This window comes from Dendropsophus ebraccatus, chromosome 1, assembly GCF_027789765.1.
Source record: "Dendropsophus ebraccatus isolate aDenEbr1 chromosome 1, aDenEbr1.pat, whole genome shotgun sequence".
NCBI lineage: Eukaryota > Metazoa > Chordata > Amphibia > Anura > Hylidae > Dendropsophus > Dendropsophus ebraccatus.
The window spans coordinates 191,354,120-191,498,298 of record NC_091454.1 but is presented as its reverse complement, the minus strand read 5'-3'; the positions used below and the strand labels follow the sequence as shown (position 1 = coordinate 191,498,298).

The 144,179-nt window shown below is 43.2% G+C and overlaps 1 protein-coding gene across 1 annotated transcript; it reads left to right on the top strand.

The window, feature by feature from the left end:
• The first annotated feature begins 72,330 nt into the window (after positions 1 to 72,330).
• Positions 72,331 to 124,372, top strand: TGFA (transforming growth factor alpha). The gene is made up of 6 exons (XM_069942937.1): positions 72,331 to 72,962; positions 95,019 to 95,078; positions 110,613 to 110,730; positions 114,155 to 114,304; positions 116,545 to 116,654; positions 119,757 to 124,372. Exons 1-6 carry the CDS (start codon positions 72,920 to 72,922, stop codon positions 119,762 to 119,764), a joined length of 489 nt encoding a protein of 162 aa, XP_069799038.1. The 5' UTR covers positions 72,331 to 72,919; the 3' UTR covers positions 119,765 to 124,372.
• Positions 124,373 to 144,179: the final 19,807 nt, after the last annotated feature.

Below are 144,179 nucleotides of genomic sequence, written 5' to 3'. Positions count from 1 at the left end.
TAATGTTCATTCTGTCTCCCATTTGCAATGCTTATGTATGATATTTGCTCTGTGATATTGCTGCCATTGCTGGTATTGCTGTCAGGGTCGGAGCAAGAAATTGCATGTATTCAACAGTTACACCAACATAGGGATGGAAGACCTACTAAGTGGGAGGTCCCTGCTGTCTCTATTCTTCCTCCCTAGTAGTGATGAGCGAATAGTGAGATATTCAAATATTCGATATTCGTACGAATATCCCGCGAATATTTGATCGAATATTCGATCCCATTAAAGTCTATGGGAACAAGTATTTGATTAGTGACCATTTGGAGGGTGAAACCAGAAGCTGGGGGATTTGAACGCTTATTGAATATTTATCGAATATTTGTGGGATATTCGTACTAATATCAAATATTCGAATATCTCACTATTCGATTGAACAGTATTCGCTCATCACTACTCCCTAGGTTAGGGACAATATCCTGTTTGGAAATGAGAGGAGCCAGACAATAGATGGAACAGGACAAAATCCCAGCATACACTTCAATTAAAAGTGGTTCTATGTTTCTTGTTCAGAATGCCATTGGCTGACAGCACCACATGTTCCAGTATCCCTGTCAGGGAGTGTCATTGGGTGAGAAAGCCATATAATTTACTAGCTAGTAAGCTGCACTAGTGACTTGCTGCCCCCCAGGAGTTGTTGGCCTTTATCAGGGTAGCTGAAGTGTCTACAAATGTATTCCTGCACCCCGCAGCTGGGCACTACAGGGCATCAAATGAAATCTGGGGTTCCTTGGCTCGACACGCCAGGAATTCTATCTAGATTTTTTCAGTGGACTCCTAAAGAGGACTTTCTCTTGCTGGCAGACCAAAATGTGAGCTAGGCAAGCCAGTAGAAGAGGATGCCCTAGAGAGAATGCTTTGTAGTTCGTTGTTGGTCCATGCATACCTTTCCACGCACTTTGTTTTGTGCTGGTTTTCTCCTTTTTTTAGGGGGGTTATTTGTGTGCCATGGATGTGTTTATCTGTTACATGTTAGAAATAGCCAGGGGACTGTTACATTTTTCTTTCTCATCCTCTGTATGTCTTATATAACTCGACAGTCCACTGGTGTGAATCATGACCCTAGAGTTACAGATCAGCTTCCAGCTCTAGTAAAATAGAAGCTGAGCTGTGATTGGTTGCTGTGGGCAGTTTACACCAGTTTCTATTTTACGCCCTTCCTGTTTCCTCTCACACCCAAAGCATATAGATAAAGGGTAAGTTCACAATGAGCAAAAGAGGTGGAAATTCCAAGCAGAATCTGTGTCGCAAACTCCGCTCGAAATCCCACCAGCCCCACTTTCTTAATGTGATGTCTTGCACGCCACGGCTCTTCGCTCAAAGATTAAGAGCAAAGGCGCCAAAGACATCACAGTCTGTTCCTGGCTTTGGCTTGATAAATCTGTGTGTGTAAAGGCAGCCTTAGCCCTAATGGGGACAGGAACTAAAACTGACAACCTATGTAAAGCCCCTATTACGACTGTAAGGAGCAAACGAGCACTGGGAGCGTTCATTTACTCCTCGTTCTCCGCTCGCTATTACACATGTACACGTGGCGGCAGCAAGCGGGTGAGAGACGGGGGGGGGGGCTACCCGGGTGATCGCTAGATCGTCTGGGCAGCCCATAGCATATAGTGGCGGTCTGCTGCTGCCGTTCCTATCCCACGGAGCGATGCCAGCAGATTGTTGCTATATGAGTCCTTTGTCTTTCAACATGTTGAAAGACAAACGACTACAACGATCAGCCAACATCGTTCATGTCAGCTGATCGTTGTGTTTTATTACTCAGGACGATTATCGGCCTTAACAGCCGATATCGACCAAATACAGCCGATAATCGTTCAGTGTAATAGGGCCCTAAAGTGCTGTAATTATATCTGTGATGATAAGGAGGACAGTGCTGGAAAGTGATCTAACTTAGTAGTCAGAATAAAAACTGCACGATTCTAGGAATATTTTATAATAAAAAAGGTTAAATGGAAAATAAAAGAAGAGCATCAGCAAAAAATCATTAAAAATATGTTTGACACATTCCCTTTAAGAAATAAAAGTATAAGATATTATTAGTAAATTGACTCCATTGTTCTTTCTTTCCTCCATCTCTTTTCCATGTCCGTCAACCCTGAGTATATTACACCCATATATAATTTGCTCCCTTTTGCCTCCGGCATTGATTTGTGTAAGAACACAATGGAAGGCAGTAATACAAGGTTACCAAACCTTCACTTTTTTTGTTCACTTCTCTAACTATAGTATATAGCATACATACAATGCCTATAATATATAGAAAGAAATAAGATTTTACAGTACAATATGAGGAATCCAACAGTGTATTACCTCCTATCAAACTGAATATACAATATAATAGACAGTACAATGGTATTAGCCGCAGTGATGAACTAAGCCATTGGCAGAATCAATAGAAGTCTGAGGGTCTCAGGGGACTAAGAAAATTAGAGCAGATCTATGTGAAGTACTCAACCCTTCCGTACTAACACTGAAATAACTCAATAAGACATGGAGAGAAGAGTAAACAGGGCATATCAATACAGGGCACAGGATTACAAAGAGATACACCAAGTCAATATGTGTTAAATTCTTTAAAATAGTCTGGAGATAAAATAAAGGACAAAACTAGAGAACAAAGAACACATTAAAACCTAGAAGAGTTTGCTAAGAGGCATGACCTTGCTTTTGCTGCAAGATGTATATACTGTAGAATGGGAGAATGGAGTGGGGGTCATGTGTGCTTGCTGCCACTCTGTTCATTCTCCACAGCTATGGTGCTATGTCAGCAGAAACAAAGCTAACTGTACGGACTGACACTAAGCACTGAACTGCTGCTGCTGGGATACAGAGGAAAGCCATTATTTACCTTTCAGGACTTTTAAGAAAGCAGATGGGCTCAGTTTGCATTCACACAGTCCAGGCTCACTCTTACTTTCGCCTGCACAAAAGAATACCTAAACACTGCTCCCACTTCCTGTTCTGTCCTTAAGGAGTATTCCGCTCATGAGGAAAAAATAGAATGCTCTACAACCTTGCAGGTCATACTCACTAAGTCCCTGTGAGTACTTTGAGCCATCTCACGCCTTTCTTTTTGAACTTTTTTCTACTGCATGGGAAACTACATCTCCTGGCTTTCCAGGCGCCTCCTGTGTGCGGGCTGACAAAGGACATGTGCGGGCTGTGGGCCGACTGGGGAGTGTGTGGGCAGACGGAGAAAACAGAGATTTGCAGGCTGACGGGAGTGTGTGGGCTTACACTGGAGAGTGCAGGCAGACAGGGGACATGTGCGGGCAGACGGGAGTGTGAGGGCAGAAAGGATATATGTGCAGGCTGGCGGGGAGTGGGTGCAGACAGACAGGGGCCATGTGTGGGCAGACAGGGGACTGTGAGGGCAGACAGGGGCCATGTGTGGGCAGACAGGGGACTGTGAGGGCAGACAGGGGCCATGTGCAGTATAAGGGCTGACAGGGAAGTATGCGGGCTGATGGAGTTGACAATGTGCGGGCAGGTCAGCACTAACCTGGAACGCCGACCAATCCAGAGCAGTGATGTCAGTGGTGGGCCGGGTTGATGCTTAAGACCTGGCCCACAACAGAGACGGAGGACATGTGATCCACATCTCGGAAGGTAGGGGGGAAAGAGCAATGAACGAGATGGAGTGGACTCCATCTAACAGTTATTTATTGTTGAGAGGGGGTGAGTCTCCTGCAAAAGCTCACAAACGGTGCAAAGGCCATAATAACATCCTATTGCCTATATATATATATAACGTGTTGTACTATTAAATGATGCAAAGAAGTTTTTTAGTGGAATACCCCTTTAAAACAGGCTGGAACGAACAATTTACAGTGAACAGAAGATTGCGGGGGAAGTGAGACACCTAGTGGATGAGACTTTAGAGCTGTTCTTTTTTTAATAAATGTGGTGCAAGTTATGTAAGTCAGCCCTTGGGACAACGTTTGCCAAAATTCTGGCACATTTGCACTAGTAAATCTGCTCCAATACGGATTTCCCTAAAACACAGGACTCAAAAGTTCTATGATGTCACATTAAAAAGTGAACACAGAAAAGCTATAGTTAACATGGTCACAGCACAAGAACGTGTAATCCAACCAGAGCATAAAGAGATACATCGTCATGAGATGGAGACTTGCGACCCCACATGGCAACCAAAACTAGGATGTAGGATAAGTGGAAATTACGTGATATATGTTTCATGCCTGCATCCTCCTAGCAATCAATACTCTGAACTGCACATCTCTCTCCAGGTTAGGTGCTCTATGCTAAATGGTTCTTCAACCACCTATAGATACAATGGAAATGAACTACAGCACTCTATAAGAAGTTAAGTGAAAATATTTTTTGTTGCAAAGTAAATCATTTCTTTGTTCCAATAAAAATGCATAATGAGATATAGTATGAGACCATAAATACTATTTGGCAATGTTTCGGCCTCCCAGACCTTTCTTCAGCCATAATGTCTCTGTACCAAATATGAGAGTCAACAAAGTCTGGTGGAGTGCCACATACAATTTATTTCTCGACAAAAACAATCTACTGTACTTCTTCACCAACACAATACATTTCTCTGGCAACACAATCGACCTCTCCACAAACACAGTCTACCTCTTCACCAACACAATGTTCTTCTCCACCAACACAATATACTTCACCACTAACACAATCTTCCTCTCCACCAACACAATCTACCTCTCCAACAACACAATATATTTATCCACCAACACAATCTACCTCTCCACCAACACAATGTACTTCTCCACCAACACAATATACTTCTCCAAAAACACAATATTTTTATCCACCAACACAATCTACCTCTCCACCAACACAATGTACTTCACCACCAGCACAATATACTTCTCCAACAACACAATATATTTATCCACCAACACAATCTACCTCTCCACCAACACAATGTACTTCTCCACCAACACAATATACTTCTCCAACAACACAATATATTTATCCACCAACACAATCTACCTCTCCACCAACACAATGTACTTCACCACCAGCACAATATACTTCCCCAACAACATAATATATTTCTCCACTAACACAATATACTTCACCAACACAATGTACTGTACTTCTTCCTCAACACAATGTACTTCTCCACCAACACAATGTACTTCTCCACCAACACAATATACTTCCCCACCAACACAAAATACTTCTCTACCAACACAATGTACTTCTCTACCAACACAATGGGGGAGATTTATCAAAGGGTGTAAACTTTAGACTGGTGCAAACTGCCCCCAGCAACCAATCACAGCTCCTCTTTCCTTTCACCAGAGCTGAAAGCTGAGCTGTGATTTGTTGCTGTGGTCAGTTTGCACCAGTCTAAATTTTACACCCTTTGATAAATCTTCCCCAATGTACTTCTCCACCAACACAATATACTTCTCCACCAACACAATATACTTCTCCACCAACACAATGTACTTTTCCACCAACACAATATATTTTTCCACCAACACAATCTACCTTTCCACCAACACAATTACTTCTCCACTAACACAATCTACCTCTCCACCAACACAATGTACTTCTCCACCAATACAATGTACTTCTCCACCAACACAATTACTTCTCCACCAACACAATCTACCTCTCCACTACACAATGTAGTTTAAGAATTCGCAGCACTTCCATATAGTGAAAAAATCATCAGCAAAATATCAGCAACGTTTCTGTCTCATCACGAGACCTCTCTCAAGCTTCACAACACAATGTATTTCTCCACCAACACAATATTCAGTATCTCGCCACCAAAACAATGTACTTCTCCACCAACACAATATATTTTTCCACCAACTTAAAATATTTCTCCGCCAACAAAATCTTCCTCCCACCGACACAATATACTTTTCCACTAACACAATGTACCTCTACACCAACACAATGTGCCTCCCCATCAACACAATGAACATCTCCACCAACACAATGTACTTCTTTACCAACACAAATTACCTCCCCATCAACACAATGTACTTCTCCACCCACACAATGTACCTCTCCACCAACATAATGTACTTCTCCACCAACACAAGCAACTGTACCTCTCCACCAACAAGGGTCTACCTCTCCACCAACACATGGATGATGTCATGCATGGATGATGTCACGTCAACTACGCTAAAAACAGAGAGGAGATTGATGGCCACCAGCATGGAGTGCTATGAAGTGTGTCTGCATTTCCCCTGGAACATGTCATTTTGTGGTGATTTTTCTTTGTAGGATATAAATCACTTTCAGAAAGGGCTTCATGGTTCATGTACCGAATGTAACATATGTCAGGAGATTGAATGTCATATAACTCGAACACCTGCAAATAACTCTTGCAGGTGTTTTTCATATATGACACAGCTGATCATTATCATTCACAGCCATGAACAGACTCCAGCATTGGGGCCGATAATCTGTACGTTTACTCTCCAGAGAGATGTCTGACAGGGCAATCCATCAAAGGTTTGTCTTATTTTATGTTGTATGTGGTTGTAGAATATAACATGTATGCATATTCTCATATAGTGTGCATGTTCTGATATGTAATTCTAAGGTATATATGCTTATACCATATACTGCTATATACCAGAATTATACATAATGAAATGTAGGAATATTTTACAAGTGTACTGAATATATAACAACTCTCTAAGCACATAGTTATGTGGAAAGTCTACTTAACGTCAACTCAGAATTATGCATACGTAAAACCTTTATAGTATACTAAAATGTAATGGAGTATCTGCCCTCATTGTCTTATAAAACAGGGAATAAATTCCACCAACAGGTCTTGATTTGTAGATATCCCATATGAAGAACACAGCGGTTGCCCGGGAAGCAGCGGATGGCTGAAGCCTTCTGCTTCCGAGCAGTCACTTTCTATAATGTCTCGGAAGTATACCCCCTGAGACTGGAGAAGGCGTGGGTATATCCCCTTTAGTGTGCTAACTTGGAGAAGTGTAAGCATTTCGGTGAGCACACTACTGCCCCTGTGCCATCCTAGATAGGTGACTTGCAGTACCACTACTACTCTTACTATACACAGCAACTTGTTGGCATCTGATCACCGCACATTTGACCCCTGGGCTACAACATACATTGCAGTTTTTGAACCTATAGTAAGGAGAAAATCATAAAAAGAGTATATTATTAAAGGGGGTTTGAGGGCAAAATGAACTGATGACCTATCCTCAGAACAGGTCCTTAAAGCGTGTCTGTACTGGCTTCATGCAGTGACCTCACTCTGAACCACTGCACTCCTGGCTGCTATTAGTAGCTGGGGACCGCAGCAGTTAACGGGAGCGGTCCGATCACCTTGTCGCTAATTAGCCATTTAGATGCAGCTGTTTAAGCTGACAGCTGCATTTAAGTTGATTTTCCCCCCTATCATTGGTGGTCTCGTCGTTGCGATTTCAAATGTGCGATCTGTTCAACTTACCGAGCCGGGCCTTAGCGTCGGAATGACGCTGATCTGGGCTCGGTAAGACTTCTCGGCTGCAGCAAACTACTAATTACTGTGTGAAATAAAACGTTTTTTCATTAATAAAATATCCCCTCCCTTATAAAAATTTAAATCCCCCTTTTTTCATTTTATAAATAAAAATAAATAAACATATTTGTTATCACTGCGTGCGTAATTGCCCGAACTATTAAATTATTACATAATTTTGCGCAGTAAACGGCGTAAGTGCAAAAAAAATTCCAAAGTGCAAAAGTCACGTCAAATCCAGAAAAATTGTAATAAAAAAACGATCAAAAAGCTGCATATATGCAAACAAGCTACTAATAGAAAGTACAGATCATTGGGCAAAAAATTAAACCTCACACAGCCCCATAGACCAAAAAATAAAAGCATTATAAGAATGGTAATAGAGCGATTTTAAGGAACATTTAGTTTTTTTAAGGTTTTAATTTTTTAAAAGCTATCAAATAAAATAAAAGTTATACAAGTTGTTTATCGTTGTAATCATACCGACATGTGATTGTAATCTCTCCTACTGTAATAAAGAATTTAAGGAGGAGTTGTGCCGCACTCTGGCACTCCTCACCACTCTTTTCCTCTCCCTCTAATTCGCGAATAATCAATGCTGCCCGGCCTCCTGCTCTCTCAGCTTTCAGCCAATGTCTCTGATTGCAGATCAGTCCTCTGTTTTTTCAGTCTAGTGACCACCAGCAGGTTTTTCTTTGTTTTAAATCCCCTGATGAAAATGAAATATATGTCTTTATTTTTTTTTCTTATTATTGTATCATTTTTAACAGTGCAAAGAATTCCCTAGGGCTACATCCAACTTCATCAACCACTGGTATTCAAATGCCAGGGGGGCTATATGGTAGGGGGAGAGCGCACAGTGGGGCTATATGGGAGGGGGAGAGCGCACAGGGGGGGGGGGTCTATACGAGAGGGAGAGAGCACAGGGGGCTATATGGGAGGGGGGAGCACACAGGTAGGCTATCTGGGGGGGAGAGCGCATGAGAGGTGGAGAGTGCACAGGGGGGCTATATGGGAGGGGAGGAGCACACAGAGAGGCTATATGGGAGGGGGAGAGCGCATAGAGGGGCTATATGGGAGGGGGAGAGCGCACAGGGGGGCTATATGGAATGGGGAAAGTGCACAGAGGGGCTATATGGGAGGGGGAGGGTGCACAGGGGGCTTTATGCTATATGGGAGGGGTAGAGCACATGAGGAGCTATATACTACTTGGGGGCTATATACTAAAGGGGGAGAGCACACATGGGGGCTATATAATACTGGGGTAGAGTGCAGAGGGGGCTATATACTACTGGGGGAGAGCGCATTGGGGCTATATACTAAAGGGGGAGAGCACAGAGGGGGCTATACACTACTGGGGCAGTCACCCTCTTTGTACCTAATTTCAATGGGCCGGTGAGAGAGAAAAAAATGCCAGTTTTCCCACTAATAAGCATCAATTCTCTATGTAAATAATTCAACAAAGTTTGTGAAAAGTAACAAAACACGTTTACCACTGATGTTCAGCTCGGACCTTCACCTGACAATAGACCCCGGTAAGTGGACCTTCACTAAAAGTTGTTGAGTACCCCTGATCTATTGGATTTATTTTAAGATCATTAAAGTGAATGTACCGCTAGTACATTGCTTAGTGGTTTTTCACATGACCACATGCTGGGATGCCAGTGCTAAAGTCCTCTTTTTGAATCCACACACGGTTTATTTGCAAGCACCAGCCGGCAATGAAGCACTGGGGGTGGGTCCGCCAGCCCCCAATGTTACAATCTCTTCTCCCCTCTGTGATGCGGCTCCATTAGAATGGAGCCACACCTTAGAGGGGAGGGAAAAGCGTCACACTGAGGGCCGGCGGACCCACCCCCAATGCATCCCTGTGGCGGTTTGTTTATGTTAAAAAAAAAGGGATCTACCAGTGGTACATTCACTTTAAAGTTATTTATTTATTTTTTTTAAAGCTCTAGATAGATCGTGCTTTTAAAAAAATCTTCTTATGTTTATTCTGTGGCCATTCAAAGGGAGATGTAGAGGTCAAATAGTTCTTCCAATGTATTTGAGCCCACACGGACACTCTCAAAAACACATATTACATAACTAGATGTGCATATTCATATGTGTTTGATCTTGAAACTCTGTCCCTTTTTCTTCATGACAGCTGTGGTCCCAGCTCTAATTGATTCACAGCAGAGGCAACGTTTAATGTTACATTTATATACGCCATTTGCTGTTAAGTGTTTTATTGCGGTATGATCTGTATGTTTACGTACTCTGCTGGGGGCTAGAAGACCTTTTAAGCTTAGTGCTCTTGCACAGATTATTTTTGGTTTATGTATGTTGTAATAAAGTGTGTGTTATTTTCTAATGTTTAAGTGGGTCGCACAGTTTTTTCTTTGAGACAGTCATAGTGCTGTCTCTTCTCTCAACTTCTTGGGAAATCCCTATGAGATAAAGTGCTTCTTGATGACCTTAACTTGAGTTTCGGACCTATCGTACGTATCTATTTTTTGAAGTGCCATTTCTTGGTCGTTCTGTATGAGTGGACCTCAACCCATGACATCTGTTTTTGATAGTTCGTTCCATAACATACGGTCCGTGCACAGTGGACTTGCCACATCTTAAACCCTTTTCGCACCACGACGTACAGTTGCACCATAGTGCCGGTAAGAGGGTATGGGGGGGGGGTCACGACATTACCCACTCTATATTGGGTGATCCCTGGCTGCTATCAGTAGCTGATGGTCACTGTTAATAGCCAGCATGAAGCGATCCTCGTTGCCAGCTACTTAACCATTTATATGCTGCTGTAAAAAATTATGTTAAAATGTCTTCCCTTGTGGTCCATCCCTTGTGGGGATTAACTCCCCGCAATGATATCATGGGAAGCTAATCCATTACAGTTATGAGCAGGGGCCTTAGCGACGCTCTGACGCTAATTTCAGCTCTGCCACCACGAGAGGCTGCCTTCACCAGCCACTAGCAATCAGGCACAGAAAGCATAGACCAATGCAGTACATAAGTACTGCATTGATCTTTATGAACAATCATGGCATTGCTCATAGAAGTCTCCAAGGGGGACTTCAAATTTGTGGTAAAAAAAAATGTTTTTTAATAAATAAAAAATTCCATCTATCGTAAAAAAAAAAAAAATATTAGAAATAAACATATTTGCAGAAATCGGCCAAACTATTAAATTATCACATTCCTGATCTCAAACAGTAAATGACGAAAACGCAAAACTCGCCAAAGGGCAAAATTGCAGTTGTTTGGTAGTGATAAAAGCTACAGATCATGATGCAAACAATGACACTTCAAATAGCCCCATAAACCTGAAAATAAAAGTGTTATAGGGATCATAATTTTCACCTTTTTTTTAAAAAAAAAGAAAAAGATTTTAATTATTTAAAAGCAGTAAAATAAAAAAATAAAACAGACCCAGTAAGACAGAGTAGTTGGCACTGCATAGAAGTATCTCCACTGTGGTTAGTGTTCAAGCTGGATGTCTGGTCATGTGTTTAGTGGTGCTCAGTCTCGGAGTTGTAGTACTTCATGAGTAACCTTAAAAGGTTACTAATAGAGATGAGCGAACCTGGAGCATGCTCGAGTCCATCCGCACCCGAACGTTCAGCATATGATTAGCGGGGGCTGCTGAACTTGGATAAAGCCCTAAGGCTATGTGGAAAACATGGATATAGTCATTGGCTGTATCCATGTTTTCCAGACAACCTTAGAGCTTTATCCAAGTTCAGCAGCCACTGCTAATCAAATACCGAACGTTCGGATTCGGAGGGACTCAAACCCGAACCCGGTTCGCTCATCTCTAGTTACTAACATCTTCTTTTAGGGGTACCCCTACTCCTACCTGAGGCAATGTGGCAACCAACATGTCAACATGGCACACCTTATACAGTACATGGGATATGAGTTTTGGGTCTTGTGTATATAAGCAGAAAGAGAAGTGACTACGAAGGAGAAGCTACCAGTGATACAGACCACATGGATCAAGTGAAAAGACAAGGTCTTGTGACAAACTAGCATGGTGGAACCAATGTTCCCTTGCTGTGCTGGGGTCGTGGGCTCAAATGTAACCAAGCGTATCATCTCATCTCATCATCTGTATGGTGCCTGTATGTTCTCCCTGTGTTTGTGTGGGTGTCCTCCCACACTCTAGAAAACCATGGTGATCTGTCAGTTGTCTTTCTATGCACTTAAAGAGAATGTGTTAGAAAATAATGCGAATTGTGAATCAGAAAAAAAAAACGATTGTTTAACCCGTTCAGGACCGGTCTAAAAAATGCCTTGAGGACCAAAGCCCATTTTTTAAATTGACCAGTCTCACTCTATGTGGTCATACCTCCATGATGGCTACATTCACAGGTTCCGTAGTTTAAGGGCCACCCACTGATTTTAATTGCCCTGTTCACGCTGTCCATGTATTTACAAATCCACAATCTGCAAAAATTAATGGCAAGCTCTAGAATGGACCGTAATTGTAGCACACATTGTCCCGTACAAGTCTATGGGAGTGTCCATAATTTTTGCAGATCCGTCATTTTTATGAATGGAGCGACCATAATGTCTGGAAAAATACAGATGAGTAATCATTGTAAACCATTAACACTTATTTAACTATGACCTTCCTTCCGGATAAAGGCTATGTTCACACAACGTAAGTTCAAGAGTAATCATGGCCGTTGTTGCCGATTTTCAAAAACGGCCGTGAATATTACTGAATTTACATTGTGCTGCAGCTTAGGGAATCCTGGCCAGAGTGTATACACATAGGAAGAGATTTATCAAACATGGTGTAAAGTGAAACTGGCTCAGTTGCCCCTAGCAACCAATCAGATTCCACCTTTTTATTTTCCAAAAGGTCTGTGAGGAATGAAAGGTGGAATCTGATTCGTTGCTAGGGGCAACAAAGCCAGTTTGACTTTACACTATATTTGATAAATCTCCCCATAGTACATATATACATACACATAGTATATACTCTGTCCGGGATCGCTAGCGGCGCCGCAAAAAACTGACATTGACATTGAATAGTGGCTGCATGCTCCATTCTGTGCAGTGGCGAATTTGAATGCAGGCACAGTGTCTTACACAATGGGAACAAGGCCTAAGGATACATTATGAATGATTTTTTTTTTGCGGATTGCAGACGAAGATTGCTGATGATTGCAGACATCATATACGGTCCTGAAAAACTACTTAACATGTGAATGTAGCCTTAGACAATAGCAGCTCCTTGTGGAATGACCTCTTCACATGTCACAGACTACGCTCAGTAATGTTTCACGTTAATCTCAAATAGACAAACTCTGTCTAATGTCATCTATTTCCATGGAGCTTGACATAAAGCATGTCATTAAATGCTGTTAAAAAAAACCCAGCTCAGGCAAGTTGACTGCCCCCATAAGAATGTACATAAAAATGCAATAAAATGTCAGCCAGAAAACAGATAGATTGGAAAAGTCAAGTTTCAGTATCTGTCTCTAATCAATAAAAGAAAATCTAGGCAACAATTCCCTTTAAGGCCCTATCACATGACCTTAGGCAAAAGGAATGGCCTTGCTATAACCAGCTGTCAGCTGCACATCTATTACACGGGAAGGCTAACAGCAGATTATTTTTTGACTTGGGGGTGCAGAAAAAATAATAAACAAGTAAACTCTCCTGTCCCTGTGCCTCCGCTGCACCTGTTGACTGACACCAGATGTCATGTTCGGCTAGAAACCTCGTTCATCATTGCTGGCCCTATATCACATAGGTAAATATCTGCTTGATTTACAGATAACCGGCCTGTGAAATAGGACCTTTGTCCATAGTGAGTATTTGGGATACCCTACGGACAGGGAGCGCTAACACCCTCTGTACAGGGCTGTAGAATATGTTGGCACTACATGAGCAATATTAACTATCTTTATTATCCTATCTTTACTTTACTATCTTAAAGGGGTTATACAGTGAAAATCTTTTTCTTTCAAATCAACTGGTTTTAGAAAGTTATATAGATTTTTAATTTACTCATATTTAAAAATCTCCTGTCTTCCCATACTTGCCAGCTGCTATATGTCCTGCAGGAAATGTTGTTTTCTTTTTAGTCTGACACAGTGCTCTCTGCTGACATATCTGGCCGAGACAGGAACTGTCCAGAGCAGTTGCAAATCCCCATAGAAATCCTTTCCTGCTCTGGACGGTTCCTGTCTCGGACAGAGGTGGCAGCAGAAAGCACTGTGTGAGACTTAAAAAAACACCACTTCCTGCAGGACATACAGCAGCTGATAAGTATGGGAAAACTTCTAAAGTAAATTACAAATCTATATAACTTTCTGACACCAGTTGATTTGAAAGAAATAGATGTCAACTGGATAACCCCTTTGAACTCAAAAGGAACGAAGGTACGTGGCGCTATCTATTATGTGGTGCTTGTCTGCTGAGGATGATGCTCACTATCTGCCTTTCTAGGCTTCTCTTCTTCTCCTCAATCATTATCAGTGCTGAGCGTTGAGGCCTTTCAGTTCCTGTGACGTTTATCCCATCTTTACTGCCCATACTCATTATCTTCCAGAGATCACATCCAGGAGATCAGCGGGCTCTCAGGATCAGAACATACATTTTTCTGAGCTGTCAGCGGCAGGAACAATTACAGGAATCCATCAAGCAACAGAATAGGGATAAAGACAGAGATGACAGGGGTCAACTTATACCGCCACCTACGTGTAGTAATGACTGGAATGAGTCCTGATTGTTTCTTATAGATCCGATGTTAAGTAATATTACCCGGTGGCTAGCTTTACATTTTTTAAAAGTATTAGTAGTAGTGTATTTTATGTGAAGGTAAAAGAAATAAATATTTGATGGAGACAAATAGTTTTTTTATATGTATTTTAACATATTTACATGAAATCTTTCACTATCTTCCATTGATGTCAATAGGGAATTAATGTCACTGTTCACAAAATCCTCATTATAAAAACAAAAATGATAGATAGAAATGATAGATAATAATGATAGATCTTCCACAAATAAAATTCAAGGACCTTTCTGTCAAAAAGCTCTTATGTGAACATAGCTTTAAGGGGTTATCCAGGATTAGAAAAAGCATAGTTACTTTCTTGCAAAAACAGCATCACCTCTGTCCTCAGGTTGTGTGTGGTATTACAATTTACTTCAATGAAACTGAATTGCAAAACCCCACACCTATACCAAGGACAAGGGTGGTGCTGTTTTTGGAACAAATAAGTCATTTTTTTTTCTAAAGGCTCTATTACAGGAAACGATTATCGCCTGTATTCGTACGGACGAACACTAATTGTCTGGTGTAATAGATGACAACGATCAGCCGACATAAACCATAGCAGCCACATGCTGCCGTCGCTCATTTGCTCCTCTCCGTCACCCCATGTAACAGGGGCTTTAGCCTGGATAACACTAACTTTTTTTTCTACTGTCAATCTATTTCCACCTTCCTGCTGGCACGCTGTAGAGAGAATTGGATCACATAGAAGTAGCTATACACATATACTGTATCATAGCTGCAAGCACAGCGGGTCTGATATCGCTATTATATTAGGAAGATCTAAGAATGTTCACATGGTGAGAGAAATACAAAAATGTGTGATTTATAGCTCAAGAATTCCAGTCACTACATATAGCAGAGAAGCAATCTTTATTAGAGTACAATGGGCAAATGCACCAGAATTGTTAGGCAAATTTTGTCACAGTAGCGGAAAATTGTGCCAAATTCTGGCACATATCTAAAGGGAACCTGTCACCAAGACAATGCTATCAAATCTATGGCCATCATGTTATAAAAGCAGAAGGAATGAGAAGATTGATATACAGTGGTACCTTGGTTTAAGAGTAACTTGGATTAAGAGCATTTTGCAAGAAGAGCTCAAAGTTTTTCAAAATTGTAAGAGCGTTGGTTTAAGAGCTCCCTGTACTGGGTATGACGAGGGTTGGGGAAGGCGGGGTCTGCATAGCGGGGTCTAAAGCACTGTATACCGACGCAGGAATTCTCCTTCACCTTCCAATTAATGGCAGATCCACTTCAGGCTGGGGCTTGCATCAGGGGACAGGACTGTGGAGGTAATCTCTTCATAGCTGTTCTTAGTTAACCCCTAGACGACCCTGGACGTACAGTTACGTCATGGAAGTCTGTCACCAGACGACCCTGGACATAACTGTACGTCCTGGGTGGTTCTCCCACTATGAAGCTGAGTGCGCTTCATAGGAGGTGGGGGCCGGCTGCAGTGAGGTCTCTCACCTGCCTTCGTGCAGTCCGATCGTCGATCTGCTACACTGAGCCTGCACAGGCAGGCTCGATGAGCAGATCGCCGATCACACTGATCAATGCTATGCCTAAGGCATAGCATTGTACAGTGTGTGCAATGAAAGTACTGTAGGTAAAAGTCCCCCAAAGGGACTTCAAATGTGTAAAAAAAAAAAAAAATTCAAAACACTAACACACTACCCCAAAACCCCTCCCCCAATAAAAGCTGAAATCACCCCCCCATCCCATTATATAAATAAAATATATCAAAATAAATAAATAAACATATAATATGCCGTAGCGTGCGTAATTGTCCCATCTATTAAAATATAACAAGCGTCATTGCGAACGGTGAACGGCGTACACGAAAAGAGGGAAAAAAGTGTGCGGATTACCAATTTTATGTTACATTTTACATTTAAAAAAATTAATAAAAAGTGATCAAAATGTCCGATCTTCACAAATATGGTATTAATAAAAACTAGAGATCATGGCAGAAAAAATGACACCCCATACAGCCCCGTAGGTGAAAAAATAAAACCGTTATAAGCGTCACAATAGGCCCATTTTATTAATAATTAATTGCCAAAAAAAAGGATTTCATAAAAAAAATATATATAACATTAGAGAATCTGTGTAACCTGCATATGGTTGTGTTCGCACTGACCTATAGAATAATAGTATCATGTCGCTGTTACCATATAGTGCATTACGTAGACACAGGAACCCCCCAAACGTTACCATATTGCATTCTTTTTTACGATTTCACCTATTTATATCTTCATAAATCAAGGATTACAATATAGAGGCAGCGCTCAATCAGAAGAGTAGTGAAAAAAATTGGGATAACTCACCCGGTGTATGTGGATGACGGAGCCACCCACACCACCTAAGAGCCACGTTCACACATCGTAGAAGAGGTAAGTATGTGTTATTCCCCCATCCAAATGGATATCCTCGGTGAAGAAGAGTTCGCCAGATGACGTTTGGATACACCCAAGGTGACCGATGTAGCAGCGTGCAATACAAGAGAAAAAAGGATCCGGCGCTCAAGGGGTAAACCAGACAATTATAATGTAACAGCTAGAACATGGAAAATTTGACTTACTCCGACTTGGGGGTCGAGGTCTCATTGAGATTTCTCAGCCCCCTCCAGGTTCACAAAGAGTATTGACTGACGCCCGTCAGTAAGTAGATATCACCATCTATCACCATCATATCTGGTGATATCTACTTACTGACAGGCGTCAGTCAATACTCTTTGTGAACCTGAAGGGGGCTGAGAAATCTCAATGAGACCTCGACCCCCAAGTCGGAGTAAGTCAAATTTTCCATGTTCTAGCTGTTACATTATAATTGTCTGGTTTACCCCTTGAGCGCCGGATCCTTTTTTCTCTTGTATTGCACATATCTTCATAAATAATATATTTGGGATTCTGTCATACATGTTATGGTAAAATGAAAGACGCCATTACAAAGTACAACTATTCCTGTAAAAAACAAGCACTTACATGGCTTGTAGATAGAAAACTGAGAGTGCTAGAGCTCTAAGAAGGGGAGGAGGGAAAAACGGAAACACTAAGATCAAAATTTAGGCGGTCCACTGGGTCATTTTGGGCCTGGTCCTCAAAGGGTTAAAGGAAACCAATGAGTACGATTTCGCTGATATGGTTCCCAGCAGCAGAGTATAGATCTACTGTGTAGCTTGCGGAGCATACCAGCCACAGCTGCAGAAGTAGCTTTACAAAAGGAGAAAAAAAGATGGGAGAGGGGCAGCAACTAGCCATAGTTCTCTGCCTCTCTACCTATCAATCATCCACACCCTTCACACTTACAGGCAGAGAGCTGTGAAGTTGTGCAGCTCCCCGCCCACATGACTAGTTGGCGCCTCTCTCCTGGCCTCGCACGGCGTAATAAAATATTTTTTTCCCCTTTGTAACGCTATTGTTGCAGCCAAAGCACAATCGTGCTGGTTGGATCCCTTTAAAGCCCCTTTGGCAGCGATTCCAGTCATCTTGGGTATGACGCCACAAGGTTTACACATTTGAATTTTGGGGGACAGCCTTTTTCAGTCTTTGCTTCATCAGACCAGAGAATGTTATTCTCATAGTTTTAGGCTACAAACCCACTTGCCGAATCCGCAGTGAGTTCCTTGCTGCGTTTTTGCAGCGAGACTCACTGTGGATCCCGGCCCTATACCTTCAATGACAGACAAACACGCAGCAGGGATGTACATCCCTGCTGCGAGTTTGTCTGTAACCCGCCCACTTAACCCCCCGGCCGCCGTAGCTGATACTTTACCTGATCAGGTGAAGTATATGCTCCAGCCAGCCGCCCGCCCGCAGCCCCGTGTGCACTTTGTTATGTGCACTTTGTAGGTAGCTTTTATGTGTCTCTTAATGGGGATCACATTCTACCTCACTAATTTACTATTAAGCCCAGATTGGTAGAGGCTGTAGTAATGGTGACCTTCTGGAAGTTTCTCTAATTTGCCTTCAGGATCTTTGGAGCTAAGCCAGAGTGACCATTGGGTTCCTGGCCATTGCTCTTTACAAGGCCCTTCTCCCCCAATTATTTAGTTTGGTGGAGCAGCCAGTAGAGATAAGTAAACTTTCGGACAAAAGTTTGGACCAGTAGGTTCAACGAACTTTAATATAAAGTCTGTGTTCTTCTGAAATGAACCAAACTAAAACAGCTAAACAATTGCAGACGTTTTAGAACAGTTCAAAAAATTTTCTCATTTATACTTACTGTACCTCTCTACACTCCCCGGTGTCCTTCTTCTCTGGTGTCCTTCAAAACCCCCAAAATCCTTTTCTTGTCTCGAGAGTGACTGCCTGTTCAGCCAGTCACTGGCCACGGCGCTGTCCTGTCTCAGTTAGTGATTGGCTCAATGAGTTGGAGAAGGCTGAAGACATTGGAGACCCAGAGGAGCCACCGGAAGAGTGCGGACAGGTGAGAAGACTTTTTTTTAATTGTGCAGCCACCATCTGTTTGCAAAGTTTGTTATGAATCTCACTCAGTTCGGGAAGTTCGGTTTGCTCATCTCTAGATGCCAGCTCTAGGAAAAGTCCTGGTAACAGCACATGACTACTGGGGAAGAAATGGTTGCGTGGTTTCAGCCACATGCATTTCTCCACATGTAGAAACATTGTTTGCTTGTCTGTCGCGTTTTTCGTGGTTTTTAACAGCTTTTAACATAAACAAATTTCCACATTGAATTAATGATTAGAGCCGTCTGCATATTGTCTGACAAAATTCTCACCACAGGATTGGTAGATCGGTAATAGCTCCAGGCCCCACATTTACCACCGCCATTCCAGACCTGACCAATACCGCCATACTGTGACTGGATAACACTGCCATACCAGACCTGACCAATGCCACCATACTGTGACTGAATAACACCGCCATACCAGACGTGACCAATACCGCCATACTGTGACTGGATAACACCGCCACACCAGACCTGACCAATACCACCATACTGTGACTGAATAACACCGCCATACCAGACCTGACCAATACCGCTATACTGTGACTGGATAACACCGCCACACCAGACCTGAACAATACCACCATACTGGGACTGGATAACACCGCCACACCAGACCTGACCAATACTGCCATAATGTGACTGGATAACACCGCCACACCAGACCTGACTCATACTGCCATACTGTAACTGGATAACACCGCCATACCAGACCTGACCAGTTCCACCATACTGTAACTGGATAACACAGCCATACCAGATGTGACCAATACCGCCATACTGTGACTGGATAACACCGCCACACCAGACCTGATCAATACCACCATACTGCGACTGGGCAACACCGCCATACTAGACCTGACCAATGCCACCATAGTGTGACTGGGTAACACCGCCTTACTAGACCTGACTAATCCCACCATACTGTGACTGGATAACACCGCCATACCAGACCTGACCAATGCCACTGTACTGTGACTCGATAACACCGCCACACAGACCTGACCAATACCACCATACTGTGACTGGATAACACCGCCACACCAGACCTGACCAATACCACCATAGCCCCCCCCATCCACTCCAAAAGACACCAAAAGACATTTACTGGCAAGTCTGAACGGGAGGTGGCAGACTAAGAAAATCAAAAATAAAGAAAAAAATTTTTCCTTCTCCCTGCTACCTGGTGCTGCCTCCTGCAAGGTGCTGCCCTATGCACCGGACCTTGGGTGCCTAGTGGTTAATATGGCCCTGACCACCGGTAAAGCCCCTATTACACAGGGCAATCAGCAGGAGCAAGTGAGCGCTGACCTTTTCATTGCCTTATATAATGCTGCGTTTACACGGAACGATTATCGTGCAAATTTGCACAATAACGATCGAATTTGAACGATAATCGTACGTGTAAATGCAGCGAACGATCAAGCGCCGAGCGAGAAATCGTTCATTTTAATCTTTAAACATGTTCTCAAATCGTCGTTGGTCGTTCGCCAAAAATTTGCAGATCGTTTCGTGTAAACAGTCGTTCACCGATTTAACCTATGTGTGAGATAGGCTTAAGTGATCGCAAAATGATTTTTCCGTACGATATATCGTTCCGTCTAAACGCTGATCGTTATAAAAAAAAATTGTTACTTCGAAATCGTTAAATAGTACGATCAGGCGAATTATCGCTGCATGTAAACCCAGCATTACATGACGCAATTATCGAGCGTAATGGCCGATAATCGGACAAATGCGGCCGATAATCACTTTGTGTAATATGGCCTTAAGAGATTGCCTAAAGCAACATTATATGGACTTTTGGAAGTGAAAATAGCATAACATTTTTTTTCTCATCTATGATATATTTATAAAATCAGATTAGATAAATATGAACTGGCAAAAATTTAGCAGCATTAGCAGAAGCACAGGCTGTAAACCAGCTATTACCACCAGTATAATTCAGCATATTCCTAATAATCAGAATAATCACTGAACTTGATAGTATGAATAGTACATAATGTCCTAGTGATTAAGCTGAAGAACTTTCTTTGCTTTGTGCCATATTGATATTTCTTGCCTTCTGTATATGTACGGCGAGAGTCAATGACCTGTAGAAGGCCGTAATTAGCTCCTCATTGACGTCTGTGATAGTCGAATGATATACCGTCCTTGCTGAGAATCTAGTGTTACAATGTTGCACAGTGACGGTCCTGTGTGTAACCTTAGATGATAAACCACAGTCTTGTGTTTTAAATGCAAATTCATTTACATGAATCCTACACAGTTACTGTTTGACTGGGAATACATTTTAGTGCTTTACCGCCTGTGAGTAATTTATTATAATCACATATTTTTAGCTTATTTTTGTCAGGTGCTAAAATGAATAGACAGAACTTTTTGTTTTATGTCTAATGGGTGTTTATTGATTTAAAGCAGCCAAACATGTTCCAAAAATAGAAGGGAAGCAAATTGTCAGATGACAGCGACATACAGGGCCAGATTACGGCAATAAGCAAATGGGCCCTGGGGAATGCACCACTTGGGGGCATCTTTGGGATCTCCACCACCCTCTTTGATGTCCATTTGGTGGTCCTATGCAGCAGAAGAGAGGTGGAGAGGTGGCCACTAAAGATGAGTGAACTTCGAGCATGCTCAGGTCCCTTCAAACTCAAACTCACTGCATTTGATTACCGGTGGCTGAAGAAGTTGGATGCTGCCCTAAAGCTGCCTGGAAAACATGGATACAGCCCTAGGCCATAGGCTATATCCATGTTTTCAAGAACTCCCTAGTGCTGCATCCAACTTCTTCAGCCACCGGTAATCAAATGCCAAGAATTCTGGTTTGGATGGACTGCCAATGCTTGAGGTTTGCTAATCTCTAGTGGCCGCGGATACACATGGCTTCCTCTCTTAGGCCAGGTTCATACTATGTATGACACGGCAGGTGTCAGTGAAGTTCATCCCGGCCGGTACTGCAGTACCGGCTGGATGAACTTCTTTTCTTTTGGTATGTGGGCACATTCGGGTGTGCCCACATTACAGTTAACCATAACAGACAATGTAAAGTGTGGCCAGAGCTGCACTTTACATTGTCTGCTCTGTCAGTCTTGTGCGGCCGAAATTCAATGAATATTGAATTTGGCCGGGATTCCAGGATGCTATTGCAATTAAAGCAAGTGGCAATTTCATTAATTAACAGCCAAATTAACAGCCATGGTTGCAAACCTGCAACTACACCTGGAACTACGGCCGTTGTTTAATGAAATTATACGTACTGTGAACTTAGCCTCAAAGGGATTTTCTATTAGTCCTATAGATTCCCGATACATATTCCTCCACTTCTTTCCATACTTGGGCTAGGTATGATAGGAAATGCATACTGGTATAATATAGGTTAGGGTTATCTGAAAGCTAACATTGCATGATTTAATTCTTTTCTGTATTGGTGTTAGGGTAGGAGCACAGGTTTATTTGTTTTCATGTTTTCAAGTTTTTGGCTTTTTTTATACAATACCTTTATTTCACACAATGCTTGTAACATATACTTGTGAATGTATGTAATGTACACTCCATATATTTGTTAAATCTGTTTTACTCCAGGAACTACAATGACAGCGGGCTAAGATACCCATTGGCAATGTGTTGTTGTAGCTGGCAACAAAACTGAAAGTTTTTAAGGCTGAAAGTCACAAGGGCAAGAGTAGGTCTTGGAAGAGCCTGGTGCTGGGGCAAGGATACCCCTTTAATTTAAAGAACTCCAGGCAAATGTTAAAAATACAGAGGATTGAGGGAACATAATAATAAAGTAATACTTACCTGTCCTGGTGCCCCTGCACTGCAGCACCACCACTTACAGTCACCTGCTGGTCTCCTGTATCTCCCAATCCCATAAAAGCCCCACTCAGAAATGCCCACTCATGAGGAAACAGGAACCCAGGAGATTTAGGATACCGGAGGGTGTCAGTGACCTAGCTGCAGACCTGATGACTGCAGCAGCAGGGGAACCAGGGTGGGTAAGTATCGCTTCAATATTATGTTCCCACCACTCCTTGCCCTCCTTGGGTTTTTACCTTTGCCAAGAGTACCCCTTTAAAGGTGTACTCCAGCGGGGGGGGGGGGGGGGCACTTTTTTGCTGGGATTGGGGAGGAGGTGGCCGAGGGAAAAGACGTCCACTCACCTCCCCGGTTCCAGCGGCGGGTCCCACATTGCGGCTCCCAGACGCTTCCGGGTGTCTGATGTGGGCCCGAGACAATACGTGAAAGGGATCCCGCCTCCTTCACTGAGTGGCTGAGCGGATCTGAGACGTCACGTCTCGGGCCTGCGTCAGACACCCGGAAGCGGCCGGGAACCGGGCACCGGAGCGCCGCGATGTGGGACCCGCCGCTGGAATCGGTGAGGTGAGTGGACGTCTTTTCCTTCGGCCACCTCCTCCCCGGTCCCAGCAAAAATGTGCCCCCCCGCTGGAGTACCCCTTTAAAAAACAGAAGGGCAATATAATACCAGATGCTACATTCAAATAAATTATTAAAATATAGTTTATTAAAACTAGTACATATACACATACATACATATACACATACATACATATACAAACATACATATACACATACATATACAAACATACATAAAGCACAGAAAACAAAGGGTATAAGTCACAATATGACTAAACTTAACGTCCTATAGAAGAAAGCCTCTAATATACTATTAGATATTGAAGAAACCCCTTGATGTATATGTACACATAAATGGAGAGGTTTGCATAGTACTGAGGTAGAGAGTATAAGTAGGTAGGTACCTAGAATAAATAAAATCTAGACTTCCTGCATAATGCTCATCTTTTGACGTATTAAAAGAAACAATAAAAACAGCAAAGTAAACACTGTAAAAACAATAAAAAAAAAGTTTTCTCAGCTTCTCAATATATTATATTGTAAAATAAAAGGAGACATTAAAAAACACAAAAACTCATGTGGTTATGCTAAAGGAAGAATAAAAATAGACAGAGACATTACAGAATTACACTCTAATTACTGAAGCAATAGGAATAACAGCCCCATTAGGCCCATTCCTCATACACTGTAAACCTTTGTAAGCAGGGCCCAGATTGTAAAGTCTGATTATTTATGCACCTCCCGAATTATATAGTATACATTGGATATTATTGTATAAAAAAGTAATAGCTATATCCTTAACCAAGGCAGTTTATTTTTTTTTCTTTGCAATTCTGTTCAGAAAGGTGGTAAATAGAAAAAAACCCAAAGTATATTTACCTTCCTTCCTCTGCCAGTATCACAGCGAGGAAAGTAGGTAAGGTATTTTTATATTTGCCAGAATTTTATATATAAAAAAAAAATCTCAAGTCTTCCAGTACCGTATGTCTTGCAGCTGTACGTCCAGCAGGAAGTGGTATATTCTTTCCAGTGTGACACAGTGCTCTCTGCTGCCACCTCTGTCTGTGACAGGAACTGTCCAGAGCTTAAGTAAATCCCCATAGAAAACCTCTCCTCTCCAGTTTGAAAAGAATACACCACTTCCTGCAGGACATACAGCAGCTGATAAGTGCTGAAAGACTAGTTTTTTTTTCTTCTGGAGTACCCCTTCAAAGACCTTTGTGTCATCCCTCTGAAAATGGTCTAATTTTTCTAACTCATGACATGAAGGGCAAATGGACCCTGGAATATGTCTGTTGCAGACTTTTTGTGTTTGAACAATTTACTTCTATTTCGTCTGATTATTTCGGTCTGTCAGCCGCATCACATTTGGATTTTCTTTTATAGTGCAAATCTGAGTAATGCTAAGTGGCGGATAACAGCACCTGGCGGATCCTGCTGACTGCTCATCTTGTTCTATAGCAATTTTTCTGATTGTGCTCCCTTGTGAGTGACTGTGCATTGTGTACAGCGGGTGCCCAAATCCCCGAAAATATACATTGCACACGTGTGACTTTACTTCTATACTGATTCAAGTTCAAAGCTCTCACATCTAAGCTATAATGACCACCATGAAAGTCATGGGGCTGATAAGGCCAGTCAATCATATCATCCATACTTCTATCATCCTCATTGCATTAATGGATGGAAAACAGGAAATCAATGGGAATATGGATGGAAAATGTCACACGTCATTCCTGTCATCGATTGTCACAATGATTGCATCTGTCCTCACATTTGAGAAAACTGATGAATTTTTATTAGAATAGAATCTCATTGCTAGAGGACTCACTGTTTCCCATTTCCAAAAATGTTTTGCTCGAATAAGAAGGAAATAGATGGGGATGTGGGTGACGCTACTGACCTTTTGAGAACCACAGAACAAAGGATTCAACATTTTGGGACCAGAAATGCTCTGATGTAGGTTACATTTTTATATATATTGTATGGGTGCATAGGCACAGGCAGCATATAACACAGTATGGTCCTCTTTTTCCTTAAAGGGATTATCCAGACTTAGAAAAACATGGCCGTTTTCTTCCAGAAGCAGCACCACTCTTGTCCTCAGTTTGGGTGTGGGTTTTGCAGCTCAGTTCCATTGAAGTGAATGGAGCTGAATTGTAATACCACACACAACCTGAGGACAGGGGTGGTGTCGATACTGCAAGAAAGTAGGTGTGCTTTTTCACTCCTGCTTTTCTCACAGTCAGTGTGTGCTGTGAAATTTATTGGCTCAGCCCCTTATATGCAATCTGTTTGGGTAGTCATACACATTCAATGACCGACGGCTGATCAATCTTCTGACCGTCGGCTATCCATCCAGCGCTTCCCTTCATCATGTGTTAGTCTTTGGTCGGGAGAGCCACATATACTCTATACTGAAGGCTGAACCTGCTGCGAGCGGCAAATATGGTCAACAAAAGTATAAGGTATATGGAGAAATCAATAGTACAGGCGATTTTAAGAAACTTTGTAATTGGGTTTATTAACCGAAAAAATGCATTTTTATCATGAAAAAGCAGTTTGAAGCTCTCCCCCCTATCTTCATTGTTCTCTATGGAGAGGGGAGGGGTAGAGGGAGATGAGGCACCAAAACAGGACAACAAAGAGTTAATTTACAGCTACATCACATGGCTATCTCCTCTGAAGTCAGCACTGACCTCTCTGACCTCTGAATACTGACTTTCACACAGCTCCCACTGTGTAGTCCTTTGTTCTCTGCTCTCTGCTGGCGACTAATCGCGCTCCTTTCTCCTCCCCCCTCCCCTCCCCATAGGTAACACAGGGCTCGACTGATGTAAACTAGTCGAGATTTCCTGATAATGGTCAGTGAATGAGAGAGAGGAGGGGGGGACCAGGGGAAAGTATTTTTGAATGCAGATAATGGCATATTTGCCTAATAAACCCAATTACAAAGTTTTTTAAAAATCGCCTGGACTATTGATTTCTGCAAAAAAAAAAAAAAAATGACAGCTGCTTCGAGGGTGACAGTGAGCTCCCTTACCTACTGAGCTCTTGTGCAGCTACTCTGATTACACGCATCGTACTTCTGGTGTAAGGAAAACTTAAAGGGGTTATCCAGCACTACAAAAACATGGCCACTTTTCCCTCTAGTGTTGTCTCCAGTTCAGGTGTGATTTGCAATTAAGCTCCATTTACTTCAATGGAACTGAGTTTCAAAACCCCACCCAAACTGGAGACAACAGTAGGGGGAAAGTGGCCATGTTTTTGTAGCGCTGGATAACCCCTTTAAAGCAAATGTGAATTTTTTATGCCTGCTTGTCAGCAAAGCCCCAGAGCATGCATGAATGGGAAGAGATGTATCAGGAGTTATGAACAATATTTTACGTAATATTATAATATACGTAAATTAGGAAGGTTTTTTTTTTCTTTCTTTGGCTGGAGAGAGGGGTTGAGGAGGGGGCTTAAGAGGTGGATGGGGAGGCTTGGGTAGGGTGCAGGACATTACTCGTAGTATAAATTTTGATAAATTTGTTTTGTAGATAAAAAAAAAATTAAAGCGAGTGCACCATTGGGTACAGCAATTTTTTTTTTTCTTACATTACCCTGTTGAAGCTGGCATGGTGTTCCTGATGGCGCGGTCCAATTTTTAAAATGTTGGCCAGGTTCTGTGCTTGGTGCCTGCTGTATACATTGGAGTCGGGCCTGGCACCCCCAGTGTTACGATATCCCCTCCTCTTGGTGACGCTCCTCCATTAGAATGAAGCCTGATTTGTCACCAAGGGAAGGGGATATTGTCACACTGGGGGGCACCAGGCCCACCTCCAGTGCATACAGTCAGGCTGGTGCACAATTAGAAAAAGGAACAGAGCGTTGAAAAATAGACCATGCCACCAGGATCACCGTCTTGGCGTCGACAGGGCAATGTAAAAAAAAAAACTTGCTGTATCTGATGGTACATTCACTTCAAAGGGAATGTGTCACCTAGATTTTCTGATATATGCCCTTTTACTCAAATTTCTATTTTCTGACTGTAATTGTTTTTTTAATTTCCTTAGCTATTTTTAACAGCATTTTGCTTTACAGCAACCCTCATGGACACAGACACAATAGACAGGGACCTGTCACCTTAACATAATGTGAAATATTACGTGAATAAGCCATATTGCATGTCTTTAACTAAATTACATCACTTCCTAATGTAATTTTATAAAAAAAAACAAAGATGTACAATTTTTGCGGTATATACTTTTACAGGATTTGTGTCAGCAGTAAGAGCCGACATACAGCTGTAATAATAGAGAGCCTCCCCTAGTTGCCATTGCACTAGCTGGTGGTCTCTGGTGTTTTAGGGGCGACTTGTCACGGTGGCCAGGAGTGGTAGTATCCATCCCAGGACACATGGGCATCGGACCTTGGTAGAACTGGTGTGAGGGGCAAGTGAGAGCGCAGGTGCAGAGCAAGTGATGATTGAGTCCCAACATAAACAGTGCTTTAACCCTTAGAAGACCGGGCCAATTTCAATTTTTGCGGTTATGTTTTTTCCTCCTTGTGCTTAAAAGGCCATAGCAGTTGCATGAGCCCTTATTTTTTGCGTCACTAATTGTACTTTGCAGTGACAGGCTGAATTTTTTCATAAAGTACACTGCAAAAACAGAAAAAAATTCAATGTTTGATGAAATTGAAAAAAACCCACACATTTTTTTGATTTGGAGGAATTTTGTTTTTACGCCGTTCGCCCTGGGGTAAAACTGACTTGTTATATACTGTATGTTCCTCAAGTTGTTACGATTACAATGCTATGTAACATATATATATATACATATATATATATATATATATATATATATATATATATATATATTATTTTTATTGTATTTGATGGCTTTTAAAAAATTCTAACCATTGTTAACAAATATATGTTCTTTAAAATCTCTCCATTCCCAGGCTTATAGCGCTTTTATCCTTTGGTCTATGGGGCTGTGTGAGGTGTCATTTTTTTGTGCCATCATGTGTTCTTTCTATCGGTACCTTTACTGCGTATATGCGACTTGTTGATCGCTTTTTATTACAATTTTTCTGGATTTGATGCGACTAAAAATACGCAATTTTGCACTTTGGGATTTTTTTGCGCTTATGCCATTTACCGTGCGAGATCAGGAATGTGATAAATATTTTGGGTGATTGTGCACGCGGCGATAACAAACATGTTTAATTATTTATTTTTATTTATAACATGGGAAAAGGGGGGTGATTCAAACTTTTATTAGGGGAGGGGGATTTTTATTATTAATAACACTTTTTTTTTTTTTTTTTACACTTATACTAGAAGCCCCCCTGGGGTTGGGGTTATTCCCCCTGGGGTTGGGGTTATTCCCCCTGGGGTTAGGGTTATTCCCCCTGGGGGACTTCTAGTATGAGTACACTGATCTCTCATTGAGATCTATGCAGTATGCAATCGAGTGCCGAGCCGGGATCAGTACCATTACGGCGCAGACCCTGTCCGGTGCCGAACACAGGGATCGCTCCTCCACAACAACGATCCCTGGTGGTGATCCCCCCACTAGACACCAGGGAATAGGCTGCAAGAAGTATTCAGATGCAGCTGTCAACTTTGACAGCTGCATCTGAATACTTAAATAGCTGCGGTCCCAGGCTACAAGCGGCACCCGGGACTGTGGCTGCAAGTCCCAGGGTCGTCTAGGGGTTAAAGGCGTAATTCAGCAAAAAAAAAAAAATAATAATAATTCTTTCAAATCAACTGGTCCCAGAAAGTGCCAGAGACCTTGAGTGTCCTACAGGAAGTGGTGTATTCTCTCCAGTCTGACACAGTGCTCTCTGCTGCCACCTCTGTCCCTGTCAGGAACTGTCCGGAGCAGTAGCAAATCCCCATAAAAAATCTCTACTGCTCTTAAGACTGGAAAGAATACACCACTTTCTACAGGACATGCAGAAGCTGATAAGTACTAGAAGACTTGAGATTTTTTTTTTATAAAAGTAAATCACAAATCTCTCACTAGTGCTGTGTGCACTCTGGCAGAACTAAACTGTCAAGGTTACAGTATCTGCATCATGGTATGTAAAGTGTTAAAGAGAACCTGTCACCCCCTGTGTCTGGGCAGAGCCCGGCCGATCCCCCGGTGCAAACCCATATACATACTGCTTCTACGAGGTCCCGATCCTGGAGCCCCTCCCGCCGCAGGAATATCCCCGTCCGAAGCCGCGCGCGCACTTATCAGAGATGAGTTTGTCGCCATAGAGAATGACGGCTCCAGTCATTCTCTATGGGCATCGGACTTATCTCGGATGAGCACGCGCGGCTTCGTATGGGGATATCTCTGCGGCGGGACAGGCTCCAGGATCGGTACCTCGTAGAAGCAGTATGTATATGGGTCTGCACCGGGGGGTCGGCCGGGCTCTGCCCAGACACAGGGGGTGACAGGTTCTCTTTAAGTGTCAAGTTATAGTTTGCTCCATTTGTATCAAAAACCCAATGCTTTTTTTTTGTACAGGATTTCTGAAAATGTAAAAGGGGCAGTCTTCAGTCATTGTCACCCTTACTAATGTATTAACTTACAGGTTTCCAGCTTTCTTACCCTTATCTGTGCTCAGACTATGCCTTAAGTACGGATCAATGAGCTTTAGTTGCAATTTTTTAAAGGGGTTGTCCAGCGAAAATCTTTTTCTTTCATATCAACTGATATCAGAAAGTTATATAGATTTGTAATCCTATTACTCCTATTAAAAAATCTCAAGTCTTCCCATACTTATTAGCTGCTGTATGTCATGCAGGAAATGTTGTTTTATTTTCAGTCTGACACGGTGCTCTCTGCTGACATCTCTGGCCGAGACAGGAACTCTGTTTCGGTTTTCTATGAATCCCCATAGAAAACCTCTCCTGCTCTGGACAGTTCCTGTCTTGGCCAGAGATGGCAGCAGAGAGCACTGTGTCAGACTGAAAAGAAAACATTTCCTGCATGACATACAGTAGCTGATAAGTATAGGAAGACTTAAGATTTATTAATAGAAATAAATTACAAATCTATATAACTTTCTGACACCAGTTGATTTGAAAGAAAAAGATTTTCGCTGGACAATCCCTTTAAGGTGCTTGATAATCTCTAAATCAAAGGTTTGGGAAACACTAGGTGGCACCATAGAGCTAAGTATCCTTAGGATAGACAATCAATATGCGCTCTGAGAGCATCTAACCCTTCGTAACCCTGATATTCAGCCTATTGCAGTGACCATGTGGTATCATAGCCACCCCATTCACTTTAGGGGCACTGACCAGTAACTAAACAGCTGATCGGAGGGGGTGCTGAGTGTCTTAAATGAAGACTACAGAGACTAAGGGCCCTATTACACGAAGCGACTATTGGTCGTACGTTGCCAATTACCAGCCTTTGATAGAACATGTAAAAGGCCACTATCAGCCTACAAGCACGATGTCAGCTGATTGTTGTCTCTCAACATGTTGAAGCAGCATGATCATGTCAGAAATGACCTCCTACTTGTCGCTCCATGTAATAGGAGCGGTGGCAGCAGACTTCAATGGGCTGATCTAAGGATCGCCCAGGTGGCCGTCTTGCTGCTTCCCCCTCGCTATCTGTGTGTGTAATAGCACAGGCGGCGAGCGAGGAGTGCTGAACTGACAGGTCGGCACTTGTTCCCCCCCCCCCCCCCCGGAATATTGTACCATATAATAAGGCCCTAAAAAAGTTGAGAGCAATTTGAAAATTTTACCCAAAAATCAAAACCATAATGAATGATAATAAAACTATAAGTAATACAAGTAAATCTTTGAGAATACTGATCTACACACATTGGCAGCTTTTGTGAACATGTAAATGATGATAAATACAAATACAATAACCTATATAGGCATCTCTAACTAACATCTTCTGAATTTTTATGGACTGTCCAGGAATTTATGTTGACAACTCTCGTCAGGAGATATTAATACTATACGTGTCTATGTATCGCCACCCAGTGGTAGCGATGGGGATTGCCTGTTTAGAGTTTTGCAAGCATGTCACAATATTGTATTGATTTGCTATCATGAAAACTTCATGTTACATCATCATAGTCATGCCTTCTGCACCCTTTCTAGATTACATACATAGCTGTATTGCATTTAAGGAGATGTGACTGTTCTGACATGTAGTGCACTGCAGTCATATAACTTGTACTAGTGGTAACAGGAAGCGAGGAGAGCTCGGTAAGGTGGGGGTTCCCTTACCATTGTGATATGCTGAGTTCAATTTGTTGCTATTATTGGAAAGTCTAGAAGTACAGTAATGCCCGCCTTCCACACTAGGTGGCACCCTTGTCACTGAAAGAGGGAACCAAGCAAGAGGTCAGAGGAGGCAGGTGGAGTACTCATCTCCCAGGAGCACTATAGGGGAGCACATAGTGAGGTTTTAGATAAATGTTATATACAACTAATTGGACATTGTGACCATGTTGTGTTTCTGGAGGTCCATGAAGCACCTTCCTTTAGTGTTCCTGGGGTAAATGTATTTCCTATAGATTTCCTCTGCAGGAGCCCTTTGGTTACATACTGGATGTAGCGGCAATTATAGTAGAAATGTTATGTCCTTCTTACTTTACATAATATCTATGATAAGTTTCATTATCACCCCCAACCTGAACATTCTTTATTACCTTTAAATGTTACTTATAAGTTCTTCTTGGTTTTCAGTCAATGAAACTTTATAGAACAGTTCATTTAGTGACAATGGCAGCTTCTAACCCTTCTGTCACCGTTATTTATTCACTCTCTTCTGCAGTAACCAATGTTAAAAAGGAAAAAAAAAGACTCTTATTGCTTTCTTATTGACAGTAGATATCGGTACCCGCCAAAGTGGGGAGGTGAGGTAGAATTAAAGTACATCAAGGGGAAACTGTCAGTAGGTAGAAGCTTCTAACCTGCTGATATGTCTGTATAGTATATGGAGCGCTGTATGAAGGTAAGTTCCCTACCTTCATCCTCAGCACTGTTTTTGGGAACTCAGTGCACCAATCTGCAGCGGCGGGCCCACCCCATCTAATAAATACACATCCAGTGCTCTGCAGTGATGTTACTGAGTGACGTTACTGTAGATGGCCACCCCAATATTCATTAGGAAGGACAGTGCATCAGGGTGGAGGGTGGTAAAAACTTCTACCACCCTAAAGTGCCAAAGTGCATCCAAACACAAGAATATATATATCAAAATTGCATGCTAATAAATACATATAATGCAAAGTGTATAGCAATCAATTGCACACATCAAGTAAAGTGCATACAGACCGAAAGGGGAATTACACATGAGCCAGTCCCTAGTCACCCTTGAATCATATGGGAAAGAGAGACCCGGTATGAAACCCAAGGCGTGTTGTCAGACAAGGTGACTTCGTCAGGGGAAATTCCCCTCTTGGTCTGTATGCATTTCATTTAATGTGTGCAATTGATTGCTATACACTTTGTATTACCGTATATGTATTTATCAGCACGCAATTTTGATATACATATATTCTTGCTTTTCTTTATTTACTTGAGGGTGATAACGTTGGTGTTACATTTTATATGAACCATGCAAGGTCATATCAATGTATGAATTTCCTGGTGGGTTGGTGGATTATTATGTCCAATGAAAACAATAAGGAAGATTTATCAAACTGGTGTAAAGTAGAATTGTCTTAGTTGCCCCTAGCAACCAATCAGATTCCACCTTTCATTTTCCAAAGAATCTGTGAGAAATGAAAAGTGGAATCTGATTGGTTGCTAGGGGCAACTGGGCCAGTTTCACTTTACACCATGTTTGATAAATCTCCCCCAATGTCAATGTAACTGATGTGATATAAGATGATCCAAACCATATATTATAATCCAAAGCTGTGAGCCAATCGGCAGGAGCAGCTCCACTTCTGGAGAACCCACGTCATCCATATTAAAGTGATGCCTATTCATCTAAATGGTCGCCATGTTAGACCACATTTCCTCTATAGTAATTTCTATAGGGAAATATCTTACTGGATGGAGCTTCCTATACCAAATATAACCTGATGCCAGGTATACCGCCAGTGGGACTGGGGGGCTGCTGTTTGATATGTCTTTTCTTTATGGGGTGAACCCTATAACTGAACCACTAGCTTACTGATGGTCAGATTATAGGTTTTTTTTATTATCATTATAGTGTAGTATACCAGAGCATGGTTCCTGTGGCTGGGCTGAGGATGGCACCTGTAAACAAGTGTTTTATTGTCTAAACTGTTATTTGTATTTCTCTGTACCAGTAATTGGCAGGCAGAGATGGGTTACATGCTTTACACTGCACACTACACAACAGCGACATCTACTGACCTTAGTGGGAACTGCTCTAGGTAGTGTGGTAAGCTTAGGAAGTTGCTAGAAGGGGGTGTGGTTATGCAGATAGGCCCCCTATATAAGGCTAGCTGTTGCAGTGTTTAGCTGAGACAGGAGACAAGCTGAGACAGGAGACAAGTGACCAGCTGTAGAGGGAATAACATCACCTCAGGAGATCACCACAGAGAGAGAAGCTGCTGAGGGGAACAAGGAGAAAGATCTTACACAGAGCAGCAAGAGAACAAACAGCTGGAGGTGAGAGAAAGAGAGACCTTGAGAGACAGTTTGTCAGGTGCACCCTCAGGAAAGGGGCAGCACATATACAGTCAGTGGGAATCCTAAAGACAGACACCCAGTGGAGAGACTTGGCTGTAGGAGGGAGCCGAGTTAACTTAGCCTCGGCACCCATCTTCCTGACATTCGGGGGGTAGGATTGACTAGGACCCCTGGATCCTCTGGGACCCGAAAGTTGTGGCCTAAGGCCCGGCCCAGTAACTGTGCAGGAAGCTCCCTGGCAGACAGGGAGGGGAGAAGCAGACTCAAGCACCATTGGGAGAAGTCCACAGGATCACAGTGCTCACCAGCGTCCCACACGTACTGGCAGACCAGGACCTAAGGCAGGTCGTCTCTCTACACACCACCAGGCTCTCACAAGCACAGTAGCTCAGTCAAAGCCGCCAGTAGTCACTGCTGTGTACCAAAGGACTGTATAACACCTGCAAGTCTTACAGTAAAGGAGTTGTTGTTACACTGCCTCCCTCCTTGTCTCCCTGTTGTCTGGTCCACCTGCACCACACCACCATCAAGGGCCATATCACCGGACAGCAGTATTTTGGGGTTGGCCCCGGGGGAACTACAAGTCCACACCACCGACCACTTTACACACGGGTGCAGCCCCCCTACAGAAACCGCTGCAGCAGCCACAGAAGAGAGAGAGATACCCGGGAAGCGCCAGAGAGTCCCCCTGTACCTGCAGAAGCCCTCGTGCCCACCTGTGACCGTGACAAAGTTCCAGCCATCCTGCAGGTATAGCACACTCTCCCCCTGCAGCCCTCAGTGCATCCCCTCACAGAGGAGCTCAGCGCCACACTACCAGGAGAGACTACCAACACCATCATCCTCTCCTCACTCCCCTCACTCTCTTCCCATTACCCCGGCTCGCTGCATAGTTCTCTTTTGGCGTCACGAACAGGATAGGCTGTGTGCCTGTCACAAAGTACCAACACCTCAGCTGTGAGAAAACTGCCCTCAAGTGTGTGCTAACCGCAAAAGAGGGGGAACCCTGTATCCACAGAGACTTTGACTGTATGCTGCTTATGTGAAAAGACTGCTAAAGTGTTTCTGCTACTGTTTTACTGAACTGTTTCGCCTGAGAGAAACTTTGCTTAAAAGAGGGGGAAGATGGAACCCATTTCCCTGTGTGTGGATTTGCAGATGTTCAGCATGGACCTTGCTTTATTGAAAGAGACTTTACAAGCCACCATGTTTGTTTCACTGTGCCACCTTTACTGTGCTCTCAGAGACTTTGCCACTATCCTAAAGAAGAAGGATTTGTTTGCTGCGTCACAGTCGCAGTGCACCGCCCCTCAAGGGGTTAACTACAGCTCCGCTGAAGCGCGGGAAAGAGTAAGTCCCGCCTCACCTCAAAGCAGCTACGCAGCACCACAACAGCAACGGTTGCCCGCCAACTCTCCTAGAGGTCTGCACAGACAGCGCTTCCGGAGTCCACTGTGTGCCGCCATCTTGGGTGAGTCCCAGCCTCATAGGAAAAAGAGCGCCTCCGTCCCACACAGGAAGTGGGCGGAGCCTGGACCGCCCGGAAGAGGAGGGGGTTCAGTAGCGAGCAGCATGGCGAGCAAGCAGCAACCCGAGACCGGAGTTCCCGCATCCGCCATGTCCGCCAACCCGGACGGCATGCCTGAGCCGCAGCCTGCCCCTCACTCCTCGGAGCAGGTCTGCATTAGTATGCCTCCGGACGCAGCGCTCAAGACAGCCGACCCAGACGAGGCAGGGGCGCCAGAGGCTCCACCGCACCCAGTTCCCCTCATACCCTGGGAGGAAGGGGCAGCGATACAACCCCGTTTGATGGACGGTCGGCCACCGAGCCCAGAGGAATCCGTGATCCCCAAATGGTGTTTTGGGGACGAAGGCTGCCTGCAGCAGATCCTCACTGAGATCCGGGAAGCCAACACAGTCCAGGGGACCCAGCCCCGACAGCGGCCAAGCACCGACACCGACCAAAAGTATCGGCAGTTTTACCAGGAGAGGATGGACCGAGAGCGGGAGATCCGCCAGAGGCTGAAGGAGCCCACTGAGAAGGACGCACGCCCCTTACGGCTGCAAGGGACTGTCCGTGAGTTCAGCCGGGACCGGGGGTATGGGTTTATTGAGGACAACCACGGGCCCAAGTGGTATTTTGTAAACCGGGCTTCGGTGAAACGCCCTGACCTGCCGGAACACTTGCACTCCCTGTTCCCAGGAGAACAGGTGGAGTTTACCCCCATGCTGGGACCCCGAGGGTGGTGGGCAGCGGGTGTCACCAGGGTACCGCCCCCACCTTATAGCGGCCTAGATGAGGACTGGTCAGAAGACCCCCACAGACCCTCCGTAGCCCTCCGAGAGACCCCAGAGGGCCTACGTCTGTTGCCGCTACCACCCCCAGGCTCTGATGGGAGTGCTCCCAGCGCCAGCACGGCTGAACCAGCGCCTTCTCCCCCTTCAGCCCCAGCAGTAGCTGCAGAAGCGGCTCCGCCTGATCCGGTCCCCACTGTCACAGCTCCAGCGGTACCCACCGTCACCCTAGAGGTACCAACTGCACCCACGGAGGCCACCCTGATGGTTGCAAAGCCTGTGTCCACGGTAACCTGGTCCACAAGCCCTCCGGGTGTCCGGGACGTCGCCACCACCACCATTGTGGAGGCGAATGCCACCTGGCATATGCACTTAGCGCCAGGAGTGAAGGTGCTCAGCGGTCCTAGCACATCCACTGGAGAGGAGAAAGCAGTGCCTGCAGGGGTCTCGGCCGAGTCCTCCATCCCCACACCATCAGGAGTAGCAGCAGCACAGCTACCAGCGTTTCCGCCACTCCCACCAGGTGAAGAGCGACCACCCTTATCCAGCGCTAAGGGCAGAGCCGCCATCTTGGCTCTCTACAAGTTGCAGCAGCGCTGAGTTCGTCTGAGGTACTGTTTGACCTATTAATGGCAGGAATGCCCAAGTTCACCTCAGGGACTACTACAAGGAGTTAACTGTTTATTGCAACGTTTAAGTGCTATGTGCCTGGCATCTGCCATGATCCAAAATATGGTTTTATGAAGTTTTATGTGTGCTGCAATGTTCAAGTAAAAGTGCCTGGTCTTAGGACCATGAAAGTATTGCATTTAAAGTGCTCTTGTTTTGGGGGGGTTATGTTTTTGTTGGGGTTTAGTGTGTTAAAAAGACACACATCTGCCATGGACTGCCCACTCCAGTGTTCTACTTTAACCCAGAGACTCTAATGGACGCTACCCAGGACATGTGTCACGGAGTTTTGTTTGCACTATTACACTGTTATTGCAGCCATGTGTGTTACTTACTCAAAAGGACCACTCTAATATGGACGCTGTGCTAAGTGCCAAAAGAGAGACTTTAAGAGTTCCCTGTTGGGCAGGAGCCCACTATGTTTACAAAATTGTTTGCACTATATTTGCCTATGTGCCTAACCAAACTTTTACACTTTTACACAGGTATGGTGCCTTTTATTTGTGTTTCCAGCTTTCATCCTCGCCCCAGCCCGTCGCCGAGGCCGGCTTATTTTTAGAGGGGGAATTATGTAGTATACCAGAGCATGGTTCCTGTGGCTGGGCTGAGGATGGCACCTGTAAACAAGTGTTTTATTGTCTAAACTGTTATTTGTATTTCTCTGTACCAGTAATTGGCAGGCAGAGATGGGTTACATGCTTTACACTGCACACTACACAACAGCGACATCTACTGACCTTAGTGGGAACTGCTCTAGGTAGTGTGGTAAGCTTAGGAAGTTGCTAGAAGGGGGTGTGGTTATGCAGATAGGCCCCCTATATAAGGCTAGCTGTTGCAGTGTTTAGCTGAGACAGGAGACAAGCTGAGACAGGAGACAAGTGACCAGCTGTAGAGGGAATAACATCACCTCAGGAGATCACCACAGAGAGAGAAGCTGCTGAGGGGAACAAGGAGAAAGATCTTACACAGAGCAGCAAGAGAACAAACAGCTGGAGGTGAGAGAAAGAGAGACCTTGAGAGACAGTTTGTCAGGTGCACCCTCAGGAAAGGGGCAGCACATATACAGTCAGTGGGAATCCTAAAGACAGACACCCAGTGGAGAGACTTGGCTGTAGGAGGGAGCCGAGTTAACTTAGCCTCGGCACCCATCTTCCTGACATTCGGGGGGTAGGATTGACTAGGACCCCTGGATCCTCTGGGACCCGAAAGTTGTGGCCTAAGGCCCGGCCCAGTAACTTTGCAGGAAGCTCCCTGGCAGACAGGGAGGGGAGAAGCAGACTCAAGCACCATTGGGAGAAGTCCACAGGATCACAGTGCTCACCAGCGTCCCACACGTACTGGCAGACCAGGACCTAAGGCAGGTCGTCTCTCTACACACCACCAGGCTCTCACAAGCACAGTAGCTCAGTCAAAGCCGCCAGTAGTCACTGCTGTGTACCAAAGGACTGTATAACACCTGCAAGTCTTACAGTAAAGGAGTTGTTGTTACACTGCCTCCCTCCTTGTCTCCCTGTTGTCTGGTCCACCTGCACCACACCACCATCAAGGGCCATATCACCGGACAGCAGTATTTTGGGCTTGGCCCCGGGGGAACTACAAGTCCACACCACCGACCACTTTACACACGGGTGCAGCCCCCCTACAGAAACCGCTGCAGCAGCCACAGAAGAGAGAGAGATACCCGGGAAGCGCCAGAGAGTCCCCCTGTACCTGCAGAAGCCCTCGTGCCCACCTGTGACCGTGACAAAGTTCCAGCCATCCTGCAGGTATAGCACACTCTCCCCCTGCAGCCCTCAGTGCATCCCCTCACAGAGGAGCTCAGCGCCACACTACCAGGAGAGACTACCAACACCATCATCCTCTCCTCACTCCCCTCACTCTCTTCCCATTACCCCGGCTCGCTGCAATAGTATATTCCAACACATGTATATAAAAAAGCATAAAACAGTATAAATACAGGATTAAAGTCCATAGTTGTTTCTCAATAAGAACATGGGCCAGGCAGACTTTATTATAACATGGTGGTACCTACATAATCCCCCATCTATAACCATTGCTGTAGTGTAAATCCAGCTTCACTTTAATAAGGCTGAAAAGTTATAGGAAAGATTTACATTAACTATTATATATCCCATTTATGCAGCAGATGGTGGGATACAGGTCACATGACCAGTGGCATCCTGGTATCCAGGTAACCGGGGCTAGTATGATGATGTATATGTATGCAAATTAGCCATTGGGACGGGACAGTTTGAGATGACCACCGACGGTGGAGGAGATGTCTACGGACTGCAAGCAAAGCGACAGTATGGAGGAAGAGGAGGTTGTTGTGAGGAGGAAGAGAGTGGAGAAGCCGAGGCATATTTCGGACTCATCGGCTTATAGGACTTCAAGCAAGAAGACCAAGGAGGTAAGTAGGAAGAGGAGGAAGCCAGAAGATGTCCTCCACCCCAGGAATGGATATTGTGGATGAACAGGACATCATTGGAGGAAAGGACCAAAGAACAGAAGAACCAACCAGGACTGTTCAGAAGAAGGAAAGAAACCATCAGACACATGGAGAAGACCAGCTATTAAGGGGTGGAGAAGATCGTATTTTTTATTTTTTTCTTAAGACAGGTACACCTGCCTAGTAACATCAGAGCTGTAAGACAGGGCAGTTTCTAGGTCTTTTTGGCAACAGGGCGACTCTTGATAAAAGCGCCCCCCCCCCCCTTCAGTCCTGGGGAAGAAAGGGGGGCTATTATCAAGATTCGGGTTAATAGGAAGAAGCGGTGTGTGTATTATGGAGTAGAGCAGTTCTGCACCCCTGACAAATAATGTTCTCCTGAATAGAAAAACATCATTCAGTGACTCACAGGTGAAGTCTTCCTTGATCTGAGGCGTCACTTTCGTTTTCCTCTCCTTCTGGCCTGGACCTCCATGATGATTTCTTGCAGTTAGAATTCGTCTCTTCAGAACCTGCGAGACAAACATCTCAATCTTTGCACTTCTTCAGCAACTTTCTTCCCTTTTCCCACTTATAGGGTCTCAAAATGTAATAATTGTGCTGTTTGGTGCAGTAAAGTCAGTAGGTATGCGAGTTACCCTTTGTATACTGTGCCACCATATAGTAATAATGTCACCCTGCACTCAACCTATATAGTAGTAATGCCCCCCTGCACTCCCCCCATATGTCCCCCTGCACTTCCTATATAGTAATAATGTCCCCTGCATTGCCCCTGTATACTGGTAATGTCCCCCTGCATTGTCTCCATATAGTAGTAATGTCCCCCAGCAATGCCCCATATAGTAGTAATGTCCCCCAGCATTGTCTCCATATAGTAGTAATGTCCCCCTGCATTGTCTCCATATAGTAGTAATGTCCTCCTGCATTGTCTCCATATAGTAGTAATGTCCTCCAGCAATGCCCCATATAGTAGTAATGTCCCCCAGCATTGTCTCCATATAGTAGTAATGTCCCCCAGCATTGTCTCCATATAGTAGTAATGTCCTCCTGCATTGTCTCCATATAGTAGTAATGTCCTCCAGCAATGCCCCATATAGTAGTAATGTCCCCCAGCATTGTCTCCATATAGTAGTAATGTCCCCCTGCATTGTCTCCATATAGTAGTAATGTCCCCTTGCATTGTCTCCATATACTAGTAATGTCCCCCTGCATTGTCCCATATAGTAGTAATGTCCCCCTGCATTGTCTCCATATAGTAGTAATGTCCCCCAGCATTGTCTCCATATACTAGTAATGTCCCCCAGCATTGTCCCATATAGTAGTAATGTCCCCCAGCATTGTCTCCATATAGTAGTAATGTCCCCCAGCATTGTCTCCATATAGTAGTAATGCCCCCCAGCATTGTCTCCATATAGTAGTAATGTCCCCCAGCATTGTCTCCATATAGTAGTAATGTCCCCCAGCACTGCCCCCATATAGTAGTAATGCCCCCCAGCACTGCCCCCATATAGTAGTAATGTCCCCCAGCACTGCCCCCATATAGTAGTAATGCCCCCCAGCACTGCCCCCATATAGTAGTAATGCCCCCCAGCACTGCCCCCATATAGTAGTAATGTCCCCCAGCATTGTCTCCATATAGTAGTAATGTCCCCCAGCACTGCCCCCATATAGTAGTAATGTCCCCCAGCACTGCCCCCATATAGTAGTAATGCCCCCCAGCATTGTCCCATATAGTAGTAATGTCCCCCAGCACTGCCCCCATATAGTAGTAATGTCCCCCAGCACTGCCCCCATATAGTAGTAATGCCCCCCAGCATTGTCTCCATATAGTAGTAATGTCCCCCAGCATTGTCTCCATATAGTAGTAATGTCCCCCAGCATTGTCTCCATATAGTAGTAATGCCCCCCAGCACTGCCCCCATATAGTAGTAATGTCCCCCAGCACTGCCCCCATATAGTAGTAATGCCCCCCAGCACTGCCCCCATATAGTAGTAATGCCCCCCAGCACTGCCCCCATATAGTAGTAATGTCCCCCAGCATTGTCCCATATAGTAGTAATGTCCCCCAGCACTGCCCCCATATAGTAGTAATGTCCCCCAGCACTGCCCCCATATAGTAGTAATGCCCCCCAGCATTGTCCCATATAGTAGTAATGTCCCCCAGCACTGCCCCCATATAGTAGTAATGTCCCCCAGCACTGCCCCCATATAGTAGTAATGCCCCCCAGCATTGTCTCCATATAGTAGTAATGTCCCCCAGCATTGTCTCCATATAGTAGTAATGTCCCCCAGCATTGTCTCCATATAGTAGTAATGTCCCCCAGCACTGCCCCCATATAGTAGTAATGCCCCCCAGCTCTGCCCCCATATAGTAGTAATGCCCCCCAGCACTGCCCCCATATAGTAGTAATGTCCCCCAGCATTGTCCCATATAGTAGTAATGTCCCCCAGCATTGCCCCCATATAGTAGTAATGTCCCCCAGCACTGCCCCCATATAGTAGTAATGTCCCCCAGCACTGCCCCCATATAGTAGTAATGCCCCCCAGCATTGTCCCATATAGTATTAATGCCCCCCAGCACTGCCCCCATATAGTAGTAATGTCCCCCAGCATTGCCCCATATAGTAGTAATGTCCCCCAGCATTGTCCCATATAGTAGTAATGTCCCCCAGCACTGCCCCCATATAGTAGTAATGTCCCCCAGCACTGCCCCCATATAGTAGTAATGCCCCCCAGCATTGTCCCATATAGTAGTAATGTCCCCCAGCACTGCCCCCATATAGTAGTAATGTCCCCCAGCACTGCCCCCATATAGTAGTAATGCCCCCCAGCATTGTCTCCATATAGTAGTAATGTCCCCCAGCATTGTCTCCATATAGTAGTAATGCCCCCCAGCTCTGCCCCCATATAGTAGTAATGCCCCCCAGCACTGCCCCCATATAGTAGTAATGTCCCCCAGCATTGTCCCATATAGTAGTAATGTCCCCCAGCATTGCCCCCATATAGTAGTAATGTCCCCCAGCACTGCCCCCATATAGTAGTAATGTCCCCCAGCACTGCCCCCATATAGTAGTAATGCCCCCCAGCATTGTCTCCATATAGTAGTAATGTCCCCCAGCATTGCCCCTATATAGTAGTAATGTCCTCCTGTACTCCCCCCATATCACCATACATACTCCCCTTTGGTTGCCCCCAGTGTAACTCCACCTCCCCCTTGTATGTATATTAAATTACCCCCCTCGGACCCCTTGCATTAACCCCTTAGTCTCCACAGTAATGCCCAAAGTCCGAATAATGTGCAAAGTCTACGTTTAAAAAAACCCAAAACACTCACCTGTTCTCCGTTCCAGCGCTGATCGGCCTCATCCTCCTGTAGTTTGCGGCTTACAGGTCTTCTCCTACAGGCGGTGCATGATGAAATGACATCATCACGCACGGCCCGCGGGAGAGGACATGCGCCGTTCTTCTGTACAGGAGCAGGCAGTCCCTGCTTCTGTACGCACATTACGTAATAAGCTACGAAATGTACGTACAGGAGCAGGGATTTCGCTCCTCCTGTACTGTAGTGAGTGGCATTGAGTACTTTGTACGCATTGCCACTTACTTTTCACAGTTTTGAGCGGCTGAGTGGGCAGCCGGCGGCAGTGTGCAGGGCTTCCCTTTCAGCTGTGTGGCCGCACACCGCGCAGCTTAAGGCTGGGTTCACACTACGTATATTTCAGTCAGTATTGTGGTCCTCCTATTGCAACCAAAACCAGGAGTGGATTAAAAACACAGAAAGGATCTGTTCACACAATTTTGAAATTGAGAGGATGGCCGCCATATAACAGTAAATAACTGTCATTATTTCAATACAACAGCTGTTGTTTTAAAATAACAGCAAATATTTGCCATTAAATGGCAGCCATTCACTCAATTTCAACATTGTTTGAACAGAGCCTTTCTGTGTATTCAATCCACTCCTGGTTTTGGTTGCAATATGAGGACCACAATACTGACTGAAATATACGTAGTGTGAATGCAGCCTAAAGGGAACACTGCCTGAGAATCTGCCGCCCCCTCCAGGACTGCAGAAGCGGCACCTAGAGGTGAGGGGGGAGATGTGGGAGGTGATCGGGGAGATGTGGGAGGTGAGGGGGAGATCCAGAAGGAGGGGGCGCCGCTGGGGGGTCTGTTTTACCGCCCTTAGGGAAGGGGGTTGGCAGGGGTGCTTATGATGCTGTGAGTCCGGGTGGCTTGTCGAGCCCTCCTGTGCGCCCCCTAGCGTTCGGCGCCCCGTGCGGTGGCCCGGCCCGCCCGGTTATAGAAACGGCCCTGCTGTAAGAAGCCCCAAGAAGACCATGAAAACAAGATCTGTTGTCCAGACTGCACCAGGGACCCTGAATAAAGAACACGACTGAGAAGACACAGGAGTGGGACTGAAGACACTTGGAGGTCTTTTTTTTTTTTATTATTATGTCTTAAGACAGGTGCCTAATGTCGTCACAGCAAGCCAGACGAGGAGGGCAGATGTGAGAGTGGGACCGAAGACACCTGGAGGAGAAGACCAGGAGGATCCAGTAGCCATCAGCTGGTGGTAAGTAGTAGCTGGTGGTAAGTAGTATTAGCGTAACACCGTGCTACAATCATAGCATGTACACATTTCACATGGATTTCCCCTTGCTCATAATAGCGCCAGTTTCTAGCACTGTCTAGGGCAAAAGGGAAACACAACCAAGTGAAATGAAAATGTCTATGATCATTTTGTGTTTTTTTTCCTCATTCTTATGACAGGTCTGTCATGGGAAATGAGGAATAGGTGTGTGTTGGCCGGCTATTGAGGGGTGGAGGAGGCCGGATTTTTTTTTTATTTTTCTTAAGACAGGTAAAACTACTTAGTAACATCAGAGGAAGCTGTATACCTTAGCCACAAGAAGACCATGAAAACAAAAAGATCTGTTGTCAAGACTGCACCAGGGACCCTGAATGAGGAACATGGCTGAGAAGACACAAGAGTGGGACCGAAGACATCAGGAGGACTTTTCTTTTTTTATATGTCTTATGACAGGTGCTCAATGTCATCGCAGCAAGCCAGCCGAGGAGGGCAGATGTAAGAGTGGGAATGAAGACACCTGGAGGAGAAGACCAGGAGGATCCAGCAGACATCAGCTGGTGGTAAGGAGTAGCAGTGTAACACCGTGCTACAATCATAGCATGTACACATCTCACATGGACTGGTAAATGGATTTCCCGTTGCTCATAATAGCGCCAGCTTCTAGCGCTGTCTGGGGCAAAAGGGGAAACACAACCAAGTGAAATGGTACATGTCTATGATCATTTTGTAATAATTCCTCATTCTTATGATAGATCTGTCATGGGTGATGAGGAATAGGTGTGTGTTGGCCGGCTATTAAGGGGTGGAGGAGGCCGGATTTTTTTTTTCTTACAGCAGGCGCTGAATGTGATCAAAGCAAGCAAGACCAGAAGAGCAGATGTCAAGACTATTGTATGAGGGCGCCTAATATGTATAAAGGACACACAGCTGTGAAGACACTGGACTACGATCAAAGACACCAGGAGGAGAAGACAAAAAGAAACCAGGAGGGTGGTAAGTAGTAGTGCTATAACACCTGGACAATCATAGCATGTATTATTTTTGGTTAAATCGCTCCAATACTTCTTTATGATATCTACACAGATGACAGGAGCCCAAGGCAAGACACAGCAAGAAGTCATGAGAAGAGTCCATAGAGAAACAGAATCATCAGTCACAGGAAACCTGAACTGCATGCTATTATATTGGATACATTTGGACGGGATTATTGTATTTATTTGGCCTTTTAATTATAAAAAATAAAATGACTTCATCAATATTAATGCTGTGTACTTTATAAAACATTACATTATAGTTTGGAATGATGAGGTCTGGGTAATGGTTACAGAGCATTGTCAGTGTAGAGCTATTTGTCTTCATGGAGTGGTCACTGTATAATAGTGAGTGGGAGCCCCCTGTTTCTCCTAAGCATTTTTGGAGTCGCTCCTGAAGGCAATAAGTGGTCTCCAGGTTTCCCACTTTCATCCTCATAAAGGATCTGGACTTCTCTATAAGAGGCCACCATGTCTCACCCCCTAGGAGTGCCAATCTTTGTAGCAGCTAAACTCACAGTAAAAAAAAAAAAAAGAAATGGTTTGACATACAGTACATGGTGGACACAATATAATATGGTTAAAAACTACATTTATTTAGAAAGGTATATGTAAAAAGCAATTATATCCTGTAGAGAGAGGCAGAAATATTATATCAAACATATGGAAAAATAGGATAGATCCCCTGTAAGCCAAGAGTAGTCGTATAAAGTATTGTACCATTATTTCAAGTATTTTGATGTTAGATGTGCTCTAGTGTAGTGAGCACCAGTCAGTGTGTGTCGTTTTCTTAAATAGATGGAGATTTAATTCCACATTCTTCCGACGTGTTTCTCCCATACTTGTTCTTGATACAGGATCAGTAAACAACAGAGAGCTCGGTGGAGGTGAAGTTAACCCCATGACTACCTGCTAGTCTCAATCTTATGATCCTAATATTATAGCTAAACCTAAAAGCTACACCAAAATCCATTATCAAGGACTATCCATAATAGCGCTGCTATTTTTAATATAGAACTGTATATACACATTCACAGTCTCCAAAAGTATTTAAAAGTATATGAATAAAAGTTAAGTTCTATCCCTTTGGAGAAACATAGGTATTTTTTGCTCTAGGGCAAAAACATATACCACAAAGCCAATACCTCCCAATAGGTGAAGTATCAACATCCTCATGTGCTCACCTACCCCGGCAGGATCCAGCTCCCACCGCTCCCCGACACCACTCATCACTCACCAATCATCAATCCTCAACCCCCCCCCCCCGCCATCTTCAGCCCACCGGTGCCCATGCTCCTGTGTCGGTGGCCCCACTCACCTACTCCTTAGCCGCCGGCTCTAGCTTCTCCCCACTCGGGGAGCATCGAGATCTTAACCCTTTGAGGACCAGGCCCAAAATGACCCAGTGGTCCGCGCAAATTTTGATCTTAGTGTTTTCGTCCCCCCCCCCCCCCCCCCCCCCCCTTTCTAAGAGCTCTAGCACTCTCAGTTTTCTATCTACAAGCCATGTAAGTGCTTGTTTTTTACAGGAATAGTTGTACTTTGTAATGGCGTCATTCATTTTACCATAACATGTATGATGGAATTCCAAATATATTATTTATGAAGATATAAATAGGTGAAATCGAAAAAAAGAATGCAATATGGTAACGTTTGGGGGGTTCCTGTGTCTACGTAATAACCTATATGGCAACAGCGACATGATACTATTATTCTATAGGTCAGTCCGAACACAACCACATGCAGGTTACACAGATTCTCTAATGTTATATATGTATTTTTTTTATGAAATCCTTTTTTTTGGCAATTAAATATTAATAAAATGGACCTATTGTGACGCTTATAACGGTTTTACTTTTTCACCTACGGGGCTGTATGGGGTGTCATTTTTTCCGCAAGATCTCTAGTTTTTATTAATACCATATTTGTGAAGATCGGACGTTTTGATCACTTTTTATAGATTTTTTTAAAATATATAATGTAATATAAAATCAGTAATCTGCACACTTTTTTCCCTCTTTTCATGTACACCGTTCACCGATCACAATGACGCTTGTTATATTTTAATAGATCGGACAATTACGCACGCTACGGTATATTATATGTTTATCTATTTATTTATTGTTATATGTTTTATTTATATAATGGTAAAGGGGGGTGATTTCAACTTTTATTGGGGGAGGGGCTTTGGGGTAGTGTGTTAGTGTTTTGAACCTTTTTTTTACACATTTGAAGCCTCTTTGGGGGACTTTTACATACACTAGTTTGATTTCTACACTGATGAGTGCTATGCCATAGGCATAGCATTGATCAGTGTTATCGGCGATCTGCTCATTGAGCCTGGCTGTGCAGGCTTAGAGTAGCAGATCGCCGATCGGAGGCAGGTGAGAGACCTCCGGCGGTCCGTTTTACCGATCGGTAAGTGACAGGGGACTCCCCCGTCACTTACACTTAAATGCTGCGGTCACGCCGGCGTTTAAAGGGTTAATGACACGCGGCAGCGTGTCATTACCGGTGAGGTCCCGGCTGCTCACTGCAGCCGGCCCCCACCTGCTATGGAGCGCGCTCCGCTCCAGAGCACGCTTCATAGCGGGAGAACCACCCAGGACGTACAGTTACGTCATGGGTCGTCTGGGGACAGACTTCCATGACGTAACACTACGTCCAGGGTCGTCTAGGGGTTAAAGGGGTAGTGCGGCGGTAAAAAATTATTCACAGAATAACACACATTACAAAGTTATACAAGTTTGTAATGTATGTTATGTCTGTGAATGGCCCCCTTCCCCGTGTCCCACCACCCCCACCCGTGTACCCGGAAGTGTAGTGCTTTATACATACCTGATCCGTGCCGACACGCGGGCGTGTCATCAGCCGCTGAGCCGTGATTGGCCGAGCACAGTTATGCTCAGCCAATCGCGGCTGAGCAGCTGATGACGCGGTCGGCACTCGGGAAGATCGAAGGTGTTCGGGCCTGCCGGCCGAAGATGACGTTTGGCACCAGATGGCAGACGCGTGTCGGCACGGATCAGGTATGTATAAAGCACTACACTTCCGGGTACACGGGTGGGGGTGGTGGGACACGGGGAAGGGGGCCATTCACAGAAATAACATACATTACAAACTTGTATAACTTTGTAATGTGTGTTATTCTGTGAATAATTTTTTACCGCCGCACTACTCCTTTAAGGCTGCTTTAGTAGGTGAGCAGTGTGGGGGCAGGCAGCGCAGGGGCTTCCCTTCTTTACAAAGTGTTTCCCAGAGAGAGGCAGCAGTGTCTGGCCGTTTTAACTTGTCGCCCTGCTCCTGCTTCTCTCAGCTGCGGGAAACACCCTGCTAACGAACAGGGATTCCCTTCAACTGAGAGGAGCAGGAGCTAGGCCATCTCAAAATAATCCCTCTCCAACTACATCTGTGCGTCCTCCCTTCCATCTCCATCATTCTGAATGTTAGAAAGTTAGGAGGAGTAAAGGAACTAATATAACAATACCTTTCCCCTAATGCATAAAAATACACAATATTAATATTAATGTCTATTTTATTTTCATTACTCAAAGCCAAATAAGTACAGTTCCTTTTTACATGTATCCAATATAATGTCATGTGATCAGCTACATTGTATAACTATAGACATATACTGTAGATATCTTCAGAAATTCCATACAGCCAGTCAGTAAACGCTTCGTCGGATCTTGTTTATCAATCCAGAGGCTTCTTGTGTCTGTTGGCTCTATGTCTCCATGGACTTTTTTCATGGTTTCTGTCTGTGTCTTACCTTGTGAACGTTCTCTTGTCATCTGTGAAGAAATCATAAAGAAATGTCAGTGCTACTTAATAACCAATGATATACCCGTCCTCCTCCACCCCTTACCAGCCTCCCATCACACTTACCACCTACCAGCAGCTCCTGTGTGGCTTCTCCTTCTGTGTCATCTCTTGGTATCTTCTATCCCAGTCCAGGCCCTCACATTAATGAGGGTTTTCATTCTAGCTCTCGCTTTACCTGGCTTCGGTGATGTAGAGCGGCCCCCTCAGCTCTACAAGTTTGTTAAGGTCCCTGCAGCCAATGTATTCCAGACCAAGTAGCAAATGCATCTGTAACATAGCCCATGCATGGTGAAGTCACCAAATTATCTCTATATAGTATACAGGTACATAGAACAACTAGAAAGTAGTCTGTTTAAGGCCCATTTGTCCATGCCAATGGCAGCTTATTGATAATGTATCCGATTATTAGTGAGAGACATCTATGAGAAGTGACGGGGGACTTATAGAAGAGTATATTGATAGTATCAGCGGGTTTGCCCATATTATTACTTTCACAAATGTACACAGCCTGAAAGAAGGTGGAGGGGAGCTCAGCTAATATTTGTACCATTTCTAATACATATATTGAAAAGATGGAGACTGTACTTATTCCCTATAAAGGGTTATCGAGGGTCAGAAAAACATCCCCGTCCAGATGCAGCTCTACCACTGGGATATATGTAATTTTTTATCTGGGAGAAGGGGACATTTCTGACATGACGTGGCCCTATCATTTTACTGTATGCCCCTGCCAGTGAGCCCCTGTATGCCCCTGCCAGTGAGCCCCTGTATGCCCCTGCCAGTGAGCCCCTGTATGCCCCTGCCAGTGTGCCCCTGTATGCCCCTACCAGTGTGCCCCTGTATGCCCCTGCCAGTGAGCCCCTGTATCCCCCTGCCAGTGTGCCCCTGTATGCCCCTACCAGTGTGCCCCTGTATGCCCCTGCCAGTGAGCCCCTGTATGCCCCTGCCAGTGAGCCCCTGTATGCCCCTGCCAGTGTGCCCCTGTATCCCCCTGCCAGTGTGCCCCTGTAAGCCCCTGCCAGCCGACAAACCAGCCTCCAGTGCTTTATGCTGGTCTGGTGCCCGGGAATAAACCAGCACTGTGAGCCGGAACCAGGTGGTGGTTCAAAAAAGGACTGCGGCACTGGCATCCCCGCACCGGCTCCGGTCTCTTCATTTAAAAAACCCAAGGCAATGTACTATACTAGGGGTACATTCGCTTTAATGACTAAGCTCATTTTTCAAAATCTGACTCATCTGACTTTATGCAGTTATAGCTCCCTGATGCTCCCTGATAACTCCCTTTATGTTAGTGGCAAAATATGGTCACTATCTTGTGTTTTTTTTTGTGAAAAACCCTAAAATATCATGAAATATTGGAAAAATTATCATTTCTTTTTCTTTTTTTAATATTAAACTTTGCTATTCAGCATGCGGTAAAAGTAACATAATAAGTGTGTTCTCTGGATCGCTATGGTTACCAAATTTGTATATATTTTTTTAACTACAGTATTACCACTTTGGCACAATAGAAACTAAAAAAGCTAAAAAAAATTGTTACCACATTGCCTTGTTATCTTTTGTGATGGAGCTGGTTTTGTGCTGGTTTGTGCAGTTTTTATTGATGGCAAGTTTTAAACATTATATGACTTTTTGATCTCTTTAAAGTGACTGTACCACCAGGCCCAGGCAGAAGCACTGGAGGCGGGCGACCCACCCTTAGTAGGAGGAAACCCCCGCCCCTCTATGATAGGGTTCCATTGATTCTAATGGAGTCACGTCATGGAGGGGCTGGAGTTTCTTCCCACTGGGGGTGGGTCGGCCCGCCTCCAGTGCTTCAGCCTGGGCCTGGTGGTACAGTCACTTTAATTATGTTTTTTCAGAGGTGGATTGCCGATGCTTATTTTTTTTATAAATAATGGTATAATGTTACAGCTTGGGTCGTTACAGACGTGGCGATACCAAATATGTATAATTTTTTTTTTATTTTTTTTTTTTTATATTTTAACAGGTTATTTTGAACGGGAAACTATAATGCAGTTTTATTATTTGCGGGGGATATATATTTTTATTGTTTATTGTTTTATTTTACGCTTTTTCCACTTTTACACTAGTGTACATTAACCAATGATCTTCTGATCACTGTTACAATACACAATATACTGTAGTGCAGTGTATTGTATATTTCAGCATTATGCAGCTGTGCCTCGGGCATATCCCGGCCCGGAGGCCTTCTGCGCTATCTGATCAGGTAAGCATACTTCCTCACCCCACCTGAATCTGTTAAAGTGGTATGTAACGGGTTAAACTACCCAGAGAAACTCCAATCCAGGGATTTACTGCAGGAGATCAGATGCCATCACAGAAGCGTGGTATATGTTTATTCTGATCTCACCGTAAAAAGCTGATGGGATCAGAATAAGGCCCATTAGTGGTCGCCGTAAAAAGCCATATCGGTGGTCACTAAGGGGTTAAATGGGAACTAGATGTACTAAATCTTTCTCAATGTTCTGATAGAAATGAAATGTCATTGTGTAAATCAGGACATTTTGCATCTGGTTCTATAATATGGAACATAGTTTTATTTTCCCTTCACTCCTTTTTTGTGCTTGTGCTTTAAGGTGGCATAACCTCATCCCAGTCACTTCCCTGCCTGGGTGGCAGAGACAGTAGGCGGTAAGTTTGCTCTCTTCATCACTTCCATTCATTGTTGGTTGGAGTTGAACTTTTCTTGGCTCCAAGTAAGCGGCATCAAATAAATGGGAGCCAGGGATGTGATTGTATTTTCCACCATGACTTCATCCAAGAACCTTTAGATCACAGATCTGAACATTTAGCCGTGACCCCAAGAACATTGACGGACTAACCCTCAGACCTCTGACGGTAGACGCAGAACATAGAGCTCAGTGTGTCCTCTGCCAGAGGAATGTCCAAGGTCTTCCAACGGGAGGATGGAGTCAGGAACACGGAGGAATGAAGCCATCTGACCCATCATTTTCTATCACACTGACTCTTTCCATGCCATTGTATATTACTGCTGCACAATGCCAAATGGGATATTCTTACTTTATTTATTCTATATAATATTCTCTGTGTTATATATTCTATACCGTTTTATGCCATTTATATATACATATATTATAGTATGACCAATGGTATAGAGCCAACAGGAGATGACCCTAGAAGGGGATACAACAAATATTACACCAGGGATCTGGTTCCAGAAGAGGCTCCATTCTCTAGAACCCCTTTAAAGTGACTCTGTACCCCCCCCCCAAACCACTTGTACATTCGGATAGCTGCTTTTACTCCAAGATCTGTCCTGGGGTCCGTTCGGCAGATGATGCAGTTATTGTCCTAAAAAGCAACTTTTAAACTTGCAGCCCTGTGTCAAACTGGCGTAGCCTAGAGTGACTATGCATTAGGCTGGCACAACCTCTCTGTCTCTCCTCCTCGCCCTCTTCATCATTAGGAATGCCCCAGGCAGGTATTCTCCTATTCATCACCTGTGTAAGCACGGCACATGGGCTGGATCGTTAAGGCACCTGTGCAGTGTTCACTGCAGAGGAACAGGAAAAATCCTGCTATTGGCATTCCTAATGATGAGGAGGGTGGGGAGGAGGGGCGGAGGGGTGGTTCAAAGTTAGGGCACAGATATTCTAAGCCCCGGCCGTTGGGCACAGGGCTGCAAGTTTAAAAGTTGTTTTTTAGGACAATAACTGCATCACCTGCCGAACGGACCCCAGGCAGATGTTGGATTAAAAGCAGCTATCTGAAGGTACAAGTGGTTTTGGGGGGGACAGATTGTGGGTACAGAGTCGCTTTAAGGATCACATCAATCCAACTAAATCCAATACTAATTACACAATGATACTCTTGACTGTTATCTATAGGACACCCCATAGGAGCTTGGATCAAGACAAGAGTTTGTTATTAATCTCCTGGGAAGTGTCAGCATACAGTAAAGTATAAAATCCCCCACCTCCATAATTTGGCCTACAACTCCTCCCTCACTCCTTTTGTAAATGCCAGCCAGCTAGAGTGACTCAGATGCCCACAAGAGGGGTTATGTCTGGGTCTGCATCAAGTGAAATGTCCCTTTGTAACCCAAGCATCAAAAGTGCATCAGCTTCCATTAATATTAACCACAGGAAATGGATGTATCACTACCATTTCATCTAATTCTTTCCATAGGTGTATCATGACCACGGAGAAGGAGTTCCTTGTAGTGGATGATGTAGAAAAGTCTCAACAAAATGTAGATAGGAGCAAATAAAGTGTCTGGATGGATACCCATTCACCCATAAAAGGTTGTCCACCCCACTTACAGTTAGGTCTCCTATCGGAAGTATACTTTTTATGATGGGGGGTGAGGTAGCATGTCACGATCATCGCATTTGGAAAAAAACACATCCACATGCAGTAGCCAATAGCCCGCAATGTTGCCACAACATTGCTAAGTTTGAATGGTTTTACCAGCATGCAATTATCAAGATATGGTAAGTTTTAGAAGGTATATATCCAAGTAGTAATGCCTTTTCTCCTCCCCAGACATCCCTTCATAGTATTCTTGGTATAGAGCACAATATCAGATCAGTAGGGGTCCAACTCTCAGCATCTCCACCGATCAGCTGACTTGTAGGGCTGTAGGGCCATTTTGTAAGCAGTATACTTACTCAATTGCTGTCAACCCCGGCCGCCATCTTGGGTCGACAACGCCATCTTCGGGAGGACGGCCGGACTGCTCCAGTCCTCTCTCATGCTGGACTCCCTCCAGCACGTCATCAGCTGCTCAGCCGGCATGGGGGACGGCTGGAGCGGTCTACAGCAATTGAGTAAGCATACTACACCACACTTCCGGGGTGGAAGGAACATGGGGAAGGGGGCCAATTACTTAAATAACACACATTACAAAGTTGTATAACTTTGTAATGTGTGTTATTTAGTGAATAAATGTTAAACCCCTTTAAGGAATAATTCATATATCATATATATACAATATATCATGTATATACCATGAATGTACATATCAATATGCATGTCTGTGTGCTTGTATTTAGTATTTATGTAAAACAGTGGAACAGTTCTCCCTTGAAGGACTATATCCTATAAATGACCATTTTATAGATAACAATAATGCTAAGTGGTAATTTACTTGTTGCCGTTTTATGCATGTGTATAGAATTGTAGAATTGTAAAGTGCTGCTGAATATGTTGGCGCTATATAAATATAATTATTACATTTACTCTATATAGTTTGTTCTCTGTTGTTTGTACTGACACTGCTTGTAGTTAATCTTATAATTTGCGCTGTTACCACTAGGTGTCGCAGTTGTAGCATTTGCAGGCTGGAGCCAGACTGAAACTACATAGAGTGCAGGTATTAGTCTAAAGTTTACTGAGAGAAGTGCTATTAAAGGAGAAGTCCGGCGAATATTTTTATTAAAGTATTTTATTGCCCCTCAAAAGTTATCCGAATTACCAATATATACTTAGTATGGGAAATGCACATAAAGTGCTTGTAAGTGGTTAGCTCTGGGGAGTCCCCTGAGCTGGGGGAAGGCGGTTGCTATGGGGCCCGTGGAGGGAGGGGGCCCAGGGAAGATAAGAGCCTCCTGTGTCCTTTTGTTTAACCCCTTATGTACTGCAGTGTGTAAGTGACCCAGTGTTCTCTTACATGCTGCAACACAAAAAAAGGGTTAACAATTAGCTCTCTGCCTCACTACCCTGATAACCTCTGATCTCTGTTCTCTGAGCTAATTGTCTTCTGTATTAACCCTTTGTTTGTGTTGCAGCATGTAGGAGAACACTGGGTCACTTACACACTGCAGAACATAAGGGGTTAAGCAATGAGGCTCCTTGTACGCTGTTATAGTTAAATACAGTGGACGGACAGAACAAGCAGACATTGGCTTTCTGCTCTGCCAGTCACTGTTGTGCCTGCATGCAGGATTCTGCCTCTGGCCACGACATTTTTCTGCCATTTTTTGCCACATCACCAAATATATATATATATATATACAGTGGTACCTTGGTTTAAGAGTAACTTGGTTTAAGAGCGTTTTGGTTTAAGAGCTCACAGTTTTTCAAAATTGTGACTTGGTTTAAGAGCATTGCTTTGGTTTAAGAGCTCCCTGTCCTGAGTGGGAGTGCGAGTGGGGTAGGGGTATGGTCTGCATAGCGGGGTCTACAGCACTGTACTGTTACCCAGGAAGTCTCACTCACCTTCCAAATCATAGCAGATCCACTTCAGGCTGGGGCTTACATCAGGGGACAGGACTGTGGTAGTAATCTCTCCATAGCTGTAACCTCTCTCTCCCCGGACAGAGAGTGCTGCATGTATGTGCCCACATCTGTCCTGCTCATTCCTTCATGCTCCCTGCAGTCTGTCAGCCCTTGTGTTTCCCATCCTCTCCATAACTGTACAGTAACTTATAATATCACATATTCTGCTGTTTCTGAATGTTTGTTTCATCTGTCCTACATGTTATTCAGAATAATAAATTATTATTTTGGGGGTGTGGAACCGATTGTCTGCATTTCTATAATTTCTTATGGGAAAATTTGCTTTGGTTTAAGAGTGGATTTGGATTACAAGCACCGTCCTGGAACAAATTATGCTCGTAATCCAAGGCACCACTGTGTATATATATATATATATATATATATATATATATATATATATATATATATATATTTATTTATTTATTATAGTGTGTAGGGGGGCCCCATACAGTTTTTTGCTATGGGGCCCCATGAATCCTAGCTACGTCCCTGGTCTGAACACTTAGACCCTGACTAATTAAAACTTTTGACATGTCAGGTGCTCTTTAAACCCTTGGAAGGATGTATCTGGGTCCATATTGGGATATAAGGGGTGATCCCTATTCCTGCTGGGTTAGTTAACACCTACAGTAGGATATGGTTACCCTGCACGTCTACAAAAGTGATCTCAATATATGGGTGCAGCCTATCTTATGTAGTAGTCACAATTGGGAAAGTCCTGTTAACAGTGGGCTGGGCCTAGGGGACAGTGGAGAGGGTCATAAAGTGGCTTTCCTGAGAGTAGAGCCCAGATATACTCGACACTAACCTGGTTGGAGGTGGGTTGTAGTGTGTACGAGTGGCAGCCTACAAAGTCTGATAATAGAAAGCAGGTCCGCTTCTGCCATGAGGCGGAATGAGTATTCCGCCTCAGACGGCAGATTATGCGGTCCTGCAGGGGGCGGCAGAACGTTCCCTTTGCTGTCATTTTTGTTAAGATTCACCTAACAAAAATGACAGCAGCCGCTCACCTGTCCCGCCGCCCACGCTCACCGATGTCCTGCCGGGCTCCCGTGACCGCGCAACGTCACCCAGCAGCTCTCTTAGCCGCTGTGGTGAGTGCCTGGGGTCAAAGGGGGTTGCGCTGTGGCGATCGGGTCTCCAGGAGGGATCTCCGCAGGTCCGGACGAGGCGATCTCCACTTAGGGGTGGCAGCAGCAGCAACGGGAGGGAGCACCGGAGCAGTCCAGTCCAGATGCAGGGAGGTGAGCCCTAGTTGCTCGCGCTGTGGCAATTGGGTCTCTGGCGGGGGGGAGGGGGGGTTGGGGGGTTTTGTGTGTTGTGAGGTAGGAAAGAGGATTCTGTGAAAAGGACAGTATCATAAACCTTGTCTGAAGGATTGCATACTTTTGTTACTGTTTTATTTGTAACATTCAAGCAACTATAGGGGAAATTTTTTGAGACCGGTGTCTATTTTTATTTATATTTTTCTGTCTTACTAAGCTGTCTTGTACAGTGATATTAATCTCTGAAGTCTGACAGGGCTAGTACTCAAAAGAAAACTTTCTAAATGCTGAAGTTGCTATTGATCGCTGCATTTAAATGACTGACATTAGCATAATTGCTGATGCTCGTCATTAATGGACAACTCCGGCCAAAAGTATTTTTTGATATGTTATTTCTTTTGGAAAGTTAGACAAATTCCTATTAAATTAGTAGATCATGGAGACTTCAATTTCTTTAAAAAAAAATCATGACGTCACGAACCAGGGTGTAATTCCTATGGAGTAGCCAGCAGGGGGCGCAGTATATATAGAGAACTATGGACTTTATTGAAGTCTATGGGAGATGTAATGTGTAATGTGTAATGTAATGTAATCTACACTTTATTGATAGACTATGTGTATGGGATAATTTGGGGAGCAAGGATATTTGCTCCCCAAATGGAAGGCACCGAGCAGGGAGGGAGAGAGGTGCCGATGCATCTAACTACCTCCCCCCTCCCTGCTCGGTGCAGTGGGACAGAAAGGCACTACTGCTACTCCCATCATCTGCTCATAGTATGAGCAGTTGATGGGAGGAGTAGTGCCAGGGAGATCCCCAGAACCAAGCCCCCCCTCAGCAGACAGCCCCCAACACCGACCCCACACCCACCGCCACGCTCACAGATCGGGCAGGGAGAGGGTAGTTAGATGCACCGGCACCTCTCTCCCTCCCTGCTCAGTGCCTTCTATTTGGGGAGCAAATGTCCTTGCTCCCCAAATTATCCCATACACATAGTCTATTAATAAAGTGTAGATTACATTACATTACGCATTACACATTACATTTCCCATAGACTTCAATACAGTCCATAGGCTCCTATATATACTGCGCCCCCTGCTGGCCACTCCATAGGAATTACACCCTTGTTTGTGACGTCACGGTATTTTAGAGAAATTGAAGTCTCCCTGATCTACTAAATTAAGGGAAATAGCAGCATTTGAGCTTTTTCCATAATTAATGTATATTAGAAATTTGTCTAACTTTCCATAAGAAATAAGATATCAAAAAATACTTTTGGCTGAACTTCTCCTTTAACAGCAGTTTTAAGCTGCAGAAAGCAGTCAGCAGCCGCTGTGTATGGAACAGCCTCAGCTACTAAACCTGCTCAATACTCTTCTTCCCAACCTGCCAAATTCATTTTCATGGTGCAGTCAGCAATGAGCTAAGGTTCTAAAAGGAATAAAAGTCAGAACTTTATTATTCTAGCAAAAGCTCAGTTCTCAGTTCTAGTCGTAAGAAAGTATCTTCTAAGTGGAGCCATTATTGGACTCTATTATCTACTAATGGTAGTACATGTTAATATGGTTAGTGTATGACAATGTATGAACAAAAGACTAGGTATTTTTTAGATATATTAACTGTGTTGAAATAACATGATGTATAGAGTACATACAGTAAAACAGATAATCCATGAAAACAATGTCAACCAACATGTAGCTTGCAGTCTCGGTTTCTCAGCACAGATCTTCCCTTCAGAAGGGACAATAGAGTTAGTTTTTCATCTAATTCCACATCTTTTGCATTTAACCATAAAGGCTGATGGAAAATTTTCATAGGCCATGGATCTAAAAATGAGACGCCTAAGGGTTTGTGAATGGCCAGCAATGGTGTTTAAGCAATAGACAGGTCTATTGGGACAAGAACGTGACACCAGATATGATTGTTTGGAGGCAAAGCTTCTTTGTCTTGCAGCTGAGAGCTACACTTGAATGAGGAAGGACACCATTGTCTTCTTCAAAAGGGTTCTCAGCAGATCCAGTTTCAAGGGGAAACATCGGCTTCACCTAAATGTGAGGAAAGAGACAAAGAGAATTGATAACTTTGTTTAGCTTACAGAGTGGCGAGTTCACACAGTGATAGGGGCAGAGGGCGCCCTTGTGGCTTCTCACCTGTGTTATGGTCCCAGAAGGATGCATTTCAGAGAAGGATTATCAATGACACCTAGTGTTATAAATCAATAGAATGCACCTTTGTTTTTAAAGATTTAAAGGGGTATTCTATCATCAAAAAAAATATTCTGCTGCTCAGAATAATAGAAAAATAAGCCATACTTACCTATCCCCACTCCCCCACAGCTCCTGTTCAGCTCCTTCCAGTCCCTTAATATTCCATCTTCTTGCTTCGGAGAGGAGCACTTATATGTCTGCAATATATGTCTGCTCATCCTGACCTGAGCACTTGTTTCAGAAGCAGGAAGAAGACAGAAAGCTGAGAAACTGAAAGGGGTCGAATGGTATCAGTGGGGGACCAGGGCTAAGTAAGTATGGCTTTTCCTTCAATTTTTGCCCCTGCCCCTGCATCATAATATTTCTTATAAGAGACTAAAATGCTCCTTCAACGCTGACTAGAACTGGTAATCTGCACAAAACTGTTAGTTTTGTGATCAGCTAACGAACAAGCAAACACTTCATCAGCTGATCATTTCTTTTGTGCAGGCATAAAAATGATTAATGGCGGCATGTTTCCCAATGGAAGTGATTGGCCATACCAACAATTGAGACCATTTTTAAAGGGCACCTATCATTTAAACAAACTTCTGGGTCCGGGTGCATCTCCATCTCACTGCTAAAGTGGCAGTCAACGGAATTATAATGGAGCCCTATGAAACTTCCGGTACAGCGATTACCAGATGTCCTATAGACCGCCATTATAATTTAGTTGACTGCTACTTTAGCAGTAAGACGCACATGAAGAGCACTAAAGTGAGCTATCAGCCGACGTGTGACCGATTGCTCATTTGTCAACTGATCGCTGATCCTGTTAAACATACGTACTTTGATTTGTACTGTTGCAGATACAAGAGATGAGTGAACTTACCAGAACTTACCTTTCTTTTTGCATGGAGAAAGTTAATGCAGCCTGAGGACTGCCTGGAAAACATGGATACAGCTTTGTGTGCTCATTTTTAGCAGAAACACATGATCTGCAGCAGAACCAGAACGAATTAACAACATGTAAACATTCCCCTACAGAGCCCTGAGCTCAACCCCAACCTCATATCCGTGTGCTGGTCATGTTTCCACTCACTTTTGGCCTTACGATGTGGGTGAGAGTTGGGAAGCCCCCGTAAACATTACATGGTAGTCTTTCCAAAATGAGTAGGTTTGTCCAACGTTCATCCTTTATTATTTTCAAAGCTTGATGTTTGTAATCTGTATATGTTGGGAATGTAATGGCCTTGGCAAGCCGGGCCATAGAAAGCGGAAATAATTATTATTATCAGTACATATATCAAGAAAAGACTAGTGTTTACGTTTCAGTTTTAGCCATTCTTGACTCATTGAAGTATTTTTTGTCAGACTAACACAGACACAACCAGACAGTGGGCCCTATCTGAACCACCCACTGTCCCTGCCTAATTGCCTCAGCCGACCCTAGGCGGTCGCGGACAACCACGGAGACGTTCCCTGCGCTATATACGTGATACACAAAACAATACGGACAGACGAACACAATAAGGAATAGTAAACCAGGCCGGGTCAAACCACACGGGCAACGTAGTACAAAATCAGTAATCTAAAAGAGTAGTCACAAGTCAGGCAGGAGGTCAGAAAAACGAGTCGAGCAGTAGAAGGGATAGGACGGGGAGCGCAGGAATATACAAGGGAGAGCTGGGACCAGGAATACACCTAATTAGCCAGCGCTGGGACTCAGTCTGTGCTTAGCTTTTATGCTGACCAAGAGCCCGGTCTGGATCCTTATTGGACCGGCGCTCTGATCTTCCAGGTACAGACAGGCAGAGAAACCTGTCAATCACAGCAACAACACAGGTGTAAAATCAAGACCAGGAGCTTCTCAGCTTAACTCCTGCATAGCCAGAAGCTGAGAAGCAATCGGGTGTGGCACACAAAGGCAAAACACCAGGTCCAGTTCACACAGGCTACTGCAGATTCCTGACAGTACCCCTCCTCTTATGAGGGGCCTCAGGACCCTTATTGAACGGACCTGGCTTAGACGGATTACGTGCATGAAATTGTCGAACCAGACGTGGGGCATGCATGTCTTTCCCAGAAACCCACGTCCGTTCTTCTGGGCCAAAACCCTTCCAGTGGACCAAGTACTGCAAAGACCCTTGTACCCAGCGAGAATTTAGAATTTTTTCTACCTCATACTCCAACTCCCCCTGGATGACCAGGGGAACAGGAGGAGAAGACGGCGTAACCGGAGGAACATACTTTTTCAGAAGTGCTTTATGGAACACATTATGTATGCGAAATGATGCAGGCAGTTTTAATCTAAAGGTAACAGGGTTAATCACTTCCACAATAGTGTATGGTCCAACATATTTAGGTGCCAGTTTACCGGATTGTACCTTTAACCTCAGATTTCTCGTAGACAACCAGACCTTTTCCCCTTCTATGTATTGATGGCCAGGTATGCGTCTTTTATTAGCATGTTTTTTGTATTGCTCTTGGGCTTTAACCAAGCTCTGATGAGCTTGGGCCCAAACTGTGCACAGTTTAGAGAATATGGCTTCAGCGGAAGGGTTAACTGATTCAGCAGCATGAGTAGAGGAATACCTAGGATTAAAACCAAAATTACAAAAGAAGGGCGACATACCAAGTGAGCGCTGTTCATGATTATTTAAGGCAAATTCAGCTAGAGATATAAAGTCTCTCCATTTGTCCTGGGCATCAGTCACGAAACACCTCAGAAATTGCTCTAGGGACTGGTTAATTCTCTCGGTCTGGCCATTCGTCTGCGGATGGAAGGCAGACGAGAAAGATAACGAGATACATAACTTTTCACAGAATTCTCTCCAAAACTTTGCCACAAACTGAACACCCCTATCGGAAACAACATTCTCAGGGATGCCATGCAAACGTAGAATATGATTAATAAATAGCGTAGCTAAAGTACGAGCATTTGGTAGCTTAGACAGAGGAATAAGATGGCACATCTTGGAAAATCTATCCACAACTACCCAAATGACAGTTTTTCCCCTGGACAGGGGCAGGTCAGTAATGAAATCCATCGATATATGTGTCCATGGTCTCGTAGGCACCGGTAGCGGATGTAATAATCCTTCAGGTGGCCTTCGAGGGACCTTGGACCTAGCACAAGTCTCACATGCCTCAACAAAAGCTTTCACATCTCGGGCCCAGGAAGGCCACCAGTAGTGGCGCGAGAGCAAGAACTTGGTTCCTGCCACCCCTGGGTGTCCAGCCAACACAGAGCTATGAATCTCTTCCAAGACCCGGAGACGAAGATCCGGAGGTACAAACAAGCAGGAGTCCGGAGTATTTCGGGGTGCCAAGGACTGAGACTCAGCGATCTGGGTCACCAGGTCCTGTTGTAGGACAGACACCACCACACCGGGTTTTAAAATCGTATCGGGCTGGTTCATGGGAGAATTTTCTATGTCAAAACTACGAGACAGGGCGTCAGCCTTGACATTTTTGTAACCAGGCCGGTACATGATCTCAAAGTTAAACCTTGAGAAAAACAGAGCCCACCTGGCTTGACGTGGGGTGAGACGTTTAGCACTGTCTAAGTACATCAAGTTCAGTAAGCACGACCACCTTATTTTTGGCACCCTCCAGGAAGTGTCTCCACTCATCAAACGCCAACTTGATAGCCAATAATTCTCTATTGCCAATATCATAATTACATTCGGCCTGGGAGAACTTCCTGGAGAAGTAGGCAACAGGACGAAGGTTGGTAAAAGTGCTAGATCCCTGGGATAACACTGCTCCCACACCCACCTCAGATGCGTCCACCTCCACTATAAAGGGGCGCTCAAAATCAGGCTGAGCCAGCACTGGAGCTTCTGTAAAACATCGCCGAAGTTTATCGAATGCCATGATTACTTCTGGGGACCAGTTAACTAAGTCCGCCCCCTTCCTAGTCAAATCCGTAAGGGGTTTGGCTACCAGTGAGAAGTCTTTAATAAATTTTCGGTAGTAATTTGCAAATCACAAGAACCTTTGCAGGGCCTTCAGGTTATTGGGTCGCTCCCAGTTTTCAATGGCAGTACATAGGGCTGGCTAATATGTCAGACTAACACAGACACAACCAGACAGTGGGCCCTATCTGAACCACCCACTGTCCCTGCCTAATTGCCTCAGCCGACCCTAGGCGGTCGCGGACAACCACGGAGACGTTCCCTGCGCTATATACGTGATACACAAAACAATACGGACAGACGAACACAATAAGGAATAGTAAACCAGGCCGGGTCAAACCACACGGGCAACGTAGTACAAAATCAGTAATCCAAAAGAGTAGTCACAAGTCAGGCAGGAGGTCAGAAAAACGAGTCGAGCAGTAGGAGGGATAGGACGGGGAGCGCAGGAATATACAAGGGAGAGCTGGGACCAGGAATACACCTAATTAGCCAGCGCTGGGACTCAGTCTGTGCTTAGCTTTTATGCTGACCAAGAGCCCGGTCTGGATCCTTATTGGACCGGCGCTCTGATCTTCCAGGTACAGACAGGCAGAGAAACCTGTCAATCACAGCAACAACACAGGTGTAAAATCAAGACCAGGAGCTTCTCAGCTTAACTCCTGCATAGCCAGAAGCTGAGAAGCAATCGGGTGTGGCACACAAAGGCAAAACACCAGGTCCAGTTCACACAGGCTACTGCAGATTCCTGACATTTTTATACTTTAATTTTTTATACTAAAATAACTAGACTTAGCATGTGCTTATATGAAAGAAGTTGAGAAATAGACTTCAGAACCACAGGGAATTTTTCTCTTTTGCTTTTTTTCTTAGAGGTGTTATCCACTTTGAACTGCCCTTTTTTGTTAATTCTATCGAGAGGAAAAAAAAAAGAGGTAGCACATCCATAAACTGACCATCTGCTTCTTAGCTCTATATACTACAAACATCAGGAGTTAGTTACAATATAAAATATATCCTGTCCCCTCTTTTTTTTTTTGCTTGGTTCAGCAGTTCTCCCCCACCCAGGTGAATTTAATTATTAAAGGGGAACTCCAGGTAGAGGTTAAAAAAAATGAAACTTTTGCAGAAGCATAATGCATTACTTACCTGTCTATCCCAGTTTTGAAACTATCAAAAATCCATTTGTTTGGGGGGGGGGGGGGGGGGTTTGTTCTGTTTTGTGTTCCTGTCCTTCCTGGTTGATGAGTTCCCAGAATGCAATGTTTTCCCTCAGCTAATCATCACAGCCGCAGCTGCTTCTGGCCAGACAGAGATGGTGAATCACTCAGGGGATTGGGGGATCCAGCCAAGCCTCCTGTCTGCATCATCAGCCTGTCCTCAGCAAACACACACAGTGTGAGACAGAAGCCTGGAACATTTGTCTCCTAAGGGGGTATAGCAGAAGGAGCGGGAGACAATGTGAATTGGCACAGAGGCCATTTTTTTTCACTTCCTGGATTTCTATCAGCTTCCAGTGTGACAGAACCACACAGATATGGCAATACATTGTATAGACACATCTAGATAACTTTTAATGTACTTTTAATAGAAAACAAGTTTTTCTTATCCGGAGTTCCCCTTTAAGTGTATACAGGGTCAGAACCCGGCTCCCCTGGCTTTTAGCTGAGAGCACAGGGTAAGGCTTCATGCACACGGAGTAAAAGTGGCCCGAATTCCACAACGGAATGCCGCCAGCCTCCCTGTCATAATGACAGTCTATAGGAGGCTCGTCCATTTCCTCTCTCCACTGTGAAGAATTAACATGTTCATTCTTCAGCACAAAGAGAGGAGGCGCGCGAGCCTGAGTGGGCACTGCGCTGAGTGGGTGGGCACCGTCAATATATAGGTACACATTTAGACAATATGCACAACCACAAAGCAACCAGGTTTGTCCTCCAGTGTGAGAGATGCTTTATGTTGCCTTTCGTTGCTCACCCTAAGGGCCCATTCACACTGAGCAAAAAGGGGGAAATTCCGAGTGGAACCCGCAATGTGGACTCCACTCAAAAACCTGTCTGCCTTACTGTCTCAATGTGATGTCTCCTCTCAAAGAATTGAAATGTCTGGCATTACAAATATTTGTAATAGGGCAAAACACTATACTAAGGTCTTTTTGAGCAACACAATACTTAGGTGGCTGGTATATGTCGAAGTATCACCTGAATGTCAGAACCTCACACTTCCTCTTGCCTTCTTCCCATAGTGTATCCTGGTACCAGCTTTTCCTCTGGTATGGCAATGATCAGACATGATTCACCAGACCTGGGAGCCTTTTTCAATTGCTCTTTTTCTGTCCAATTCTGACCCTTATGTGTCACCTCTAGGCACTTATGGAGTGGGGAGGAGTCACTGTGAGTCACTGTGAGTCACTAGATAGATAGATAGATAGATAGATAGATAGATAGATAGATAGATAGGACATAGATAGATAGATAGATAGATAGATAGATAGATAGATAGATAGATAGAAGATAGATAGATAAATAGATAGGAGATAGATAGATAGATAGATAGATAGATAGATAGATAGATAGATAGAAGATAGATGGATGGATGGATGGATAGATGGATAGATAGATAGATAGATAGATAGATAGATAGATAGATAGATAGATAGATAGATAGATAGGACATAGATAGATAGATAGATAGATAGATAGATAGATAGAAGATAGATAGATAAATAGATAGATAGGAGATAGATAGATAGATAGATAGATAGATAGATAGATAGATAGAAGATAGATAGATGGATGGATAGATAGATAGATAGAAGGTTCCCTCCCTTTCTTCTTAGGTCAGTGTGCCATGTAGGAGAGAACATCTGCAAATTCTTTCTGCAGCATTGTGTATATCCTTTGATCCCAATCTATTGTTATATTAACCACAGGGAAAGACCCAGACTAAAAATGAGTGGCTGAAATGTAGAAAACATGGATGATGCTTATGGATACTTACTGTAAGTACGGAATAAATCCTCCCGGTTACATTATGTGGGAAAGGCCATACAAACATTTTCATTTCACAATCAAGATAATAAATGGATGATGAAATCCAGTGTCTCGGGATCCTGTGCTGTCTCATCATTATGTCTAAGGACGAGGTGATGAGGCCGCATAGGGTGGTGTCATATACACAAGGTATTGTCCTCATACTTCACAAAATAAACGTACAGAAAGTTGTCATTGTTTAGTGTTTTAACATGACCCCAAGTAGAAGAAAACTAAGAAGAGGTTTTCTATGGGGATTTGCTGCTGCTCTGGATGGTTCCTGTTATGGACAGAGGTGGCAGCAGAGAGCACTGTGTCAGACTGGAGAGAATACACCACTTCCTGCAGGGCATACAGCAGCTAAGTACTGGAATGTGTGAGATTTGTAAATAGATATAAATTACATATCTCTTTTACTTTCTGACACCAGTTGATTTGAGAAAATATTTTTTCCAGAGTATCCCTTCAACATCCATAATTTATTGTGCATGGTGTATGATCTTCTTAAGCAAATTAGAAAATGTCAGTACCCTGTAAGAATTGCAATTGTCTGTAAAAAGAGTTAGAGGGAAAATTTCATGTGATCAGATTCCGTGTACGAGTTTTACAATGCCATCAGCAGATGACTAAGTTCCATAGAGCCAAAGAGAAATAAATTGCCCATGGTATGCCATCTTCCTGAATGGTAACTATAGCCTGTAATTACGGAGAAGAATGCACACAGTTTCCTCTGGGTACAGTCAGTATATTTGGCAGGTTAGGATGGGTTTATGACTGAAGCCATTACTCAGGCTCAGATCATTGCACAGACAAAGTGGTCAGTAAGTACAGACACTTATTCCAAATTGTACGCAGCTGTTTCAGTTAGTTTAGTCTGTACAAGATATAGACACCACAGCTCTTTGGAGATGGGGCTGTGGACAGTCCACTGTGCAGCAATCTGTTGAGAAATTCAATCAATGCTATTGTCTGATGTGTTATTGATACAAATACTACTTGTGGTATCACCAGTCTGACACAGTTCTCTCTGCTGCCATCTCTGTCCATGCCAGGAACTGACCAGAGCCGCAGCAAATCACCATAGAAAACCTCTCCTGCTCTGGACAGTTCCTGTCAGGGACAGAGGTGGCAGCAGAGAGCACTGTGTCAGACTGGAAACAATACACCACTTCCTGCAGGGCATATAGCAGCTTATAAGTACTGACAGAATAGAGATTTTTAAATAGAAATAATTTACAAATCTGAATAACTTTCTGGCATCGGTTGATTTGTAATTAATTTTTTTCCACTGGACTATCCCTTTAAGTTGACTTTAAGCATTTTTATCATAGCAAATAAACAGTTGGGGGCAGTTTAGGAAAGGTGACTGATAAGCAGAGAAAGAGGAATTTTTCTCTAGTAAGATATATTACATAGTTTCTTATATTCTTTTGTACTATTGATTTAATACAAAGTTTGAAACAAATGTTTATAGTTTATTTATTTTTATGAATTTGTTGCTGGGAAAACTGGATGACTGGCTACTATGGCGGCCATTACAGTTCCCACAGGGTTAGTCACCCAGATTTCCTAGATTCCTGAATGGCAAATCTATATAGTCATACATATCCTGTGTTGGCAATGTTACATAACTTTACATAGTTGCCATTCAGAAGTCTGGGAAAGTTAGTTCATAAGTTTATAAAACATGTAATGTGACCATATATTTCCCCAATAACACTGACATTGCTAGGAAATAGCAAGTTAAATAGACTTACAGTTACTGGTATATACACTGTGAAGTTTTCACAGTTCTAGCAAACATTTCTTTTAATAAAGGAACCTAAATGTGCCTCTTTCTATTAAATTTGTGTATAACTCCATTTATTTAAAGTTTTAAATTCCATAATATGTGGGTGCAATACCTGCAATACACCACTAGGTGGAGGCTCTGCAATACAAATGATTCCCTTTTAGAATTCCATTCACTCTCTATGCACAAGGGAAGCCGCTGGGTATTTACAGTATAAACATATCTGAGGTGCACTCATGTACGAAATAGATTACTGAGACTACAAGAATCAGGAAAATGTGCATGAAACTGGATTTGTTCAGAAAGGCGACACTGTGTTTTATTCATAGGGAGGGGATCAATGAGTTTGCTGTTCCAGAGAAAAGTCCCAAGACATGTCACTTCTTTTGGCCGATAGCGGAATACGCTGGCCCATAGAATGGTGTCTATGGAGCCGACAGAATCCCACGGAGTTTATCCGCGAGAATTCCGTAGTGTGAACCCTTACAGCAGAATATAGTTGCAACACTGTTCAGGTAAAAACAATGAAGACACCATACTTGCCTGCCCCTGTTCCTCCGGCATGCTCCTGTCTGCTTCTTTGATTCCCGGCTCACTGATCGCCTGATTAGCCAATCACTGTGCTGTCCCCTGAAGCCAGTGATTGGCTGAGCTGACTGTCAGTGAGCCGGGACCCAAAGAAGCAGACGGGAGCGTGCCGGAGGAACAGGGGCAGGTAAGTACAGTGTCTTCATTATTTTTACCGGAACGGCGTGGAAGTAGTTGCAGAAACTGGCGCTACATTCATGCAGCGCATATTAATGTAGGACTATAGACTCTAATGGTAACTAGTATTGCAAAGGATATGCTGCAATATGTGCAGTGTGAAATATGTGATGTGAGTGTGAGTACGCTGGTCTGTAGGGGGGGGGGATGCAGAACACATGCAAGCCACTTACTACAGTTGATATTAGTGCAGTAGCTAGTACCATGGAGGAAGACCATGTTTCGCCTGCCTCGATGGTAGCTAGCTGGGTACTTTGGAGAAAAAAAAATAGTTTTTAAATCAACTGGTGTCAGAAAGTTATACAGATTTGTAAATTATTTCTATTAAAAAATCTCAAGCTATCCAGTATCTATCAGCTGCTGTATGTCCTGCAGGAGGTGGTGTATTCTTTCCAGTCTGACACAGTGCTCTCTGCTGCCACCTCTGTCAATGTCAGGAGAAGAGGTTTTCTATAGGAATTTGCTGCTGAATAGGTTTATTGTTCTTTTATTCCATGAAAAAAATTATAGGAATCCTACAGAACTAATGTAACCAATCAGATCCCAGGTCTTATGCATGCTGCATCCTGATTGGTTCTTATGTAAAACTCTTCTTTTACAAAAAACTCTAATATATTGAATGCCAACAAGAAGGTCCCCCAAATATTCTACTGTAGCCCTTTATAAAACTGTCCCTACACAACCACAAATTGACACTGGGCCAAATAATCCTATGCAAACCTTATATGCATAAAATATACAGAACACGGTTTGTACAAATAAGTCTGGGCACATTGATAAAAGAGATCAGTGTATTTTGCACTTCAGGGTGCAGCATGAATATAAAAATCTGCTCTAAGGCAGAAAAGTTTCCCTTTGTGGACACCGCCAGCTAGTGGAAGGGGTTAATAGGTCAGAGAATTCTTCCTGGAAACCAGGTATGTAAATGAACTGTCCTTCAGAAGGAAAACAGCTGCTGACTCTCTAGTGCCACCTAGTGGAGGTAGCTGTCCAGTCAATTTCTGACCGATTAAAGAGCCTTGAAACATATTTGTTGTCCATAGCAACCAAAGTGAATGTACCATAAGGTACACCGCTGTGGGTATTACACCTTAATAGAACGGCGCGCATGTCCCCAGTCTTTTTGGGAGCACCAGTCTGCCCCAGAGCACTGAAGGGCCCGCCGGCACCTAGTGTGACATAATCCTCAACATCCCCACCACCCTTGACGCAGCTCCATTGATTCGTCACAGAGGGGAGGGGAGATCGTCACACAGGGGGCTGTCGTGCTCTGGGGCCGGCTGGTACTTCCGAAAAAACTGGCGCCATGCACGGTTTAAAAAAAAAAGGACTGTGCCACTGATATCCCCGCATGGATTAAAGGGGTAGTGCAGCGCTAAAGAATTATTTACAAAATAACACACATTACAAAGTTATACAACTTGTGTTATGTATGTGAATGGACCCTTCCCCATGTTCCCTCCACCCACACTAGACCCAGAAGTGTGGTGCATTATACTCACTGCATCTCGTGTCGACCCCCGTCCACCATCTTGTGACAATGGCGTCGTCTTCAGGAGGCCGGCTGAACCCCTCCATCCATCCCTCATGCCGGCCCGCCTATGCCGCGGCTGAGCACAGTTATGACGCGGCAGAGGGGGGCCGGCATAAGGGACGGATGGAGCGGTTTGGCCGGCCTCCCGAAGATTACATCATTGTCCCAAGATGGCGGAAGCGGGTCAACACGAGATGCAGTGAGTATAATGCACCATACTTCCGGGTCTAGCGTGGGTGGGGGGAAACACGGGGAAGGGGGCCATTCACATACATAACATACATTAGAGAGTTGTATAACTTGTAATGTGTGTTATTTTGTGAATAATTGTTTAGTGCCGCACTACCCCTTTAAATTAAGGTATAATACACAAATAGTGGTACATACACTTTAAATATCTGGTTGCAATGGGCAACAAAGACATTTTCTCTTTTAGATGGTTTCTATTTAGTGTAATGGCTATAGCCAAAGTATTATTTATAAAAACCTGTTTTTCTCTACATCTGATGGGCCAGGGAAGTGCAACCGAGCTGCTTAAGTGCCACAGCATCACTCACCTCCTGGATTGCACTTCCCCTCCCAGCCTACATGATTGATATTAAAGAGTTCTGCGCTTGAGGTCAAGCCTAGAAAATCATTGAAACAGAGCAGGAAGGGGAAACCAGAAGGTGAGAGATGCTTTGGCACTCGGCCCCACCTCCTTGACACTTTAGCCACACCAAAAAAACACTGTTTACAGAGTAGTGTTGTTTTTTGGAAGAAAGCTGCCATGTTCCAATAAAAAGAGATTTGTTAAAAAAACAAAACAAAGCTGCCATGTTTTTCTTAGCCTGGATAGCCCCTTTAAAGGATATCTGTCACTTAAAAAAAAAAGAAAACACTTCCATGTGAAACGTTTTTATTGGTTTGGGGCCGGACGTTTAGACCCCCAGCAGTCGTTAGAGCCAGGAGAAGCACAGTTTAATGTTTGCCTCCTAGGCTCACTCCCTTTTCTGTCTCACGACAGAAGACGGCCTCTATTGTAAGTCTGTTGCGGCCTTCTTCTGCAGCAAGACAGAGATCGTCTTTACCTAATGATCGAAAGGGGGTCTGGACACAAATAACCCCAAATAGACCACAAATAATTAAACAAAATAGTGCAACTATTGGCCGTTCTGAGCCACTCTGCTAAAGTGGACAGGGCTTATTGTGGAGGTGTGGCTGCCCTCCTCTCCAAATTTTCTCCAATTTACACCTGCACAGTGTTAAAGGGGTTATCCAGTGAAAATCTTGGTCTCAGAAAGTTCTATATACTTATCAGCTGCTGTAAGTCCTGCAGGAAAGGTTGTATTCTTTCCAGTCTGACACAGTGCGCCCTGCTGCCATCTCTGTCAGAGGCAAGAACTGTCCAGAACAGCAGCAACTTCCCATCGAAAACCCCTCCTGCTCTGGACAGTTCCTTTCATGGACAGAGGTGGCAGTAGAGAGCACTGTGTCAGACTGAAATGAAAACAACATTTCATGCGGGACATACAGCAGCTGATAAGTATGGGAAGATTTGAGACTTTTCAATAGAAGTAAATTACAAATCTATATAACTTTCTAAAACCAGTTGATTTGAAAGCAAAAGATTTCACTGAATAACCCCTTCAGTCTAAGGGGGAGATTTATGAAAGGGTGTAAATATACACCCAGGGGGTAGAGTTATTAAACTGGTGTAAAGTAGAGTTGCCCCTAGCAACCAGATTCCACTTTTCTTTTCTCACAGACTCTTTGAAAAATAATAGGTGGAATCTGATTGGTTGCTAGGGGCAACTGAGCCAGTTTCACTTTACACCATGTTTGATAAATCTCCCCCCTGGTGTACACTGCCCACAACAACCAATCACAGCTCAGCTTTCAGCTCTGGTAAAATATAAGAGGAGCTGTGATTGGTTTCTGAGGGCAGTTTACACCAGGTGTATATTCACACCTTTTCATAAATCTCCCCCCAAGGGTTTATTCCCAAGTTCTGTGAAACGCGAAACCACTGGACAGGAAAGCCCTGTAGTGGATTCTTTCCCTGCTCAGCATGATCTATCAATATGATGGCGGGAGCGGGGAAAGTGTTTGAATCTTCGCTGTACTGTAGTGACAGGCTGCTTCATTAGAGTGCCACAAAGGTTCCAGGCATCATATTGGTAGATCATACCGAGCAGGGAAAGAGTCCACTACAGGGCGTTCCTGTCCGTAGGTTCCGCATTTCACAGAACTTGTTAATAAGCCCTAAGAATTAGACAATTTTAGTCATTTTTCTCTGTCTGTTTTCCCTAGATCTGAGGGGGCGAGCCTATGGCCCCCCAGCTGCTGCAAAACTACATACCTGGGCTGCCAAAGCCATATCTTTGGTTGTCCAGTCATGATGGGACTTGTAATTTTGCAACAACACCATCGCTGCCATTGATCAAGGCGTGGTTGGTTTGCACCCCATGGCACCAGGACACATGCCCCCCATTCATACTCCTGCGTATATGTATATCATCTGCTTTATATACTTCCTGAAAAAGTTTAATATCATCCAATATGGCACAGGGGTTGCCACCCAGCTTTCCAAGACTTCTGACCTGTCTGTGTAGGAATATCATATGATAGCAAAGAATGTAGCTTTAAATTACTAGATTAACACTCAGGTGTCTGGGAAAGCTGGGTGACAACTCCAGTGGAATTGATGATCACTTTATTAGTTGTCACTCAATAAAGAAACCACTGATTCTTGCTTTTTGACTTAGGAAGAAGCGATTGTAAATTTCTTCCACTTGAAAGCCTGTATGACAGCAGCGGAGAGGAGAGTCCTCAGCTGGGAAGGGGGAGGGCCCATAGTGAGAAGTCAGAGAGCTCTGACAAGAGGCTTCAATGCTCTGAGCTCAGGGAGAGGACACACATACTGTAGACCTGCTCCCCATACAACACAACTCCACCAAGAAGGAGAACCCAAAACAAACAGCAAGAAGCCTCAGGCACTTTCTTAAACTGCATACTTAAAGGGATAGTGCTGTCTTCACTTCTATCCTCATCACTGTGTCTTTTTTTTTTTTCGCTACTATTACTTAAAGAGTCTTCCAGGGGCTGATCCGGGATTGTTCCTGCTCATATCTTGGATATACTACACCTGACTATTCTCCGAGCTTCCAGGATGGAAGTCCCACACCCTGAAAATACATTGTAACTACTATAACTATAAAGAACAAACGCTCACAAGGATCCTTATTTGTCTACGATGTTAATATTTATTCATGTCCTGTGAGTTTCCAGTCTCCGAATGCTCTCGGCTGGCTGGCCAATGGAGGAAGCAGCCAGTGTTCTTGTAGACTGAATTGGCTGTGCCTGGCAAGAAGGTGAGTCAGTCACTTTCAGGAGAGCCTTGTCGGTGTCACCTAAAGGGTCACTATCTCCGCACCTCCGCGTGGGACTTGGCTGTCATTTCCTGGCTGCTGGCGATTGGGGATCCACAGCTGAACAATGCTGCTGTCATCTGCAGGGTACATCATGCTGCTTATCTTAGGTAGGTCACTTCATAAAACTTATTGTGGGTATTGCTTGATGAGGTATAACATGAAGTTAAAGGGTCCCAGTGCAAAATCTGTAACAGGGTCCCCATCTTCAATGTGCCAGTGGCCTGGGAGGTACCCCTAAGGTATCAGGGTCTGGGTGCAATCCCTTCTGCTTTCGTTAGAGCTGCGACCCTATCTATTTTACAGGTGTTCAGCTATATGCAACATTGAGGGTTTTTTTAAAAAAAAAAATTCACATTGTCCTCACTTGTCCTATTCCATGAAGCGATTTTTTGACGATTAACGATATACGACCAAAGACCGCTATGGCAAATGACCCAAAATCGTCCGCCCAATTACACGGAATGATGATCGTTACTTATGATTGTTCTTGCAGTCATCCTACTGCGATCGGCCAGACGGCTTCTTATTACACCGAACGATGTGCAAACGATCCACAATAAAAATAGGTCCGAATTCTATCAAGCGGCCAACGATTTCTCATTGGTCGTTTAACCGTTGTCTGCTATTACACAAAAAGATTATTGTTCAATTGAAATTAAAATCGTTCAATCATCCCGTGCAATAGGTCCCTAGGACTGCTATAACATCTCCTATCTCATAAGTTTTCTGATAGATCCCCATTCAGCCGGATATGATCATCGCCCTGACACTACAGACATAGCTATCCATGGTACCAGTGCTATTTATTGCTCATCTCTGCTGAACTATGGCCGGCTTACGATGAAGTAACCAAACAGGATCTGTATTTCCACCCATTACTCTTTGGTCACACTTCCATTGCCAGCTCTAGTCTACAATGGATCATGTACTGATCTACATTGTCCAACAATGGTTGGTATCAGTATGGACAACACTCAGAATGTGGGGGTCTCCATCCTTCTCCATCCCCCAGGCTCAACATTCTGTAACTGGGGATGAATACCCATATTATTGAGCTATACAATAAGTGTGTACCACACATTGTAGGGTTGGATACATTGTTTGATTATTGTAGACAATCTACAATTGTGGACATGAGTACAAGAGCCTGGTGAATTGTGGGGTCTTGTCGCCTCAAACATTAGGTAAATGATTGAATTACTGAAGGATTAAACAACGTGAGTAAGGTTTATACTATGATAATCCTTCAAGCAATGTTAGACTGGGTAGGCAGTGATGTCATCACTTATATATGGAGTCATTAGTCTTGTATAACATAGAATAACAAACTTGTTTCTGTCCTTATCCATCTCTGTAAGAACAGTCACATATAAATATAATAGTAATAGTTTCCATGCATAAGATGGAATAGTTGGTCATAGAAGTGGGATTTGTTTTCCCCGACACCTTTGGTAAGATATATTTTGTCCCTCTGCCCCTTTCATAAAGTCTTCACCACCCCAAAGGTCTGATCCATCCCAGTAGGCCCTGGTTACATAATGGCAGGGTCTTTCACTGTACCTTCTGGCCTGACTCAGCATGCTACCCAATGACCCCATGACGTCAAAAAGCTGCATTGTATAGGGCTGGCCTCAAATTTCCTTTTTCTGATAAGATTATTAACAATAGGCTGCCTACCTGATCTGTACAGAAAAGAATAGTGGATATCTAGTTGATCAGTGGGGGTAGATTTTCTGGTCCCACCACCGATCTCTTATGGAGATCAGGAGGAGTTAGCAGCCTTTGGGGTTTTTTTTGATGGTCATCCATAGACTGGCCTCTTCTATAATGTATGTTAGTAATATCTCAGTACTGGATCACCAATGATCTATAACTTTTGGCCAACTTTCCCATTTCCACTCGACCCACCCCCTGCTATCATGCACACTCAGCTCAGAAAGGCGTGCATTTTCTTTCAGTGGGGGATACATTGGATTTCCGCTAGCGATGAGTGAACCTGCCGGATTTCTGGTTCGTACGAACCAGAAATCTCGGCATCTGACTCCCGCTGTCTGCCGACGGGTGGATACACCGTAAGGAACGCCTGGAAAACTGGGATACAGCCTATGGCATAGGCAACAACAATATCACACAACAGTAAATTCAGACTTGTCAGATCTGTATTTTTACTTATGGACTCTTTATCCAAACCCTTAGGTAAATACCTGACACTAGAATGATAATATAGGGGAGGGCTGACATGTTGTCCCTATCCCTGACTATACACACCACCCTGCCGTCACAGTCCTTTGATCCCTGTCCTTGCACGTGATAAACCTACATCTGTCCGGCCTTCTATTCCTTCAGGGCTAGTTATCTATCAACTACATGACAAATACCTGGCCCCCGCCATGAATTCTGTATCCCAGGGGTTCCCCGCTGACTCATTGCTACTTTTGCCTCTGGACTGACATTTCTGTAATAGATCAACAGGAAATTACAGGTAGATGTAGAAACTCTGCTCCGAGTGAAAAACATCCCAACATAGTTCACATTGATGACATTTCTGAGCAAGTTTTACAGAATTTCTCAGTTAACAATTGAAAAACAACTCCCCCTAACTCCCCATGTATATATATATCAGAGGTGAATCTACTTGTCACATTCTCCTCTGCTACATATATGTGTGTGTGTATATATATATATATATATATATATATATATATATATATATATATTATACATATATATATATATACACACACATATAGCGAGGTTATGATTGGTTGCTACAGGCTAAAGGTATTTTGGGACCAGTAGGAAAAATTAACCATAGGCTGGAATGGGCAAAATAATACCTGACTTGTAAGGCCAACGATTGGTCAATGTCATTTTAAACAAGTTCCCTCCGTTTGGTACCCTAAAATAAACCGCTAAGGTCTTAGCTAGTAGGTTTCCCTCTTCCCTGCATACTGCTCTCCACTGCCTGTTCATAGGGAAATTCCACCTCTAGCAGCAGAAGGACCAGGACTGAGCACAGGAAATGGGGTGTGGCTTAGCTAGTGCTAAGCAGAGAAGAAAGTCAGGACTATGTACATGTATCCTCCCCCTAAGGATTCGTATCATCCCAAAAAATTTAAATCAAGGCTGCGCTCATCTCTGACTACCCATAATGTTTTGAGAAGTTGTTCTTTGCAACACATGCTGATGTGCTCTTACTATGTACACAGTGCTGCCTCCTGAATTTGCCTCCACCCATTTACCTCATCTTTACATTATTAACACCAGTAGCAGTTCTTAGACCAGGGCTGCTTTTATAATGTTACCTCTGCCTTGCTGTGATCCTGTAAGTGTTTTCCTTTCTGCTCACATAACACTTTGCAAATTTAAGTCATCAATACTGTTTTCTCCCCAAGTACTGTACTGTGCAAATCTTTACCCCAGAACAGAGCCAGACTATTCAGTCGAGAGCACCTTCTCCAGCATGGCATATAGAGAGGAATAGGTGCTGTCTAGAGATGAGCGAACCGGATTCGGCTTCGAGTCCATCCGAACCCGAATGTTCGGCACTTGATTAGTGGTGGCTGCTGAAGTTGGATAAAGCTCTAAGGTTGTCTGGAAAACATGGATACAGCCAATGACTATATCCATGTTTTCCACAGCATTGATTCAACTTCAGCAGCCACCACTAATCAAATGCCAAAAGTTCGGGTTCGGATGGACTCGAGCATCCTCGAGGTTCGCTCATCTCTAGTGCTGTCCTGTGGTTCACCAGAGAATTAAAAGAAAGGTTAAAAGGTCCTGTTCCCCTGAAATGGAGGGAATGGGAAATAGCTGTGCAACACGGAGGGGGCCCTCAGGGGCCAAATAACAGCAGTGAGAGGCCAAAAATCAACTCGCCACCGCCCTGAAAGTTTAATGTAATAAAATCAGGCAGGTTTTTAAAATTCTTTTGTAAGTACAAGTACTCTTTAACTTTCGTCCTATGAAAATGACAAAATATTATGATAAGATGATGGATAATATAACATGACATGACATAACATGAGTAGGGATTAAAGGGGTTGTTCACAAAAATATCTTTTAAATTAACTGGTGCCAGAAAGTGCCAGAGTTGTAATATATTCTTTTAAAAAATCTTAAGTCTTCCAGTACTTATCAACTGCTGAATGTCCTGCAGTAAGTGGTATTCCTTACAGTCTGAAGAGCAGGAGAGGTTTTCTATGTGGATTTGTTACTGCTATGGACAATTTCTAACATTGACAGAGGTGGCAGCAGAGAGCACTGAGTCACACTGGAGAGAATACACCACTTCCTGCAGGACATACAGCAGCTGATAAGTACTGTAAAACAAAATTTTTATTAGAAGTAAATTACACATGTCTGACACTTGCTAGGACCAGTTGCCAGACTAAAGTAAGTAGTACTGACTATGTGGCAGGGATCTGTATAGGAAAGGCTTAGGGTTCAGTTTAATACAGGCTGCGGATTGCTTGTCAATAATGGCTCTTGTAATCTCAGTAATGACTGCTTATTTTACTGTCCGGCTTGGAGCTTTCTCCTTAAGTGAATAATAAAAACTCCACCTGAAAATCCAATAATTTCCTCTAAATGATGGTAATCTCAGTGATGGTTTTTGTACTTCCCAGATGAGTAAAGAAGAACACAGTCAAATATATTGTCATAAAGTTTCATTATACCAGTGTCCCCCAACCCGCAGCTCTCCAGATGGGGGTGACCGGTGCTGGGTGTAGGGCCCCTCTTTGCTCCGGATGACTGTACCAACCTCCTGGCATTGGGCACCAGGAAGCATATCACTTGTATTTCCTTGGTGGCATCTCTCGATGACTCAGAGAAAGGATGACACCAGAGGTGCGGCTCCTTCTCTCTTGTTTGTTTTTTAATTCAATGATATTAAAACCAGCAATCATCCTGGAGAGACAAAAAAAAAAAAAAATTAACCCCTGACCTTCTGCAGCTACCAATAGGTTGTTGTAGGTAAGGCGTTTAACCTTTGTAAGAGTTCCCATCCTACATTACCAGTCTATAGGATGATACTTAGCACGTGTAGCTAATAAAGTGCACTGGGATTTGGACTAAGTCCAATAGACAACCGCAGAGATGGGACTCCGGATATAACACTGCAGCTGCAGTCACAGCAACGCCATGACCCATATAACTGCACTAAGCGGCACATTGTGGGCCCAGAGGAACATGGCGGCTAGGTGGCATTGGTGTTGCAATTTGTAACACAGCCAAATGCCTCATCGAGACACCTAAGAAGCTATATGCTGTACGTTCCGTTGTATAGGACCCTGGGAGTCTTAATGTAACATATGGAATATAGATGCCTAAACATGGCGTTTCCACATCAGGATTGCTGCCACAAGTCCCTGCCTGACCACATATCTCTGTGAGGGTCATCAGACCCTCGGGACGCAGGGCCATAATACAGATGTGTACACATGCCTACAACCCACCTGTGTAAACCAGCCTGTATAATTATCCTAAATAGTTTCAGTCTGTGTTATGTGCTCCAGAGCTGCATTCACTTTTATGTTGTCATTAGAAACATTCAACAAGGTTCTTCATGTATACCCCTCCTCATCCCCACCGCCCACTTTTTAGCTATACTCCGACAATGCATTGGGGCAGGTAGTTATTTCTACTTCAGATCATACAATGGCAGAATGCAAGTCATCAGATCAAGGTCTGTGCAGACATTGTGCCAGCAGGGTATTTTGGGAGATTTCAGCTCTAAAGCCTATAAAATTGTGAATGCATCTTTGTAACACTGGATTGATACATAATAACTAGTGTTGAGCGAGCATGCTCTATCAAGCATCAGGGTACTCATTGGGGGTGGGGGCAGGGAGATAAATTTACCCATTGAGGGTGGGGGCAGGGAGATAAATTATGCTTTCGTTCTTGGCGTCTTCTTCTTCATCAGCAGTGAGCCAATCAGCGGCTAAGGCAGGGCACCTCTGCAGCCGCTGATTGGCTGAGCGGAAAATAATTTTCGTCTCAGCCACTTATTGGCTGAATGCAGATGAAAGTGCTGAAGATAGAAGATGCTACCGGAGCCCAAGATGGTAAGTATAACCCCCCCAACAGAGTACAGTCTGGCCCCCAGGTGGTTAAGTGGGGGTGCACTTATCCTCCAGACTGTAACTTTCTGAGCTTTTCAGATAGCCCAGACACCCATTCTGTGTTCAAGTCTTCCATTGAATTTAATAGGATTTGTTACTCAAGTCAAGCACTCGAGCATTGAAGAATACTCAACTCAAGTAGCGAGCGCTCAAGCGCTTTAGTGTTCCCTCAACACTAATAATGAATAATGTAAAGCAATGATTTCTTACTGTTGTTTCTATGTAAAGTACATAAGATGGGGTGGTCTCCTGGTGGTTTTACTTGTATTTGCAGTAAATAGAGAACAAACAATTGTGTAGGTGAGGGAAGTCCAGCACTGATGGATAGAATGGTAATGGCTATTTTATTATAACATCAGCATGTTCAGGACACGAAACAAGAATGACCAACGCGTTTCAGGGTCTCTTCTTCCAGTTCTGCGATACCCAGCAGTTTGCGCATGTTGGAGCACTGCAAGATGGGAATCTTTTCTTATTACCATGTTCCCCCGAAAATTAGACATCCTCCTAAAATGAGTCACCCCAACCAGCCTATCAACTAGCCCAAGTAAGGCACCCCCCAGAAAATAGGGCATCCCCACCCTAAACTAAGTAGCCCCCCCCCCCCAAAGTAAGGCCACCCGCCGCCACCCAGGACTTGCCTAATCCCCCTATGGACCTTCACAGCTGGCATAGCAGGCATACTGGTCCATAGCCCCCACGTCCTACCACACATCCAGAAGCACGCTGGAGGTCACCTGACGCATGTCCAATCGCACGCTCCTGGTCCCACTGCTCCATAATGCTTTCCTTTGGAAGGGGAAATGAACAGGTCTGGTACAGTGATATACAGAATCAGGCTCAGTGCACATCTTATTTGGTAAACACCATTGGTGCGTGTGCTAAGGTCCCTGTGTGCATGGTAAGGGTGCCCATGGACCCCACAAGAGTGCCCTTATGGTATACTTTGGGCCAGTAGGCATCAGCATATTTTTCCTTATAAAGGAAAGTATATTGTACAACACTGTGCTAAGCAATGGAGTGCAGTAAAAAATACACACAAACTCAAATTTATTAAGAGGCGCCCTCCTTCTAGTACATATGGCACATCTTCTGGTTGTACGCAAGAAAAGAAAAAAATTATGTTCATCTATAGAGGTGGTATGTTTTTTTCTTGGGAAAACCCCTTGAACTATATGTTCAGGATAACCCTGCTCTTTACTAGCGGATATTTTCTCATATCCGGACATGATGAATAGTTGTATTCTGTACATGATGCTGGATTGTGTGCGTGTATGTACGTGTATGAATACCTTCACTACCCACACATCATTGCTTAGTCACTAGGTTTACAGCAGTTGCCATCAACCCTTGATGTCCAGGGATACTTCCATGTTTTGTCAATTGCTCAGTATCACTTTACTTTCCTGACTCTTTTAATGTATTCATATGTACTGTGCTGGAGGAATAAACTATTGAAAACCATACAATGGGCAATGTCGTAATGATACCCGGCCATCGCATTATAGTGTTCTCTTTGTGTGTCATTGTTCTCATGAGGTGCCAAGCAATAAAAGGTTCCTGGAAGTTGTATTCTAAGTAATTTACATATAATTGACGATACTAAATAATCTTTGTATATAACAGACCTATCATTATCAATACCTGAATGTGTACTGGCCATTCCACCAAACTACGGACGTGGAAAGAGCTATGATCTATGGGGTCTAGATTTTGGGATTCCCACTGATCGCTGAAGTCATAAAACGTGTGACAAGGAATTAACATCCTCAAAGGAGTTCTCCAGCTTTGGCACTTATTTTCTTAAAGGGTACAATGACAAATTGATCACAAATTTTTCCCCTGTGGGAACCTTAGCAGTCAGCTGTTTTCTATGAGAAAACCTGGCAGTATGTGTTCATTTTTTCTGCAATGCCACAACAGGAGGAATTAAAGTGGTACACTGGGCATAATGTAAAAAACCATAGGACATAGGGTGGTGGAAGCATAACAATCAAAGCATACTTACCATCCCCACCATTTACTGTAAGCCTTCTGTCTCCTGAATCTCTTCCTTTGTCCTCATGACCCAGCAGGGACTACCTACTCAGCTAGTCAGTGACTGAAGAGGTGTCCCGTCCCAGTCACTGTATGGCTGAGCTGAGTCGTAATGTCACAAGGAGATACAGGAGACTATTGGAGGACCGTGAGCAGTGATGCAGGGGGGCATGGGGATGGGTAAGTATTGTCATGTTCCCACCACCTGGTGCCCGCTGTGATTTTCAACGTTATCACTGGAATTCTCCTTTAAAGGGGTTATCCAGTGCTACAAAAACATGGCCACTTTCTTCCAGAGACAACACGACTCTAGTCTCTAGTTCAGGTGTGGTTTGCAATTAAGTTCCATTTACTTCAATGGAACTGAGCAGCAAAACCCCAACCAAGCTGGAGACAAGAGTGGGGCTGTTTCTGGAAGAAAGTGGCCATGTTTTTGTAGCGCTGGATAACCCCTTTAAGGATAACACAGTGTCTTTCTAGGCCGTCTATATAGTACAGAACAGGAGAGATCCTCCAGTTTAGGCCTCCTGGACAGAGAACCCCCTTTTGTTAGCCGCAGACCCTATTCCTAATAAGAAGCCAACAAAACATCTAGTGGGGATACAATAAGATGGGCCAGGTTGATTGAGTAGGGTGTGCGGACATCATATGTATAGCCAGCTTTAGGCCTAGTTCACACAAACGTAAAAATAAGGGCAAAATACATCCGCATTTGGATAAATACGGACTGAAATAATGTTCTTAATTTCAGGCCGTATTTATGAAAATACGGATGTATTTTGCCCTTTATCTTTACATTGTGTGAACTAGGCCTTAGATGGAAAGTTGTCAGGATGGAAGTTCTCCTGCACATCTATCTCAGCACTATTAATAGGTTGCAAACAGGTTTACCGCCATACGGTTCATAAAAGAATCTTCCTTTTTAAGCGTGGATAAAATGAGTGACGTGTGCAGGCAGAAGTTAAGGTTTTATGGGACGGGCCCTGTAAAATGTGAAAGCGCCTGTAATGTGTGGAGCGTCAGCTAATATCCAAGTAAGGCAGAGTGCCTCCCAAGGTTTAGAGAGGTAATAGTATCGGTATGCTTATTGTGCTCAGGTGACTGGAGAACATAAAAATGTATATTACGGTGTATACACATCTAAATGGACTTGTATGACTCCACTGGAATACCAATACAATGTGTTACTGTAGGCCTGTAAAAGGTTTAGAGATTTTTGTGTAAAATTATATTGCAGTCCACCCATTAGTCACACATGGTGGAGGCAGCAGCTTACTCAGTCTAGAAAGTATTCATAGACAATGGCTTGTCAGTTCAGGGGGACCAATGGAGTTGCTGAGATTTGGGTGAGTGGAAGGGAGACATATGAGATAGAGTTTATAATATTCTCTTTAAGTTTAATGCTTTGCCAGGTTATTATAACCTACATAGGACGTTCTGGGTCCAGAGAGGGGGCAGGAACCCCCCGAAGGTAAAATGAGTAATTTCACCCAAACCCAATCGTTCGGCCATTGATTAACGTTGCTTGGAAAAGATGGATACAGTCCTCGGCCTCCCAGGTCCAAATCTATTTCCAGGGGCAGAAGGGCAAAGCTGGATTCATTTTGCCCCATTCATCTCTGCTCTGCACAGCTACAAAAAGTGATATACACAATGGAAGTCAATGTAATTTCTGGCAATTTTGGCAAAACTAGAAGTCCCTGTTGACTTTCATTGTAACTGTACACCGCTCACTATGCGGAGATGGCACTATAAGTGTTTGCAAACACTTCTGTCCGTGCACTCTCAGTGGGGGTCTTAGCACCAGGACCAACACCAATACAGACTTCAGACATCTCACTATGATCGGTACTCTTAATTATTCAAAAGCCTCTGTTACACGGGCCGATGTGGAGAGCAAGCGAGCGGCAACCTATCAGGTCAGCACTTGCTTGCTTCTCGCTACCCCGCCCGCTGCCGGTGCTTTTACATGCGCCGACAGTGAGTGAGAAGAAGCCTCATAGGGGGCAGCGGCGGCCAGCTGCCGCCACTCATATTACACAGGGCGATGTCAGCAGATCGTTGCCAGGTTGATCATTAACGTTTCAGCCTATTAAATGACGACAATGTCGGCTGATCGTCTTCTTCTATTACACAAAGCGATTATCGGGCGTAACAGATGCATATGGCCGATAATCGCTTGGTGTAATAGAGCCTTAAGGGTCTAAGTAGACAAAGCAATTTTTCATATTCTTAGATTAACGATAGACGATGGCAAACTTGCACTTTTGTGAACGACTATCCATAGTACATGAAATGATAGTCGTAAGTTATCGATGGTTATTATTGTTATACTCTATGTGATCAACACATGAACGACTTCTCGTCAGTCATTTGATCATTGTCTGCACATACACATGGAAAGATTATGGTATACATTTGAACGATATAACGATTTTCCATGCGTTAATTGTCCCGTGTCATAGGGCTAAGTTTATGGGGTAAGCTCCATTAAAGGGGTACTCCAAGCAATTTTTTCCAATCAAATGGTGTAAAAAAGTTATATAGATTTGTAAATGACTTCTTATCATCTGCATATGCCCTATGGGAAGTGGTGTATTCTTTATAACCTGACACAGTGCTGTCTGCTACCACCTCTGTCCGTGATCAGGAGAGGTTTTTTATGTGGATTTGCTACTACTCTAGACAGCTCCTGTCATGGAAAGAGGTGGCAGCAGAGAGCACTGTGTCAGATTGGAAAGAATATACCACTTAATGTAGGACATACAGCAGCTGATAAGTACTGGAGGACTGGAGATTTTTTTTTTTTTTTTAAGAAGTAATGATTTATGAGGTGATTTAAGTAAGTGAACTTTTTTCCCCTCTGGAATACCCCTTTAAATTATGGTGTTCCCTGAAACTGTTTTCATACAACAAAGTTGAAAGAAACATTTTATTTCTGCTATTTAGTCTGTTCCCAGGAAAGTTGGGTGAACAGATGATGATTTATAATTACTAGTAAGATCCTTTTTGTTATTTTTGCGGCGGATGATCTCCTCTTTCAGCTTTCCTTTGTTCGCCTCTTGCTACATACACATTACACGTCCCATTGCAGCAATTACAGGCTGTGAGCTGATTCCTCCTGCTGAGCTGGATGAGAATGTCTCACCTATACTTCTGCATTCCTGTAATAGCAAAAAGGCAGCTTCTCACAGGTTTCTCAGTCCGGGAAGCACGTGGCTGGGAGGTGGTCAGGGAGACAATGTTTAGTGACAACTCCCCTCTTTGGGAATGAGAGCAGAGGGAGGTGGAACTGGCTTGAGTCACTAGTGGGAGTGGACTGTCTGCAGATCCATGTCCAGGTTCCACACCTTACAGCACTCATCTCATGGCGGTGACATCAGAGCTGCTATACAAAGTAACCTGTTTAGTACTGAGCATAACAAGTACTCAAAGGTCAGACCGGCCAGGCAGAGACACACTGGTGTTACTTTATAGTCAATGCATGGTATTTATAGAGAGCGTGAAATTTACCTTTGTGTTGGTGTAGTTACCATCTTGTCCCTTTTCTTGCAGTCTGGGGTATATTTAGTTCATACACCTTTCAGGCCTCATACTAACGATCTGTGCCGCAATGACAGGAGGGGGATCGTGGCATGGGTCCCCCAAAGTGCAGCCGCCCGGCAGCAGAGATGACAGGAGCGCAGAAGACAGCCACCCCCTACTCCCCCCATGTCGGTCAACTCTCAGGTTCAACGGCACAGGGGAATAGGCGAGTAGTTGTCTTCTGCGCTCCTGTCATCTCTGCTGCCGGGCAGCGCGGGAGTGGGGGAACCCGTGCCACGATCCGCACTAGGACATGTTCTATTTTTTCGCGGTGCGGATCACGGCACGGATCGTGTGAATGGCTGCATTCACTTGAATGGTTCCTAAAATTGTCCGTGGTTGCGGATCACGGACAATTTTATGGGACATGTGAATGCAGCCTTAGTAAGTGGATGTTTTAAAGATTGCAGTACATTAGCCGAAGTAAATTCACCAATTTACAGCTTTAGGCTATGTTCACATGCTGTAAGAGACCAGCCGTTCCGTGACCCAGCCGGTTTCTGCAAAGATCATCCCGGCAGATACTGTAGTACGGGCCGGATGATCTTTCCGGCCTCAGTGTTCTGATGCGGGCGCATCAGCGCGCGCTTGCATCAGAACTCTCATAGCACACAATGAAGCAAGCGGCCGGAGCCACTCGCTTCATTGTGTGAACTGACATGTCAGTTCTTTTGGCCCTGCATGGGATCCCGGCCAGACCGTATACGATGTGTATACGCTCCGGCCGGGATCCCATAGAAAGGGGCAATGTGCATACATGTGCAAAGTACGGCCATTGTTGTTTTACGTAGTGTGAACATAGCCTTAGGATAAGTTCACACAACGAATATTTTCTATTAATCACGGCCGTTGTTGCCGATTTAAAACAATGCCCGTGATTAATAGTGTATACACATAGTATACACTCCGGCCGGGATTTCTAGCGGCCACAGCAAAAACTGACATGTCAGTTTTGTGCGGCTGCTATTCACTGAATAGTGGCCACACAGAACTGTCAGTTCACACAATGGAAATTGCAGCTCTGGCCGCACTTTCCATTGTGTGCTATGGTCAATTGGGATGCAGGCGCACATAGATGCGTCAGCATTACATCTCAATATAAATAAAGTTCATCCGGGATGACCCCAATTACTGAACATATACTCATGCTCATGCAATAGTATGTGTTCAGAGTGCTCAAAGGTAAGACTCCCTTGCACCCACTGGATAACTGGCTCTGCCAGATTATGATTTAAAGGGGTTTCCAGAAACTCTAAATGTGGGCAGACTTGGAAAAAAAATATTCCCAACTGTTGCTGCTCCCTGTCCTCATTGCTCACCATGTCTGGTGACCTCTTGACAAAAGGAAGTGGCCTCTCTGCCAGTCACAGACCCACCCTAGGCATAACTGGGTAAAGTGACCATGCTCTATTTTTGAGACTGGGATCAATGAATTGCTGAGCAGTTGGATTGTGGCATCATCAGAATGACAGCAGCGGTGGGTCATGGCAAGTGTGTATCCGGCCTAACCACATTTAAACATAATAAGACCCCGAACTTACTACTTATTTTACTATCAGACTGGCCCACCAGAGGACCCAAAGATCTGTTTGTATGAAGGATTTGTTGAAGGATTGTATAAAGGATTTGTCGGGGCATAGAAGAAAGAAACACTCATTTGTCAGTTAATCTCATGTCAAGGTTTACAAACCACTGTTGGCCGCACATCTCTTCATGTAATAGGGAATGTGGGACCTGTGGAAATAAAGGGCAACACAAACGATCCAGCAATCATTAGTACTGCCCTGCCCACATAATATCAAGCCATGTAATAGTCCACATTACTGCAAGAAGTCTGGCCGTGTAGTGCTATCTATAGTCAATACACTACTTATTGAGAGTCAGTCCCCCCTGAGCTGTACATAAAGGTGGCCATATACCTTAAAAAACCTATGGTCAATCGATCGTCCGGCTGTTAGTTATCTCTTCCATCCTTCCCATACACAACAACACACAAGTTCCTTTGTTCAATATGGCCGGGGTAAGTCATAGCCTGGCGCTCCATTACGCCGGATCCCTATCTCCACCGACATCATCTATTGGTGGACGGTCAGAAGAGCCCATGTACACCTTATACTCATGGCCAGATCCGCTGCAAGTAGTAAGTACAGCCAACGAAGGTACAAGGCATATGGAGACCTTAAGGAATGTCTTTAGCCAACCAGCAGCCTGTCCTGACAAGGGGCAAGACTCCTAAATAGGTAGCTACAGCAGAGGTATAGCTCCATCCCATTAGAATCTTAAAAGTGTTTTACCTACTACATCTTGACAAGGGGCAATGGTTATTAAATAGCTTATTTGTGTCATTTTCTAACATGTTGGTGCAATGTAATGTAGATTTTTTTCCTTTTTTTTTTTTTTTTGTATATTATTGTTCCTTCAAGTTGCACATCTGATAATTCTACACGTGATTCCTGTCAAATAATTGCTACCTTTGAAGGCATTTGATGTGAGACTCTGGAATGTTATCTGTCAAGCTTGTTAGACAGAATTTCATACACGCAAATTATAAGCCTGTTTTGCTGTCACTCGTCTTCTGAATGCATGGCCTGGAATTCAATGGGAAAAACGCCTGTAAGTAATATTAGAGAAGACTTGTGTGTGACATTGGCTGGATTGGGTCCAGAGTAAACTAGATCAGAGGATGGGAACTAAGCAGGTTTCCAAAATTGCAGGTGATTTTCCTTCATAAAAACAGTGATTACATCTCTGAGACTGCCAAGAAAGATCTCCTTGGAGCGTCTTAAGCTGGGATGTGTGGGCAGCAGCGGGCGAGAATCCATAAATAGTGAAACCTGAAGCGATATAACAGCAACCATACATTAGGTCATTGTCCACCATGAGTTTAGGTACCCAGCAAGATTTAGACATTTGGCTCTGGCACCAAATGATAAATCAGATTAAGCCATTCATATGGATTAGCAAAAGCGTCCAAGAAAATGAATCATACACTGCATGCTGTTTATAATATATAGCAGTGGCACACAGAAAACACAGCCTCAGTCCCTGGACCCACCCACCATTTTGGTACGAAGTAGAGATGAGCACAACTTGGAATGCCATAGGTTGTATCCATGTTTTCCAGGGCTCCCTAGGGCTGCATCCAACTTCATCATTCATCTGCTGAGTTTTGCTACCCAGAACAATCGGGTCTGGTGTCTGTTACCAGCTCAGTTTTCTTTCAAGGACCCTCGGCCCAATTTCCCACCTCCTTATTTGTTAGCTAAGCAGTTCTTCTCAAGAAGCTCTGTACAGGTTTTCCCCACCTAATAGAAAAATCATGAACCAATCAGGATTAGGCTCCTCCCCAGAGGAGCCAGTTAACTGCTTCCCGACCCGCCTCTAAGGTACATACTGCATTGCTGTGTAGAATTATACACTGATATTACTTTAAAGTACCACTTATATGGGATTATTTCCTTCTTTTACTTAATAAATTGTGCACAGACAATATAAGTTTTATATAAAATAGGAGGGGGGTAACGTATTATATTGAAAGTTTACCAATATCTTGTGGTTTAGCTGTGATAGCCGCACGAAACTGACCTTAGGCAGCAGAATTACTGGGCCTACTCCTGGTCACATGACCCTGCCACTATACATCTACAGCTTGTAATTAGAATTTATCCAGTCCAACATCTGTATTATTATAAGGCTACTGATTCTAAAGCGAACAATTAGAGTATTATAATTATAACTGAGTCCTTGGTTATTAGTTTATGTAAAAACAATATAATTATATAAAGCATAGATCTCTTTACTAAGGGGTCATGCAGGGTCAGACTGTGGTTCCTTACAGAGAAAAAATACATGTGTACTTTTCTGTTTTTATCATTGCAGACGTATAATTGATAAGATCAATCTATAAAGGCACTCATAGGGGGAGATTTATCAGACATGGTGTAAAGTGAAACTGGCTCAGATTCCGCCTATCATTTTCCTTAGAGTCTATAAGGAACGAAAAGTGGAATCTGATTGGTTGCTAGGGGCAACTGAGCCAGTTTCACTTTACTCCATGTTTGATAAATCTCCCCCAAGACTTTACACTAAAGCAGGGAAAACCTGGGTTCGGTCAATAGTACAAGATGTATGGGGCCTCCCAATACTCCACTGAGAACACATAAAAGTTTGGCCATATCAAACATTCATGTATATTGGGAGGATATGGAAGATAACTGTCAGACACCTTAAGAATTATACCTTTAGGCCGAGTTCACACAGTGTATGACACCAGCCGTTCTGTGACACGCCCGTATCACAGAATGGCCGGTGTCAGATGAACTTCATTTCTTTTGATTTGGAATGCGGGTGCATTTGGGTGTGCCCGCATTCCAAATCACCATAGCCGACAATATAAAGTGTGGCCAGAGCCGCACTTTACATTATCTGCTCTGTAAGTCTTGTGCGGCTGCTATTCAATGAATAGCGGCCGCACAAAACTGACTGGAATCCCGGCCAGAGTATATACACTGTATATACTCTCCGTCCTGGATTCCATAGCAATTAAAGCAAGCAGCAATTTCATTAAATGACAGCCGTGGTTGCAAACCTGCAACTACGGCTGTTGTTTAATTAAATTATATGTAGTGTGAACTTAGCCTTATGGTAACTGACACCAAAGTCAGCTCCAAATGGGATTGTTATCTGCTGTACCTTTGGAGCGCATTACATCTGGGACTAGACCCAACCAAGGATCCCCTGCTATTTTGGTGGGATAGCCCAACCCTACATTCAATTATTGGAAGGAGATTGTGGACTCTCACAAGAAAGGGTTGAGTTAAGCCCTCTTATTTAGTGTGAGAACATAATGCAACTTATGTAATACGCACGGTTTTAAGCTCGTCTTTAAAAACGAGTTTATCCGCTATGTAAATGAATGGGATACTTCTGAGAATCTCAGCTGTAAAAGTGACCTTACATTTAACAGTCAAGTAATGACTTAACATTAACCTTTAAAGCTGCTAACTCATCACTATATAACTAAAAAAAGATGGCTCCTTCCCTATTAAGGAGTTAAATAATAGCACTTCTTCGTAAACTGTGCACGGCTTACTGCATAGAGTTTGCACTCAAAGCTTACCCTTCAGGAAGATGCATTGCTTAGCAACTTGGCATAAGCCGGGCCCAACCACTTCAAAGGCCCGGACCAGAAGCCCCGAGCGACGTCTCCAGCAGTTACACACAACACAAGTAAATCAGGACCTTTCTCCTCCTCCTGTTTAGCTTGGCTAATGGCGGCAATGTAATTAGCTGAAGGAGACTGCTGAAGAAAAAGGATCGCTGCACCCAGTTAGTTTTACCTAAATAAAAAAAGAACACATTAAGGTCCACGGTGGCGTTTTAAGGAAAACATTGGCATCGCTTTAGGAAGGTTTTCTAGACAAACTCTATGTCCGCTGTGCATTTCTATAGCCTGTGAATAGAAGTTTGAAAAGCGGATAAGAAGACGGCGTTAGGTTATGGAATAGGCTCAAAGCAATAGTCCTAAAATAAAGATTAATTATGAACTATAGGTCTGAATTGTAAGCCTAGTGTTGGTTCCTTTTCTGGTTTTGGTAAAAATATTGACCAAAGTGATGACCAAAATAGGGCTCGAAAAACTGAAGGTGGAATGCTCGTTTGGCTAGGAGCTGTATCTCTCTATTCCTTTGTACACGTAAACACTAAGGCCTCATTCACACAATGCGTGCCGCGATCCTAGCAGTGCATGTGCTCATGTGGAAGTGGCAATATTGGAAGGTCCTATAGAGAATGAATGAAGCGCTGACCATGCATGTGCTCTGCATTTGGCGGCCAATTTTCCTTTATTCTCATGATCAGCTCCCACTTCTTGTCATTTCTTATCTGTGGACAGTGATACCTTTTAGAGTTGGGACTATACCTTTAAGTCCTGAAGTGTGAGTCCATACCTATGGTCAGTGTGTTAATGCATAATGCTTAGAGTGCTTTTGACTTACAACATTAGAATTTTACCAATATCAAATTAGTGTGACAAAGATGATTACCAGCAAGTGACAGAGGTTTTGCGTTATAATTAGTTGCCTGGACCAGAGGAGACAGGTTAATGCTTATAGTGTCCATTATCAGCCATTTACAGATGACAATCTGTCCCATACCAAGTTGTTGTCCACTTGCCCCTCTATGACACTATATGACAAGCGTATAACAAGAACCATAGGAATTATTCCATTACAAATTAACCTTGTTTCCATACAGGAATTTAGAAAACACGCTCTGCCATGAAATTTGCATAAAATCCAATTGCAGCCAGCTGTGAAGGGGTTAAAGGGTTAAATCCAGCTGAAAATGGGATTAAACCGCTAACTGGGAATTTTCTTCACCTCAAGGGGAAACATCCAAATAGATTTCTTGGCTTCAGATCAAGCTGTTGCCGTTTAATGTCTAGGAGCTTTACATCGGTACACTAAAAAGAAAAAAAAAAATTAGATTGTCCTTACCTGACTTCCCCCAATAAGACAGTAGGAAATATAATTAGGATTTAATGGGCCCACTAACGATTAGACTGTCTTGTAAGATGTGTAAATAAATAAAAAATATATTTTTTTAAATCCAAGTAGTTCATGTGTTGGGTTGGTCATGGTATAACTGCAATTCGGGATGAGTGAATTTACAGTGCTAGCAATGCAAAGTGCTTCGCTAGGCTCAGTGGCTGCAGTCTGCAAATGTCCAGTGGATATTTGCAGATTTTATTAGCAGACATATTAGCGTGCTGGTCCCATTAACTTTTTTCTTGGGGACCACCACACTAAGATCTTTTTAATAGGCTGAAATATAGTTCTTAAGTCCTCACCCACTGTTCTGCATGGTATAGTTGTGCCAATTGGATGACATATTTAATTAAAGACGTACTCGGCATTCATAATTTTTTTACCTAGTGCTGCTGTTGCTGAGAAAAAACAACCAGCACTTACCTACCACACTCCCCTAGGGGTCCTCCTATCACATCTTGGGGTCCGCTGCTGAACACTCTGGCCACTACTTCTGAGATGGACTCATCTCGGCAGTGACAGCCCGCTCAGCCAATCACTTGCTGTTGTGCTGTCCGTAATTCAGTCTGCGATTGGCTGAGCAGGCTGTCACTGCCTAAAGAGTTCATTACGGACGTATGGGCCACAGCTTTCGGCGGGGGGGCTATTACACGTCCGATAGCGTACACTTTGGACTGATAATTGCCCCATGTGATAGGGCCTGAAGTGTTTCATTTCTTTGCAGCACTGCTACAGGCAAACATAAGTCTTATGGTGGTTTTACACGGAACAATTTATCGTTCGAATTTGCACGATAACGATCAAATTCGAACGATAATCGTACGTGTAAACGCAGCGAACGATCAAGCGACGAGCGATAAATCGTTCATTTTGATCTTTCAACATGTTCTCAAATTATCGTTGATCATTCGCAAAAACTTTGCAGATCATTCAGTGTAAACATTCTTTCAACAATTTCACCAATGTGTAAGATAGGCTTAAACGGCCGCATAACGATTTTTCCGTACGATGTATCGTTCCGTCTAAATGCTGATCGTTACAAAAAAAACATTGTTCATTCAAAATCGTTAATCGTGCGATCGGGCGAATTATGTTCCGTGTAAAAGGACCATTTCACCTTGTCCATTCAAATCAGTGAGTTGTATCTGTACTACAGTACGGGACAGGGACAGGTCCTCCAGAGACGCTTTTTGTAACTGCCCTCACCTCTAGCTAAGACATGAAGATTCGGAACATGGGTTTTCTAAACTAGTCAGCGCCTTTAAAGAATTTTAGATATTTTTATGGCGTCCATCACATGTTCTACTTTCCACACTGTGTGAAATAGTGGCTAACTTTTTACCATATGTTCACTCTTCACATGTAAATTCCTAGAAGTCCTGTTAGTTCACGAATAAGATGGTTCTGCCTTTTTCAAAGAAGGGTTTAATGTCTGTATTTGTCGGATGACACGGTCATGTTGCAGACTGTAAAACCAACAAAGACATACTGATGGCTCTTGGCATAAATAGAAAAAAAAACATAACATGTTGGGCAAAATAAGACCCTGGAGAACTGTCAGTTTAGGGAAGAACCATATGGAACTCGAATATGTGAAGCCATCTTTCACTCAACTCAGGCTTCACATCCTATGAAGGTTGACTGGTAATAACAAGCTGTACAGCGGTGCTGTCTACCTGCTTTACCAATGCAAATAGTATTTTGTCGATGACTAATAGCCACCAGGAAATCACTGTTTACTTTATTAGCTGTAGTGAATGGGTGGCAGTACATAGTTCTCATCGTTCCTATAACACCGACACTCCAGATTTAGACAAAGTGATGAATAACCCGATAGCTTCTACATTATATTAAACAGTAGAGATGAGCGTAAGTGGAGCATGCTTAAGTCCGATCGTTCACCATTTGAAAACCAGTGGCTGAAGAAGTTGGATGTAGCCCTAGGGAGTCCAGAAAAATATGGATACTGATCAGACTCGGCATGCTCCAGTTACACCCATCTCTGGTAAGCACCAGTTCAACATTACAGAAGTCCGGCAAAAATCATATTGCCCCCCAAAAGTTATACAAATCCCCAATATACACTTATTACGGGAAATGCTTATAAAGTGCTTTTTTCTCTGCACTTACTACTCCATCAAGGCTTCACTTCCTGGATAACATGTTGATGTCACTTCCTGGATAAAATGGTGATGTCACGACCCAACTCCCAGAGCTGTGCAGGCTGTGGCTGCTGGAGAGGATGATGGCAGGGGGGACACTGAGGGACACAGGGCACTGGAGGGACGCTGACCATGCCCCTGCCATCATCCTCTCCAGCAGCCACAGCCCGCACAGCTCTGGGAATGGGGTCGTGACATCACCATTACACAGGGCGATCAACGGGAGCAAGTGAGCGCCGTCCTGTCAGATCAGCACTCGCTTGCTTCTCGTTCCCCGCTCACTGACGGCGCTATTGCACACACCAACAGCGAGCGGGTAAGTGCAGGAGGGGCCGCGGGGGAGCTGCCGGGTGATCGCTAGATCGTCCGGGGAGTCAACAGGAGATATCGGCGGTCTGCTGCCCCTGCTCCTACTACACGGCGTGACAGCAGCAGATCATTGCTATTCAAGTCATTAATCTTTCAACATGTTGAAAGACAACTAACAGCCGACATCGTTATGTTGGCTGATCATTGCCTTTTAACACACTAAGCAATTATGGGCCGTAATGGCCGATAATCAGCCAAATGCGTCCGATAATCGCTTTGCGTAATGTGCTGGGTATGAAGTGTCTGTCTCTAAAAGTAGAGCCTAATGGATCCTATTTGCAATCAGCTTCTCCCATCGTCAGCTGCCACATTGGGTGGAAAAAGCTGCAATCTCCATTTCTGCTTTGGGCTGACCAGGTAGCACTGTATACAGAATGTCAGGCATCAGGCAAGCGCTCATATATTTATTCACATTTTCTGAAAGAAGGCATGACGTCTTTGTTTAAAACATATTAACATGTATTAATTCCACCTGTCTAAGATGACAGTAATGCCCTACCGACACTGTGTGTTGTTGTCGATGGCCAGATGGTAAACACACCAGACAGGTGGTAACCTACAGGAGGTATACACATCGGCTTAATGTTAATGAAGCTGAAGCTATTACTATGGTAATATACATATTAACCAACTCAGTTCCCCCTCGAGAAGAAAGAAGAACAATTAAACGTGTTATTCCTACACATATTCCTCCAGTAAACAGACATGTTTTCCAGGACCAATTAAAAGTATTGGCCACTTTATAGTAAAATAGTTTTGTGTGTAGTATAAGTAAGGTTATTCACATTACTTACTGACAGCAGCTCCCCGTGTACCTCATAGAGCTAAAATCTGACTCCCCTCCTCCAGGCTGTGCTGTCCTGCTCTGTGGTGAGTCTGTCCATAAGATGGCCGACATCGAGGAGCATGTGACCATGCCTCGCCCCCAAGTGTCCTCCATAGAAATATACAGGCTCAGTGGTGGACACTGGGGGGGGGGGGCATGATCACATGCTCTACCATGTCGACCATCTTATGGACAGACTCACCACAGAGCAGGACAGCACAGCCTCAGGAAGGGGAGTCTGATTTTAGCTCTATGAGGTACACAGGGAGTTGCTGTCAGTGCACTTACTAATGCTGCACACTGATAAATTTTACTATAAAGTGGCCAACCCCTTTAAGCAACGGACAAATATGCAAAGTTTCTGTAGACAACATGAACCAATGTTACTGAGGATATAAAAGGAGAGTAACTGACTGTTTGTAACACATCTGACCTTAATACATTGGCTGAATCTGAATATATTAGATGTTTTGTGCACTTACTAATATAGTTTTGCTCTGTTTTATAGGTATTTTTTTAGCTGCCTGCCACGCATTAGAAAACACGACAGCTGAAATTACAGTTACTGGTGAGTAATCTTTAAAATATATCTTGTACACATAACCCTCTATGTTTGCGTATCAAGTCCATACATACCATAGAGGCAGGTCATAGTAGACAAAGGGCCCGGCCTTGGTTGGGACATCAGCTTTGTTCTTTGGTGAGAAAAACCCTGTTCAGGGCTCGTGTCTCCAGGAACATTGTGATATTAGCAACAAAATAAATGGGATATTGTCCTCTATGGTACTCTAGTAGGGAAAAGAAAAAGCCTTAGCTGGTCCATCTCCTTTGTTATTAGGTGTGAAATACCTGATATTAGCAATAAAGGAGATGGCGTTCCTGAATGTGACATTCCTTTTTCTATGTACAAGACTAACCAAGCCAAATGGTTTACAGATAAGAAGCTTGTAATATACATACATACATGGTATATAATCAACCCAATTCCTAGGGTCCTATTCTGCTGCCCAATGCACATTTTAGAGAGGCTATTACACAGTTCGAAAGGGCCATGTAAATGGATTCCTTGCTGCAATCGGTAGTTGTCTGCAAATCCCCTATTAGACTTTATTTCATAACAACGTCCATAGTTGTGCAAACAACAACCGTTATTTCACAAATAACAGCCGTTGTTTGCATAACTACGGTCGTTGTTATGAAATACGGTTGTTGTTTTTACATAGTGTGAACATGGCCTTATACTGAGAGATGTGCCGCCGACAATTTAACGGGGTATTCCCCTCACACATAGCTCTTCATATGTTGCTGACAATGGTAAGACTAACAATTCCTTCCATACTTGTTATTATCCATTCAGACTCCTTCCCCCAGTTCTGAGCTGCTGATTTCTGCTGAAGAGACCAACAACTGTGTTTGAACTTTTCTGCCTGTTTCCCCCTCATCCTCCTCCTCATCCTCCTCCTATTTTCTGAGAGCTTATATAAACAAGTCCCTATCTCCAACCTTGCAGTGCCGGGAGGATTAATCACATTGCTTTTATCAACAACTTGTAGCAAAGATGAATCCTGGCACTCACAAAGTAGTGGAATGCTTAGTTTATTGGTGCAAAACAGACAGGAGGATGTGTTTTGGCTAAATATATCCGGTTTGCACCAAAAAAACTAAGCATTCATCTTTTCTACTGTCCTGGGAATACTCCTACCACAAGCACCGCCAGACCTACAGAGTGCCTTCTTCAACCACATTTAATCAGCAACTTGACCTCAGGTTAACCCTCCCAGCATTACAAAGTTGCAGATACAGCCTGTCAGGGACTTTTTACATTTACCTCTACATTAGCTGTCTCAGAAGGGAGGGGGAGGAGGGGGAAATAAACACAGCAGCTTACATACAGTTTTTGTGTCTTCAGCAGAAAGCAGCAGCTCAGAACTGGGGAGATTGAATAGATAATAACAAGTATGGAATGAACTGTTAGTCTCACCATGGGTGGCAACATCCGAAAAGTTATATTTGAGCAGAATATCCCTTTAATATGATGCTATCAGCCAATGAACGAGCTTGCTTGATCGTCAAATAATAACTGGTCCTATTGCACAGATATATTGACCTATTTGGCTGATAATTGCCCCATAAAATACAATACATTTTATAGACTCCCGTACCTGAAACCTTTTAGTTTCTCTGACTGTAAAAGCAGCAAATATATGTACGTAATGTACCAGTCACCTGCTACCCCTATATCTAAAGGTATTGAGCATATCCTTAGTAGGATCAACACTACCAGTAGAATATATAATGCTTCCCAGTTCAGATGCAAAGGCCAGACTTTAACTGGTACAGTAATACCTGTCTATACTACAATCTGTCAATATAAAGAGGCTTTACATGCAGAGGTTGGAATTTTATCTGATTTATCTAGAACACTGAGATCTCTATTCAGTTTCTCCGGAATGCATTGCAGAAACATAGAGCGTACTAAGTCAAAAGTCACCTATCAAACGTCAATATCCATCTATGGCCACCTTAAAGGATAAAATTAAGAAAATTAAGTCTACAAAGCTATACATATATTTATAAGGTAGCATGTAGTTTATGTAAATGAATTGAGTTACCTTGTAAATACATTACATTTCTTTTGCATATTCATGTTTCCCAGGGGGCAATGCGCCTAGGATTTCACTGCATTGAGCGCTTTCACTAGCAACCGGCAGTGTAATCGTTTGGCTGGTCTCCCTGAGATCAGCAATCTATTTCTAATATTAGTGATGAGTTACAATATTTATTACTGAACAAAGCAGCATTTACAACCTCAGAGCTGAAATCTCAGCTTCTCCTGCTGTCTTTTGCAATAAGGAAATGTATTACACTGTATAGGAGATGAGCAGTTAGCAATATGTCTGTCAACACATTTGCCCAATGTTTCCAAGAACAAGCTCTGGGCTATAATACAGTTTGTCTTCCTGGAGAAGTACAAGATAAATAAATGCAATGTGTTCACAAAGTTGCTCAACATTTTATAGGTTCTGTTGACTAAACATTAAAAATGAGATTTTCTTGAAATATGAACATACCCTTTAAATGTAACTTTACACTGTTACCCATTGTTTCATATATGTTTAGAGCCCCATTAGTTGTAATACAAAGAGGATATAAACAATATAAACAATGAAAGGAAATTTGTCGATGGGAAGTGGATAGTGAACGGGTTAAATCCAAAGCGACAGCAGATTTTCACCTGTGAATACACAGAGCAAATAATGACAGCTCACTTGAAAGGCGCACGCTCATGTGAGTTTGTTCACGTGTGTGTTTAACCAGCCAGATCTGCAACCCTTCCCCGGACTGGAGAGTTTATGAGGCCTTTCTTCTGTATTTGGACCTTTCTCTCTCGGAGCACACATTGTAACCATGCTGTTCCTTATTGACGTTCCGGCCGTATGAAACAAGTTGATCCTGTCTTCTAAATGGGGGAAGCGGTCTACTATAGGAAACAGAGTGAGGTTGTTTGAAAGAACGTGCTGATTTACCTACACATATTCATGGAGATTTATTTTACTGTTGGCAGATATAACTCATGTTGGCAGGATAACTCATGAAAATGGTTGACATTAAATGGTCACCTATGGTTAAATGGTCACATCTATCAACAAACATTACATAAATCTATCGTACAAGATATTATAAAAAAAAACTTAGTAATATAACTTGTTAGACCAAAATACCTCATTCTCCATTTATCAGGCTTCTTTTCTTTTCTCTTTTACCCCATAAACTGATCATTCACTTTGAGGCTGAGAAACAGATCACTGAGTAATCAGGTTACATGATGCATATAGAAGTCTATGGAGAGGGGAGGGGTTAGAAAGAGGGAGCTGCAGAATGAGACACACACAGAAGCTGCTGAATGTAAGGTTGTTATACCTCAGTGCTTTATTGACAGCTTAAACTGCCCAGTGCTGCTCTATAATGTCCTCCTCATTGCTGCTGCTTCTGTGGGTGCAGGATGTCCTTTTTAGTGTTATCGTTTGGTTGGTCTCCCTTTAAATCAGTGATCTTTTTTTCCGTATGGCTTTACTAAGCATTGCTGTCTCTTAGCCAGAAAATTTTGCTCCACAATGATGAAGGGCAACACCCCAAAACAGCTGTCTGTGCATGGATACCTAGCCTTGGTTTTTCCCTTGTCATTACATTGATTCATAGGGCCACTTAATATGGTGGTTTTGGTGGTTTCCTTACAGGAGCTGCCCCTTCCTGGAGGGATATCTAGCTAGTCCTGTGTTTTGAGACTCTTTTTTTTGCATATTCATGTTTCCCAGGGAGCAATGCACCTAGGATTTCACTGTATTGAGCGCTTTAGCCGGCAGTGTTATCTTTGTCTGGTCTCCCTGAGATCAATGATTTGCTTCCCGTATATCTCCTAATGGAAATCACAGGCATATTAAAGTACACTAGAAGCACCACTAGAACTACCTCAGCTCAACTGAAGGTTGTAGTGGGTTCTGTGGGAGTACACCATAGCAGTCTGCATGGTGTACAGATCACTCAATGCATGACCGGAACAGTGCATTGAGCATATGCTTCTATGTTTTCCTATTGCCAGGATATAAATAGTCTAACTTCAGGGTATGGGTACCAGAACTACTTATAATAAATGAATCAGATTTCTATTCTAATTATAGTGTTCCTTGTAATTTGTCAGGTCGCCTTTCTCCTTCCTGCAATCATTCTTATCCCTGATAATCCTCCGGCTAAACTGATTGGGGGAATGAAGTGCAGTTCGTTGTCTCAAAGGAAATTATGTCTGAGGATTTCTCTGTGACTGGGGTGGGTCGTTGCTTTATAGGAGACTGAGGGAATTTCCAATGTACTGTATAAAACTACTGGGATGTTATAGATGTAGGTGATCCTGAATCTTCTATCTATAATCACTAAGCCTATGACCAAACCTGCACTCTGCTGACAAGGTTACAGTGAGTAACCCAAAAATTTGTATTGTAAGTGTCGCCTATAAAATATACGTGTGTGTGTGTGTGTGTAATAAAATACAAAAACAAACAAATATTCAAGTTTACGTTAGTATCTGCATTGAAAGAATTTTTTTTACATGTTTTATAGGAGGTTTCTGGTCTGACTATTGTCAGGTGGTCATCCCTGTGATATGAATTGTGTAAATCACCAGCTTTAGTCATCCCCCTAATAAATAGATGCAAGCTTCATCAGCATGTAATATGTATGTGGGCCTCCCAATTCCCTTGACGTCAATTATCAATGGAAAGAAAGATGGAGCATGTTGAATCAACATGACGACCTTTTGTTCCCATGGTAGGTAAGCCTGTGAGAGGAAACTTCTCCTTTATTCCCCTCACCCCCATTGAATTAAATTTGCACCCTTTGCCAAAATGAGTGGGAATTTCTATGAGCGGATTTGGAGAATTAAATGGACAGCCGACAGTTATTTGATGTGCCCGACCATTTACTCTACTATATTATCTCCCTTTAAATTAGGACAAAATGAAAGGAGTTGTTCTGAAAATGTTAGAGATGCAGTACTCACCTACCATGATCCCACCATTCTAAAAGGGTCCAGTCCCTGTTGCTGACCACTTGATAGTCCCTGTCTTGACACAAGTAAGTCATTATGTGAGCGAACACCTCTTTGTGTCAAGAAATCACCAAGAAGTGGTAGGCAGTGGCAGACATACAGTACAATGTCGGCAGGGGATTATGGCAGATGAGTACTGCTTCTTTTCTTTTTTTTTTTTTTTCAGCTCAGCCTGAAAAATTTTTAAGAATTCTGCTAGGTAACTCCTTTAAAGCTTTACAAAGTGGCCAGCAATGTGCAACTCTCCATCTCCTGTAAAACTGTGTCACACCATAAAATGAGTTTTTATGTATATGACATACAGAGTCAGCGAGAGCTCCAGTGGTTTCTCCACATCATCCTACCATAACAGTATCTCCAGTCACTCAGATTTTATTCCACATCATTGAGTCAATCTACACAGTGCTGAATCATGCTGGAAGACCCCATGATCCTTTATAGGTCATCATGCGTGATCATAAATTTCAATACTCACTCTTCTTCTCCATCTTGACACCCTGGTTTCGGTGTGCTTCCTCATCTTACAACCAACCAGGTGTTCATCACTACAATAAGACAAAAAAAAACATGAAATACCTCACATGGCTGAAAAAGATTACTCAAAAATTGAATCGTATGGGCCGTTATTTTATCTGCTGATGGTAACATATTTACACACTTTTATATTACACACTCCTGACCCCATTGCGGTGACATATGGGCAAAATCTCAGTCCCCTCTTGTCCCAGCTGCTACATAACCCCCATAAATTTTAGCAAATACTATAGCCGTATCAGTCACTGCCACAGCAGGCCTTATGTAGTAAACTTGTCGCTATCCATGTGCCTGTAGCCACCTTAATATAACAGTTTGGTCTCCAGGACATCGTGTTAAGGCCCATAAGATTGTACACCGTTTCCCTGAGCTACAAGGGCTCCCTTGTTTGCACTATGATGCCATAATGTAGGGTTACACTTCTGTTTGAGCCATATTTGACTACATCCCGTTTGGCTGACAACTTTCCCTACAAACATATGCATATGAATGTATTCTAAATAGGAATGGGAATGAAGGCAGCTGCCAGAAACCTATGAATGTAGCTTATCTGCCCAAGAACAAAGGATCAGGCATGTTGAAATCTAACATACCCAACTGTTCCCGACCGCAACCATCAGGCAGAATTGGGAGTCCACTATACACATTAGATGGTCAACCGATCCTGCTCTTCCAACTCTTAGATAAAGAACATACTTCCTACAAGAGTAATCTTATAGAAAGTCTCCATGTTTGTGATCAGTATGGAGGATCATCACAAGTAATCCGCACTCAGTATGTCTATAGATATGGAATAATTGGAACTTGTCACCTAAGATAAAACATTTCATGGTTTAACTACTATTATTTCTTCTAAAATAACACGGAGTAACCTCCTTTTTTTTTTTTTTTTTCTCACCCGTGCTGAGAAAAGCTGTCCGCTCCGAGGTTTCGCATAAAGTCCTTTCAAAGACAAGATTAATGACCCCTAAGCCTATTTGATGTAGTCACAGGAAAAATTGGGACATAATTGTCTTGGATCAAAGCTAACAAACTGGGACATTTAAGATCAAAGTGAAAAAATGGCTGAAATGTGATAAATATTCAATAGACTTAAACAAAAAAAAAATCCAGTTCAAAGAATATCTTGTTCCATGTAGATTCGTAACAGTATTGTACTACGAAGATACCAGCAATCTATATGAGACCTCCAGGAGCATGTGAACTGACTTTATAATAGATAACTACCAGTTCTATGTTGTTAATATGTAATGGGTAGACCTGAACAGGATGAGGATCTTTTTGTCATTTGCTTTACTGATCTCCTAATCTAATCCTCTTGCCTTGAATATCCACAAACCATTAACTAATCCCAAGAGGTATCTGCCTTGCTATTTGGATGATCTTCGGACAGATCTTTCTACTGGAGAAAGTCACTCCTTGCGTTCTCCTTTAAAAGCCAGACCAAAGTACAGTTTTCTGACTTGGAAGCACACTACAATTTTGAGGGTCAATGGTTGCGAGATGTAGTTGTCAGACTTTGCCCACTTTCATTAGGGAAAGCTTGACAACCATGTCTCGCAACCATTGTCCCTCGAAATTTCCTACCAGTGGATAACTTTTGAAGTTGTCAACATTGTTGAGTTGTGCATGGAATAAAAATGGGAATCAACGTAATGCATAATCGTGCCAAGTCCTCCAGAGCAAGAACAGTTCTTTACTCTAGGGCAGGCATGTCCAAACTTTTTTCGAAGAGTGCCAAATTTGATGAAGTGAACATGTGCGAGGGCCGACCATTTTACATGCTATATGCTTTATAACACAGGCAGATAATAGCAAGCTGGATACCTGGGGGGCCGTAAAAGTTCGGAACGCGGGCCACAAATGGCTCTCCGGCCGGACTTTGGACATGCCTGCTCTAGGGATTAAATTGTTAATACGCCCTAATGGGGTTGTTCTTCTATGAATTAAAGGGGTTATCCAGCACTACAAAAACATGGCCACTTTCCCCCTACTGTTGTCTCCAGTTTGGGTGGGGTTTTGAAACTAAGTTCCATTGAAGTAAATGAAGCTTAATTGCAAACCGCACCTGAACTGGAGATAAGAGTAGGGGAAAAAGTGGCCATGTTTTTGTAGCGCTGGAAAACCCCTTTAATAATAGAACTGCAGCCTCTATCAACTAGAGATGATTGGAAAGTATCCATTCTCCATGCCTCTTTATTATCCTTTCAATTTATGCTCATGTGCCTTATTATATCCTCTTTGAACCCTTTATCCTTATGGAGCATTGCACTGTATTGTTTGTACGACTCCACATACTACTACTACTACTCCCTTAGTCCCTATTTAAAAAGTGATGGACTCTTTGACCAGACCCAAATGGTTGCCGTCAGACCCCATTGACTAATAAAGATTGCCTTAATATTTTTCCATTAATAGTAACAGAATCTTTGTTTGAAACCCAAGCCACAGTGTGAACGGAGCCATTATTATCCAAAAATAAGAATCCAATAGAGAATCAGCAAATCACTGTCCAAGTGTAACTTTATTTCAGGCACACACTGAACATTGGTTTACAGGCAAGACAGTCACATAGCAAGTGTGTCCCACTGAGGCTACGGCCGTCTCACGCTTCCGCTCTTAAACTGTCCCCGTAATATGTAATACTGAAATAAAGTTGCACTTGGACAGTGAGTTGCTGCTTCTCTATTGGATTCTTATTTTTGGATTGTGTATGGTCTATTTGGCTGTGTACCACCTAAAGGGCTAAAAAAGGTTTACCGCAAAGACTGCCTGTCAGACATGGTGTGGAGAGACAGTGCCAAGTGTCTTTAATGGGTCATCCATTATTATATCTCTCTTTCAGGGGTGGTAACGTAATGGTAAACAAATAGTTAAATGTAATATCTTAAAGCCTTCCCTTTTTCTTATCTAACCTTTTCCCTTCTACCTATGTCCACCATGCACATGCGTTATTTGCAGTGAAATTGCCGCCAAGGCTCCGATGGCTTCTCTGGCCCCAATAACATTGCACTCGTATAACGGATCGGGTCTTTTGCCATTAGGATTTTTGTGGCCTAATGCTTCCTATGAGTTGTCAGGGCAGCCTAATGGCAGGTGACGTGCCTCCACACATACACACTCTGCTATCACTGACTTCATTCATAAACCTCCGCTCACAAGTCAGGAGCTGAAACCCGAGACTCCCAACCGTCCAGTGTTTCCGATTATACGGCGCCTGCTTAAGACGAAAAAAAAATAAGTGTTTTCACATTCACCCTCCTCTTTAATATATATGCAGAAATAAGAGAAATTAAAATAAAAACTGGATAAGCTTCTGTATTCTTGGTGCAGCCTCCCCGGCGGAGAACAGGAGGGGAGGGGGGGGGTCAGTTATAAGTGCAGAATTTCCAGCCTTCTCCTCAGCCCGTGCATTGAGGTGATACAAGGGAGGCGTGTATTCTTGTTTGTAGTTGAATTATTTTCCAGAGGGTTCAAAGAGCGTTTCATTAACAGCGCAGCTTGTTTGCTCAGCGTGATGGTGAAAAGTAGGCTGTGTCTTTTGGAAGATTTGTCTGCAAATATGTCTGCTGCCAGTAAAATAAATAGGCTGCTTTTCTAAGGCTTGGGGGGCATCCTATGCTGCCGAGTTAAAAGGGCAGCCCTGAACCTAAAGGATTATTGATAAACAAGCAGGACTTTATTCCAAGTTATCTATTTATATATATATATATATATATATATATATATATATATATTTTATTTTTTTTTATTATTTTTTTTTTGTATTTTTATTAAAGATTTTTTCAATAAAAAGAACAGTAGATGGAGGGAATAGAACAGATCACAAGACCAGACACAAAAGGGAGGAATACATAAATATACAGAGGGGAGACTTCGCTTTAGGAGTACAGTAGTTTTTTAGGACCGATTACCCGTAGTCATGGGGTTGCTTGAGGCCCTAATATTTCTAATGGGGAGTCACAGGGTTAAGAGGTTTGGAAACACTTTGTTCACCCTGTCGGTAATTTTCCAACTTGCTATAAATTTCAGATGCTTGATTATTTTTTTTTTATTTGCCTAAAGGTGACCATACAGCTATGTCTACCGATTCCTCTATATATATGGATATAACCTTACATGTAGTACTGGATCTCTAGATATTATGGAAAGACCTGTAGACTGCCTGATTTTGCCGTTTATCACAATGAGTAAGATCTTTTTCCTTTGGTCTACCAGAGGAAATTATTCTTCATCTATACAGGATCCACTAATAATCGCAGCATGAACTGTACACACACAAAATAGACCTAATAGCAAATGATTCGTTATATATTCAGATCCAACAGAGTTGTCTTCTGTTTGTCTTTGAGGCCTATTATTGCATTAGAGCCTGAGGCAACTGGATGATTCTTCATTAGGCCAGTCTTAGTAGTCATTGATCTGGTAAAGTATAATACCACAAACACAGGCAGGCAATCCATATTGGATTGATGGGACTGACTGGGATTCTGGGAAGTCCCAGGATCACTAACTGAGTAGACTATAAGGGTCCTATTACACAGAGCGATTTTTAACTAATAACGATAAACGATCGCAAACGAGATTGTTTATCGTTGACCTGAAATCGTTCACCATATTACACAGAACAATAGTCGTTAGTTACAATCGTTATTGTGATAGTTACTATGATCATTCATTCCTTCTGATCCCAGCAAAACAATGAACAATGTGCAATTACACTGAACGATTAGTGAACAAATGCGGAACTTGAGTGAACGAATGTGGAATTATAGCAAACAATTAGCGAATGATTAGCGATAATTTTAAGTTCAGATCTAAATCAACGTTCAACGACATACGTACGATTTTTCGATTGTTGCCTGCAATTACACAGAACATTTATCATTTAAATTCAAACGATACAACGTTTTTTTGCACGATAATCATCCTGTGTTATAGGGCCCTAACACTTCAGCAAGCTCTGCAGAGTTTCTTCTTTACCAGGTACAGCTCTGTACTTTTTGTAGTGGCTGTGTCTGGTACTGCAGCTTAGTTGATTGGTGGGGTTCCTTGGAGTCAGATACTGATAGAATAAATAGGCCATAAATAAAAAGGTGTCCCCTAATTGCAGCGTTATCCCCTATTCAAAGGATAGAGAATAACAAGCTGATCAGTGGGGGGTCCAACCACTGGGACCCCAACCCCACATTTGCACTTGTGATTGCATTGGACAGCTTTCCTTCATTTTCGTGATCAGTGGGAATTCTAGAGGTTGGATTTCTACTGATCAGCTTGTTATATCCTATACTGTGGATAGGGGATATGTTTAGAATACCCCTTATATGTATAATATGGAAGACTGACATGTCTACTGACTTATGTCATTAAGATAAATAAATGACGACCACAGACGCAAGAAATAACAAAGAAACACAAAAAAACATTTCTGCCCTTAGGCTCAGGCCATTATAGTATAAACTGAAAAAGGTATCACTGTAGTATTTTAAGGGTTAAGCCTATCCCAGTATATTGATAAATCAGGTTATTGTGTGGAGCTTGCCGACTTCAAAGAGACAGGCATCTGTGATAAAGTTCAAAGCAGCTGTAAACAGGTGGTCACAAAAGTTCAGGGTTTAATCACTCGTGGAATAATAAGGTGAGGAGTGAGCGGGGGGCGGGGGCTGGGAGACAATGCACCTGGTAGGTGGCCTGGAATACAGGCCAAGACCACCGTGCCACAGTATACTGTAAAGAAATAAAAGGCCAGTATGGAAGCAAGTAAAGAAAATAAAACATTATTCAATATCTACAGTATAGTAAACCACAGGTGTAGACTAAGTATATACTACAGAAGGATAGGGCAATAACCTCAGCTTGACCTACAACTTTATTCATTATACCTGACTGACTATAGTGCAGCAGATCCTAGCCTGCTTCTTTCTATTATCCTGTTACTTCCTGCCACTTCCTTGCCTCCCCGCCCATCATTACTCGCTGTCCTCAGCTTGTCCCCAGTATTATGCTGTCCTCAGTTATGTGCCCCGCTCTCATGAGACCACCACAATGCTTCCATGCGTGGTACTTCCCATACTGGCCCCTAGGGAATGCACACACCCGCTTTAACTTCAACCCCCCCCCCCCCAATGGCAATACCTAATTGGCAATTGGCAACATCCTGTGCCTGAGCTTTGTTAGCTCCTCGCATGCCCAGCAAAGTTTTGTTATTCTGTTCTTGTTAATCTGTAGATTCTGACAAAAGCTTGCTTTCTGGACTATAATTCTAGTTGTGCTCCAGTCATTCTTAATGGGCGTTGGACTCATCTCTGGTGCGCCGGGGTGACAGGTCCCCTTTAATACCGTTCTGACTCTCGGGTGGGGTGTACAGTCCAATCTGCTGACTACATTTGCCTGCCCTCCCCTGGACCAGCCACCATCCGTACTACGGCCATGCTTATGGAGCGACCTGGTACCCTATAGGGTAAATACCCTACAGATATTTAAGAAATGTGTTTCAGCATTATTTCAGACAGGAAAAGACAAGCCACGGGTTGTCTTTATGTTTGGCTTGTTGTATCACCCTGTTGCACCCAACAGCCTGGGCACATGCCCTTACCCAGTTCTGCCTCTCATTTGTATAGGCTTTATCCTGCTACTGCAGAGTGCTACCGGTCTCCAGTTCTGTGGATTGCTCCCACCTATGCCTTAGCTATCAAGATTGATCACTTTTGCACTTAGTGATAGCCGTTTCTAATAGGTTCTAGGTGACACTGACCTCCTAATCTTCAGAAAACAAGTAGAATCTTTGTGGAATGTCCTGGTTTCTCCCTGCACTTATAAAACGATTACTTATTTGCCAGCTCCCCTCGTCCTGGGAATTACTAAGCTGTTTAGCGAATTCCAATACAACCACAAAGTGAGGCCAAGATGACTGCAGGTACCGCATGTTAACCTGTTAAGTTACAGATATTGATATGATATCTCAAGATCTTTCCTAGATGTCTTCAATATGTTAATACTTACAGTCCTTCTTTATCTGTAGGAAAGATGTTTCTAATGTCTGATGATCTATATATTATATATATATATATATATATGTATGTCTGATGAATCATCAGTGATGATATATAAGTACATGGGTTATACTGTGGAGGCTGATCTGCAGTGGGGAGCAGCTGGAGTGACATCACTGCAAAGCGGATCAGTGAAGCAAGCGCTGTAGTCCCGCCCCCAGGGCACTGAATAGCCTAATTAACATATTAACAACATGGCACTGCGGCTGAAGGGAAGAAAACCTCCCTCAGCATCTCCAGGGAACATGACAGCAGGTTACATTATTCTAACCAGCTGTTAGTTTTCCATTAAATTAAAGGGATCTGAAGATTTTTTTTAATCAACTGGTGTGAGAAAGTTATATAGATTTGTAGCTTACTTCTATTTAAAATTCTCAAGTCTTCCAGTACTTATCAGCTGCTGTGTGTCCTGCAGGAAGTGGTGTATTATTTCCAGTCTGACACAGTGCTCTCTGCTGCCACCTCTGTTTATGTCCGGAACTGCCCAAGGTAAATCCCCATAGAAAACCTCTCTTGCTCTGGATAGTCACAAACAGATTTGGCAGCACAGAGCACTGTGTCAGACTGGAAAGACTACACAACTTCCTGCAGGACTTACAGCAGCTGATAAGTCCTGTAAGTTATATACAAATCTATATAGCTTTCTGACACCAGTTGATTTATTAACAGCTTTTTTAAAAGTTATATTGAATATTATTTATTTATTTCGGAGCTCTACTATAAATGCTCATGTTATTCCTTACAACCCTTTATATTACTTCATTGGCTCCTTCTCTTCTATGGAGGTTGTCATGTTTACATTTCCAGTTCTATATATCACCTACCATTCCAAGCTTGGGTCTCACAGGTGTGACGTAACTACAGATATAACAGATGACGTCACTAATCTATGGACCTGTTTACAGGACACTTTAAAGGCGTCTCGTGTCATATGTCGCTGTCCTGAGTCACAGTTTATCCCTGTTGCGTGGTTACCGCACAGCTCTGTGGGGCTTTCACCATTGTATAATGTTTTTCCTACGTTTCCTACATGAAATATGATGTGAGACTCTGATTTGTTTTATAAAGTAATCTTTAATTCTATTCAGTTATGTGTACATTCAGTTCTAGCTGTAATCCCTGTTCTTCTGATCAGCACTGGGATCCTAGCAAAGGTTTTGTGAGCAAGCTGTATGTATTATGGATGTTAAGGCCGATACTATAGCTCAGGGGTAGGGAACCTTGGCTCTCCAGCTGTTGCAAAACTACAACTCCCATCATGCCTGGACAGCCAAAGCTAAAGCTTTGGCTGTCCAGGCATGATGGGAACTGTAGTTGTCCAACAGCTGGAGAGCCGAGATCCCCTGCCCCTGCTATAGCTGTTGGTTAATGTGTCTTCTAGGTGATATACACGGAAGGTATACAATACATAGGAGGAGATTTATCAAACATGGTGTAAAGTGAAACTGGCTCAGTTGCCCCTAGCAACCAATCAGATTCCACCTTTCATTTTCCAAAGAGTCTGTGAGGAATGAAAGGTGGAATCTGATTGGTTGCTAGGGGCAACTGAGCCAGTTTCCCTTTACACCATGTTTAATAAATCTCCCCCATAGTGTCTGTCCTGTACATAATGGGTGTGTATGCTTGTAAGACATTGTAATACATAGATTATTCTTTATTCACACAAACACAAAGGGAGAGATTTATTAAACTGGTGTAAAGTAGAACTGACTCAGTTGCCCCTAGCAACCAATCAGATTCCACCTTTCAGTTTCCACAGAATCTGTGAGGAATGAAAAGTAGAATCTGATTGGTTGCTAGGGGCAACTGAGCCAATGCTACTTTACACCAGTTGGATAAATCTCCCCCAAAGACTGTTATGAAGGAATACAGCACCTCCATGGGTCTATATACAGTCGAGAATATATCAGTATAAGGCCTACAAAGAAACTTAGGCTGGGTTCACACTACGTTTTTGCATTCTGTTTTTTTCATCCGTTTTTTGCAAAAAATGGATGCACTTGTGTCCATTGTTAACCGTTTGTCCATTGACTTTCATTATATAAAAAACAGATCAAAACGGATCCGTTTTTTTGAATGTACACAAAAACGTAGTCGACCTCATTTTTGTGACCATTAAAAAAAAAACTGATCCGTTTTGATCCGTTTTTTTTTAATAATGGAAGTCAATGGAAAAACTCATCAAAACTGATGCACACAAATACATTCGTTTTTTGCAACAACATCAAAAAACGGATGAAAAAACGTAGTGTGAATCCAGCATTAACCTGTATTTTTCTCACATATTCCATATGAATCCATGGTAAAATAAATAGTAGCATGCACCCTCATATGCTGTATTAAGATATGTTCCCACAGCGTAAAAGACCGGCTGTTCTGTGACCCAATGAAAAGATCATCCTGGCCGGTACTGCAGTACCAGCCGGATGATTTTTTCGGCCGCAGTGTTCTGATGCGGGCGCATCCATGCGTGCCCACATCAGAACTCCCCACAGCACACTATGAAGCATGTGGCCGGATACGCTCGCTCCACAGTGTGCACAACGGCCGTGGTTTTACAAGAATATATACGGTGAGTGAACATAGCCTTACAAAGATATTATTCCGTAGGAAGACTCCGCAACTTGCCGCAAGCATTATATGGTACCAGCCACAGCAGTGCCTTAGTGATTCTATTGTAAAATTCTGTGAGAAAATGTATATATATATATATATATATATATATATATATATAAAATTATTTATATATATATAAATTACATATTTATTGTTATCATTCATATATATATATATATATATATATATATATATATATATATATATATATATACAAAATCACAAACTTCACAACTGTATGCACACAATGTACCAATGTTAGTCCATTATCCTTAATAGGCTTTTCTTTGCTTTGCAGATCCTCCAGTTGCAGCCGCTGTGAGATCTCACTTTCTGGATTGTCCGGATGCCCACACCAATTTCTGTTTCCATGGAACTTGTAGGTATCTAGTGCAAGAAGAGGAGCCAGCCTGTGTGTAAGTCCCCCTCCATATCCATGTGTTATAATATAGCTGCGTATGAAGAATATGTAGGATGTTTTGAGTAATATTTACATTGTAACCGCAGTGTCGGAGAAGTTGGTTATAGACACAAACATTTAGGACCTAAGATCAGCAACGTATATGCCCAAATGATTTCTCATCATTTTCCCATGGAAATGTATTTTTGCTCCTGTAAGCAGAACTTTTGTACTGTTAAATATTTGCAATGCAATTTATGGAACACATACCAGCAATGGAAGCAGACATATGCAATTTGTTGATGGACTGATCCGTGTGTACTAGACCTTGCTTTATGGTTAACAGTAACAAGTGGCATGGTCACCTATGTACACAATGTATATCATATATAGCACTTAACTACCAAAAAGTTGAGCAACTTTATGAATACATGGCATCACTGATCTTGGATGGATCGTAAATTACATCCTGTAAGTTGCATTTAAAATTCCCTAAGTATTTGCCAAGGCATTTCTTTAAAGCAAAGGTACCAGCAGTACATTCGCTTTAAGTTTTTTACATGGATAGAATGGTGCCGTCACGGGTGCTGCGGTCCTTTTTTTTGAACTGCTGCCTGGTTCCCGTGTACGGCGCCATTCTACTCTGAAGCACTGGAGGGGCTGAAGCACTGGAGGCGGGCCGGTCCAGTGGGAGGAAACCTCCGCCCCTCTGTGATGCAGCTCCATTGATTCTAATAGCGCGGCATCATAGAGCGGAGGGGGTTTCCTCCCACTGGGGGCGAGCCAGCCCTCCTCCAGTGCTTCAGCTCCTCCCAGTGCCCAGGATTAAAATGGCGCCGTACGCGGGAACCGGGCCGCTGTTCAAAAAAATCACAGCGGCACTGGCTTCCACCTTTCCATGCATGTGAAAAACTTAAAGCAAATGTACTGCTGGTACATTCACTTTAAAGGGGTTATCCAGCGCTACAAAAACATGGCCACTTTTGCCCCACTTTTGTCTCCAGGTCAGGTGTGGTTTCCAATTAAGCTCCATTTACTTCAATGGAACCGAGTTTCAAACCCCACCCAATCTGGAGACAAAAGTGGGGCAAAAGTGGCCATGTTTTTGTAGCACTGGATAACCCCTTTAAGAAGTATGGGTAATGTAGACACTATACAGGAATTATTACCCATCTGTAATTTAGTGACAGTTAGTAATATAACTGAGCAGCTAGTGTGTCTTCTGGTGTATGGAGTCTTATAAGTAATACAGTGCTCATGGGAAAAAGTATGCAAAGTAGCACTGCTACAAAGGAATAAAGCATGCTCCTTGCTGCCACTTATTGATGGTAGCATCCCTATGAATCAGTGCTCTACCCATACAGAGACTTCAAATAGTTATTCCCAGAAGAGAAAGTTACCCATATACAAGAAGGAGCACATGAAGGAAAGTAGCACATGCCTTCAGAATGAGATTACTAAGGAATTGTTTGCAGTGTGAAACCAAAAAGAACTGTATTTATAAAAAAAAATAATAAATAAATAAAACAACTAAAAAAATGATCTTAAAGGGGGTACTCTGGACAAAGGTAAAAAAAAATAGGGAGTGCAGGGGGTCGTGGGAACATAATAAATAGATAAATAAAGCGATACTTACCCATCCTAGTTTCCCCACAGTCGCATTGCCACTGCTCACTGTCACCTGCCAATCTCCTGTATCTCCTGGTCCTGTGATGTCACAGTCCTGCTCAGAAATGCCTGCTTAGACAATCGGTGACTGAGGCTGGACACCTGTACAGTTTTAGACTCACTGAGTGGGTAGTTCCTGCAGTGCTGTAACGACTGGAGTGTGACAGGGACAGGTAAGTATTAATTCATTAGTGTGTTCCCACCACCTCCTGCCCTCCCGTTTTTTTTTATTTTACCTTTGTCCGGAGTACCTCTTTAAACTATTAATATAAATCCATGACTGTAGTTAAAGTGATATTGTCACCCCCTTTCCACATAAGAAGTTCTCAGCACCTTTCTTAAGCTTATATTCTGGACATTTCATATCTTACAGTATAAAGGTTCTCTTGGTGATCTCTCACCTCAAAAATGCATGTCATTGTTGGTGGACATAGCCATAGGGACGTGACATCATCTGCTTCTAGGCCCTGCCCCCTTAGCAGCCATTGGAATGGCCCGACCTAGAGGCCTAGACCATGCCCCCTCTGACCTTGGCTTTCACAGAGAGAGCGGGGGTTATGCCTCTATGTCGGCTCATTATGATGACACTGCGAAGGGGGCGGGGCCTATGGCACCAATCTGCCCTGAGATCATGGGGACCCTACAGCACTGTCCACCATCAATAACATGCATTTTTGAGGGGAAAGACCACAAAGAAATCCTTTATACAGTAAGACATGAAATGTCCAGAATATAAGCTTAAGAATGGTGCTGCTAACTTCTTTGTAAAGGGGGTGATAATATCGCTTTAAGGGTAGCTTCACACGTACCGTATCGCTGCGTTTTTAATGGTGCGTTTTTAACGGTGCGTCTTTAACGCTGCGTTTTTGCTGCGTTTTTTACATGCATGTTTTGATTTTCATGTGAAAATCAAAACTCGCATGTAAAAATCGCACCAAAAACGCAGCGTTAAAAACGCAGCGATACGGTACGTATGAAGCTACCCTAAAGGGGTTATTCAGCATAAGAAAAACATGGTCACTTCCCAAGACAGCACCACTCTTGTCTCCAGTGTGGTGCCGTTTTGTAACTTGGTTCCAAACAGAGCTTAATTGCAAACTGCATCTGATTTGGAGTCGTGTTGTCTCTGGAAGAAAGCGGCCATGTTTTTCTAATGCTGGCTTTAACTTATGGGTAAAGGCTTCATATAAAGTAAATAAATGAACCTTGTAGCCCCACGTTGCTCTTGAACCTTCCTTATGAAATAGGAATATACAAGGTCAAAGGCGTTTTACATTCTATCAGAAAGACTTTTCATTATGGACTTCAAACTTGCTGAATCATCCACACTTTTCTAGATATCGGTACAAAACAGATAACCTTTGATTTCCATAGCATTCATGGAATAACTGGGAAAGACTACTTCTGATAACATATGCGTAGTTCTACGTCATCTATTTGATTGACAGGTTGACTATTTGGCTGTCAGTCGTAAGACTTCAGAAAGAAGATGATAAACTTCAACAGATATGAAACACTTTAGTGATGCTATACACTCTTCTCAGTGGTGATATATATAAATAAATTTATATATATATATATATATATATATATATATATATATATATATATATGAATTCTCCATGATAGGTCAAATGAAGGAAATGACTGCACCAAGTACCCCTGAAGACCTTTATAAGACATGATCTTTAAGATATTTGACTACCATAAACGGTGAAGAAGATGTGGTAGTCGGACTATTGTTGATGTTGCTTTCTTGTCTTCTCTTCCAGATGTCTTCCAGGTTTTGCTGGCAAACGCTGTGAGCATGCCGACCTCTTGGCGGTGGTGGCAGCAAGTCAGAAGAAGAACACCATCACAGCACTAGTGGCGGTGTCAGTGATATGCACAGGTCTTCTTATTATGGGCTGTATATTAATGCAGTAAGTAGGACATTGCCTCCTTATTTTATCAAACCATGTTTTTCAGGTGTGACATAAAGATATGGAGATAGGCATAGAGATATGTTTGAAGGGTTCCTCCGAGATTGGCTTTAAACCTCAATAGATTATCTGTAGCAAAGGCCAATGTTAATCAGTTGGTGTCTAACGTTTATCAGCAAAAGGAAAGGGTTCAATCTCTCATACGTTCCATATCCTGTACATTATGAACACAGGTAAAATGAATCATACATACAGGAGGCTGTGAATGGGACGTGCGGCAGTACTAGACATAGCTGCCCATAGTGGCTGTCCCTTTGCAAACAATGACATAGATGCTGTGCTCACAGGAGCATTATGGCCCCTCGAAGTCCCAGAGGTCAGACCTTCACCAGTCAAACAATGATGGCCAATTGTAACATAGTTTTGCCATCCCAGAAAAGAATTAAGGTGGCTGTGCACTAGACATGGGCAAACCTCGGGATTTGATTACCAGCGGCTGAAGAAGTTGGGTGCAGCCCGAAAGCTGCCTGGAAAACATGGATACAGCCATAGGCCATAGGCTGTATCCATGTTTTCCAGGACTCCCTAAGGCTGCATTCAACTTCTTCAGCCACCGGTAATCATATGCCGAGCGTTCTGGTTCAGAAGGACTTGAGCGTGCTCGAGGTTCACTCATCTCTACTGTACATAATGGTTGAACAACCAGTAAATAAACAATCGTCTGATGAATGATTGTTCCATAGATGCAGCCATACACCTTTGGGTCCATGTTGGCCTTCCAAAGTTGCTCTAACTGGTCATACATGAACAGTGTCACTGGGTGAAAGATGAATGATCCTTTAGGCTATGTTCACACTACGTAAAAGTACGACAGCCATACTTAATGCAGTGTGGAACATTGCCTCCCATGCCGGGTCGCAAAGAACTGACACATCGGTTTTCTGCGGCTGCAATTCAGTAAACTGAGGCCGTAGGAAACCCTGTCAGTTTACACAATGAAGCGAGTGGCTCTGTCCGCTTGCTTCATTGTGCGCTATGGGGAGTTCTGATGCGGGCGCGCGCTGATGTGCCCGGATCAGAACACTACGGCCATAAAGATCATCCAGCCGGTACTGCAGTACCGTCCGGGATGATCTTGGCAGAGAACGGCAGTTCCGTGACCCGGCTGGGTGGCGGAACGGCTGGTCCGATACGAAGTGTGAACATAGCCTTAAGGAATATTCTAGGAATGCTTAGGAATGCTCTTACAATATTTCTTCCCCAAAATATCGCTCTTCAGCAGACAATCTTTTGTTTGACTATTGTCAGACACAGCTATCTGTATTACACATAATATCCTAAAATTTTCAGGCATCCCACAACTTCTCAGGTAGCGTGGTTTTTCCGGTACATATGTACAAATGATTACACAATGATTAAGCATTTATTATACCTGTTTAGACAGTGACTAGGTTCAGCCCAAGAAGGTGCTAATTATTTACTCACAATAGCAATGCTTATAGGTACTTAAAGGAGAAGTCTAGCAGATTATAACATCCTGCAAGGGCAGGAGGGAAATTGATTACAAGTACTAACTTACCTCTTCCCATGCCAGCAGTGAGCGGTGGGGCCAGCTGTTGGACCCCCGCTGACCCCACCGGAGTTGAAAGGTCACGACCCGGCTGATGGACTGGCTGCTCAGCCAGTCAGTGACTGGGGCGGGACTCTGCTTCAGTCACTGATTGGCTGAGGGGTCACTCCATCAGCCAGGAAAGGCATTTCCCCCCAAGTCGAATTTTATAATCCACCGGACTTCTCCTTTAATTACGACTCCAACCAGTAAGTCAAACATTTTTTTTATACATGACTTATGAAAAAAATCATATTTTTGGTGTCTAGTTCATAGTAGATAATTAAAGATTAGTGTATATTGTCCCTAAAATATTGTGTTTTACTTTGGGCTAACTGTCCCTAATAAAAAGAGTATGCTCCAAACTAGGCAGAACCCCCACAACTGATATAACAGGTCCATGTTAAGGATACACTGTCAATTTTGTGACCCCCTTTAACATGAAGCATTTTGACTCGCAATCAAAGGCCACAAATCTTGGATCTACCTTCTGGGGTTTTTGCCTTTCTCTGGGTTAACACTATATGGTATTAGGTTGAATTGGTTGATGTCTTTTTTAATTTACATGTAAGGGTGAAGAGTAAAAAACAAACCCCCTCCTGGACACTTAGAATGTTCCTTTATGTTGCAGTTGTTGCAGTTGGAAGAAGCACCGCGAGTGGTGTCGATCAGTTATGTGTCGGCAGGAGAAACCAGATGGACTCTTCAAAGGGGGAGCATCCTGCTGCAAATCAGAGACAGGTAACTAGGCATTAGGAATAACATGAGAATGAGGTGGAGGATGATGAGTGTCTGATTTTATGCCTCTTAACTAAACTCATGTCGTAAGTGTTAGTGTAGGAATGACAAATCTGATGTCATAGCATTAGAAGCTTGACACCCAGGGAGAAGATGAGCGAGCTGTAATTACAAGGAGATTAAGTATATGGACATCACACCTGCTTAGGAGATGAGTGCACAGGGAATATGGAAGTGTGATCTTTGGGCTCCATCCAAAACCTTTATATAACACTCACACTACCAGATGCTCCAGCAGTTCAGGGGTATGACCAATAACGGGAGGTGGAGCCACATGGAGCTCTTCAGCCCCCTTATCTGTGGCTGATGCCATAACATTACTAGGACATAGGACTGGGGCTAAGACCAGATCACTGACATGGAACACTATGAGATTAACCATATCAATTGGTCATATCTATAATAGCCATCAACTCTTTTAATGGTCCCTGTGGCTCAACACCATCTATTTTATTTGAAAGTAGCTTAATATCATCAAAGAGTTGGACACCTCTGATCTGTCGGTACATCTTTACTTCTGAACATGTAATTTACCTTCCATTTAGAAATCTACTTTCTATCTACATACTATATAAGAATGCAGTCAAGGGAATAAAATAAGTATTAGGCTATGGTCACACGTAGTATGAGACCGGACGTTCTGTGACCCGGCTGGGTCATGGAACGGCCGGTCTCAGAAAAGATCATCCCGGCTGGTACTGCAGTAAGAGTAAACCTGATAGGTTCCCTTTAAGTATATATAATGATATGATGTAGCATGTATACCTGACCTTTAGGGGGGACTGTAAATTAAGAAGATTGAAACGAACATTCTGCTAGATATATTTGGAGGTTTCCTATATCCATTTGGATATTTTAGTGTGGATAACAATACCTGCCCACCTATGAAGCAATTATCATTAACGTCCCACCAGCTTTGATGGCATGATGGCCGGTCTGAGAACCAGCTAGTAATCCTCCTCTCATCCATTTGTATAACACTGGAAAAGGACAGGTGGGATTTGGCTGAAGTCAAGAACCGAGAAATATATCTAGGCCCTAGTTTACAGCAGAGCTTCATGAGGGTGAGGAGTCTTTCCATCTTTCCACATGTTTCCATAGGAGACAAAGTGACTCTGTGCACGTCCCCAGCTTACTCAGCCGCACAATGGCTGCGTTGTTCTCACGTCGACAGTTAAACGCAACAACCCTGTGGATACTGTAACCTTTCAGCGCCGACGTTCAATGATTTTAAATTGCATCTGGCAGGAGGCCACAGATTTATGGTCTGAGCTGCCCTTTTCAACCCCTAAACCCAAAACCTCCCTGGTTTCCAAGCTTCATCTTATAGAACATCCTGTTTCCACTTTATATAAATTTAGCACAGACAGAAAACCAGCTAAACAAAGTCATTCATCTAATACATTAATATTATATAGTCGATGACCATTGATATTAATATTGTCTTCTGAGATTTTACTCAAATAAAGAACTTAACTCCTGCCCAAGAAACAAGCATCCCAGGTCTGTTACGTAGAATAGAGATGCCCAACCTTTTCTACTTAGTGAGCCGCATTCAGCGTTGGTCCAGGAGCCATTTAACATAGTTAATCTTGTGGAACAAGAAATCATAGAATTGCAGATGGTGAAATTTGCTCTTCATATTATACCAACAAAGGTGGCACTATCGAGAGGTTAGAGAATAGTGGCATTATTGTCTCTTTGGAATTCTTACTAGTTCATGTGGATATAACACAGAGTAAGATGGGGATGGCTATAGTCGAAATTACCTAGTAAGGACCTGATATTACACGGCTTCTAATGATATTGTTCCAAGGATATGCTCATTGATGCTGGTCCAATAAAATAAGGGCTCTATGCTGGTTTATTGGCATTGAAAATAGCATTGGGATCCAAAGCTTCAATCTGACTAAGTCATAAACTGAATTGAGACACAGATGAACGGCACGCACCAATCGGTTGAATGGTAATTTATTTGTGAAGCACACAACACCGGAAACAAACAACAGTAGACAAAGATCAACAAAGGCGTTCCACAAGGCAACGGCCGTTTTGCGCACGCGCGCTTCCTCTGGCCAATAGGAACCACAATAAGTAGAATTACATGTGGTACAGGGGACAGATAATGTGGCCTGAAATGTGTTATCTGTTCACTGTACTTTGCTGGATTATGTTTAGAACCTATGCCTAAATTAATTCCATTGGATGTTACCCAAAGTGCTAGAACCTTCTACTTGTTAAGGTGAAATAAGCATCCTACACGTAAGATAGAGACATTGAATTGTGAGACTCACTTGAGACATCACTTGGTATGAGATCTTTGTCCATATATACAGGATTATATTTATATAATATCTGTCTATAGTTCGTGCATATTGTTGTACAAAATCATACAAATGACTCCTTTTACTATGTCCTGGCTATAAGGGTGTTTGTCCTGTTATCCTATCTATCCATCAATGGTAATTTTTAGATGATGTGATACTCACCCAAGAACATGAGCTAGTTACTAATACTAAGATATAATAATATACGTATATAATATACTGTATCTTCATCTTTGTGGCATGGTTGCTATCAGTGATTAAAGAGGTTATCCAGCGCTACAAAAACATGGCCACTTTCCCCCTACTGTTGTCTCCAGTTTGGGTGGGGTTTTGAAACTCAGTTTTATTGAAGTAAATGGAGCTTAATTGCAAACTACAACTGAACTGGAGACAACAGTAGGGGGAAAAGTGGCCATTTTTTTTAGCGCTGTATTACCCCTTTAAATGTTCATTCTTAACTGATAAATATATAGCATGACCTCACGTTGTAGTGTTTTACAACTTCTCTTGAATTCCTAATGAATTCCTTGGTCATGAGATTGCAATTTACGCAGAAGGCTGCTACGGTAGAGCGTTTGCTTCTAAGGGTGGCAGCATGAAGGTCATCCATAATACTACATTATAACATTCATTTTAAGCCCTCTAGAGGCACATGCTATAGCGTTACCTACTCAGTTATTCCAAGAAAGACCTCTAAATGTTCTCTTTTTCTTCACAGTGGTCTGAAGAGGGATCTGCAGAAAATAAGGGCATCTCCCAGCTATGGAGCAACCTCCCGGACCCATCCTGCTCGACTCACATCTCGGACTACAGCTGGGACACATATTGTTAACAGGGCACATGCTGGGGAACATGATCCATCCCAAAGACATGGGAACTCTACCTAATGTGCCTAGCATAATGTGAAGCAGTGGAGAATGGAGAAAGACAACACTTCACACTGGAAATTGAGCTACATTTGGATTCCAAGTACTGTATGGGGATCATGGAGTGTGTCCAGCATAGGAGAGACTGACGCTACAAGTGTTGAACCTGTTTTGTTACAAAAAGCACCTACTATGGGCCAGAATAATTTTTTAATTCTAATACTGCCAGTTGGGTCTTCAATGTGTATGTCAGTGAGTTTTAGGCCCATCTGTTGGTCAGACATTGATACATAATTTTTTTTTATTATTTTGACACTCTGAAAAGTGTTGCTTCTTATGGACCATTCTCTTATATACCATGCTGATGGCATTTCAGTATATTCGTAGATTTATATCTAGGGACAGCTTGGTGATATCCACGGGAATAGAAACATTCGAGAATCGATATGTTGACACGTTCATGCTCGAGGAGAAGAAAGTTATTTTTGTATATTTAAAGAGCAGATTACCTACACAGTGCATTAGTATTAAACTTCTTTAGCCTATTATCTTCGGTCTAGAAAAACTCGAAAAAAGATTCACAAGAACACTCAAACTTCGCCATTTTTTCTATTGCGTGTTTTTGTAAAAAAAGAAAAATTGCATTTGAACTGATATTCAATGACCATTTGGAATATTTTTGTTTTTTTAGCATATTAGTTCATGAGTCACAATCATTACAGCTTATTCATTGTATATCCATGCAGCACACTGAATGGCTTGGATTGTGGGCGTTGATCCAATGGAACCTCCCTTCTTCGGTTCTTGTATTGTTTTATGGCTTACCTTTTACAGGCTCTACTCTGGAAGAATGGGACGGATAGCAGGAAAAATTAACATGGTGTCTTAATTATTGTCTTGTAGACATTGATGAGAACGTGAGTCACTATGAGAGGGTTTCGATCTCACAATCCCATGTCTGGGGACGTAGAAAAACAGCTGTGCTTGGCATCAGACTGACATGGGCTACATTCCTAAACTCACCTCTTACCTTAGGTTTCAAAGGAGATGTGACTGTCTGTACGTCATAGTCAGTGCTGTGAAGCAGGTTTTAGCATGTGTAAAGTAGTCAGATGGTGCACACAGCCTTAAAGGAAATCTATTGTTAAAAAAAATTACACATTTTTTAAGGATTTTTTTAGAGCACATACAATATGCCAACACTTCCTGTAGTGTGCATCTCCCTTTTTTGGTCAGGGCTGTGTACTAGAAGTGTTATTATGATGGAATGACAACTCTTGTTTTGCTAGAGACTAAACAGGCAGGGTAACACTAAAGATAAAAGTAGAAGGTGGAAAGCATAAATGAATGCTTAAAGGGATACTAAACTTAGAAATGAATAGTAGAACTAAACTAACATTACGTTAGTGGAGATACAGAGCCTATTATACAGAGAGATCACCGGCTGTTGGTGGATAGTATTTTGAAAGGCTTAAAGTGAGAAATCGGCTGACAAGTGAACTTTTGTTGCTGTTGCACAGGGGGATATCTGCCTTATTTTGTATATTATCACTCTGTGTAATAGGGCCCTTATCCCTCCAAGAACCATAGGGTAGTGATGTGAAGTTTCCCAGGACGAGATCCAGCTTTTCCCAGCACCTGGGAAGGAGCGGCATGGAGCGGCAGTGAGTTAAAAAGCAGCCAACTAATAAGCCAACTGCTGGGCTAATAAAGCAATTTGCTTCATTTTTAGTGTAAATTCTCTATCCAGCACTAGAGATAAGCGAACTGTTCGGACTTTTGGTCCGAAAGAAGTTCGCTCTCTCATTATGCCTGCGATCCCGGCCGCATAGTTGCGCTCCCGGGAATATGCGGCCAGGATATTCCAGGGAATCCATGGTGAATTCCCTGGAATATCCTGGCCGCATATTCACAGGATCACATCTATGCGGCCGGGATCTCAGGCATAATGAGAGAGTGCCGATGCCGTCGGACCAAAAGTCTGGCGGTCCGCTCATCTCTATCCAGCACCATCGGGAGGCCACCATACTCTTTATACAGTTAGCAAACCTGCCAACATTGGTGGGTTTACCTGACCTTAGTATAAGGTATCTGGGCACCTTTATAGTCAGACACTGAACAGCAAGAAGGTTGGAAACAATGGCTGATCTCCTGGGATACACCAGAAGGATTTTTTTATATAGCTATAAGTTTTAGTTGTAATTTGAGGTAAAATAGGATCAATTGCTGGAATACTTTTCCTTAAAGTTGACAAAAGTTGTCATATATCATGTACATTAACTAGAAATTATAAATTTCCTTTATAGCTTAGTGCACCTTAAAGGGCACTGAGTGGCTGTGAGAGTGCTCATAGATATTAAGTCAGAAAAAAGATAAATCTACAGCAATGACTAATGTGGCACTTCGTTGATTTCTAGAAAGATCCTCCTAATTGTCAGTGCACATCTCATAGACACCAAATATTGATGAAACTTCTGCAGGTTCTGGAGACAGAAGAATTTTGTAATGTCAGTATGGTCTTTTATATTGCCAAACCTTTTTTGAAGCTATCCATTTTTCTGACCTTAAGTTGTGTTCAGTAATCCTCCATACATCAATCATTGCATAGGGCCATAAATTGCACATTGTAGGCCAACATAAGAGAAGGGCAAGACAACCTAGCCAGGGGGCAATGAGCACATGGTGTGACAGTGCAGAATGTCATATTCATTGTTGACCCTGCAGCCATCATTAGGTTTCATAGATTGATAGTTGAGGATTGAGGTTGCTATGGCATACTTATAGTTGTGTTAAGTATTTATGTAAAAAATAAGAAAGTGTGGGATAGAAAGTGTCAATTTCCTTAGCTGTAAAATAATGTTGAAGCCTAAACCCAGTGTCATTTAGGCTCATTCAGAACTATCATTCAGTACATATAACTCTGCTACCGTAAATGTAATTGCACAAACATTTGTCATATATGGTAGGATAAAAAAAATATTAGTTGTTGCTTTTAGGCCAATTGATTTGTCATCGGAGGGTAAAGTAATGTATGATAGCCAGCCATTGTGTATTAAAATGGATCAAGTGGAGTCTTCCATAGCAAAGCAAAACCTGACAGACCAAATAAAAAATCCAATAAAGCACCCAACATTACGGTGGAAACTCAATGGATCCTAATAAAGTCAATGGAGTCCATAGGATGCTGTCGGTGTCCAGTGTGTAAGGGACCCGTAACCGCTATTACGGATGTGAACACAACTCTACATCTACAGTATGCATGGATTTGGCTTTCAAGAGTAGACCTACAGTTCATAGACATCATTGGGAATCTAACGTTTTTTGTTCTTATTTGCTTCTTACACTACACAACATGCCCATTTTTTTTTATCTCCATGCATACACGGCATTGAAGCATCCATTGAACTGAGTTTTTAACGTAAATCATTTACAATCATTTTCTAGTTATGCTTTCTTCCGACCATACTGCGTTGTGTAAATTGTTATATGGTTACATAAAGCTGTGAAGGAGGCCATGTGCTGTGTACCTGTTACTTACAGACACAGGGGGGCAAGTCTTTGTACAAGAAGAATGAATTCATTTTCTACTAAGTATTGAAAACTAGTGACCATAGATGCAACAACACAATACTGTGGGGTAAACATCTTCATTTGGAATGGGTTTCCCATGGAGGCAGGTGTATTATCCACATGGCTGTTATCCACCATGAGCTTCATATTAGGGTAAAGCATAGGGATGGGGAACCTTTGGCTCTCCAGCTGTTGCAAAACTACAATAACCATCATGCCTGGACAGCTAAAACCAAAGCTTTGGCTGTCCAGGCATGATGGGAACTGTAGTTTTGCGACAGCTGGAGAGCCAAAGGTTCCCTCTCCTTGTTATAACACAATAATAAACAATGCAAAAATATATACAGGGTGGGTTATAGAGGCTTGTGGAACATGTGCCCTGGGTGCTGGTAGCCAGAAGGGGTACTACAAGCCACTCTACCCTGTCCAGAATATAGGGGCTCTGCTATATCTAGTGTGATTTCTATACCTTTGAGCTAAATTGGCTCCAAAGCTGAAAGCCTTATAGTAAAAACATAGAACACACTAATAAGCAGATCCTATAAATACCATATTGTAAAAATTCATATTTTTTATTTTATTTTTTGTTTGTTTTTGGTCAAATACTTTGAAATCTGACGACGAGCCTTGATCCCGGTTAGTGATGTATTACTACGTCCCATAACTTGTGTTTTGCAAAAGCTTCAAAACCGACCGATGTTAAATGTTATCCGAGACTCTTTTGTACTCTAACCGAGCGGTCACTTTGTAGGGATGATAACTTTAATGTATATCTTGCACTGAAAGAGAAGGTAATATTTAAAACTTAATTTATTTGTATTCTAAATTAATTGCAATGTTGTGTGATTGGCTGGATATTAGTTATTTAAAAAAAAAAAAAACCTTGGATATTAAACTTTTTTGTACTCATCTGTGCTGAATGTTTTTGGTTATTTCTTGGAAAATTTGTATGTGCCCCTATGGTTTAATAAACAGTTCCCCGTGGTAAATGAACATAAATCTGTCCCATTCTCAATATCACAGGTAGCTGAGAATCAGTGGCATAGCTACCTTAGAGGCAGGCCAGGCAGCCGCTATGGGGCCCGTACCGCAGGGGGCCTGGGGATGCACAGGGAAGGTAAGAGCTGTCCTGTGTCCTTCTGCTTATACCCTTATGTACTGCAGTGTATAAGTGAACCAAAGTTTACGTACATGCTGCAGCACAAAAAAAGGGTTAAAAAGCAAAAGACAAGAAGATCTCTGCTTCACTGCTTTGATAAGCCCTGACCTCTGTTCTCCGCTGCAAACTTCAAGGTCAGGGGTTATCAGTGCATGAGCAGTGAAGCAAGGGGAGGCCCCTTACAGTTTTTTGCTATGGGGCCCTATGAATCTTAGCTACACCCCTGTAGAGAAGAAGAGGTGACTGCCAGTTATCGGGGAGAAGGGCTCCTAGTCTTCTGTTCTAGAAAGGAGACCAGAATATTTTCTCCCCAAACACCAGCAGACATATCCTCTGCTCGGTAAATTCTACTGCACTGTACAGCCTGCCCTGCCTTTCCTAGCACTTCTGTAAGATGAGATAACACTAGTGGTCAATAAGAGTCCTTGCCCAGGACATGCTGTGTACAGTACAGCAGACTTTGCTCAGCCGAGGATGTGGTTGTCAGCGCTCAGGTAGAAAAGAAGCCACACCCTCTGCTGCATTGTACATAGGGGGAGATTTATCAAACATGGTGTAAAGTGAAACTGGCTCAGTTGCCCCTAGCAACCAATCAGATTCCACCTTTCATTCCTCACAGACTCTTTGGAAAATGAAAGGTGGAATCTGATTGGTTGCTTTACTTTACACCATGTTTGATAAATCTCCCCCCATAGTTTCTTAAAAAAACAGTCATAAAGATACCATGCAATTCCACTATACTGTACAAGGGCCAAATACTACCACATATTACCTCCACAGTGTCTGCATTACACTACCATAACATTACTAAATAATATCTCCATCACAGGTTCCATCACAAAGGTTTATGTGTATAAGAGGATGGGGAGAGAGCTGTCAGATGAATTAAAGGGGGTACTCCAGTCTTTCAGTACTTATCAGCTGCTATATGTCCTGAAGGAAGTGGTGTATTTTTTCCAGTCTAAGGCTATGTTCACACTACGTAAAACTACATCGTATACGCTTCGGCCGGGATCTGCGTGGCCCCGCAAATAACTGACAGGTCAGTTTTCTGCGGCCGGAATTCAGTGAATTACGGCCGCAGAAAGACCTGTCAGTTCACACAGTGAAGCGAGCGGCTCTGGATGCTCGCTTCACTGTGTGCTATGGTAAGCGCTGATGCGGGCGCACGCTGATGCGCCCGCATCAGAGCTCTGCGGCCGGAAAGATCATCCGGACGGTGCTTAAGTACCAGCCGAGATGATCCGGCCAGAGACCGGCCGTTCCGTGACCCGGCCGGTCTCATACGTAGTGTGAACATAGCCTAAAACAGTGCTCTCTGCTGACTCCTCTCTGAGTGACAGGAACTGTCCAGAGCAGTAGAAGTTTTTTTTATTAGGATTTGCTACTGTCCAAAGCAGGGGAGGTTTTTTATTATTAGGATTTGCTACTGTCCAGAGCAGGAGCAAATCCCCATAGAAAACATCTCCTTACTTTTGAATAAAAAGAGTTTTAAAAGAAAGAAAACCTCTCCTGTTCTCCAGACTAGAAAGAATCTACTACTTCCCGCAGGACATCCCGCAGCTGATAAGTACTGGAAAGCTTCAGATTTTTTTTTAATATAAGTAAATTACAAATCTCTGGCACTTTCTGGCCACAGTTGATTTGAAAGATTTTTTTTTTTGTTTTGCTGGAGTACCATATTGACGGTGTATGGCCATGTTTAGAGCCCCACATGCAGATAAAATACCTCCCTAGTGCCCCCCACACAGCTATAGTGTTATAATGTCCTTAATGTCCCATACACATATAGACTGGGTTCACACGCTGTATGACACTGGCTGTTCTGTAACCCGGCCGTGTCACAGAACGGCCGGTGTCAGTGAAGTTCATCTGGGCTGGTACTGCATTCGGGTGAGCCCGCATACAAATTGACCATAGCACACAATGGAAAGTTCGGCCAGAGCCGTACTTTCCATTGTTTGAACTATCAGTGTTGTGCGGCTACTATTCTCGGACGGAGTGTATACTGTGTATACACTCTGGCTGGGATTCCCTCTGACTTCAATGCAATGTATCTTTTCTACTAATCATGGCCACTGTTACAAATAGAAAAGATAGGTTGTGTAAACATAGCCATAAAGTGACACCTTGGTGCTCCACATACAACTTAAGTCCCGCATAGTATCCTACTGTAAATGTATCTAAAGTACCCCCATACAGTTAAACTGCCCACAGTGCAGCTAGGGCTACGGCCTGTAACCTGCTCTGTCGATGGCATGGTGCAGGTAAAAGACATGATGGCCTTGCTGCATTGCACCAACCTGCAACAAGCTTTGTAAGATACAGAGACAAAGTGCCTGCAGCCTACTAGAGTCTATAGCAGCACAGAGTACGTTGGCCTTGACAATGGCACTACAGTTAAAAGGGGCGGGGGGATTAAAAAGCTTAAATGCCCCAATGCATTTGTAACATAACTCCTTTTTTAAAAAATAATTCTTGCATATTCACTTCCTGTGGCAGCAGGAAAGGGCAATACAGCTCCTCTGCTGCCACCGACATTTGTGTTGGAAACTGCAGACGTTGGTATGAACGTGACCCGCAGCTCCATTCATTCTGTATGGAGAGATGAGTACAGAACTCCTTCTTTCTGGCGGCTCCATAGAGAATGAATGGAGCTGTGGGTTACACTCCAATCCGCAACTTCATTCACAGCAAAAGAGTCGAGTTGCCGATCTACAGAACCACAAAGGGCATGGAGGTCAGGCCCCCGCAATCTCATCTTGTGGATGGGAAACAAGGAAGTATAAATTGGAAACCCCTTTAGAATAAATTTTTAGTCTCCAGAGTACCCCTTTAAGGGAGTCAACATCCATCCATATAATCCAAGTTAAAAAGTATCTCGGTTATAAGGAATTGTGGACAGGTTTAGAATAACATAAGACAGCTGGGCAAATACTTTCAGCAGAACGTACGTAAGAGCTGCAGCTTGTCAGGTGTCCTTCAGGACAATTTACAAGATTTTCTGAATTTATCTGTGGATGCAATGTTTCTTCTCATCTCATCCACGCCTGCCAAACCACAATATATTTTGGTTAAGCATCTTTTAGAATGCGGTTTAGTTTTCCATCTATCATTACATCACCAGGTTTATTAATGGTTTTGTGTCATCGGAGTTCTCGTCTTGGACATCAGCAAGGTGTTGTCCATTCTGGCAAAGGGTAAAACCTGGACTATAAATTTTTCTACCCATAAAGGAAAATGATGTCATTGGGATATTCAAAAACCCAAACACCATCTTTAGATTTACTGACAGTGTAGGAACCACTATTCTCCATGTTTTTTTCTATGGCTGACCCTGAGTTAGGACACCTCCCCGAAGAGCAACATCCTGGATGGCACTGACATGAACAAAGTCTTTTTGTTGACAGGAAAACTCCTATTTATCTTTTGAGCGTCGGGCTCAAAAATTGCCATATAATGTATTAATGTTTTAATAAACCGTTCATTTGAGGACATCTTCATATTGGACAATCCTTCTTCATCAGAAGGGGGCCCATTGATAAGCTGATCACAGGAGATCCCACTATTGGGACACCAAACAATCAACTGTAATCTGTTAGTAAAAGTTAATATCATTGCAGCACCCTCAAAGGGGAAATAAAACATTAGGCTATGTTCTCACAAAGTATATTTTCGTAAAACCACGGCTACGCTGTATGTTCTATGTATACGCTCTGGCCGGGATCCCTAGCGGCGCTGCAAACAACTGACATGTCAGTTTTCTGCGGCCGCTATTCATTGAAAACCCTGTCAGTGCACACTATGGAGCTAACGGCTCCGGCCGCATGCTCCATAGTGTGCTGTGGGGAGTTCTGAAAACCTCACACGCAGATTTTTGTGTCTTTAGCAAAAAGCAGCAGGATCAGAACTGGGAGAAGGAGACTAAATAGATTATGACAAGTATGGAATGAATGTTTAGTCTCCAGAAGGGGAATGATTCAACTTATATTTTACCTAGCCGGATAACCCCTTTAATTTCTATTCTGTATTGTGGGAGTTAGGCCTGCAGGGTGGCAGTACAACATCTATATAATGGGAAACAAATCATAGATTGCCCTACACTCAACATTTCTGACGTACTTACTGTATGACATGATATTAACATACTGCATTATACTATCATGACACTCAGGCTTGCAGTGTAGTGATAGTATAGATAATCTATGTGGGATACATAGAAGATATAGATAGCATTAGAGTCTGGGTCACATTGCCTTTGTCACAGTAACATACAACATTGCAGTACTATCATAGTAATTTTTTTTTTCTTCTGTATGGCCATCTTTTGATAATTACAGCTGTAAATAATTATCATGAACATTATTTGCCACTGTAATTATCATAAGACAGTCATCTTTTGGCGTTAAATGATGGTCATCCAAAATCAGCGCTTTCTTAGAGGGAAATGTCGGGCCGGGTAATATGGCCCTAAGGCCTTAAAAGTTCCTAATGTGGTTATAGGATTCCTGTGCAGTGTCTCTCAACAATCTCTTGCCTCTGTCTCTTTATCTTCTCACATCTCTTGATCCCTCAGAATATGCTTGGAAGGCAATGACTGTAATGAGATGAGCTGATGGGCAACCACTGAGGTTTTGAGGCCTACCTCTGCAAGGGAGGAGGTATAGAGGGAGGCATGCTTCACTCCATTCTACTACTCTACAGGTTTTCTTCTCTCTACAGAGGGACAGGCTGGACTACAGCTCAATATTTTCAATGTATGGCCATGTTCACACAACGTATCTTTTGTTGTATACATATGTTGTATATGTATGAATGGAATCCCAGCCAGAGCGAATATACACATAGGGGGAGATTTATCAAGCTGGTGTTAAGTAAAATTGTCTCAGTTGCCTCTAGCAACCAATCAGATTTCACCTTTCATTTTCCAAAGAGTCTGTGAGGAATGAAAGGTGGAATCTGATTGGTTGCTAGGGGCAACTGAGACCGTTTCACTTTACACCAGTTTGATAAATATCCCCTATAATATATTCCAACCGGCCGCACGAAAAAACTGACGTGTCAGTTTTGTGCGGCCATTATTCATTGAATAGCGGCCGTACAGACAAATTAGTTCACACAATGGAGCATGCAGCACATGGGTGCGCCTGCATCCCAATTCAACAGAAATTAAGATCATCCGTCCAGGATGATCTTCACAGACACCGGCCATTCTGTGACTCACAGAACGGCCAGTGTCTTACCCAATGTGAACATAGCCTAATGCTATGGGAAAGCAAAAGTAAATTGGCAAAGTTGCATAACATTGCGAACACGCATAACCACATATAAAACAGTGCAACATCATAAACATATCAGTAATAAAGATAAATGTCCAAAAACCAATACTTATATCACATAGACATGCAATGGGACACTACATATCTATTGAATAGACATAAAGTATTGATATATATGGTAACTTAGCTTTGTCTAGTACTACTTTCTATAGAACTGGTTATCTGCTCTTAGTAAAGTTTATGAACATCAATAAAGAATTCCAGATCTGTGCTCATCCATCATAAGTAGAATGTTCCCTACTATCTAGAAAGACTGGAATAGCCAAGTAGCTAAAATGTTTATTCTTCTTTTACTGTCCCTTTAAAGGGGAACTCCAGAGAATTTTTTACTTTCAAATCAAGGGGTGTCAGAAAATTATATAGATTTGTAATTTACTTCTATTTAAATATCCAGCCTTACAGTACTTATCAGCTGCTGTATGTCCTGCAGGAAGTGGTGTATTGTTAGAATCTAAAACAATGCTCTCTGCTGCCAGTTTTTTTTTATAGGATTTGCTGCTGTTCTGGCCAGTTCCTGACATGGACAGAGATGGCAGCAGAGAGCACTGTGTCAGACTGGAAAGTATACACCACTTCCTGCAGGACATACAGCAGCTGATAAGTACTGGAAGGCTGGAGATTTTTAAATAAAAGTCAGTTACAAAAATGTTTTTGGAATACCCCTTTAACCTGTCTTGCAAATTGATAGTTATAAAAAAACATTGACTGATATTAACTCAATTTATATAACTGAAGCTTAATCACTGTGTATTAAAAAAAACCATATCAGTTCTCACCATTGGCCAGGTGGACGCACCCTTATGGCCCAGCCCTTAGACCAGACAAAGTGGGCATTGTGGGTGACAGGTAACGTCAATTACACAATGAGGCGTGGAGAGGACATGCTGTTTTCGTGGACCTGTATAATTCATGTTAAATAATCTGATCAATAGTAATGATTAAACCCACTTGCAGTGAATCTCGTGCCTTGGCTAGACATGATCAATGCTTGTCCTGCAGGGATATAGCCTTAGTATACACCAGATAAACATATATAAATAGCTACAACCAGCATTAGAAATCCATTATTAGGTCACAGCCATCAGTTCACATTGAAATGGATTCGACCAGTTTCCTCGACAGTTTATGGATAATTCAGCAGGAGAATTATTTCCTGCAGTAACCTTCTTGCTTGATGTTCTATCAGGCCATGTTCTCACAGTGTAAAGACACCGACCCGGACAGGTCACGAACAGCCGGTGTCAGAAAAGATCATCCCAGAGATGATCTTTACTGCTACTGAATTCGGATGTGGGCACATCCGTGCTCGCTCGCATTAAAACTCCCCACTGCACACAATGGAGCATGCAGCCGGAGTGTGCACTGACAGGATTTTCTGCGGCCGCTATTCAATGAATAGCGGCCGCAGAAAACTGACATGTCAGTTTCTTACGGCACGGCTAAGGATCCCGGCCAGAGTGTATACCATGTGCATACACTCCGGCTGGGATTCCTTTAGAAGGCTGCACTACCTAAGTTCTGTAGTAATCACAGCCGTTGTTACAACGGCAGTGATTACTACGGAACTTACATAGTGTGAACATAACCTCACACTCTGTGGCACATGAATAGGAAGCAGCAGAGAGGCGAACACAGGCGAAACCAGTATTGTTAATGCGCTGTTTATACTTTTTTTTTTTGTATGTTTTTTTTTTTAACACCAACATGCAGTAGTTTTAGTGCTAGTTGTAGTGGCAGTAGTCTACAGTGATCATCTATACACTAATTGAAGTGTGTCATTCTACAGTGATCATCTATGTACGTGCACAGTAGTTGATTTATCACAGAAACACTGGTATCCCCTAGAACACGGATGGGGAACCTTCAGCTGTCCAGGCATGATGGGAATTGTAGTTCTGCAACAGCTGGAGGGCTGCAGGTTCCCCATCCTTGCCCTAGAAGTTCTTTCACATAGGACAGTAAGGTGCTACTTGGCGAAGGTGGACTCCTAATGTATGTCCATCTCAGTCGTGTGTACAGAAAGCAGGGAGAGAAGAGCTCAACAATACGCTTCTGTCCCTGCTTGTTCTAGCAATCGGTGATGGTCCGACCCCAACCAAGCAAATCTTTTGATTTTCCAAGTCCCAACCTTGCTTGTTAAAATGCTTCCTATACTTCCATATACATTGATTGACAATTTCCTGTATGAATTACCGACAACAATCCCATTTCCCACATAGTAGTACCATTCACTATAACCCTACACTATGAGTCATTTAGAGGAATTGTGCACGATAGGTATACACAAAACCACCTAAAAGGCTATTTTAGTGTTATTTATAGTGCTATTTATAGTGCTTTTATGTTTTCATTGTCATCGAAGCCGCAGGAAAGTCAATACGTTTGTGAGTACAATGAGCTCAGGTTTTTCTCACAGATAGAATATAGGGGACTGCAGCAGATTTTATGCACAACTGCAAAACTATTCTTGAGCATAGCACAGGACACTATCCCCATATTCATGTGAAGAGACTCTACACAGTGACATTTTACTGCCTTTACGCAGACACCTACGTACATGGCTGGTGCTCAGAAACGTACTGGAGTTCATATATAGAGGACTGTTGTAATAAGGAGGAGATGTATAGTAAGCCTATAGTAAGAAAAATATTACTGTACTACTAAAGAGGTTGTCCACTTTGGACATTTCCCAGATGTCAGACAGGTCCCCATAAAAAGTGATTGTAGGGTGGCTTACTGTTCAGGACCACCAGTGGGGTAACTACCACCAGTATTCAGCTACCCTGCAGCACCTACCCTAGAGATAATTAAAGGGTCTGGCCACTTTATAGTAAAATTGTTCAATGAACAAAGTGTATTCACTGTATATACTGATAGCAGCTCCCTGTGTACCTCATAGAGCTAACATCAGACTCCCCTCCTCCAGGCTGTGCTGCCCTGCTCTGCGGTGAGTCTGTCTGTAAGATGGCTTACATGGAGGAGCAATTGACCATGCCCCGCCCCTAGTGTCCACCACTGAGCCTGCAGATTCCTATGGAGGACACTGGAGGTGGGGAGTGATCACATGCTCCTCCATGTCAGCCATTTTATGGACAGACTCACCACAGAGCAGGGCAGCACAGGGCGTCTTTAGGTTTAGTACCTAGGGCAGAAGCAGCTGTTAAAGGGGTTATACAGCGCTACAAAAACATGGCCACTTTCCCCCTACTGTTGTCTCCAGTTTGGGTGGGGTTCCATTGAAGTAAATAAAGCTTGATTGCAAACCACACCTGAACTGGAGACAACAGTAGAGGGAAAAGTGGCCATGTTTTTGTAGCACTGGATAACCCCTTTAATACGGACCTGCACACAATTATAAGTACATCCCCCAGACACCTTATCAAGTGTACCCCTTTAGTACAGACCCCCATTTCACAAAAGTTGAACAGGTCCACTGTGATATAGAGAGTTAGTCAGCCACAAGGACATCTGTGACGTTACAAGAGACTTTGCCCAAGGAGCTATTGCCTCAGCTTCCTGGACTACTCCACCCATCCTCCCCATAGACACGCATTTGCCTTTTGGCTGAATCATTTGTGGCTCATAGGAGGTTCAGGAGGTTCGATATCTGCACAGGGTACTGAACTTACTGAATCCTTATCTATTTGGCAAACACATTATGTAATAAGGCCCAGCCTGAGAATGGAATGCAGGACAGAGAGTTCTGTGTATTGAGGTTATATACAGGTAGTATCAGTAACAATTATAAGTAATGGGGGGGGGGGCTATTCTCACTGTACATACACACAACTTCGCCCTTATATAAAATCAATAAAAAAATAACCTAAAAAACAATTGTGTGAAATGATTGTTTATTGTCTACTATTACTGTCTATAATATATGTAAGCCGGCAGATTTTGGGCTGGGGGCATATTTAGCGGGAGTAGTAAGTGTTTTTTTTTTTTTTTTTAGCCTAGAGTCTGCAATGGTTTACTAATAGGAAGCCAAATAATATCTAATATGAGAAGAATACACTTTGTTATAAGGCATCAAGGACATAAGAAAGCGAGTGAGGCACAAGGTTCACTGCAACATTGTTACAGTGATTTTCCTGGCACGGTTCTGCGTGTAGTGTTTGCCAGCAGAATCACTGTGGTGTTATAAAGGAACGGCATTCCCAGTTCACCTTTAGAAATGCTGACGCAGCACAATGGCAGCCAGTTATTCTTAAAGAGGCGCACCAGCCGCAACCTCATCCTACCATCCGAGCATAAGGCTGGTTAGGTTAGAACAAGGCTCTCAGAACACCACCTCATACTATCAAAAATTCACAAAGGGAGGGTGTACAATCTGAAACTTAAAGGGGTTGGCCACAAAATAGTTCAGTGTACAGTATTAGTAAGTGTATTCACTGTATATACTGACAGCAGCTCCCTGTGTACCTCATAGAGCTAATATCAGATTCCCCTCCTCCAGGCTGAGCTGTCCTGCTCTGTGGTGAGTCTGTCCATAAGATGGCTGACATGGGAGAGCATGTGACCATGTTCGCTCCCCAGTGTCCACCACTCAGCCTGTTTATGCCTATGGAGGACACTGGAGGCAGGGCATGGTCACATGCTCCTACATGTCGGCCATCTTATAGACAGCTTCACCACAGAGCAGGATAGCACAGACTGGGGGAGGGGAGTCTGATTTTAGCTTTATGAGGTAAACAGGGAGCTGCTGTCAGTAAGTAATGTGAGTACACTTACTTATACTACACAAAAGACAACCCCTTTAACCTTTACTAATTGATAGCTAACATGAGTCCCCACAAGAACAGCAAATCTTATTAAGCCAAATACAGTACAAACAACTCTAATACGCATATTAGATCTAAATAACTGAACACAGCATCAAATCTGTACCAACAAATCTGCTGCGTATTTGCTGCGTATTTGTTGCGTATCTGCTGTGTATACGGTGTGTGGGTTTGTACCCTAAACATAAGTCACAAGAACAACTGCATGGTATAGCAACAATCCAAAGAGGAGTAAAAAAAAATGTGGTCTCACCCATCAGATGTCTTCCATGTCTGCTATGTCTTGGATTAGCTGGGGTACAGTCACAACATACAAAGGATGTGAGGGATAGATAGGCCTATCGCACCCTATTAGGGGGGATGTGGTGTGCTTCCCCCTGCTTGCACAGGGCATGCTGAGGCACTCACCCTTATAAGGGTGACCCCTAACCCCCAAGCAACCCCTTTGTCAGACCCTATTAAGGCCCCCAAAAAAAGATAAGAGCAGTTGTCCAAAGCAACTAATCAGATGGTGATGTGTGACACCACTGATGTAGAGGTTGGTCGGGATATAGCTCAGACAGATGGTAGATTGTCATGATGCCAGTACCAGTGGGGTACACAGGTATGGAGGCACACCTACTTTTGGTTTAAGGGGGCTGGCTATGTCCTTTCCCCTGTGGTTGGTGACCTGCAGGGCTGTAAGGGGGTCTCTTGGGTACTTATCACAGTGGTCCGGAGTGGAGCTGTGACCGACACGGACTATCGGTACCGCCACCCACAGAAAGGGAAGATGACCCAAGGATAGAGTAGTGACTGTGTAGGTGTCGGAACAATAACCACTGAGTCCTGTTATCATAGATAAAATCTTCTTTACTGTGAAAATGCTTTGTAAATAGCTGATCATAGACAGTAGACGTGACAGAACAAAATCTGTGCCTTTGGAGTGGAAGAACTGAGCTGACTTAATTGTGTGCTGAGAACAGTAGAGAGAAGTTGGTGCTGCAAGTTCAGAGTAGTGGAAAGGAGTCTGTGCCAAGAGTCCCAACCCCAGGTAGAAGTGGGCTCTGCTGGAACTTTAGAAGAAGAAGAAGTAGAATACTGAAGAATACTTGAAAGTAGCAGTATACTTGTGACCATGTTTCGACCTTTGTTGTCATGATACCACCTGTTGCCCACAAGTTTTCGGTGACCCGTCCTATTAGGGTGACACAAGCCCCAGACGTTGTTACCTGCGTTGAGCAAGGTGGCAAAGTTTACCTGGTTACACCTGTACTGAAAGATAGAGTGCGTAGGCTTGTAGCAACTTTGCTCTATCCGGATCAGTTTCTCTTGTTTCAGGATACTGTCCTTTACTTTTTAGAAGTGTTCACGGCGTGGGTTGGGGTGTTCTCTGACTTGTCCTCTCCTGAGTAGTTTAGCACTGCATAGTTGGACCAAAGATAGCGTCTAAAAGGAAAGTCTCTCCGTCTCCCATGTGCGTCCGTCCACTACCACACTCCTGGCTAGACTACACTGGACACTGACTAGAGGGGGACCTGGCAAAGCCAGGGTCCAGCTGGACTACAGCAGGGACCGTCTTGTCTTGTGTCCTCTCTCCACCAAGACTTGGGTAAGACTCACTAAGTGTGGGCGTGCACTTCCTCTCCCCATGTGACAACATCCTACAGGAGGTGTAATGCCCCCTTTGAGTGGTGGAGAAGGAAGTGTGAAGAGAAATGGAGAATAGAAATAGGTGAAGAAGAGAGCTCTCATTGGTGCACAGATTATAAAAACCAATAACCTCTTGTTCACTACAGCTGTGCAATACAAGTGCATATACAGACAATAGCTTCATCTAGTGGTAAAACGTAAGTATCACTTCATTACCACGTCAACTTGTAGTACAGGCTTTTACGAGGGTATAAAAACTAATAACACCCATGGGGGACACCACAGATCTTAACAGCAATATCTAGGGTTACATCTTACAGTCATCTATAAAGTGCTGGGAAATGTTGGACATTTTTGGGTGTCGTCGATGGGCTTGTCAATGGTCCACAAAAGATCTAATTAGCAGAAGCCAGGAAAAAGCTGGAACTATAAAGATCTATAGAGCTCTGTTGTAAACCTATAGGCAGGCCGCCATACTATGAATAAATATTGCAGCTTTGTTTGGACCCAGTTAGACATTTGTACCATAAGTTAATAAGTTGGAGCCAGGATACTTCCAATATAAAACATATGAATAGAGTACATATGAAAGAGAGGATTATCTTGGTGGAGTTGGCTTCATGATACAAAAGCCATAGATTCAGAAGGCAAAAAAGAAAAAAGCAGATTTGGTTCAGTTTAACTCTTTGAGATACTGTTATTACATAGAAGATGCCATTGTGAATTGATTTAATAAAAAATGAGTAGGGATAAGCTGTAATATCAGACTGGAGTGGCGCTATTTCTGTGAAGAAAAAAAAATAAAATAAAATAATAATAGAAACCCTCCAAATCAGTGGTAGTTACAAATTATAGCTTCAGACATGTGTAAACATATATCTAATATCAGAAGTAGCCAAACCAATTCATTCAGGACATATGTGATTTTTTTGTCGTATCAGACAGCACTGCTTCTCATGGATTGGCTGGATTGTTTCTAAAATTACTATTCCCATTATATATTCATTGTCCCCAGTTATCAGCCATTTTAGACTGTAATACTAGAACTGAACCCGTACACGCTTTCTCTGTATTACCACTCCGCACAGTCCCATCTCCCAACATCCTAAGCAGATGGCGGCTCAGTAAGAGGATATTGAGTTTCTCAAGTGTCTTAGGAGAATCCTGAAAAGCATCTTGATTTCTTAAAGCCGCAGTTTTACGATGCAGGGCTGTAATTCTCTTATGTGCTAAGCGGTCATTTGTCTTCTTACTGCACAGGATCTCTCGATAATCAAAGCTCACAAAGCCAGCGCACCAGACACCGGCGGAGAGGGAGTGGATTTGTGGTTCTAATCCTCCCATAACAAAGGTGCAGGGAGGATGGAGGAAAAGAATTCCAATATTCTTATCAGTAATGCTATACGTTATTTATTAGATGTTTATTAGGAATTCCTGGCAAAAGTTAAAATGGTGTGGAAGTCAAAGAACTCATAATAAATGTCACAAATACTTGACAAATTCTACAACAAGTACAACCAGGTCTACATTGTCACATATGTGCTTTACTTTTGCACTTCAATTTCTGTATTTAAACATCAGTAAATACTTCTTAAAGGTAACCCATCACCACTTTCATGCTGCCCAAACCATGAGCCATTGGGGCTGTCTCCAGTGGCTTCTCCCGCTCCATCACCCTCACCACCAACAACAGCAAGTGTTAGCCATTATATGAGTTAACACTAAGCCCCAGCTTAGTAGCATATGCCATCTATCAAATAGCTCCTTTACCCTCTACTAAACCTCTCAAGTTACCACATTGCATTTTTATAACCCACTCACCCATTCCCACTCCTGTCTGTATAGCTCAAAATCTCCCTCTGCACTGCAGCCTCAAGTGCTCATGTGATGGTGATCATGTCATGATCACTAGAGGCTGCAGTGCAGTTGAAGGTGCCAGCCACAGCCCGGACACAGACAGGTAAAATACATGACCATTCCCCCATTCCTGCCACATTCTAATGATCAGAGGGGTTTTAATACTGAGTCTCCAATTGATTAAAACTTTTACCATGTTTCTGTGACATGTGAAAAGTTTTTCCAAATGACAGCAACACATTATTTTGAGCACTGTATGGTACAATTGTTTGCAGAGCTGTACCCTGAAGCTTCTGGGCTCCAATGGAAAATCTTGTTAAACAGGGTCCCCACCTACCATGTGTCATTTATAATAATAATAATAATAATAATAATAATAATAATAATGCCCTCTTATGATGCAACACTGCAACATAATGTGTCACTAGTCCGCCAATCAGTTTGATCAGTTATAGTACTCAAATGCAAAATGTGAACCAAGCCTAACCATGCCCAGAGCTATAAAACTAAGGTGACTCAATAGTTAGTACTGTTGCCTTGCAGCATAAGACATAGGTCTTTGATAAGGTAAGATGTGGATTGTGCGGTCTCTGTGCTAGGCTCATCAGAAGTCAGGTAAGTACACAGGAGCAGCAGCCACTCAGTAAGGCGGTTTTCAGCTCATTGACTCATTCCCTTGTAGTACAAAGTTTTCTGCTGATAAAAGAGAGCAGATAACAATGGCTACTACACCAGGAGGAAGGAACGTGATACAGCCCAGGTGTGACATGGCTTTGATCACTGATGCTCTGACAGATTTTACGGTAAAGGGAGGTGGGGCTCTGTCAGATTTCATGTTGATACACATATTAGAAATGTCAGTATATTTACTGGGAGCTCCTGTAATAGCTTCACATTCCATAGATCCATTACTACAGTACACCTTATATAATAGATATTACACTATTAATGGATAGCAGGGGAATTATTGCTGCATACTTTGGAATAGATCTGGGAAAAAGACTTGCTGTCATGTTCTATTAGGGTAATTGGTCAAAATGTATTTAAAATGTATTCTCAGGATAGGCTTAGCGGCCTGTTTGGAAGGATCAGCGGCGGCTGTGGCGGTGTCAGGGAATACCCCACTGACAAGGATGGAGGGCACTGGGGGAGTGTGGACAGGTAAGTACATATTTATTATTTTCTATACCCAATCAGCTATCAGACACACATCAGCTATTATGCAGAGCTATGCACCGCCGGCAGCCAATGATTTTTTTAATATGTTTAAAGACAACGATCAGTCGATGATTCATTCCTTGGCTAATCATTGTCTTTAATATACAGGGCAATATCTGCCCGATTCTGCCTGATTCGGATCCTGGGCATACCATTGTTGTCACCATAGTCTTTTCCTGGGCTGAGATGTAAGCTTTTTTGTTAATATTAAAATGATGCTCAAGTGCCAAGGAGGGTGTTCCCCAAGTATGACAAGAGCCCAGGCATAGTAAGCTCATCTCCGATGGTGGCCCGATCAGTACTGGAGAAGACCTGGAACATGGATAGATAATGTAAACTGGTTGTTGAATTGTCAGCCCGTTGATATTACACGTAGCCGATGATTTTAGGTCAGGACCTAAATCGTCTCATCGGCCGATCATTGTCTCTATTACACAGAGCGATGATTGGCGGAATCGGGCTATTCACCCCCTCCATACCCCCTGTCAATTAAAGGGAGTAAGTGCAGTGTCCCAGAACACGCAAGGACTACTACTCCTATTATGGCCATTTCTATTGCTGTGTCCATGCCTGTTCTGGTAAGTGTTTGCACTGCAACTGCTGCTGGTTTTCCCCTAGTATTCTCTGGTAATGTGCATTCTCATGTGTATTCTCATGTATTCCTGTGTATTATTACAGTGTACAGAGGTATGCAAGGCTGTTCATCACTTGACCGTGCCAGTGCCCTGTAACCATGGTTCCTCCAATGGCCGACTAGCTCTGGCCAGGAGCAACCATGTGACCTCCCACTTCCTCCTAACAAGTTAGTCTTCCCCCTGCTTCCAAGCAAGGAGGGTGTGTGTCATCTCTCTCCTACCTCAGAGGAGTTGGACTTCTTCTTTGCAGCTCCCACTTCACCACTAGAAGTGTGGATCGAGTGCTCTGCTGTGTTCAAGTCTTCGGCTGTATCTGCCTGCTCAAGTGTCCGGAGTCTTCTCTCTCATCTGGGTGTCATTCCGTTATCTCTCATCATCGCTACAAGGATTCACAGCAAGTATTACTCTCAAGCTAATCCACCCAGCAACGCTATTTCTCTCATACTCCTACTCCCATCATCCGGCACGTATTCTCACAGCCTATGCAGCACCACTCCTGCCTTATTTGTCAAAGCCTGCTATATACCCGGTTGCATCCGGACAGAACTGTTGCTACTAGTTACCTCATCTATAATAAAACCGCTGTTACTGAACTCTGGCATTGGTGTCCACTAACTGATGCCCTGACTAAGTGCAGCGAGGAATCGCATGCCCATCATCACCCGCAGATTCCATAGACCGGCCCTACAGCTGTGCCGCCCTCAGGCCTATACCGTGACAAGTATAACCCCTGCAGCTGCCCCGGTCATTGCCCGCTCATAACACCAGCACTGCGGAAGTGGCCCCCAGGGGCCAGGGCATCGCATAAGGTGTATGTAAAAGGACACAGTGGCAGTGAATAAGAGCAGATGGGCTGGTTAACTTTGTAAACTTTGTAAACTGGAGCCGTCATTCTCTATGGGCTTCAGACTCATCTCAGCGGCGCGCGCGCACGGCTTCGTCCCGGGACTGGCTCCAGGAACGGGACTCGTCAGAAAGGGTAAGTATCCGGGGGCTGCACCGGGGGTCGGGCGGGCTCTGTGCCCGCGTCCCCGGTAACAGGTTCCCTTTAAGCTCTTAGGTGAGTTAAAAATGCGCTCCTTCCCCATAGCTACCGGTACATCCCTGTACACAGTGCCTAGTGACTCCTCAACATGACATTAACAATTTACCATTCTACACTCCCACATAATTTCGCCCAACAAAGTAACATTTCCTACACAGACACAGGTCATACTTAAAGTAGACCTAGTAAAGGAGGTCACCAAAGAGTTTCTGTGGCTAAGATGAAAGGCCCTGCTGTGCGGCTGCTTCTGCAATCACAGCTTCCTGGCTTAGAGTACCATCTGCATGGATTGTTTGCATGCTGTTCTCATACGGGTTTCCTCCAGTTTCCTCACACATACCATAGGCAATGAGAAGTAGTGAAATAAAATACTCTGTGCTGCTGTTAATCTTTTATTCTAAAGGAGTTTATTTCCAAATCGACATCCTAATGGTCTCCGTATAAAGCAACTTTTTCTTATATAATGTGGCGAAGCAGAGACGGTTGGGTCTGTCTGCTTACGATAAGGCTCATCGCTGACGGAATAGAGGGTACAGGGTGACCAGGGACACTGTGAACTAGTACAAAAGTAGGTTTGTAAATGATCTGTGGCTTTGTGCATTGTGGGAGAAACATGTCCCTTTCCTACCATTTCACACGCCCCAGTGTCTTCCTATCTCAATACCAAGCACTCTCCTTCTGGCATCCCCTGAGGCCACCCTGTCACCATTTACTTGCCTAAAATAAAGACTTGCTGTCTTTCATTAATACCATATCAATTTACTTCTCCCTTGCCTCTATTCAGCAGAGCTCTTTATCATCCCCCTTTCCCAACATTGGCTTTAACGCCCAAAGGTCTGACAGTAGAATTCCAATGAAGAGCTATTGCGAACGGCCATGTATCAAATAAGATCTGAGCTCTTACAAAAAAGAAAAGAAAGACAAAGGACGGTAGCTGGGACAACTTGTCTCTCGTTGAGAATTCTGGGAAATGGTGAAAGAATGGAAAATGAGAATGTAAATACCATACCTGCTGCAGTCACAGTATAGAATATACACAATGTAGAAGGTTATAGGAGAATTTATTAACTATTACCATGTTTTCCCGAAAATAAGACGTCCTCCTAGAATAAGACACCCCCACTATCTTACCAACTAGACTGAAATAAGCCCCCCCCCCCACTAAACTAAGGCACCCCCAAAAAGTAAGGCACCCAATAAAAGTAAGGCAGCTAGACACTCACCCGCCCCCCCCCCCACTCATCTAATCACTTTGTGGATCCTGACAACAGGCATCACAGGCACACTGTTCCATGGCCCCCACATCTGTATACACATCCGTATGCACGTCCTGCCACACGTCCCGAAGTCCCGCTGCACCACCTCACGTCCTGGCATCCCGTTGCACCACGTCCTGTTGTCCTATGAGTATACCGCGGGGAGAGAGCAGAGGGCCAGGCCAGGGGGAGAGACAGCCGATGGGGGAGAGAGCCGAGGAGGGAGACTGGGGGGGAGAGAGACACGGGGGAGGCCGGGGGCAGAATGACGAGGGCAAAGAGCCGAGGGGGAAGGCCGGTGGCAGAGGAACAAGGACAGAGAGCCGAAGGGGAAGGCCCCCCCCCCCCCCCAAAAAAAAAAGACATGGTGCCTCTTTGGGAGGAATAATTAATATAAGGCACTGTCTTATTTTCGGGGAAACATGGTAAATACCTAAGATACCTTGCTATAAAAAGTGAGATATATTAGGCTGACAGGTCTGAGAAACGTTGACAAGTTCCAAATTCTGATGGCTATACAATGGGTCAAAGCATATGGGTCCAGTGTCGGACTGGCCCACTGGAGGACCGGAGGATCCTCCTGCGGGCCCCCAGCTCAGAATCTACAGTAACACATACTGACACTTTTTTCACAGATTTTTATTGATGGGCCTACAGGATCATTTCCGACACTGCATGGGTCCAAAGCATATGAGGCACTGGGTCCAAAATGGGTCTTGTGGAGTGTTCCCTGTATGCTGTGGTTAGTTCTTCCTAGACGTGTTCAAAAGAAAAGACAAAGGGTAAACTGGGTCATGGGAACCCAAGTCTCAATAATGTATCCGGATAACAAAGGCTTGCCCTCCAGGTTCAACAATAGAGCCACTCTAGTGCAAATTGATTAAAACATTTTTAAAGTTGGTAATGGTAAAAAGGTGTCTGAACACACTGGGATTTTGTCAAGACACACAATAATTTTAGAGAAATTTATTATATTGGTGTATGCCCTTTAGTAAAGCTATCCTGTTGTGCACCAAACTTTGTTTGAACTTTGTTACCTGTATAAAACACCTGTCCACACAATCAGTCAATCATACTCCAACTCCAAGACCAAAGAGCTGTCTAATGACACCAGAGACAGAAAATGTAGATCTGCACAAGGCTGGGATGGGCTAATGGACAATAGGCAAGCAGCTTGGTAAGGATGCAACAACTGTTGGTGCAATCTTCTGGAGTTCCATGCAAGATCTTGCCTGGTGGGATAAAGGTCAGGATTAGCCCAAAACTACACATCAGGATCTGATCAATGACCTGAAGAGAGCTGGGACCACAGTCTCAAAGATTACCATTAGCAGCACACTATGCCGTCATGGATTAAAATCCTGTAGGGCACGCAAAGTCACCCTGCTCACATCAGTACATGTCCAGGCTCTTTGAAGTTTGCCAATGACCATCTGGATCATCCAGTGGAGGCATGGGAGAAGGATATGTGGTCAGATGAAACCAAAGTAGAACTTCACCTATGACTGCATCCATGTGTTCCAGGACTTCTTGGGGCTTCATCCAACACCTCCAGCCGTGGTTAGTCAAATGCTGAGGGTTCACCTTAACCCTAACGTCATTAACAATAAGCTAAGCATCGCTAATAATATTAACTCATATTATGTATTTTTTATATTTTGAATTCTCATTTTGTAACAATGTCTTTTTGAGAAACAATAACATTTTGTAGCATTTTTTTCACAGACTACTATCATATAGATATTATGTGCCACAGAATTTTGTATATCTGAATTAGGGATGG

Coding starts and splice junctions, on each gene's coding strand:
- TGFA (XM_069942937.1), top strand. CDS start 72,920: ATGCTGCTGTCATCTGCAGGGTACATCATGCTGCTTATCTTAG. Junction 72,963..95,018: donor CATCATGCTGCTTATCTTAG/GTAGGTCACTTC, acceptor TCTGTTTTATAG/GTATTTTTTTAGCTGCCTGC. Junction 110,731..114,154: donor GAAGAGGAGCCAGCCTGTGT/GTAAGTCCCCCT, acceptor CTTCTCTTCCAG/ATGTCTTCCAGGTTTTGCTG.